At 42.2% G+C, this 121,896-nt stretch overlaps 1 protein-coding gene and 1 non-coding gene across 2 annotated transcripts; both read right to left on the bottom strand.

The window, feature by feature from the left end:
- Window positions 1-21,691: 21,691 nt before the first annotated feature.
- LOC145407624 (5S ribosomal RNA) lies at window positions 21,692-21,810 on the bottom strand. The gene has a single exon (XR_013898774.1). It is a non-coding gene; the product is annotated as a 5S ribosomal RNA (ribosomal RNA).
- Window positions 21,811-32,138: 10,328 nt separating this feature from the next.
- On the bottom strand, window positions 32,139-97,219 carry LOC145407514 (caspase-1-like). The gene is made up of 8 exons (XM_080278438.1): window positions 97,020-97,219; window positions 88,924-89,010; window positions 68,812-68,914; window positions 59,973-59,993; window positions 58,920-59,040; window positions 57,790-57,983; window positions 45,082-45,235; window positions 32,139-32,599 (listed from the first exon to the last, which is right to left on the bottom strand). Exons 1-8 carry the CDS (start codon window positions 97,217-97,219, stop codon window positions 32,340-32,342), a joined length of 1,140 nt encoding a protein of 379 aa, XP_080134564.1. The 3' UTR covers window positions 32,139-32,339.
- Window positions 97,220-121,896: the final 24,677 nt, after the last annotated feature.

The raw sequence follows: 121,896 nt of genomic DNA, 5'->3' as shown, positions 1-121,896 counted from the left end.
TGTCCATTGCCTTCATTATCTAGTCCAAAAGTTTTATACCTTTTCTTTCACTCTCGTCTTAAATGTCGGGACCAACTGCCTAGCCCTGGGCTCCTATGCTCCTCATGGGGCAATGTAGGATTGGATGATGGATGGATGAATAATTTCCTCTTTAATACTGGTAATCAAATTTATCAAATAAGTAACTAAGCCCATTTCTCTATCTCCTGATTCCTTCAACATTTCAACTGCCAACCTAGACATATTAGTTGCCATCCCCAACTGCATCCTGCCTATTGCCCTGCCCACAGTAGCAGCATTAATCAAGGGCTAAGGTCCAAACACTAGATCTACCTAACTCCAAACCTTCCCTGTTTCAAACTCCTCATTCAGCAGCTGGTTATAATGCTCTCTCCAGGCATCATCAATATCTTCACCTTTCCTTCACCATTCTTCACACACTGCTCATATATGATATCCCTGTTTTCCCTCTTCATCTGATGTCATTTTTAATACCACTTTCTTCCTTTCAGCACTACTGTATTCAGATTATCCCGTAAGAAGTCCCCAAGACTCAGATTTCGCTCTGTATACTGTACTGCTTTTCTTACTATGCTTGGCAGCCAAGTGCTCTTCTCTGTTACCACCCCTTTTACAATTTCGGAAAAGATTTATTTTTCTCCCTATCTGTGGCTTTTACATTCTCATCCCACCACCATGTTACCTTGTGCTTTTTGGGGCTCTTTACACACTGAATCTGTAGCTCTCAAGAGATATCTTGAGAGCTCTGAACTGCTCATTAACATTGGTGTACAGTCCCTGTTCAGCCACCACTCAACTCATCATGCTGTTGAATGCATCCCTTACTGCTTGGTTTTCCTATCTATCTATCTATATACCTAGGCTGCTTCCCCCAAGGAAAGGGAGGTAGCCGAGACAGGACGACTCACTCTCCATTTACTCATCCATTCAAACACATTCATTCGCATCTTAGCCCCAAAGGGGAGAACGGACAGATCCTCACCGCATCACACCGCACAAGGGTCAACTGCGCAATGCAAGCAGTGACATCCACAGCAGGGCCCGACAGCAGAACTGGTTTACCCCTGCCACATCATAACAGACCCATCCCCTTACCCGCACCTGACCTGACTAGCTGATCAGTCCAAATGTGGGAGAATATCCCCTCAGGGCTGCGTCATCACTTATTCATTCACAATTTCTCTCCATTTATTTCTGTCACGCACAGCCACTCTTCCTTGCTCAACAGACATCCCTCTCGCATCCAGCGCTCTCTTCACACTGTCCATCCATCCTATTTGTGGTCTTCCTCTCAGTCTTACACCTCTCACATCAGATCTAGTTATCTTTTTCACCAATCGCTCATTATCCATTCTCTCCATATGCCCAAACCATTGCAACACCCTCTGCTCAACTCCATCAGCCATCTCCCGAACAACTCCAGTTCTCCTTCGCACTTCATCATTTCGCACTCGATCCATACGCGTCACTCCACACATACTCCTCAGACATCTCATCTCCATTACATTCCAATTTCCGTATTTTCCTCCTGGATGCATAGGTCTTCACCACCCACTCCTTCAGCGTCATGTCACTTAAGAGTAATTTGTGTTGCCACAGACACTATTTGCTCTCTATAGCTTCAACATCCTTCATCAACGTCTGACCAGCCCTCCTTACCAGAAAATGGTCAGTCTGGCCATAATATCACCAACTGAAATTATGTAATCAGCCTACTATTTCTTTTCTTAAAATGCATCTTGTTCTCAGAGTGTTATCACTTCATACTTGTCTGCCTTAATCTCTTCCACCAAGTTGCTTCAGATCTAATTAGAGCTGAGTTATGGGCCATAACTCTAATCATGCTCTGTGACCCTTACCTTGGACTGATTGTTCTCGAATTTGAATCACTTCATCCTCTCCCAACACTCAGCACTTCCAGCAAGTTTGTTCTAAATCTGACAAAAATTGTTTGAGTTGACCATTTCCTTGACCAATGACCAATAACCTTTTTTATCCAAAATTTAATTATTTGTTTCACTGATGGTCCTCATAGTTACAGATTTAGTTAAGTTTCATTCCATAATTTATCCATAATCTTGCTAACAGATAGAAAGGCAGAAGAATACCAGTAAATCAACTGACTCAAATAACCCCCTTGCACTGTTTATGTGAGTGTAACTATTGTTAAATATTCATTTCGTTGATGCTTATAAGGCTGATTACCAGCTGCCACAGTTAACAGCACTAAATATATAGCAAAAGTTGTGATGCATTGGAACACATCCCTTACTTATGCCATGGACTATCAGTATCATAGTGAGGCAGGGTGATAAAGGAATTGTAGGTGATGGCACATTTGAATTGGTTACAGTCATCCCACTACAATAAATTCATACTGGTATTTAATGCTGATAATATGCTCCAAAATATCATGAGTTTTTCCATGTGACTGGTACTGGAAGTTGTGAGAATCTGGAAAAATGGCTAAATAGGTAACAGGGGAGATTCATTTGGCAATTTTTCTTTAACTTACTATGGTTTACTTGCATAAAAGGCACATCTTGGGTTGTGTCCACACCAAATGCATGCTGTTGCAGGTGGGTGTAGATGGGAATTCTGCATACCAAATTTTGGAATTTTTAATATGGGGAAATTAATTATGTGGTAGGTGGGGGCACTCACCATCCACTCACTCGATGTAGTGCTGCTCTTGGGTGTCTGCCTTTTCCTCTCCCTTCTCCATTCTTTCCTTCCTCTTCTGTCTTTCTTTACTTCATTCTTTCCTCATCCTTCTGCCTAAGGGTGACTTTACACTCCCTCTTTTGTCTTTCTTTCCTTCATTCTTTCCTCTTCCTTCTGCCTATGGGTGACTCTACATTGAGTGACAAGCCTAATGGTTTCCTGTGCACCAGGAAACCATTTACTATGCTAGGTGGTAACCATATAAACAAATTATGGCGCCTGGTGGTTTAGTGGGTAATTACAGCGCTCCAGTCGGATTGAGCCGGTGAAGGTTTATATCCAAGGGGTGGTTGGGGTTGATTGCTCATGTAATGCCACTCAGTTATGAGTGAGGCTGGTCACTCTCATCTTAAATGTCAGGACAAAATTGCCTAGCCTTGGGCATCTATGCTCCTCATGGGGCAACGTAGAATTGGATGATGGATGGATGGAAATTAATTCCCTGAACTAGACCTTGATAGGTCATGTAGCCCCACTAAGTGATGGGAGAGCACTACCTCTCCCAGCTGGGCAGCTACCCAGGTGAGGCATGAATTCTCGACCCTTTGGTCTCAAGTCTGGTGCTCTACCACTATCCTGCCCCCTTTTACCTACCAAAGATGAGATGGAGGGATGGAGTGGAGAGGTATTTAAGAGAAGGGGGTGTAAGTTGAGGTGAGGGCAGCAAAATGACAGAGGACAGGGCGACAAGGAGGCAGTTTGTTTGTGGTTATCCTTTACAGGATAAAGGAGTTTGACTAATGATGGATAAAGATATACCCTACACATGTGGCCACACTGGATGCAGATGGGTGCAGACAAGAACTTATTTGGGTTACAGTGATAGTAAAATTCCTGCCTGAACCCAGCGCCAGCAAGCATTTCATGTGAAAGTGGCTAAGGTAAAATATAATTAGGGATTGCCTATATATCCCATTTTCTGTGGTATTGATTACGCCCTTCAGCTTAGAGCTTTTTGTCTAAGGTAATATAATATCACCAGAAAATAGGCAGAATAAAATGAGAACTGTATCCTGGGAATGAAGTGATAGGAGTACTGGTAACCACACAGCTGCCACACTAGACATTGGAGAAAAATGGGCTTATAGATGGTCTCACATAATTTGGTGTACTGGAGAGGAATACCTTTGCATGGTGGCACTGAGACAACTAGACAATTCCAATGTTTAGTTATGCAAATGTTCAAGCAATCAGGAAAATGCATTTATGTCAAATGCTTTTTGTTTCTTTGTTTAATACTGGTAATTTCTCCCATCTTTCCTGTCACTGCTTATTGCTTTTCTCTCCTTTACAGGTGGCTTTACATTGAGTGACAAGCCAAATGGTTTCCTGTATGCCAAGAAACCATTTACAGCGCTGCGTGGTAACCATATAACCAAACCATACGTGCTCCCTACATGTTGTTTTTAATGCATCTAAGACTCAGTTCTTATACCTATCAACCCGACAAAATCTTCCACAGGTATAGACACTAATGTTTAATAATATTCAGCTTAATCCTGCATCATCCTTGAACATACTTGGGGTTTCATTTACTCGGGACTTATCTTGGAAAGATCATATTACATCTCTTGTAAAATCTGCTTCCAAGAGATTGGGTGTGCTAAGCCGACTCCGCTCTTTCTTTACCCCTGCACAATTGTTGACTCTATACAGGGGTTTTATCCGCCCATGTGTGGAGTACAACTCTCATGTATGGGGAGGCTCCCCACATACAGCTCTTCTCAATAGGGTGGAGTCAAAGGCTTTTCATCTCATTAACTCTCCTCCTCTTACTGACTCCCTTCAACCTTTGTCTCTTCGCCGCACTGTTGCATCTTTTATCTCTTTTCTATCGCTACTTTAATGGTCACTGCTCCTCTGAACTGTCTGCTTGCATTCCTCCACCTCTATGACAGGCGCATAGCACCCGTCTGGCAGCAAACTCTCATCCCTTGTCTGTCCAACTCTCTAATGCAAGAGTTAACCGTTACTCCCAGTCTTTCATTTATGCAACAGGTCAACTCTGGAACTGTCTCCCTTTGTCTGTATTTCCTGCTACCTATGATCTCCAGTCTTTCAAATGCAGTGTGTCCAGGCATCTCAAAATGATCGGATCTTGAATTTGGCTCTCTATTGTTTTTGTTTTTTTCTCTTGGAGGGAACTGTTACTGCGGGCTCATGGCTTTTGGTTCCTTCTTCCTCGCATTTAAAAAAAAAAAAAAAAATGTCAACAAGTGGGTTGGTGGAGGGTTAGTGCCTTTCCCCGTAAAACAAATAACTCAAAAGTCAATAGCCACCCCTTACGGGATTATGGCGTCTGGCAATAGATAGACAGAATTATTTTCTTGTGTTTACTGACTGTGTTATATGGGGCTGAAACGTGGAATGTGGATGTAGCAGAGAGGTAAAGTTTGAATGTAATGGAGATAAGGTGTCTGAGGAGTATGTGTGGAGTGACGTGTATGGATCGAGTGAGAAATGATGAAGTGCGAAGGAGAACTGGAGTTGTTTGGGAGATGGCTGATGGAGTTGAGCAGAGGGTGTTGCGATGGTTTGGGCATATGGAGAGAATGGATAATGAGCGATTGGTGAAAAAGATAACTAGATCTGATATGAAAGGTGTATGGCTAAGAGGAAGACCACGAATTGGATGGATGGACAGTGTGAAGAGAGCGTTGGATGCAAGAGGGATGTCTGTTGAGCAAGGAAGAGTGGCTGTGAGTGACAGAAATAAATGGAGAGAAATTGTGAATGAATAAATGATGACGCAGCCCTGAGGGGATATTCTCCCGCGTTTGGTCTGATCAGCTGATCAGGTCAGGTGCGGGTAAGGGGATGGGTCTATTATGATGTGGCAGGGGTAAACCAGCTCTGCTGTCGGGCCCTGCTGTGGATGTCACTGATTGCAATGCGTAATTGACCCTCGTGCGGTGTGGTGTGGTGAGGATCTGTCTCTTCTCCCCTTTGGGGCTAAGATGAGAACGAATGTGTTTGAGTGGATGAGTAAATTGGGAGTGTGTCGTCCTGTCTCAGCTGCCTCCCTTTCTTTGGGGGAAGCAGCCTAGGTATATAGACAGATAGTTTACTGCCCTCTCCTCTCTTCCTTCCTTCCTCCTCTGTCATTCTTTCCTCTTTCTTCTGTCTACAGGTGACCTTACACTGAGTGACAAGCCAAATGGTTTCCTGTACACCAGGAAACCATTTACTAAACTAGGTGGTAACCATATAACCAAATTATGGCACCTGGTGGTTTAGTGGGTAATTAAGGCTCTTCAATCGGATTGAGCCTGTGCAGGTTTATATCCAAGGGTTGGTTGGGGTTTATTGCTCACATAATGCCACTCAGGGATGAGTGAGGCTGGTCACTCTCATCTTAAATGTCAGGACCAACTTGCCTAGGCCCTGGCTCCTATGCTCCTCATGGGGAAATACAGGATTATATGATGAATGAATGATGACAATTTTATTTCTATGAGTTTCTATTCTTCTAAAAGAGATTTATTATGTGTATTTTCATTAGTGTGACCTTAATTCTGATCACCTAAAGTTTAATTTTGATCACTTATTTGTTTCATTTTTTATTTTTTATAATGTTCTGCACTTGAATGGCTAGCAAGTAGAGGTAGAGGAAAAGATGAGAGAGAGAAGAGAGGGGTGTATGTGAGCAGGAGAAGGGAGTTGAAGAGATTGGTGAAGGAGAGTAAGAAGAAAGTGGATGAAGAGTTTGGGAGGAAGCTGAGTGTGAAATGGAGGGAGAATAAGAAATTATTTTGGAAGGAGGTAAAGAAAGTAAGGCAGTGTGAAAGGGGAAATAGTAGGGGAGTGAAAGATAGGAATAATAGATTGTTGGTGGAGAAGACAGAGAAATTGAGGAGATGAAGGGAGCACTTTGAGGATTTGTTGAATGTAGAGAGTGAGAGCACTGCGAGTATAAGTGGTTGGGGAATGGCTGGGAGAAGGAGAGATGAGAGAAGGGAGGAAGAGATCAGTAGGGCAGAAATAGTGGAAGCAATGAAGATCAAGATGGGAAAGGCCCCAGGAATTGGTGGAGTGTGTGGTGAAATGTTGAGGTACGGAGGTGAGATTGTAGAGGAGCAGATATGGAAGTTATGTAGATTGGCTTGGGAAGAGGGAAGGGTTCTGGAGGACTGGAAATCAGGTATGATTGTTCCTTTATACAAAGGAAAAGGGGAGAGAGAAGTATGTGGTAACCGCAGGGGTATTTGTCTTCTTAGTGTGACTGGAAAAATATATGGTAGAATACTCACTGATAGGGTTAGGCATATAACAGAGGAGCTAGTTGGAGAAGAACAAGGGGGATTTAGGAAGGGAAAAGGGTGTGTAGATCAGATATTTGTTCTAAGATGTTTAGTGGAGAAGTATCTAGAGAAGGGAATGAAAGTGTATGCTGCATTCATGAACTTGGAGAAAGCTTATGACAGAATAGATAGACAAGGTATGTGGAAGGTATTGAGAATGTATGGAGTGGAGGGGAAATTGATGAGTGCTGTGAAGAGTACGTACGAAGGAGCTAGGGCTACAGTGCGAGTGGTTGGTGAGCTGAGTGAGTTCTTTGATCTCAATGTGGGACTGAAACAGGGTTGTGTAATGTCTCTGTGGCTGTTTAATATATACATGGAGGTGCAGGGTAGGGCAGTGGATGTGGGGGTGGCTTTAATGAATGAGGGTGAGATCTGGAAGATTCCGGTGTTGTTGTTTGCTGATGATACAGTGTTGTTGAGTGAAGGTCAATGGGAGTTGCAAGGGTTGGTGAATGAATTTGGGACAGTGTGCAGGAGGAGGAAGCTGAAAGTTAATGTAAACAAGAGTAAAGTTATGGTGTTTGAGAGGAATGAAGTCACAGAATGCACGGTGAGGTTGGATGGCAAGGATATGGAGAATGTGAGTGCACTTAAGTACTTGGGTAGTGTGGTGAGTAAGGATGGAACTTTGGGGGATGAAGTGCGTGAAAGGGTACAGCAGGGAAGGAAGGTTGTTGGTTAACTAAAAGCAGTGATGAGAAATAGGGAGGTGAGTATGGAAGTTAAGAAGTCACTGGATGATAGTATTGTGATCCCTACCCTGACGTATGGAAGTGAGGCATGGATCTTGCAAGAGGGGAACAAGTCAAGAGTGAGAGCAGTGGAAATGAGTTACCTGAGAGGAGCATGTGGAGTGACATGGAGGGACAGGTTGACGAATGAAGAATTGAAGGAATGTTGTGGGGTGGATGTGGATGTGGTTGACAAGATTAAGAAAAATACACTGAGGTGGTTTGGACATGTGGAGAGAATGGAGAATGAGAGACTGACTAAGAGGGTGTATGTAGGTGAGGTGGAGGAAGGGAGAGGGATAGGAAGACCGAGGATGAGGTGGAGGGATGGAGTTGGGAGGTATATGAGGGAGGGCGGAGTGAGCTGGGGGATGGGTAGTCAAATGGTGGGTGACAGAGCGACTTGGAGGCGTTTTGTCTGCGGCCACCCTTTGCAGGATTAGGGCGTTGGGCTATAGATAGATAGATAGATAGATAGACTTGAACTAGGAAAATTGGTGCGCACACGAGCGTGCGCGCGCGCACACACACACACACACACACACACACACACACACACACACACACACACACACACACACACACACACACACACACACACACACACACACACACACACACACACACACACACACACACACACACACACACACACACACACACACACACACACACACACACACACATTTATTATGAATAACTGGGTTTTGATAAATGGATGAATTAGATGGATGTGTAATGCATCCTTGAATATGCCGCCTTGGGGGGCTAGGTTTACAATGAAGTGTTGAAAGGATGGGACTGGAGTGTATTGGTGCTGTGGTGAGGAGGTACAGACTGAAGTGGTTTGGATGTGTGGAGATGATGGAGGAAAGCTGGATATGGGAAGTGAGAAGTGTGAATGTTGGGAGTAGGGTTGTGAGCAGCAAACTGAAACAGACCTGGGATGAGGCCACAGTATTACCTAGGGGATAAGGTATTGAAAAGGGAGGCTGCCGGCGATCAAGAAGTATGGAAAGCTGTCATTAGGTGACCAAGGTTGATGCATGCAAGCATTGAAGGCTTTATAAATGAAACAAAATGAAACAGTTCACTAGCACAAACATCACCGGCAGTTGACATCTGATTATTGACTTTAGAGATTCAATGGGTTGGGTGATCACTGCATCAAAGTGCTAAAATACTGTGTTTTCAAAGCATACTTGTAATGATAATGTACAGGAGAACACACACACACACAAAATCTGTGTATTGTAAGGTAATGTGTAACAGTATGTTGTGTAATAAAATTTGTTTACAGAGTAAACAGTAGTTGGGTGTCTACCATGGACCCTGGGACCATGAGAGTGAAATGTGGCTACACGCTTGGTACAGTAACTTGCCACAGAATAATCGCTTAGACAGGACACTTTCAACCACAAGTACAGTCACTTGGTGATTTTTTTTCTGAGTGACTGTAAATAAAGTCCAAGTCCAAGCTGAGACTCTCACATTGTTACAAATCTTATTAAGCAATCCAAATGTCTTTTTTCCGTACAGTTTTCAGGAACTGCTGGGAAGTAACTAACTGGTTCTGGCACTTGGTTTAGCTTTCAGGCCTTAGAAAACATCAGCTGTACCATGGCCAATCCCAATACAGGAATATATTACAAGGAAACATGGCATTATTTTGAGATTAGCTTTGATTAGCTAAAAAAAAATCAGCATAAAATGAATGTGTGCCTGCAACTCTCATAATCCTATGTGACATAACAGTATTGCATCTCAAAGTATGTTAATCATTCATTTCCATATATAATTCTGATTACAGCTGCATTTGTCATCAACTATGGTGACTAAATTTCTTCTTTGACAAACTGAAGTTCCACAGACACACACTGGCGAGGTGGCTACAAGGCCTTGCTCGTAGAGATGTTTAATTGAGCTGATGGTATATTGCAAACTGAACTTATTGAAAGCATGGGTACACACAAAACAATTAAACTTCTACAATATATATTCAGCAAGAAGGCACAAAAAGGCATCCTTATACTTACTCCATTTCATGTAGCAACTGGCAAACTGACAAACTGAGACTTCTAGATAATTAGCTCCAACTGGATATAACCTATGAAAATTATCAACAGTAATGGGAGACCTTCCTGTATGGGTGATGACATTTAATATTTGCAAAAAAAATTGTGACATATAAACAACACTAAAATGATAACCACAAAACTGTCTCTATATACAACAGAAACCATGACTTAAGTTAACTAAGTATCACATTCTAGGTAGCAATGGAGGCTTCATAGCAACTTCTTCTACGTGATTTATTTTGCCTATTATATCCTGATCTCTCTCATTTTATTTATATGGTTATTATGTTGACTGTTTGCATTAACAGCAGCTGCCCCAGGTTCATCTGAAATGTGAACCCAATGGATTGCATGCTGAAGTTCCTCTCCTCCTGCAGTCCACCATCCTCCTTTTTGAGGACAGAGAGAAAACTGGGGGATGCTTGCATGAATGAGCAGTGGAGCCACCCATTTATATTGGTGCCACCATGTGAAGGCATCCCTCTACATAAAAAAGGGATAAAAAGCTGTAACATGAAAAATTAAATGCTGAAGAAAAGGGAATACAAAATCAGCATCTATGCCATCTAGAATATGATCTTAATCTCATCATTTCACTTTCAAACCTCATTTCACACAGACTTGAGCAATTTATCTTTTCTGAGATGCTAGGAGAGAAAGGCAGAATCTGAGCAACACATTTTTCCTATCTTAACTTTTCTTGCCCTCCATGGATGCATTTTGTTATGTTATTCTGGCAACTGCAAAATAATTCTGTTTAGCTAAAGGAAATTCTTGATATCAAAGGGTTGGAAACTCATTTAGACCCTGCAATGCTTACATTTCTCCTGACTTCAAAAACTTTGGATAATTACAGCCTGACTATTGTTGCTGTGGACCCCAAGCTCATTTGAATATGAACCCAGTGGCTTGCAGAATGAAAGTGCCTGTCTAATGCAATTTGCAATCATCTTTCAGGGGAATGGGAAGGAGTTGTGGGACATCTGTAAAACCAAGCAGTGGAGATATCTGTTGGTATCAGTACCACCACATGAAGGTATCCCTCTCCAACATCATAGCCAGAATAAAATACCAATGTGTAACCAAGGCAGCAAGAGAGTTAATGGCTACATATACTGATATTCTATGTATAGAAACTTCATAATGGATTTTATATTTTGCACCTCAGACAAAATACTGTACTCTCATTGTTATATATATTCTAAATGACAGCCAGACCTCAGTGGTGTATTGATGTGAAGTCTGGACTTTGTTGGTGGGACACAAATTAAGAGTGAGGGGAGTGGATATGATTCTGAGAAGTGTGTGGAGTTATGCTGAGGAAGTCTGAAAGCATTGTCATGCAGATGTGGATGTGGTGAAGGAGTACAGATGGTACGAGCAAATGGAAAATGAGAGATTAAGAGAATGAATATGAGCAATACAGAGGGGGAGAGGGAGAATGAGGATAAGGAGGAGATAATATGAGTGAAAGTTGTTTGGGATGGAGGGAACAAAAGCTGAAGGCTGACAGTAGAGAACAAGGTAACACAGAGACAGTTTATGTGTGCTAATCCCCTCTGGGATTAAGTGTCTTGTTATCAGAAGACAATGGATTATAGCAGGTTAAATTAATACCATACTACAGAGCTAAAACTGAACAAAATAAATTGTGGTAAATCTTTTCAGCCATTCAAATATAATACAATGTAAAAATGTGAATGAGGAGAGCAAGAGGGTGGAAGTGGTGAATGTGTTCGAGAGTGCGAGATATGCCGTAATGGCATTGTGTGAAACGAAGATGAAAGGGTGTGAAGTGGAGAAGTGGGAGGGTGTGAAATGTGTAAGATCGGGAATGAATGGGTGGGGAAGATGCAAGGAAGGAGTTGCTTTGTTGATGAATGAGGTGTGGCAGAGTGGAATGAGAGACTACAAATAAGCTGTATGTATGTCAAGTTCAAGTTTGAGAAGGTGAAACTGGCAGTAACTGTGGCATATGCACCATGTGAGGACAGGAGTGAGTGAGAGAAAGACAGGTTTTGGGATGAGCTGGGTGAATTAGTGAGAGAAATGCCCAGGAGCTATAAAGTGATTGTAATGGGGGATATAAATGGAGGAGTTGGCACTGATCCTGAGGATGACATAATGGGTTGCTATGGAGTACCAGGAGGAAATGATAATGGGAAGAGACTAAAGGAAATGTGTCAGGAGAGGAGGTTGTGCATTTGTAACTCTTATTTCAAACAAAGAGATGCACATAAATATACATGATATAGAGGGAATGGGGATCGTGTAGAAAGAAGTCTGATTAATTACGTGCTTGTAGAGAGGTCGATGATGGGAAAAGGTTGTGATACAAGGGCCATGAGAGGACGATGTGGAGGTCTGCCAGATCATATGATAGTGGTATGCAAGATCAAGCTGAGAGGAGTGAGGTGGATCAGGAGAGACAGGAGCAGTCAGGGAGAAAGACTGAAAGTTGAGAAGCTGAGGATCAAAGAAATGGCAGATAATTACAGGACCAAAGTAGAGGATGAATTAGCATTACTGAATTAGAATGAAATGGATCTGGACAGCCTGTGGAATGCGTTTACGGATTGCTTAGTTAGAAATGCTAAAGCGGTGTGTAATGTGGCAAAAGTAACAACAAAGAAGAAAGGTACGGCATGGTGAGATGAGGAGGTAAAAAGAACTGTGGAGGAAAAGAGGAAGTAGTGGCTAAAGTGGTTAAAGAACAGGGGTTCACTTGAAATAAGAACTGAATACAGTACAATCCCAGCTATCCGGTATCCAGACAAACGGAATACTCAGATAAACGGGAAAATTCAAGGGCTGGTAAAAATGTCAGTAAGTTATAACTGTGCGCCAGTTTGAATGGACTGCCAAACCGCCGTTTGATCGTGTCACGCGAGGCTGGGTGAAGTCAGACAAAGCCAGGTGAAGGCATTTCTGGCTAATGGAAATCCCTAGCAAGTCCTCTTAACCACACCTCCTCTCCCCCTCTTTCCCCTACTTGAATTCAGTCATCCTCCACACCCTCCAAAAATCACCAGTCTGCTTTTTGCCACCAGACAGTAAACAAGCTCTCTTGCTATTGTGTTCCTCTGATAGACGGTAATTTGTACACTCCAAAATGCCTAAAGTGCAAACTAAACGTAAGCGTATCATGCTTACCTTGAAACAGAAGCTGGACATATGCAACAGACTTGAAAAAGGCGAACATTATAAAACTAATGGCTGAATATAAATGTTAATAGGAATGAAAGTTTACTTTATTGGAAGAAAAATAAATAAATAATATGCCTGAATTTCATACGTACATCATTTATTTTATTTTCTGCAAAACAGCTGAGTGGCGGGTGAGGGGTGGAGTGATGGAGGTCAGGTGGGGAAGAAGAAGAACAGTCGGAAACGTAAACAAACTCACGTGGGGGCACAGGTGTCGTGATAATTCTACAGTGCAGTCTTAATACATCATCAGTTCACTTATAAATGTTCAAGCTTTTATTTCTTTATTTTATTTTTCAATTTTTATGAGTATAGTACATATAATGAATACAGTAATTCGGTAAACAATGGACTGGTGCAATTTGCAGTACTGCAAATTGCTAGACATTGCAAGCACGTGCGTTATGACCGTGGTGTGTGTTTACAAGGCAGTTTTTCAGGCGGAATCTCTTAGTGTAACCCTTAATGTGACTGGTGAGTACCTGAACTGTATTTACTGCTGTGATAGCCTTTGTATACAGTGCTCGTCAGAAGTATGGGGCGCCCTGCGTCCCTCCTGAGAAACAAACCTTTCAACATTGAAAAAACATATAAATAATGCATTTTATTTACCTTTAGTGCTTCGTAGGGTAGCCTTTACGTTTCTTCACGGACCTGAGACGTCTTGGAAGTGAAAGGGCGAGGCTCCTGAGGTGCTGGAGGGGTATTTTGTCCCAGGAGTCACGAATGGCGGCTTCCAGCTTAGGCAAAGAGCTCACGTCCTTCCCTTGGAGACTCTTCTTTACGAGGTACCAGAGGTTTTCAATCGGGTTGAGGTCTGGGCTATTTCCTGGCCAGTCTGTCATGAATGATACCTCGCAGTCACGAAGCCAATTGGTGACCGATTTGGCCTTGTGAGCAGGTGCACCGTCCTGCTGAAACACTCGTGCACCTGTTAGCTCGAAGGAGTCTGGTAAATGATCACACAGAAGCTCCAGGTAAACATCCTGATTCACTCTGAGGTTCTTGGGAAGTACAACAAGCTTCCCCAAACCCTTCCCTGAAAAACAACCCCATACCATGAGTGAATCAGGATGTTTAACTGTGCTTTCTACATACCGTGGGTCAAGTGGGTCACTACCTTTGCATGCTCCTCTGTTACAGGTAACACTAAACGTTGCCTCATCAGACCACAACACTGACAACCATTGCTCCTCACCCCAATTTAGATATTTATTAGCGCAAAGGCAAGCCTACGAATTCTCTGGCTGCTAGAGAGAAGAGGCTTTTTCACAGGCCTGTGACTTGTGTAACCAAGCTCATGCACCCTACGAGACACTGTTCTCACTGACACCTCACCAAACACTTCTGGGTTGCTCTCCTTAATTTTCCTTGCACTCACACAAGGATTAAACTCCACTGCACGTTTTAAAACATTAACAGACCTTGGGGAAGTTTTCCTAGGCCTACCAGACCTCGGTTTCTTTGTGGGAACTTCACCACTGTTTTCCTCCCGAAACCGCGCACACCAACGACGCACTGTCGATCGTGCCACACCAACCAATTCACTAATTTCCTTTGTCTGGTGGCCTGCCTCCTTTAGAGCAATGATCTGGGATATGATTTCACTCGATAGTTCACGGGTAGGTGCCATAACAAAGTTTTGAAGGCCAAAACACTGCGGGACACTCGGTAAAAAATGGCGCAATTTGAGAGGGACACTCGGCGGAGTTCCTCTCTCTCAGGCAGCCCGTGGGCGACTGAGGCGGGAACCAACCAGCGCATCAGAAGGCCTCAGGCTACCGTGACGTCATGCTCGGAGCTCAAACTTGTGGCTCAATTCTTACCCCCGAAAATGGGTGATTCTTTTTGGGCCATAAGTATTGCGCGCCCGGCGGACAACGCTGAATACTTCTGACGAGCACTGTAGATTTGACTTGAAAATCAGAAATACGGGAAAAATCTGTAACCGGGAAGGTAAATTCCCCAAGCCACCCAGTTAACTGGGATTGTACTGTATGTTAAAAGCAAGAAGCACGTAAAGAGACTAGTGAAGAGGAAAAAGAAGGAAGTAAATGAGGATCTAGGAAGAAAAATGAGTGTGAACTACTCAGAAAATAGAAAGTTATTCTGGAGAGAGGTGCGGAAATGTAGAAGTGAAAGTGGAAAGAAATGTGATGGTGTGAAGGATGTAGGTGGTAGATTATTAACTCATGGAGATGAAGTAAGGACCAGATGGAAGGAATATTTTGAAAGCCTGATGAATGGGAATAGAGAAAGCAGAGTGGCTGTAAACATGACTGGTTTTGGGGGTGTGCAGAGAAGGAATGCAGTACCAGGAGACATGACACTCACACAGGTGAAGAGTGCTGTGAAGCGGCTGAAAAATGGGAAAGCAGCTGGGGCTGATGAGGTGTATGCAAAGAAGCTTAAGTGTAATGGAAAGAATGGAATGAAGTGCTTGTTGGAGATATGTAAGAAGGTATGGATGAGTGAAACTGTGCCAGCAGAATGGAAGAAGGCTGTGATTGTACCCCTGTACAAAAATAAAGGTGAGCGAAGTGAGTGAAAGAATTATCGTGGCACAAGTTTATTGAGTGTGGTAGGGAAGGTATATGGAAGAATTATTATAAAGAAAGTAAGACAGATATCAGAAGTCCTAGCAAGTGATGAACAGGGTGGCTTTAGGAGTGGCAGAGGATGTGTGGATCAAATATTTGCAATGAGACAGATAGTAGAGAAGGAGTGTGAGAAGGACCATAAGGAGTTTATGGCATTCATGGATCTGAGAAAAGCATATGACAAAGTGGAGAGAGAAGAATTGTGGAAAGTTTTGCCCATGTAAGGTGTAGAGGGTAAGCTGCTAGGTGCCGTCAAGAGTTTTTATGATGGTAGTGAAGCATGTGTAAGGGTTAATGGGCATCTAAGTGAATGGTTCACAATCGGTGTGGGTGTGCGACAAGGTTGTGTCATGTCCCCATGGTTGTTCAATATATATATGGATGGGGTGATGAGAGAGGTAAAAACATGAGTAATGGAGAGAGGGATGGTGTTGGTAATGAATGGTGATGGATGGAATATCTCAGATTTGTTGTATGCTGATGATGCAGTACTTTTTTTTTTTTTTTTTTTTTAAATGTGAGGAAGAAGGAACCAAAGGCAATGAGCCCGCAAAACTATTCCTTCCAAGAGAAAAACAAAATACAAGAGAGAGCCAAATTCAAGATCCATTCATTTCGAGATGCCTGGACACACTGCCTTTGAAAGACTGAAGATCATAGGAAGCAGGAGATACAGACAAAGGGAGACAGTTCCAGAGTTGACCTGTTGCATAAATGATGGACTGGGAGTAATGGTTACGTCTAGGATTAGAGAGTTGGACAGAAAAGGGGTGAGAGTTTGCTGCTAGATGGGTGCTACGCACCCGTCGTACAAGTGGAGGAATGCATGCAGACAGTTCAGAGGAACAGTGACCATTGAAGTAGCGATAGAAAAGAGATAAAGATGCAACACTGCGGCGAAGAGACAGAGGTTGAAGGGAGTCAGTAAGAGGGGGAGAGTTAATGAGACGAAAAGCCTTTGACTCCACCCTATTGAGAAGAGCTGTATATGGGGAGCCTCCCCACACATGAGAGTTGTACTCCACACAGGGGCGGATAAAACCCCTGTATAGAGTCAACAATTGTGCAGGGGCAAAGAAGGAACGGAGTCGGCTTAGCACACCCAATCGCTTGGAAGCAGATTTTATAAGAGATGTAATATGATCTTTCCAAGACAAGTCCCAAGCAAATGAAACCCCCAGCATGTTCAACGATGATGCGGGATTAAGTTGAGTATTATTCAACATAAGTGGGTATACCTGTGGAAGATTTTGTCGGGTTGATAGGTGCAAAAACTGAGTCTTTGATGCATTAAATACAACCAGATTATTTTTACCCCAGTCAGAGATACGAGCCAAGTCAGACATTAGGTGTGCCATAGCCTCATCCCTTGCCTGTTGAAGTAACTGATGAGATGGACGTTGTGGGAATCAAATGGAAAGGTGAAGGGTGGAGTCATCAGCGTATGAGTGGATAGGGTTAGATGTACAGCTTAGAAGGTCATTGATGAATAAAAGGAAGAGAGTTGGTGATAGGACAGAGCCCAGAGGAACACCACTCTTAGATCTAGGAGAAGAATGATAGCCGTCTACAACAGCAGATATAAAACGACCAGAAAGGAAGCTAGAGATGAAGGCACAGATAGAAGGATAGAAACTGTAAGAGGGCAGTTTGGAAATTAAAGATTTATGCCAGACTCGATCGAAAGCCTTTGAGATGTCAAGTGCAATGGCAAAGCTTTCGCCAAAGTCCAGAAAGGAGGATGACCAGGAGTCTGAAAGGTAGGTGAGAAGATCGCCTGTGGAGCGTCCCTGACGGAACCCATACTGACGATCAGAAAGAAGGTTGTGATAGGAAAGATGCTTTAAAATTTTTCTATTAAGAATAGACTCAAAAACTTTTGAGATACAGGATGTTAAAGCAATTGGACAATAGTTAGAGGGTTGGGAATGGTCACCCTTCTTTGGGAGTGGCTGAATGAGAGCAAACTTCCAGCAAGAAGGAAAGGTACAAGTTGGCGAAAGAGTTTGCCTAGGCAGGATGCAAGCACTGAAGCACAGTTCTTGAGAACAACAGGAAGGACTCCATCAGGCCATATGCCTTTTTTAGTACTGAGGCCAGCAATGGCAGAAAATACATCAGGTGAAGAAATTTTAATGTTAGCCATGAGGAGGTCAGAGGGGGGAAGTGAGGGAGGAACAGCACCGGAATCGTCTAAGGCGGAATTGGAGGAGAAAGTCTGAGCGAAGAGATCTGCTTTATCAGTAGAAGAAATAGCTACAGAGCCATCAGAGTAGAAAAGAGGAGGGAAGGATGATGAGGTAAAGTTGTTAGAAAGGTTTTTGGCAAGGTGCCAGAAGGAGCGGGAAGAGTCCGAGTAAGAGAGTTGAGAGTATTTTGTACAGATGAAATTATTTTTAGCAGAGCGAAGAAGAGACTTAGCACAATTCCGGGCAGAAAAGTATAAAAGATGTGATTCAGCGGTGGGTTGGCTCCGGTGCAAGTACTGGACAAGAACTTGGTAGGCTGGTGCAGAGTTCTGCTGATGTCTGTAAGCGTTGTGCCTTGAAAGTAAATGTAGAAAAAAGTAAAGTGATGGTTACTGAGAGAGAAGGTGACTCCCAGTGCGATGTAAGAGTGAATGGAGAGAGACTGGAATTGGTGAGAGAGTTCAAATACCTGGGTACAGTGATAGAAAGGAAAATGTACAAAAAAGTTGAAAGTAGAGTGTCACGAGGAAGAAAAGTAGCTGTTGCAATCAAGGTCTTGCTAAGAAACAGAGGTTTGAGTGTTGCAACTGCACGAGGCTTACATGAAGGAATGTTAGTGCCAACTTTAACATATGGATGTGAGACTATGGTGTGGCATGAAAATGAAAAGTCAAGAGTAAGAGCAGTGGAGATGGGACTGCTGAGGAATGTATGTGGAGTACAGAACATGGATAGGATATGAAATAATGTGATTCATGAAAGATGCGGAGCGAGGAAGTCTGTGGACACCAGAATCGAGGATAGAGTACTGCGATGGTATGGTCATGTGGAGAGAATGGATAACAATAGAGAGGTGAAAAAATATATCTGAGCGAATTTGAAGGAGGGAGGAGGTGAGGTAGGCCAAGGAGAAGGTGAAGAGATATGGTGGATGAATGTGTGAGGAAGAGAGGTTTGGAAGTCGGTGAGGCTAGGGAACTGACAGGAGATCAAGCTGGCTGGATGAATGTTGTGAGAAGTGCATGATCAGGGATTTTGGCACCCCTTATTAACCTGACAGCATCTGGATTGACTCTATTGGATACGATTATGTAAAGCTACAGAACATGGTGAATGTTTTTGACGTATCTGATAGAGACAGGATTCCAGGGCTTGAATGATGAGTGAATGGAAGCATTAGATTGCCCATTAGATTGGGCAAATTTGGGCTGTCTGGGCACTGCTACTCCTCTCCCTGCCCTTGGGTGGGAAAGGAGGTCCGGATGATGATGATGATGATGATGATGATAAAAATGTAAAACAGAAGCAACACAGTACATTATCTTTTCATTAAAAAATGAGCAATCCTTAACTACTGTACATGATTCAAATTAATAAAAAATATAAATAAGATTCCCCCCCTCCCCCCTATTTACGGAGGCACAAATTATGTTGCTGGGTTTGGCCTATATCAGAGAGGAAATCTACCACAGTCTTTTATCATCTAGCTCAGTAGTGATATAAGATCTGGAAGTGTGAGCAAATAAACACAAATTCACTTATGGCCTTGGTGGAAGCTTGATAACCATAGTGTGAGATATTTCATAGTTTTTGTGAGGAGTTTAAAACTAACTGGCTAGCACTGAAAAGAGATAAGCAGAAACAACAATGGTGCTTACAAGAATATGCGTATAAGTATAGTCAGAAGAAACAAAACTATCTCTATCCATTATGTAAAAAATGTGCTCATTATAAAAAAAAAAAAAAAAGTGTCCTGAAAACTGCATTCTGGATATTACTGTATTAGAGGTGCAATGTACCAATATCTTATCACAAACATCACAGGAGCTTGGGATCACAACAGCAACAACAAAAGAGTGTGCTGTACTTATAAAATGCTAGTACATTTGGGTCTAAAAGTCTTGCAACCTTCCAATATGGGCAACCAGCTAAAGCGTATTAGCCATTCTTTAAAAAAATAAATAAATGCAAAAAAGAATCAACAGGTGAAAGTCAGCTAAATGTTGTTCTTTCTAGGCAAAACTGAACAATGAACAGCCAAAATCAAGACCCACTCACTTCAAGATGCCTGGTTACTCTGCATTTAATAGACACAGTGTCACAGAAAAAAGGAAACACAAATTGAGGAACACTTCCAAAGCTGACCAGCCATATACATGTAGTGATAACTCCAGTTAACTCTTGCATTAGAGGGCTGGACAGAAATAGGGTGATACTGTGTTGATATACAGGTAGAGCATGCTTGTCATAATGGGGATGTGCTGCAAACATAAAGTTCAGAAAAGCAGTGATCAGTGCTCATAATGACGGCTTAATGTACAGCTTTGGATACTTATTCCTTCATACTAAAACTCACTTTACTTTCATTAATTAAAAATTCACTTTACTTTCATTAGTTAAAAATTCATACATGAACTAGTAGTAATAGTAATGGAGTAACTCCAGTCTTTCCATCAACCACAAGCATGCAATCATCCCTGTAGGGCCATCCCATGCAGCAAACTGATGTTCTCTTGTGGAGAAGACTGTAAACTTGGAAATAGATTTGGATACCATAATACTGAACTGCACCTCGAATGTCTCAATAGCCTAGCCTCAGGGCCCTATGTTCCTGACAGGGCTATGCAGGATTGGATGATGGATGTGCTAGATGCATGTAAAATTTTCCACACAGTTTAATTATATCTAACTCATGGTTCTGTTTTGGCTTTCCTGCACATACAATATATTGGAGGCTGCAAGACTTTAAGCTGCAACAGGGTCAGCTCACAATCTTTAAATTTAAATTTAAAACCATCATTGCTAAAAATACAATATTCACCTCTATTTGTCACATATATACCTGTACAGTATTTTACCTTCACTTACATTTACAGATATCCCTGACTTCCACATATGGAAACTTGGCATTGAGAGAATGACAATGTCTTAATCATCACTTCATATGGCTCCAGTTTTCATTCGCTAAAATGTACAGGTCTCTCCCCCATTCTTGCGGAGGTTAGGGGACACAGACCCCTGCGAATGGGGGGGATTCAAGAATTTTGGACACTCCCCCACCCCCGAAAATGCTCATATAGTGTCAAATTACTCGTGTAAGCCCTTAAAAACCATTTTAGCAGCCTGAAACCAACATAAAACATCAAAAACATATGCTGCACTACTGTATACATACATTGATAATTAAGAAGGTGTTGACAGGTGTAGTTATAAGAACAGGAAAGTTTCAGTTACAGTCAAGGCGGTAGTATTATAAACGTGATGCACAGTTTAACTGTACAGGACAGTATTTTTCATTGAAAATATGCAAAAACCTCACTTACGACAGCTGATGCCATGGAAAATGCAAGAAATATCTTCCTATGCATTTGTAAATAATTTCCCCCCAAATCCACAGATATGCAAACCCACAAATAGCGGGGGTTGACTGTATATCTATATTCTGTTTACAGTACGTCATGTCGTGGTGTTAAAATATTTAAGTCTTTGTTTCCACTATACTACAGCTTCAATCATCTGCGTAATTTTAACATTAACTTAAACTTCTTTCACAAAGATAAATACAGTACAATACATCCTACATAACTACACATCTATGCAATAATACATTATTTGCACTGATATAGTACCATTCATAACAAATGCCACAGTATTTAAAATTTTACTGATCAAGCTCAATATCACAGCAATTATACTGATATGACAGATATTTGTCATTCATTCATTCATTCATTGCCAGACGCCATGTATCCCAGACGGGGTGGCCAAGGGCTTAGAGTTAATTGTTTTACAGGGAGGGGCACTAATCCTCCACCAACCCCACTTGACATGTACGGATGCCTACGGCATCTGGTGTTCCCAGGCGGTCACCCATCCAAGTACTAACCAGACCCAACGTTGCTTAACTTCGTTGATCGGACGGGAAGCGGTGTACTCAACGTGGTATGGCCGTACCAGAATTATATTAAATTATTGTCAGGGGTTGCAAAAGGTAGACCTGGGATGAGGTTATACAGTACAGTATGACCTCAGGGATAAGGGACTGACCAAGGAGGCTGCCAGAGATCAAGCAGTGTGGAGAGCTGCCTTTAGACAACACAAGCATGCTGGAGCCTTTATAAATGATACGAACGTATGACACAATACCAGTATGCTAATGTGCAATAAGAACAAAACTGCCTAGTAGATATCAAACACTAAAATACAGTTTATTCTGTGTTCAACATTACAGCTAAAAATATATAAATTTATTATTTACAACTCTTTAAAATCACATATGGCATAACTGGCAGTCAAAGTGATCTGGCAAGAAGCATCAAACCCTCTCAGCCCTAGGGTGTTTTATATAGTGGCCCATATATTACACCACTTTCACTCTACTGGGCAATTTCTCATGTGTTGTGGGGATGGCTCAGTAAGTGTTAGCACTACTCTGCATCATTCATTCATTTCCTATTTCCACTGCCACACCCAGATCCACACTAGCTGACTGAACTGTCCCCACAACAAATAAGATGTTTGTACTGCCATGTGAGTTTCTAGTGGACCATTGTTTACAGACCATGCTGTATACTGCCTTTCATTCTTGCTAACACCAGATGACCATGTTCAGCTTAGTCCCCGGAGGCAGATTGTGAAAGAGATGAGATATGTATTTACAGACCATGCTGTATACTGCCTTTCATTCTTGCTAACACCAGATGACTATGTTCAGCTTAGTCCCCGGAGGCAGATTGTGAAAGAGATGAGATATGTTCAGCTTAATCCCCAGAGGCAGATTGTGAGAGAGATGAGGTATGTTCAGCTTGGTCCCCAGAGGCAGATTGTGAAAGAGATGAGGTGAAGTCCTCTGTGGAGACCTTCGGAACAGGGAGCTGAGAAGTTTGGAAATGGCTCAAGAATGTGGCACATGGATCACTGCCATCAGGTGGTAGGACCTACACATGATCACTGGTCTCTAAATGTAAACACAACATAGATAGGAGAGGCCTTCCCACTGGATGGGATAGATATGACTTTCCTTAACTCCTTCACTCGCAGAGGTCACTTCTAATCTAAATAAAAGGCAACACCAGTAGTAGTACAGTAGCTGCAACTCTAGGCTCATCCGAATTTGTGAACCCTGTGGCCTGCAGGATGAAGTTACCCTTCTCCTACAGTCCATCCTCCTTTTGGGGTATAGGGAGAGAACTGAAAGATATTTGTATGACCAAGTAATGGAACCAGATGGTCATACTGGTGCCACCTTGTGAAGGCATCTCTCTCCAGCACCAGAAACTTTAATAAAATGAAAAATACATGACAGAACTGAAGAGCATAATATCCTCATCATAAGGCATCCATTCATAGTTCCAATAATTAATAATACATAATTTCCATGATATGTTCTGGATTCTCACAGCCCAGTCTCGAGTCCCTACACTTGGAAGAGGGTGAAATGGAACTGGTTGATACCATTTTCAATACTTTGAATAAGGTAATGTTGCCTTCCAGCTTCAACGTGAGGCAGTACGGTAATTATAATGAGCAATACAGATGGTCAAAGGTAGCAGATCAACCCTGGGTGGTGATATCATAAGAGGGAAATGTGGCTGCAAGCTTGGAAACTGGCCACACAGGTATTGAACTTAGGCAGGATACGTTCAGCCACATGTTCAGTCACTTGGTGATACTTCTTCTGAGTGACTGTACATGAAGCCAGAGTCCAAGCTGGGACTCTCATTGTTACAGATCTTATTACACATTATCATTTCTTTTTTTCCCAACAGCTTCCAGCAACTATTGGAAAGTAAGCAGTTGCTTTTGGCACTTGGTTCAGCTTGCAGTCCAAAGAAAGCATCAGCTGTACCATGGTCAACCCCAATATGGGGATTCTTCAAGAGGAAACATTGTGTCATTTCTAGATTAGATTACACTGGATAACAATATGTCCTGTCTTTGGTTACTGTTTCTGTTCAACATTTCCTCTTTTCCCCGGTTGATAAGAATGTAACGGCTAGAGTTTCCTATCGAAAAAAATATCTGTTGCAGGTGGTTTGAAGCTTATGTACAACTGTCAACAAAAGTCGTGCCACCTCTCCTACACATCTCTCCATGGACACTGAAAACCAGTGATGTGAATTCTGAGTAAACAACACTGATGACACTAATCTGTGGCAAAATTGTCATCAATACAGTACAATCTCCCAGATCTGAACAACCAATTTCCAAAAACCTCCGATTTCCAAAATATTTTTTCATCAACAGGAATGCTGATATTATATGTCATCACACAATCAATGTATTTCTGATGATAAAGCCTATTTGTGGACAATGATAACAAGAGATGATCTACTACTAAGACAAGGTACTTCATTGCCTTTACTGGTCATAGCGCTGTTGGTTATTTCTTACATGATTTTCTCATAGTTACTATTACAATTCTACTTTCCAAAATATTCCATTAAAAAAAGTGGTGGGGAGGGGGGAGCCAAGCACTTCTAATTTGAAAATTTGTTCTATACAAAGACTTCTTCATAAGGACAGGGAGGTCCAAAAACAGCACTTCACCAGAAAATCCCTTTGTGGTATCTTGTGTTGCAGGTATGGCTCAAACTGCTGGTGGGGGCATGTGTGTAGCAGTGAGAGTGGGAACTGAATACATGATGCAGACAGATGCAGATAATGCTGAGCCTTCTCAACAGCACACAAGAAATCGCCTTGTGCAGTGGAAAAGGAATGTTACATATGGATTGAAAAGTACTGTATATCAAGATAATGCCCATAAAATACTGTAGTGTCAATTACAGATAATGAGTTAAAAGTTTCAATTACAGAGGAACCCTACATTGCTACATTTAAAATACCATGTATATCACACAGTAAAATCACAGTAAAAATATAATACATCACACAAATCATTTAACACAGGAACTCATATATCCTCTTCAGTATGGTGTCATGTTTTAAATTTTGTTCTTGCTACATCGTTTCCCCCCCCCCCCAACTTATGGGAGATTTTTCAAGTAGGAGGGATAAGATACAGCCTTCCTTACCTCTGTCACTCTCCTGTGCTGAGTAAAATTACCCAGGAGTCAGGTATAATTATTCACCTCTACAAAGGAAAGGGGGAAAATGTGTGTGGTAATCATTGGGGAAGAGGAAAAGTATAAGGTAGGATATTTATTGACAGAGTTTGGGAAATAGGAGAGGAGTTAGCTGGAGAAGAACAGGGAGGTTTTAGGAAGGGAAGATGTTTGTGTAGATCATATATTCATTCTTCTGTCTTTAGTGGAAAAGTTTCTACAGAAGGGAAAAGTTGTATGCAGCCTTCATGGATTTGGAGAAAGCATATGACCGAGCGGACAGACAAGGAATGTGGAAAATACTATAATTATATTGAGTAAATGGGAAGTTGCTGTATGCTGTGAAGACTATTTATGAGGGTGCTAAGGCCGCAGCGCATGTGGATAGTGAACTGAGTCAATTTTTCTATCTGACTATTGGATTGAAACAGGGATGTGTCATGTCTCCAAAGTTGTTCAATCTGTTTATAGATGGGATTATAAAAGAGAAACAAGGTAGGGCAGTGGATGTTGAAGCAGCCTTAATGAAAGACAGCAACATTTGGACACTTCCTGTACTGTTGTTTGCATATGATAATGTACTGTTATGTGAAGACCATGCGGAATTGCAAGGCTTGGTGAATGAGTTTGGGAAAGTGTGTAAGAAATGGAATCTAAAGGTGAATGTGAGGAAGAGTAAAGTTATGGTCTTTGAGAGAAATGATGTCACTGAATGTACAGTAAGGTTGGATGATGAGGAAATGGAAAATGTGAGTGCATTTAAGTAATTGGGTAGTGTGATGAATAAGGATGGAAGTTTGGAGGATGAAGTGCTTGAAAGGGTACAACAAGGAAGAAAGGTTGCTGGTTCTTTGAAGGCAGTGAAAAGAAGTAGGGAAGTGAGCATGGAAGTATAATGGTCGCTGCATGCTAGTATTGTGATACCAACTCTAACATATGAAGCTTGGACCTCACTGGAAGGACACAAGTCAAGAGTGAGAGCAGTGGAAATGAGTTATTTGAAAGGAGCATGTGGAGCGATATGGAGAGACAGATTGGCATATGAGAAAGTGAAAGAGCATTGTGGTGTGGATATGGAAGTGACAGAAAGTGTTAGGAGAAATACACTGAAAGGTTTGGCCATGTGGAGAGGATGATGAGCGAGAGACTAATGGGGAGAGTATATGTGAGTGAGGTGGAGGGGAAAGGAGGGGGAGGCTGAGGATGAGATGGAGGGATGGAGAGGTACTGGTATACAGTAGGGCCCCGCAACTAACATTTTTTTGACTAGCGATTCAGGTTTAGTAATAGGATAGAAACTGTCTTCAGCTTCATAACTAGTGACAAAAACCTCGAAACTAGTGACTCCATGGCAATAGTCATCTAGCAAGCGAGCCGCGAGGCACATTTCGACTCGTTTTCCTAGCGAGCGAGTCTTGTCTAGTGAGCGAGCTGCACTTAGCGAGTGAGTCATATGGCGTGTTTCGATTCACTATTGTCCTTCCCATCGCTATGCTAGTGAGACCTTGCCCTTTTTTTATACCTGGCTACCCCCATTGTTCTCTGTTTTTGCTAGCCTCATGGCTTTTATGGCTGGTGGTGGAAATGGTGTGGTGCCTGAAAGGCCAGGAATTTCAAACAGTGGTGGTGGAAAGATGGCTGTGAAGAAGAAGTGCGACTACAAAAAAGGAATAGCTCAGAAAAAGTACAGTGTTGAAGACAAGAAGAAAATCATTAAACTCATAGAAGATGGCTTTTAAACCCATGAAGTTGTGAAGCAGTTGAATGTTCCAGAATTGAGTGTGCGTAACATAAGAAGAAACAAGGACAAGGTAGAGGTAAACTGCGTTCTGAGCATTTAATGGTGACTTTTTGTTGCTTTGTCCTATTATTTATAATAAGTTTACAAAAATGTGACTATTTACTGGATAAAAGTAGACAAAAATGGAAAAATAGTCGAACTTTCTAAATGTTCCAGTCTATTTTTATTTTTCGCTATATAAAGTTTGCCTCCAAACTAGCGGTTTCACGACGAGAAGTTTCATCAGTCTCTTAAGATCGCTAGTTGCGAGGCCCTACTGTATGAGAGAGGGGGGGGGGGTTAGCTGGGAGGAGGGCAGTGAAATGGTGGGGGACAGAGTAACATGGAGCTGATTTGTTTGTGACTATCCCTTACAGGATTAAGGTGTCTGGAAATAGATAGATAGATAGAAGAATTAAATATGCAACATACTGTATACCAGTATATATTATCTTGTATTTCTGTACATATTTATTAGGTTAGTTAGATATATAGGTGACTGAGTGTAAGTTGGAAGCTTACGGGACGAAATTCACCGATATTGTTTTTTTTCACTTAAGGTAGCTCGGAGAGTTTGCATGTTTGCAGGTATGCTCTCTTGCATACCTGCTTGTATCTAGGGCATAGCAGTTAGTCTAGTGATGATACTTCTAAGGAACATGTATTGTTCTAATAAAGCAGTTGATATTAAGGACGCTGTTTGTTATCTGCAAAACCAAAACGGGAGCAGTAATAAAAAAAACTGTCACCAAACTGAAGAGGGTAACCTTATGGTAATCATTGCACATTCTCATTTGCACTGGCTTTCATAGAGATCTGACCACCTTTGTTATTGGTCGGTCTCATAAGAGGGCACTTTCAAGGTGTGACACAGTTACTAAATATACTGATAGCTCTCACTTAAAATTTCATGTATGTGCTGGAAAATGTTGTTTTAGGTAAAAGAACTTTAAATGAAGAACTAGTGCTTACTCATCAACAGTTTAACAATGAAACAACAGTCAATGAGAACTACTCGCTGGCTTAGTGGTAACGCTCTCGTCTGGCTTCTGTTAAGACGGGTTCACATAGTGCTCGTGATGCAAAAAGTTTCACTGACGAAGCGGGTGGTTATTTTTCCCCTTGAGCAACGGGGTGGGGTAAGAAGAAGGACTCCAATGGAAATATGCCACAGAGGCCTTATTGGGCTATCCTTGACTGCATAAGCAAATAAACTTTTATTATTATTTTTTATTATTATTATTATCATTATTTCCTCTCTCCCTCGATTCCTTCATTCCTCTTCTGTCTTTCTTTCCTTGAATCTTTCCTTCTGTCTACGGGTGATTTTACAGTCTCTCTTTTGTCTTTCTTTCCTTCATTCTTTCCTCTTCCTTCTGCCTATGGGTGACTCTACAGTGGGTGACAAGCCTGTACACCAGGAAACCATTTACTATGCTGGGTGGTAACCATATAACCAAATTATAGCGCCTGGTGGTTTAGTGTGTAATTACGGCGCTCTGATCGGATTGAGCCAGTGCAGCCTTATATCCAAGGGGTGGTTGGGGTTATTGCTCACATAATGCCACTCAGGGATGAGTGAGGCTGGTCACTCTCATCTTAAATGTTAGGACCAACTTGCTTAGCCCCAAGCTCCAATGCTCCTCATGGAGCAATGTAGGATTGGCTGATGCTAATCAACTCGTGTGAGGTGCGAATGGCAGGTCATCTGTGGTACAGTGGTAAAGTGTGCATTTTCGTACACTGAAGAACAAGGGTTCACGCCCCGCTAGGGTAAAAAACTTTGGGAGCGTTCTTCTGGCCACGTACTGCATTAGCGGACACAAGGGGTGCTGTGATTGAACCAGTGTTGTATACTATAAAGTATGCTTGCACCCAGTCGGCTTGTGCGGGCCGATTACACATGTATCACAGACTACACACACATCCAAAGCCATTCCAACACAACAATTACACTTAAAAGCACTTCTCACCCTACATACAATCTCTACTAGACAGCCTAAGTCACTTGGTAGAGATACATTGGCTGTATCGTCCCCACTTTGGCAGAGATAGGCCGGTCCTACAGTGGACACTCAAACGGCTGATGAGATGATATATATATATATATATATATATATATATATATATATATAATATATATATTATATATAAATGAAGAACAAGTGGCTATTCATCAACAGTTTAACAATGAAACAACTGTAAACGAGAACTACCAGTATACTGTATATATATACAGTATATATATATATATATATGTATATATATACGTATATACAGTAAAACCTTGATATAACGGACTTCAATAGTCCGGAATTCGTTTTTATTGGACTTGAGGAGCTACCAGACTTCCTGACCACTTCAGCTATGTTCACCATAATAAGGGAAATAAAAAACATGTTTATCAGTGTACAGTACAGTATCATTATATATATTATACCATTTGATTACTGTAGTGAAGCTATAACACAGTATAGTACCACAATGGTAGTCAAAACAGTTTAAAATTGTTCATGCGATCTGGACTAATCTCTGATATATTGGAAAAGGTCCGGTTTAGCAGGGGGAAGTCTGGATGTTGTTTTTATCGGAATTTCGCATTTTTCGGAATGGTTTGGGTCCCAGTTAGTCCGCTATAGTGAGGTCTTACTGTATATATATATATATATACTGTATATACAGTAATCCCCGTACTTTCCGGACACCCAGAGGCATGGACCTTCAGAACCCAAAAATGGCCAAAAAAAAGAAAAAAATCCCCCCCAAATCTGAATTTTTTCCCACCCGTAATTTGAAACTGCAGCGCGGCGCCAAACAGCTGTTACACCACAGACCTTTACCCCTTCCTTCCTCCCCCCTCCCCTGTCAGGATTGCCATTTGGTATTTTTCATTACCAAATGTGGGCCAATTTGGTAATGAAAAGTTCGTCTGGTAATGAATCAGAATAATGCATTACCAAACAGATTTTTCACGTGTATGAGGATACAGAGGATGGAGATGGTGGATTGTTTGCTCTCTCTGATTAATCTGCTTGCCTACATAGCGTTAAAATAATCAACATGCTGTTAATTATATGAAGAGTGATTATATATATTTCCACTTGTATATATAATTAGTGAAGAATAAATGCTAGCTTTACAAATTTGGTAATGAAAAGTTAAATTTGGTAATGAAAATTGAGGAGTTTGGTGATGTGGCCATTGCAATCTGGCAACTCTGTTATCCTGTCACCAACACTCCAACAGTTACTGCCTAATTTCGATCGCAAGTAGATGCTTATCGCAATGGAAGCCACACGTGCTCATTTTTTGTGAATAAACAGTGAATAAACCACAATACCTCGCCACTAGACCACACGGAAATTTACAGTGTTGTGCAGTGTTAAGAAATTAGAATTTAGAGTGCAAAGGATTAATTGTGGAGTGTAAATTGGCGGTTGAAACTGGTGGTTGAAAATGGCGTGGTGCAGTTAAGAACAATGTGCAGTGTGAAGCAATTATAACTCACAGTGCGAAGAATTAAGTGCAGCACAACACTGGATTACTGTACGTGCTTCAAGAGCATTTTCACCACTGCCAAAACCTTAGAAAAGGCAGCCACAAATGTGCTGTACTGTACGTACCCTGGCTAAGGTACAGTCACTTCTAATTCCTCATTCTTTGGTTCCTTTTCAATTATTTCATGCTTTATGTCCATTATTGGTGTGAAGAGGGTCTTAAATAGGTTTAAATAGGTGGTATGTATGTCCGGTAGGGAGTTATTTAGGTGGCTTTCAAAGTTAGGCTAGGTTAGGGTCCTTAAGTACCAGTCCAGGAGCCAGGGGCCCACTTTCCGGACGGGACCGCTTTCCGGACATGCCTTTGGGTCTATTACATCGGATAGTAGAGGGATTACTGTATGTATATATATATATATATATATATATACAGTACCTTCGTGTCCAACACACGTTAGTCCAGCACGATTCGGGTCCAGCACGGAGAGCAATTAATTAGTATTATTTAATACGATTTAATTACTGCAACACGAGTGTGTTAGCATAACACGCATAGAGCTTCGAGAAGTGGGTGAAATCCGCAGAGTTCACTCTAGCACGATCACCCCCGGTCCAACACGGTCATACTGGACATTCCCATGATGATGATAGCCAATGAAAAACTTCTGATCAAATAGCCTTCCACGCCCGCTATCGTGACGTGATCGTGATGCCGCCCAATTAAAAACGCTTCTGGTGTCACGTGATGTTTTGTTTACATTTCTCCAGCCACAGAGCCACTCAGTCGCATAATTGCATTGGAAGGTGCTTTTTTCTTGCTGCATTTTCTGCCCTTGTTACTGCATTTTACCCTGCTCACGATGCCTAGGAAGCCTTCTGAGAACCCCAAGAAGCGTCGGCACCTCCCTCAGGCCACCAAGCTAGAAAGCATTGAGAGGAAGAAGAAAGGGGAGAGGAAAGTTGACATTGCCAAGGCCTACGACATGAATGAAGCCAACGTGATCATAATAAAAAACTTAAGACAAGATCCTGGTAGCCGATGGCTATCACACGGCACTTCATACCAGGTTTGCCGAGGATACAATGGTAAATCGGAACGGTAACGTGGTAAAATTGCCAACGATACCACGGGCATTTGGAATTCACCTGCACGGATTCCTGCTGAGCATACGACGTGGAAAACAGTGTGACCAAAACCCAGGCGATTCAACAGAGAATGTATCGTACTACAGCATTGAACATTTAGCCTGACACTGAATACATATTAATATTTTAGAATAAATATCAATCGTTTTGAAACCCTTCTCATCAGCGTGCGTACCAGTTTATAAACAAAGTTGCTTCTCCTTATTCTCTACCAAGTCAGCGACAGCAATCACTTTCCACAGTCACGAGATGGGGCTCTGGCAACAGTGTGAGAAGCATGCACTTTGCCGAGGATTACAGGGCTAGGACAGGCAGAAGCAGGACCTTCCATGGCTGTGGACGAAGATAGTGATTCTGAGTGTGATTTCGAAGGATTTATGAGGGAGGTTGAGGAGGAGCAACAGCCATTACCTGCTAGTGAAGCCAGCAGCCATCCTCCGGGGACCCAGTAGGACTAACTACAGCCTTGGATACCACCTTCCATTCCCAGCAAGCCCACCAACACTATCCTAAAAGGTTAGTTATCATTCATAGCACAGTACCATTTATTATAATCACAAAAGTACCAATATATGTATAGGTATATGGTAGGTATTTAGGGTGACTTTTCCGAGGGTTGCTTACATAATTCATTTTTCCCCATAAGCTATATTGTTAGTCCAACACGTTTTTGGCCCAACATGTGACCCATGCATGACAATATTACCGTGCTGGACGCGAGGGTACTGTATATAAGATCTAAATTAATTTATCACACACACACACACACACACACACACACACACACACACATATATATATATATATATATATATAAAATCTAAAATAATTTATCACGCTGCAGTTGACATACTGCTGGAGAAGAATGTTTTGTGATGAAGGGCAGATACAGTGTTGGAATTTCCTGTACAGTAACATTTTCATCAGTGAACTTTTGACTGTGTCAGAAGATGACAAAGAATAAACAATTACCAGTACAACATATCCTCATTAATTTATCATACTGCAGTTGGCTTTCTGCTGAAGAAGAATATTTTCCGCATAAGTGTGGATACAGTATATGGTATCTGCTTGTTCTGATCGAGAATACGGTCATGGGGAACAAAGCTCTCATACTGGATTGCCACCTCACGCGTCACCCTCAGCAGCATGGAAGCAAGGTCACTGTAGGGTCCATATTCCTGGAACACTTTGGAGAGGAAATGCAGGAACACACTCCCATTTATCCCATGGTTGCTTGACTTGAATGCATACATACCTGGAACACAATCTGAAAATTAATATGGGCACCTATGTAAACCAAAAATTTAACCCTTGCTAAGCTACAGATCTCATATGAGGCACAATGAAGGCCAGCATGGGCCATGCTGAGAGCCTCACATGAAGTAAAATTTGCATTTTATAAGGTAATTTACCTCCCGTTAGGGAGGTAAATTACCTTATAAAGAATCAGTCTGGCTGGGGTTAAGGAATTTAGGGTCTTGATATTTATCAACACCCCCGATAGGTATATGAGTATAGTGATCCCTTGGTTAGTGCTATAACTGGTACTGCAGCAAAAGCGTAATAATGAAACTGCACAATAACAAATGAACAAAACTTATGGTATTTATCCTAACTGGTAACAGGCACCCCACTAGTAAACTCAAATTTTCTGATTTACCATTTGGATCCTTTAATCCCTCCGTGGCTGCCGGAGTCAAATAACCTTTAGCTGATTAATGGCCACAGGCATCGTTTGAGCGTGGCCTATAAAAGGCGGCAAAAATTTTTGGGAAGTGAACGAATGTTCTGAACGTCTTCAGACTGACCACTATACCCCCATACACCCCATCAAGCAGTTCAGAGCCTGCTGCTGTGATGACGAATTTTTATTTTTTCGCTCCTGGCCATGCCTACACAAACACAACTACATCCATTATCTTGACCCAGGCAAAAAATATCATCTTTGTCCTCCCTTGTGGAACACAAACCAACACCCTGCTTACGATTATGAATAAATACACACATAAACAAAAAAAAGACATGATTATGAGAGAAAAATACATTTTTGTCTTGGTATTTTTACCTATTTGCTCAGGTTTGTTGTACTGGTTTGGATCATTCGATGCAGTGTGACCTGAAGAAAACTGTGAAAACTTTTGGGAAGTGAATGAACATCTGGGACATAAGACTGACCTTCACTTCATGCTCTCACACCTAGTTTGTCAGTTCACCACCTGCTGCTGTGATGAGTGGATGTACGATTTGTTCACTCATGGCCATGCCTAAACACACATAGTTATACCCATTATCTTGACCCAGACAGAAACTATCATCTTTCTCCTCCCTTGCAAAGCACACACAACCACCCTGTTTACGATTATAAGTAAACACAGGCATAAACAAAAAGACATGAAAATAAAAGAAAAATTAATTTTTCTTTGGTATCTTTACCTATTTGCTCAGGTTTGGTGTACTGTTTTGAATCATTTTACATATTCTTTGCCTTTTACAAGCATAACAAGAAAGTTTTCCGTATTCACGTGACGCTTTCGTGGGTGGAAAGGCCTCCCTTCCCTTCCTGCTAATCAACTCGTATGAGGTGTGAATGGCAGGTTGTCTCGCATTTCTACTCTCACTGTCCTGCCTGTACACTCAAGGGATGACATTTATCTCAATTAGGTCTGAAAACAGAAACTCTTGCCTCCTTTTTCCAACAAACTCCATCACTCAGACTACAAAAATAAGCCGATACTACCATAATTACAATAAACACCGAAAAATGCAAAATAAACTCATAATATAACCTTCTGCCTATGGGTGACTCTACACTGAGTGACAAGCCTAATGGTTTCTTGTACACCAGGAAACCATTTACTACGCTGGGTGGTAACCATATAACCAAATTATGGCGCCTGGTGGTTTAGTGGGTAATTACAGCACTCCAATCGGATTGAGCCGGTGAAGGTTTCTATCCAATGGATGGTTGGGGTTATTGCTCATGTAATGCCACTCAGGGATGAGTGAGGCTGGTCACTCTCATCTTAAATATCAGGACCAAATTGCCCTGCCCCGGGCTTCTATGCTCCTCATGGGGCAATGTAGAATTGGATGATGGATGGATGGATGAATTGTTTAAATTCAGACCTTGCGTATTTTGTACTGAAAAACTTCAAAATATTGCCTACCTAGTTATTTCACACCTTTTCAGAACCACTGACAATGTTTTTCGGTAAAGAAAAAAAAAAAAAAGTGCTATGTTGCGTCACTGCAATGCCTACGTGTGACTAGTCTCAGCTGCCTAAATTTATGCAACTTCTGCGTTTGATTGCACGCCACAGGATGGGTCTAGGAAGCTGAAATTTGCACTGCCAGGCGCATCGGAACTTTCTCTTCAATATGGCAAAAAAAATAAATCAGTTGTCGAAACTTCAGAAAAGGGCCCTGGCATCGGCCAGGGGCGCACCTAAAATTCTAGACCTATAGCCATGGAGGAGTTAAATAAATACATACATACATACATACTATTATGGTAAGTATCAAAAACAAACATACGCATGGTTAGGTTAATAAAAAATGATGAAACGAGCACAATAAGAATGAAAAACTTACCCCACAGAGACCTGAGATGGGCATGAGGTAAAGTGTTCTGAGGCTAGGGGGTTTTAGAGTTGTCTCCACCACCTGGGATTAACTCCTCAAACGGAGATTCATCTTGCAATTCTTAAAACCATCAGAAACCACAGATTTTGTACTGCCATTGTTGGCAGAAACCAGCTCAGGTGTGTCTTAACAAAGTTTTTTTGGCCAAAATATGAACAATAACAGCAAAAGTGCAGATTTTCATCTAGCAGTGATAACGAAAACTGCTATAACCAAGTGCATGATAAACAAGGGATCACTGTACAACATATGTCTTCCATTCAGACAGCTCAGATTTGAACTTATTAACAGTGCTGCTGCCTTGGTGACTGCAGTGAGTGACCAGTCAAATGGTTTCCTGTAAATCAAGAAAACATTTACAGTTCTACAGTGGGTGGTAAACATATAGGCAAAGACAGGTTTTAGTGGATTTTTTTTTTTTTTTTTTTTTTTTTTTTTTTTTAAATGCAAGGAAGATGGAACCAAAAGCCAGGAGCCCACAAACTGTTCTCTCCAACAAAAAACAAAAACAAGTTAACAGAGCCAAATTCAAGATCAGGCACTCCAACAGACTGAGCCTGTAAAGGTTTACAGCTGAGGGGTAGTTGGAGTTTCCTACTAACATAATGAGGGAGGAGGAGGCTAAGGATGAGATGGAGGGATGGAGTGCAGAGGTATATGAGAAACAGGTGTGTGAGCTGGGGGATGGACAGTGAAATGACGGGGGACAGGGCGACATGGAGGCGATTTGTTTGCAGCCACTCCATACGGGATTGAGGCATCGGCAACAGATAGACAGAATAGATAATGATACCTTGGGGTGGGTGGGGCTGGTGACTCTTGCCTTAATGTCAGGACTAAACAGCCTAGTCCTGGGCTCCTGATAGGACATAAAAGGACTGGATGATGAATGCAGAAGTATTAAGCATAGTTACTGTAGCCCATATCCTCCATTTAATATATATATATACATAGTTAACTATACTAATTTTACCTTAACCTGGCCCCAATTTTTTTTCCCCTTGAGCTTCCTTCATGTAGCTCAGTGGCAGAAAAAGACACTATTACAGCTCTACATCCTTTTCACAGCAAGTCTTCATGACTAGCACAATATTCTAGTTTTAACAGATTGTTACAGCTCAGCATTCAAGTTGGAGACTCTGAAACTTTAGGCCAAGTTAGAGTAAAAGGAGTAATGTACAATATCCTTCATTAAGCAACAAACTCCAGCAATGTGTAAAATGGTGAATCCTCCATTTTAAAGCATGAGCAATGGTGTCCTCCTTCACGTTAAAATCAAGAGCAATGGTGCCCTCTCTCAGGTGAAACAAGTACGGTAACTATAATCTTTATACTTTAATTTGGCATAATACGTATTGCCAACTCTCCATCTTCAATGTTGAGTTTTAACAAAGGATCAATATTACAATACAGTGCCAGTCACAAAGAAGTCCTATGTAAATGATGCAGAACTCTACTGTGGTGATTTTTACCACCAAGTTGTGTGATATAAGCTGTAAAAGGACAAGATCTGGGCAAAGTTAGAGTAAAAGGAGTACAGACGTAGGTCTAGAACAATCACATCCTTCAGAATAAAAATGTTTTCTGATTTAGCAAACACTGTGAATGACAAGAACGTGGAAGTGGAAGAAAAGGTTACATTCATACGCTGACAACTGATGTAGGATGACACATGAGAGTGGCATATGGATCTCTAATAAGGGACCAAGAAGTGATGCAAAGATGTGTGTGGGGCTATCTGCTGGCATGTGTAAGGACAGTTGGGACTTAAAAATCTGGCTGCCTAATCAATGTCTAGTAGTAAAGACAAATAAAACCGAGAATGCGGTTGTTACTTAACCTCACTCTGTCTGACCTGGCAGATCCACTGACTACAGGTAAGCAACTGCTTTTATAGGGCCTTCCTTCAGGTATTGTACAATTCATACACCGTGTAGTGAATTGATGCCCTTTGGCAGTAGGCAGTCTCATCAGGGTCAGACCAGGGTCTTTCCCCACGGTGAGGTGCTGAGAAATATGAGGAGGTTTGGCTCCTCCATGGATGCCACAGCTGCTTTACTCCATTCAGGGTATACAAGCATATTTACTCCATATCCACTAACCATATCCCAGGCTGTAGAGAAGTTATTGCCAGAGCTCTAAACCAAACAATGATATACTGCTGGTAGTTCAACTCACTCTTTGACTGCATGATTACTAGTGTCATTGTGGTCTATTCCTCACACAACCTAGCAAAACTGAACTACCATCCTATGCAGCAACAGCAGCAGCAACTTAGGTTACCGTCCACCTGTGGTTCACCATCCTCCTTTTAGGAGATAGGGAGTTTAGGGACATTTGTATGACTGGGTAGTGTAGCTACCTGGTTATAAAAGTGACAGGTCATAAAGGTGTCCTCTTCCCTGAATATTCCCTCCAGTCAGTGGTAAGCTTAGAAGGTGGGCAGAAACCATGACTGAGGGAAATGTACAGTCAGATATAACAGTCTGTTTGTCTCTCCTCCATCTCTCATCACTGGACTCACAGATTCTTAGTAGTAGTTGCAGTTGTAGCCTGAGGTTCAGATGAAACATGAGCCCACTTGACTACGGGATGAAGTATCCCTCCTACAGTGCACCAGCCTTCTTTTGGGAAAAAGGGAGGGAACTAAGGGATGTTTATTTAACTGGGCCCCGGAGTTGCCACCACGTGATGGCATCCCTCTCCAGCACACAGTGGAATGATACATAGTGGGCAAAGGTGCATGTTAATATCACCCACAGATGATGATGATGATCTGTACCATTGTTCATAGGTCCCATTCAGGTGTTTAAGAATCCAATAACGAAACAGAGGCAGGAAATGCGAGAAGTCTTTTCTGTTTGACTGTAAATATGATGAAGGAACTGTTGGGTGGTAGAATAAGTAACAAATAATGACATAGAAACTCAGAGGTGCTTTTACTGTTTCATTTGGATGATACCTTGGATTAGGTCTACCTGTCAATTTGTCACACCACTTAATCATGTAAGGGGTGGCCACAAACAAACTACCTTCCATCACCCTGTCCTCTGCCATCTGACTGCCCTCAATCTAGGTCATACACCTCTCTCATACACTCTCAATTCCATCCTGCTACCTTATCTTTTGCTTTCCCCTCCTTCTCTCCCTCTCCACCTCACTCACATATACTCTTCTAGTCAGTCTTTCATTCTCCATCCTCTCCACATGGCCAAACCATCTTGAAATATTTCTCTTAACACTTTCCAATAACATCCACAGCAATACCTCAATGCTTCTTTACTTCCTCATTTGTCTATCTGTCTCTCCATGTAATTCACAAGCTTCTCTCAAATAACTCAGTTCCACTGCTCTCACTTTTGACTTGTGTCCTTCCATCTGTGTTACATGCCTTGCAGAATGACAGTCAACTAATATACTATCTGGAGAGCTTGTGAAACTAGCAATGCTTTTATCAGTGTTGGAGGCTTAGTTTAACCCCTTCATTCTGAGGATTTTAACTGAAACAATATTACATATAACATGCTTTGGGATTATATACATACATATACACACACACACACACACACACACACACACACACACACACACACACACACACACACACCGCTCGCTGGTGCAGTGGTAACGTTCCCGCTTGCCAACTGGTAGACGGGAGTTCGCGCCTCGCTCAGGTTGCGAAAAGTTTCACTGACGAAGTGGGTGGTTACTGTCCCCCTTGAGCAAGGGGACGGGTGTGTGCGTGTGTGAAGGTCACAGCCTTGCCCTTAGATCGGACAATATGAGCTCTCAGCTCCCTTCCGGGAGGGTAAAAGCTGACGATCACGACCATCAAGTGATCCTGACCGACCCGGTGAATTACACACACATATATATATATATATATATATATATACCTTCATTCATTCCTCATCCTTCTGCCTACGGGTGACTTTACACTCCCTCTTCTGTCTTTCTTTCCTTCATTCTTTCCTCTTCCTTCTGCCTGTGGGTGACTACAATAAGTGACAAGCCAAATGGTTTCCTGTACACCAGGAAGCCATTTACTATGCTGGATGGCAACCATATAACCAAACTTTGGCACCTGGTGGTTTAGTGGGTAGTTATGGCACTCCAATCAGACTGAACTGGTGAAGGTTTATACCCAAGGGGAGGTTGGGGTTTACTGCTCACGTAATGCCGCTCAGGGATGAGTGAGGCTAGCCACTCTCATCTTAAATGTCAGAACCAACTTGCCTAGTCCCGGGCTCCTACACTCCTCATGGGGCAATGTATGATTGGATGATGATGGCAATGGCGATGGTGATGGTGATGACGATGATGATGATGATGATGTTGATGATGATGATATATATATACAGTAATCCCTGTACTTTCCGGATGCCCACTTTCCGGACATTGTGGCCCTGAACCTTCGGAACCCAAAATTGGCCAAAAAAAGAAAAAATCCCCCCAAAATCCGAAATTTTTCCCACTCGTAATATGAAATTGCCGCGCGGCGCCGAACAGCTGTTTATACTATGGCCCCTTCACCTCTTCCTTCCTCCCCCCTCCCCCCTCCCCTGTCAGGGTTGCCATTTGGTATTTTTCATTACCAAATGTGGACCAATTTGGTAATGAAAAATTCGTTTGGTAATGAATCAGAATAATGCATTACCAAATGCATTAATATGCATCAGAATAATGCATTTGGGGGAGAGGGCGGCTGAATCAGTAAAGAGGTGGCCTGCAATCCTACCCAGGTTCAAATCCCCGCTGGGGCAAGGAAATGCTTAAGGATTTGAATTTCATTAAATCAGACTTTACTGATCTACCGGAAGACCCGCCGACATGTCGTAAAAATACCCCCGCTAATACCAATACACAAGTCCTGTATAAGACAGTCCTAGCATGTATTCAATATGGACAGTGGGTGCTAGTGCCGAAGTGGTGACATGTGGAGGTGTATGGTATGTAGGAGGACTACTGGGCCTTGATAGCAGGCAGTGAAGCCTATGCCCAGAGTTAAAAAAAAAAAAAAAAAGAAAAAAAAAAAAAGAAGGATTTTTTCACATGTATGAGGATACACAGGATGGAGATGGCGGATTGTTTGTTCTCTCTGACTAATCTGCTAGCCTACATTGCGTGAATATAATCAACATGCTGTTAATTATAAGGAGAGTGATTACATGTATTTCCACTTGTATACTGTATATAATTAGTGAAGAATAAATGCTTCCTTTACGAATTTGGTAATGAAATGTTAAATTTGGTAATGAAAATTGAAGAGTTTGGTAATGTGACCGAGTTCAGATCTGGCAACCCTGTCCTCAGTTATGCCAAACCTTCCTTCAGGGAAGATGTCCATCGTAATCGATGCTGCACGTGCTCGTTTTTTATGACTAAACAGTGAATAAACTGCAATACCTCACCACTAGACCACATGGGGATTTACAGTGTTGTGCAGTGTTAAGAAATTAGAATTTAGAGTGCAAAGGATTAAGTGTGGAGTGAGTGTGGAGTGCAAAGTGGCGGTTCAAACTGGCGTGGTTCAATTACGAAGAATGTGCAGTGTTAAACAATTATAACTCACAGTGCAAAGAATTAAGTGTAGCACATCACTGGATTACTGTACATGCTTCAAGAGCATTTTCATAATTGCCAGAGCCTTAGATAGTTAGAGGAGGCAGCCACAGACATGCTGTAAGTACAGTACCCTGTACACTGCTAGGCCTAAGTATTTTCCATACTCACTTCTAATTCTCTGATTCCTTTTCATCTATTTCATGCTTTATGTCCATTTTTGGTGTGAATAGGGTCTTAAATAGGTTTAAATAAGTGCTATGCATGTCAGGTAGGGCGTTATTTAGGTGGCTTTCAAAGTTAGGCTGGGTTAGGGTCCTTAAGTACCAGTCCAGCAGTCAGAGGCCCACTTTCCGGATGGGACCACTTTCCGGACATGCCTTTGGCTCTATTACATTGGATAGTGGAGGGATTACTTACATATATATATATATATACAGTAAAAGTCCTTTAATCTGGAATGCAGTAGCCCATGAATCTTCCGGATTATCAGATTTTCCGGACTATCTGACAGGTACCTGTTCAAAACACATCCCAAAAAATAAAAATAAACTATAATAATTAAAAAAATGATAGGTTTCTTTTCTTACCTTTGTAGTATAGTGCAGATGTAGGCTGTTTGAGGTGTGGAATAGACGAGTTTTTTGAAGTCAGATACTTGTATGGGTAAAAATACGCAGAAAATAACTATGTCAACCATTATTTCCAAAAAACATGAGCAGAAACATGAAATAATAATAGATAAAGTAGCCGAAAAATCACGTGACTCTGAAATGGCGTCTGATTGGTTGTGACGTCACTACTGACACTGAGGCAGCAGAGTCTGCTTTGTTTTCATTTAGCCAGCATACATTGTGCTTATTTCTGACCTCTAATAATGTCCTGTGACAAGAGGAATAATTGCTAATGTTTTATTCCAATGTGTAGGTGCACTGACAAAAGCACAGTAGGGAAATTATTCCTCTGTATACCAGCCAAAAACAATAAACGAAAGCAATGGTGGCTGGCTGCTCGTCGGAAGATCCCAGTGCTGGAATGCAGTTTTTACTGTTGTGAATGTTCTTCACCATATATGTTCATACACACCTATTTATCTGAAATTCAGTAAAAAAACTATGCTTAATTTAACTATTTATATTAGGAGTCAGAGCAAAAATGTGCTAAGGTTAGCAGGTATTTCTACTACAGATCGCCAACATACCTTGACAGACTTCTGTTTTGCACAGATACTGATTTAAAGTGCAAATAAATGCATCTGTATGTTAAATTAATATTTATACAAAGCGAAAGTCTGCCAAGGCAAGCTGTTGAGCCAAAGGAGAAACACTTCCGCTAATTTTAGCACGTTTTCGCAGTGAATCCGGATTTTTTAAAAGGTAAAATTAAACACAAAAATTTGACCAGATTTAGGATAATTAGATGTGTATGAACCTCTATGGTGATAAAATCTATAACACTTACCAATTAAAAAGTGCCAATTCAGTGTTGATTCGGTAAATGACCGCCGATTTGGTATTTCATCACATTCCCCTGAAGGTACTTTACAATCAAGCTCAGAGTCACTGAAACTTTTTTTCAGAAAACTAATAATGATGAGGTCAAATATTAAATATTCAAGAGCATAATACCATTATAAACTCATACAACTGATACTGTACGGAATACATTTAACACTTTCCACTTCGTGAGGTATGAGCACCACTCGGGAATGGTGTAGCTGTAAACTACTTCTGGTCAATTTCACCACAATTTACTTATCTAACAGGTACCATCAATTTAAACCATGAAAAGTATTCCTTCACAACATACCTGAAGGGGGTAGTTTGGATCTATGGTGGCCATATAGGTACAACTATTATCTCCGTTACTGGTAAAGTATTGTGTGATGGACTGCAGCTTCATCTGCAGTATGAATAATGACATCATCGCCAATATGGCAGCTGCTTCCCTCCAGCCTCAAAGAATTAAAGTTATCACGTCATGTTCGGTGCAAATGATAAATTAAATTAAAAGATACATTTACCGTAAGTTTTTAAGTATATGGCAGAGTGCACTTGCCATGTTTACCCAGAACTGGCAACACATCAACTGGATAGTTCAGAGCACCGCTTTCGGCTATTTTTTTATTTTTTCCTAATTTTTCTTTATTTTTACCCAAAAACGCTAGAAATGACCCTAGGTTGAAAAGTGCGAACCATTGGGTTTTGCGAACCATCAGATGCCGGATTATCGGAAGTTCACTGTATATACTGTATATGTTTTTTCATTCATCCAATCCTCTGTTGCCCCACGAGGAGCGTAAGAGCCCAGGCCCAGGAAAGTTGGTTCTGAAATTTAAGATGAGAGTGACCAGCCTCACTCATCCCTGAGTGGCATTACATGAGCAATAAACCCCAACCACCTTACTTACCTATTAAACCACCAGGTGCCATAATTTTGTTATATGGTTACCACCCAGCTTAGTAAATGGTTTCCTGGTGTACAGGAAACCATTTGGTTTGCCACTCAGTGTAGAGTCACCCATAGGCAGAAGCAAGAGAAAAGAGTGAAGGAAAGAAACACAGACGAGGAAGGATGGAAGAACGGAAAGGGCAGACACCCAAAGCAGCACTACATCAAGTGAGTGGATGGTGAGCACCCCCACCTACCACTGTGAGTGTGTTCTTACATAATTCTTACCTAATTGTATCTTTACAGGAATGAGTCAAGCTTGTACTGTCCCGTGTCTTAAACCATATTTATCGTACATATCCTTAAATTTGTGAATTGTTTTGGCACACACTATTTCATTCGGTAGTGCATTCCACTGATCAATTGCTCTATTTGGGAAACTAAATTTCCTTATGTCGTTATCACCTCTCTTTTTATGCATTTTTTTGCAGTGTCCTCTTGCTGATACTTCCCCATATGTTAAGTAATCATTTGTGTCTATTTTCTCCTTTCCTGATATGCATTTATATAGCATAATCATGTCACCTCTTTTCCTTCTCTCTTGTAGTGTTGGTAGATTCAGTTTATTTAGTCTTTCTTCGTAGCTTAGATCCCTTAAGCTTGGTACCCATCTTGTAGCGGCCCTTTGAACTTTTTCAATCTTGTCTATGTGTTTTTTGAGATGAGGACTCCAGACTACTGATGCATACTCCAGGGTTGGTCTGATGAATGATGTTATTATCTTTCTTAGCATGGCTTCATTTATGTATGTAAATGCTATTCTCATATTGGCAAGCAGTGTATACATGTTCCGTACCTTCTCACTGATGTGGTCAGCCGGAGATAGTCTGTTATTGACAATCACATCTAGGTCCTTCTCTCTTTCTGATGTGTGTGTGTGTGTGTGTGTGTGTGTGTGTGTGTGTGTGTGTGTGTGTGTGTGTTAAAAGCACAGGTAATACCTGTGCTCTTTCTCATCATAGAGATGTGTAGTGTGTATCTGAATGACTGGTCCGGGGAGTTTAGGACTGTGAATGAAGAGCTGAGGGGAAGGATTGGGCTTAAATGTATTAGTTATGTGATGAGAAGGGGTAGACCAAGCTGTTATGACCATGTGGAAAGGATAGAGGATGACAACTGGGCGTGGAAGATAAGATGTATGAATGATGAGGGTAGAGTTGCAAGGGGCAGACTGAAAAAAAGACCTGGGACAAGCCCATACAGTGTGACCTCAGGGATAAAGGACTTAACAAAGAGGTTTCTTGAGATCAAGCAATGTGGACAGCCACCATCAGATGACCAAGGGTGACACATGTGTTCATACTGGAGCCTTTATAAATGAAACAAAATGATCCCTGATCTCACTGGGTTAGCCACTTCACCCTAAGCATATACTACTTTATTTTTTGTATTTTCAGAGGCTTTTATCCAACTCAGGAAAGACTTTTCAAATGCAAGAAGTTAGATAATGTCCAGAATAGCTCCTTCAGTGTGTGAAGCTGAACCTAAGCCTTATTAAAATAAAAATTATGTAATAATAGTGTAATGCTCACCATTCACTCACTTCTTGTAGTGCTGCTTTGGGTGTCTGCCCTTTCCTCTCTTCCTTCCTTCCCCTTGTCTTTCCTTCATTCTTTCCTCTTCCTTCTGCCTGCAGGTGACTTTATACTCCCTCTTCTGTCTGTCTTTCTTTCAATCTTTCACCTTCCTTCTGCCTATCAGTGACTCTTCACTGAGTGACAAGCCAAATGTTTTCCTGTACATCAGGAAACCATTTACTAAGCAGGATGGTAACCATATAACCAAATTATGGCACCAGATGGTTTAGTGGGTAATTAAGGTGCTCCAATCAGATTAAGCCAGTGCAGTTTTGTATCCAAAGGTGGGTTGGGGTTTATTGCTCACGTAATGCCACTCAAGGATGAGTGGGGCTGGTCACTCTCATCTTAAATGTCAGGACCAACTTGCCTAGCCCTGGGTTCCCACATTCCTCGTGGGGCAATACAGGATTAGATGATGGATGGATGGATGGATGGAGTCTAGAGATTAAAACAAACTTCACATCATCACCATTATCCAGACATCCATTCCCATTTCACTTACCAGGATAAGATGCCCACATAAAGAGCATATCAGCATACTGTGGGATGACATAATCTTCTTCCTTGTCTCTTGGCACATAAGAATCAGTAGAGACCAGAAGACCTCTGGGTCGCTTCAGCTGCACACCTTTGTCAGTCTCTTCACCTCGACATGCCTGAAACACAACGGTAAAAATGATAAAATTCAATCCCGTTTCATTCTCTTCATGGTGTAGGGGTCTGAAGCTAAAGTACTAGAGTCCAGTACAGTTAAGGGAGATGCTGACAAGTACTCTATATATATTGGCACTGTGCACCCTGGCTGGGTAACTATGAAATTCAACTGGGCGCCAAACCTCTTCGTATTCCCCTGTGTTGCATCTTGGGCCGATCCTGGTGAGGTACTGTTTACCATAGGAGGGTACCAGCTCCCTACATTGTGTATGTACTGTTCTGTACTATACCTGTAGAATGGCTGACAGAACTAGCTGCTTACCTGTGGTCAATGGGTCTGCTTGACTGCAGGGACCAGAGTTTAGCAACTACAATAACAACATTTAACAGTCGATGGTCAGTCTACTTCCCTTGATAGCATTACATAATCAAAAGGCCTCCAGTCATCTGGGGATCAAATGTAAGGAAGGCCATCATTCTGACCACGATTTTCTAACCATTGTATCACCAAGCAACACGCATAAGCTAACTGACTAAGTTTTCATTATAAGTTGCCCTTTTTTTTGTTCTTTTTGCTATCAAGCCTACCACAATTTACAAAATATTTGTCTATTAAAGTCCCATCAAAGCTGATTGAACAGTGTCCCCCATTTTATATTGCCTGCTGTAAGGAGAGTAAACTGATAATTATCATATCCCATGTTGCTGCTTACACATGCAGGGGCTGGAGACTAGGCTACTATTAGTCCAGAACATTTAAGGGTACATGACTGACCTTGCCTGCTGGTAGCATTAACACGACAGAAAAATCTCTGGCCACCTTTTGGACTTGAGCCATAACACGTAGATCACAGCAGACTCTGACCAGAAGGCTCTGCCAATGACCCCAATAGAAATATATGATGAGAGGACAGTATGATATTATGGAACACATCACTGACAAGTAGTGAGGATGGAGGATAAGGGACTTACTGGAACTGTGAATGTGAGTGATGTGGAGGGGGGAGGTAGGGGGAGGGGAGGGGAAGGGAGAGGGAGAGACTGAGAATGAGATGGAGATATATGAGAGGAGGAAAGGATTCGAGCTCTCGAAGGATCAACTGACACTGCTGCTGAGGGACAAAGCTGAGGGCGACTTCAAGTTGAAGCCGCTCCTTGCCTACCACTCCGAGAACCCCAGGGCTCCGGTGGGGTATGTTAAAGAGAACCTTGGAGTTATTTGGAAGTCGAACAAGAAGGCCTGGCTGACTTCAGATATCAGTTTGTCATATTTCCACTCATACCTCTCATGTGCTGAAGAGGTATGCCTCGCGTGAAAATTTGGCGAACAGATATCTCACTGTGGTGAACAACACACCTAGCCACCCTCCCGCGATAAAGGAATGGGCCAGCAATGTTGAGGTGGTATTCCGGCCCCCTAACACCATGTCCTTGTTGCAACTGATAGACCAATGGGTGATCGCTTTCTTTAAGGCTTATTACCTCTGCTGCACTATGCAGCAGTTGGTAAGGGCCTGTGACAGTGATGACAGGACAACAGTGCAGCAGTGTTGTTGGAAGGGCTATAACATATGCCACGCCCTAGAGAACATCACTGCAGCATGGAGTGAGGTTAGCCAGACGACCATGAACAGTGTGTGGCAGAAGCTGTGGCCAGAGTGCATGCACTCCTTCACCGGCTTCCCCAAGGGCGTGCAAGCTCCATCTGTCCAGCATGTGCGGCAGGATATTGTGGAATTGTCGCACAAGGCAGGCTTCAGGGAGGTCAACGAGGATGGCGTGGAGGAGGTTCTCGAGAGCCACACGAAGGAGCTTCTCAACATGGAGATCCAGCAGGCACACCAGGAGGCAGAGGAGGAGGAGGAGGAGGTCATCCCTGAGGTCCGAGCTCTGAAAATCAAAATCCTAAAGGAGATGCTAACAAAGCTGGATGAGATAATTGACCTTATGCAGACACACGACCCCCTCCCATGGATGAAGCAGGGATACGGCTAATCAGCTTGAGGAGGGGATGAAAGTCTACAGGACAATGCTGGAGGAGAAGAAGAGGGCGGCCGGGCAGACCACAATCACAGCCTTCTTCAAGCAGACCCTCATCATGCCAGCAAGTCACAAAGGATCTCCCTAGCCCTCGACCAGCAGAGCATCTCCCCAGCCATCAACCAGCAGCTCAACTCCCCAGCCTTCAACTAGCAGAGCATCTCCCCAACCTTCAACCACCAGAGAAACACCAAGGGACACCTCCTGCTGAGGATGTGTTCGGCCTACTGTGCTGGACCTAACCTCCGGCTGATCCCCGTCTCCTGTGTCACCTGTGTCTCTACTTAGGCACTCTGCCACTCCATTGCTGCCTTCCTCGTCCCACCCTCCATCTCCCACACCACCTCAGCCACTGTCTCCGTCTCCCTCGCCACGATGTGAGCTATTGCAAATGACTCCATCGCTACCGCATCATTCATCACAGCGGTCTCCCTTGCCACCTCACCGGTCATTGCAGCTGTCTCCCTCACCACCTCCTCTGTCATTGCATCGCACTCCATTGCCACCCACAGAGCCATCACATCACATCTCATCGCCTCCGCCTGAGTCATCACATCGCACTCCATCGTCTCCGCCTGACTCATCGCCTCCGCCCGAGTCATCGCATCACACTCCATCGCCACCCTCCTCTGACCCTCCCCTGGAGATGGGGTTTGAGGACTTTGATAAGGAGGATTGAGTGTTGGGGAACACCACATGTCCCCTGGCCTTGGGGGGAGGAGCAAGGATGATGACCAGGACCAGACATGGACTTACAAGAAGTAAGTGATGAGAGGTGTTTGATATTCTCTAACCTATTCCTTAAGATTTTCAGGCTTTACTTGCTGCTTTCAGTGAGTTGTTTACAGGTGTTAGGCTTGGATTAGCTTCCTTGACAGCTGTTAAGCCATTTAGATTGCCTTTAAACCTATTTTTGGGCTCATCTGGGTAGGTTTGGGACTTGGTTTGGGGGGAAACCCAAGGCTGGTAAACGGTCCACATTGAAAAACATGTTAAAAGTACCCCAATATACGATACCCCGGCTGTCGATGGGGTTTTACCTAACCAATTAGATCATTAAACTGGGGTATGCCTGTATATATGCAAAACCTAAAATCACTAAATTATGACAAATTATTTAGAGAGCCTCGGAGGGCCCAATACCTGCCCAGGGCCCCAACCAAATGAGCAAATTCGCATGGCCTTGTGGAACGTGAGAGGTGTGAATGAGGACAGCAAGAGGGTGGAAGTAGTGAATGTGTTCAAGAGTGCACAATATGCTGTGATGGCACTGTGTGAAACAAAGATGAAAGGGTGTGAAGTGGAGGAGTTGGAGGGTGTAAAGTGTATAAGGTCAGACATGAATGGGCGAGGAAGATGCAAGGAAAGAGTTGCTTGGTTGATGAATGAAGTGTGGCAGAGTGGAATGAGATATTACAAATGTGTCAGCTCGAGATGTATGTATGTCAAGTTCAAGTTTGTGAAGGTGAAAGTGGCAGTGATTGTTGTGTATGCACTGTGTAAGGACAGGAGTGAGACAGAGAAAGATAGATTTTGGGATGAGCTGGATTAAGTAGGAGGAGAAATGCCCAGAAGATAAAGTGATTGTAATGGGCAATATGAATGGGTAATAATGGAGTGCCACGAGAGAATGATAATGGGAAGCGACTGAAGGATATGTGCCAGGAAAGGAGATTGTGCATTTGTAATTCTTACTTTAAACACAAAGAGGCACATAAATATACTTGGTACAGAAGGAATGGAGATCATGTTGAAAGGAGCCTGATTGATAACATGCTTGTACAGAAATCGATGCTGGGTTGTGTTGCTCATTTGAGGGCTGTGAGAGGAAGATGTGGAGGTTTGTCAGATCATATGATTGTGGTATGCAAGATCAAGGTGAGGGGAATGAAGTGGACCAAGAGAGAGAGAAGCTGTCAGGGAGAGAGACTGAAAGTTGGGAAGCTGTGGATCAAAGAAATGGCAAATGAATACAGGGCCAAAATACGGGAGGAATCAGAATCAGTGAATTGGAATGAAATGGATTTAGACAGATTGTGGAGTGTATATAGGGACTACTTAGTTAGGAATGCTAAATTGGTGGAAAGAGTAACAACAAAGAAGAAAGGTACGGCATGGTGGCTGGATGAAGAGGTTAAGAGAGCAGGGGAGGAAAAGAGGAAGAAGTGGCTAGAGTGAATACAGGACAGGGGTTCAGTTGAGATAAGAAATGAATATGTTGACATCATGAAACACGTACAGAGACTGGTGAAGAGGAAAATGAAAGAGGTAAATGATGATCTTGCAAGAAAAATGAATGCAAATTACTTTGAAAATAGGAAGTTATTCTGGAATGAGGTGCGGAAATGTAGAAGTGACAGTGGAAAGAAATGTGCAAGTGTGAAGGATGTAAAAGGTAGATTATTAACCCATGGAGATGAAGTAAGGATCAGATGGAAAGAATACGATATTTTGAAAGTCTGATGAATGGGACTGGAGAGAGCAATGCGACTGTTAACATGACTGGTTTGGGGGGCATACAGAGAAAGAATGCAGTGCCAGGAAACATGACACTTGCAGAGGTGAAGAACACTGAGAAGCAGCTGAAAAATGGGAAGGCAGCTGGGTTGATGAGGTGTATGCTGAGATGATTAAGTGTAGTGGAGAGAGCAGAATGAAGTGCTTGTTGGAGATATGTAAGCAGGCAAGGATATGTGAAACTGTGCCAGTAGAATGGAAAAAGGCAGTGGCTGTACCCCTGTACAAAAACGAAGGTGAAGGAAGTGAGTGCAAGAATTATCGTGGCATAAGTCTATTGAGTGGTAGGAAAGGTATATTGAAGAAATATTATGGAGAAAGTAAGAGAGATATCAGAAGTCCTAGTGAGTGATGAACAGGGTGGCTTTAGGAGTGGCACAGAATGTGTGAATCAAATATTTGCAGGAAAAGAGAGAGTGGAGAAGGTGTGTGTGAGAAGGACTATAAGGTGTTTATGGCATTTATGGATCTGAAAAAAAGCATACGACATAGTAGACAGAGAAGGATTGTGGAGGGTTTTGTGCATGTATGGAGTAGATGGTAAGCTGCTAGATGCCATCAAGAGTTTTTATGATTTTAGTAAGGCATGTGTATGGAGTAAATGGACATCTATGCAACTGTTTCACAATGAATGTGGACGTCCAACAAGGTTGTGTGATGTCCCCATGGTTGTTCAACATATATATATGGATGGGGTGATGAGAGAAGTAAACACACGAGCAATATAGAGAGGGATGGCATTGGTAATGAATGGTGATGGATGGAATATCTGAAATTTGTTGAATGCTGATGATGCAGTGCTACTAGCAAATACAGGCAAACCCCGGTTTACGATACTCCTATATGCCATACCCCAGAATAGTGATGGGCGGAGAAATACCACTCTACCCTGCCTGATGATGGCCGAGCCCCGGTTTAATTTTTTTTGTTTTTTGTTCTTTGTTTTTTTACAATTTTGATGAGATTTTAGACTTAAATTCTGTGTTCACGTTGATTTAGAAACTGTTTTTAGACTTAGATTATTATGTTTTAGTTTCCTGGAAGCCAAGAAACCATTTACAACGCTGGGTGGTAATCTTATAACCAAACCATACGTGCTCCCTACATGTCAACAAATGGGTTAGTGAAGGGTTAGTGCCCCTCCCTGTAAAACAAATAACTCAGAGTCGAATGGCCACCCCTTACGGGATTATGGCGTCTGGCAATAGATAGATATAGTCAAAGATAGAGTGAACATTGTCATTTGGGTTACAGATTCTCATCCATCATACAAGGCACAAAACAGTGTGGACAACTAGGCGACTCAACGAAGAATACTGTGTTTGACCATGGAACATCTAACCAATCATGGAGTACACAATAATAATTTTAAATAAACATTAATAATTATAAAAGGCTTAAAGAATAAATATTTCCCGCACTGATGAAAACTGTGACATCAATAAATCATGTGTTTACATTCGGGCTGTTCAAGGGAAAACGTTTTGAAAATACAAAGGAATTTCTAAATAGATGTTGGAAAATAAGAGAGAAGAAAATAACGGGGCTCAGTAACCAGAACAGTAACTAAAAAGATATAAAGAGGGGCAGTTGAATTTGCCATCCTGATCGCATCATCACTTGCATTCCCCCTCAAGAGAATTCCCCGTCAAAATATCAACAATTCTTCGTCGCAACAATTCACACGTTGGATGATTTTGCGCCATTCATACCTTATTATTATGCATAAAAGATGTTTATTTAATTGTCTCGGGACTATCTGATGGTGGGATTGCATGCAATGCTGCTGCTTCTTCTCTACTGAGTTTGAATATGAGCTGGAGATTGCATTTTCCATTGACCTTGACTGGGTATAAGCAAGACGGGCACTGGTTTTAGGCTTAGGTTAGCTTCTTTTGCAGCTGTTAGGCCATTTAAGTTGGTTTTAATTTTTTTCTTTTTCTTTTTTTCTTTTTTTTTTTACTCATTTGGGTGGGTTTGGGACTTGGATGGGGGGCAACCCATAGCTCATAAGTGAATTCCTATACTTTACACATTAAATCATCTCCGATTTACGATAGCCCACCTAGCGATGGGTTTCTACTTAACATTTGCATCGTTAAACTGAGGTTTGGCCTGTACCTGACAAAAGCTTGGTAGACTAGTGCAGAGTTTTGTAGGTGTCTGTGATTGTTGTGCCTTAAGTGTAACTGCAGAGAAGAGTAAAGTGATGGTTACTGAGAGAGAAGGTGACTCCCAGTGTGATGTTACAGTGAATGGAGACAGACTGAAATTGGTGAGAGAGTTTAAATACCTGGGTACTGAGACAGAAAAGAGAGGAAAATGTGCAAAAGAAGTGGAGAGTAGAGTGAAACAAGGATGAAAAGTAGTTGGTGCTATGAAGGCTTTGATAAAAAACAGAGGCTTGCATATTGCAGCTGCGTGAGGCTTTCATGAAGGAGTGTTAGTGTCAACTTTAATATACGGATATGAGACTATGGTGTGGCATGAAAATGAAGAGTCAAGAGTAAGAGCAGTGGAGATACGAATGCTAAGGAATGTATGTGGAGTACTGAGAGTGGATAGGATACGGAATAATGTGATTCGTGAAAGATGTGGAGTGTGGAAGTCTGTGGACACCAGAATCGAAGAGTGTGTAGTGAGATGGTTTGGCCATGTGGAGAGAATGGATGACAACACAGTGGTGAAAAAGGTATATCTGAGCAAATCTGCAGGAGGGAGGAGGCAAGGTAGGCCAAGAAGAAGGTGGAGGGATATGGTGGATGAGTGTGTGAGGAAGGGAGGTATGGAATTTGGTGTGGCTAAGGGACTGACAAGAGACCGAGATGGCTGGACGAATTTTGTGCAAAGCAAAAGACAGGGATTTGGCACCCCTTTATAACGCGACAGCATTTGGATTGACGCTATCAGATGGGTATATGTGAAGCTACAGAACATGGCAGAGTATTTTTGGCCTATCTGATAGAGCCAGGATTCTGTGGGCTTGATTGATGAGTGAATGGAAGCATGGCCCATTGAACTGAACAAACTTAGGCTGTCTGGATGTTGCTACTCCTCACCCAGCCCTAAGGTGGGAAAGGAGGTCCAGATGATGACGATGAATGATATATGTATATATATTTTAAGATTAACCACTTACCAGCAGGGATCGCTGGACCACGCTGTGCCCCTCCAGCGAGGATAGCAGTGCACGATAAATTAGCTACTTCCAGGTCAACGGAAGTATCACTTAGCCTTTTCCCTTTTTTTTTATACTGTGTATACTTTTTGGTATGAGAATAGGTCATAAGGGACATTTCAATGGGTAATGAACAGGGAAAATTAGCGACCATGTGCACATAGGGTGTTGCCAGGTGATAAATTAGCTACTTCATGGCCAATATTTTATAAATATTTTTTAGCATGAGAATAGGGCATAGGGCACATTTCTATAGAAAAAGCGAATGGAAAAAACCGGCTGGGAGTTGCGTTGCGCAGCCAGGTTGTAGCATGGCAGGGGAGGGGGTTAGGGATGGGAGGTCGGGACGTGAGGCAAACACAGAAAAATGGCTAAACTGGTAACACTGGATGCAAGTACTAGTGGTATTAGCAGCGCTGCCTATAGCTACACACCGACAATACTGATGGATGATACAAGACTGCACTTGAAAGCCTGGGAGATTTAAAAAATCACTGGATCACAGAAGTGACGCCATGCGGTATGGTACTTATGTAATGAGTGTCGTGGTAGTGACAGCCCGTGGGTAAGGGGTTAAGGAGTTCTATCCAAAATAACTGTAAAGGAAGAGATGCTACTAAGCCTTTTATGTCACCTTGAATACAGCACTTATTTGGAACTCTTTATCCCTTCAGGTCAGTGATGTAAAGGGTGCCTCATATACTGATAATGCTCCAGTTACACTCCACTGGGCAGTTTCTCATGTGTTGTATGGATGGCTCAGTCAGCATTATCAGTACCTGTCTCTACATCATTCATACATTTCCTACCCTCACTACCACAACTATGGCCACACTACCCAACTATGCCATCCCCACAACGCATAAGATACTGCCACATGAGATTCTTGTGGAGCACTACTCACAGGTTACCTGTATTATTATTATTCTTACTACCTCCAGGTTAATTTGCTCAGTTAAATGGAGACTTTTTGATCTGGAGGGGTTAGATACAGCCAACAATAATCCCTTCACTAAAAGAGACATCCTGTAAACAGCAACTCTTTGGTTGTTGCTTAACCCTAGTCTATCTGGCCAAGCACACTCATCAGCCAAGTGTACACAATAGTTTTTACGTGACTGTCCTACAGATACAGGATAGTACTGTACATACATTGTGTAAGGAGCTAGTGGCCACTTCTGGTAGACAGCACCTCACCTGGGTTGGACCAGGGTCCATCCCACAGCTAGGTGCAGGGATATATGAGATCTGGTTCCTGGTTGGACATGGCAGCTGCTCCATCCAGGATGCATAGTGCCACCACATGTAGGCTTCTCATCAGCGCTAGGATGTCTCTGGCTGGTAGAGAGAACAAACTACAAATGACATCCTTGTTCACAACAGATTAAAGTGAAATAATGAGTGAAAACTGCAACTTCTAATTTGGGGCTTGTGCCTGAAATACTCCTTTATAATTAGCCTACAACATGAAGCTGCACAAAAAGATGAACTGTTTGTACAGTCAACACTAACTAAAAATTCTAGGATATGTGCAAGTAAAATGCTACTTTAAGTGAAACAGTTTCATGCTCCTGAGTCATGAGTGAGGATTTAAAGCACCACAAAATGCATTAATTATGACTTCAAAACAACTTTACAGGGCATCATAAGCAACTGTAAGTGAAGGAAAGGCATTAATTCAACAGCAGGTTAATTCATCCATCCATTATTATCCAATCCTACACCACTCATCAAGGTGTAAAGGCCTTAGGGGATTGGCTACTCTGTCCCAACACTTAAGGCGAGGGTGGTCAACTTCGTTTGTCCCTGAGTGGCAGCAAGTGAGCATTAAATCCCAACTGTCTTTTGAATGTAAATCCTTGTGGGATACAACCTTAACCCGCTACACCACCAGGCATCACTGGGTTATATAGTTATCACCCAGTGTAATGGATGGTTTCCTAGGTTACTGTAAACCATGTGGCTTGACACTAAGTGTTCTGTGGATTCACCTGAAGGCAGCACTACATCAAGCAGGTTATTAACAAAATACATTTAAACGAAACAACAACCAAAATGCTTTGCATCAAACAACCTCACTTTCATCACCATCACCTTGATAATTTTTCTCCATCTAATAACAGGGCCATAAGTCATGGTCATCATGACCACAGTCATCATCATCCAGTCCTTTACTTCCCCACATGAGTGGAAGTACCTGAGGTGAGGCTACTCAATCTATACATTTAAGTCAAGAGTGACTATACTCTCTTTACTGTAACTTGGCCCAGATTTGTGTCCTTTTTCGGCAAATTTCATGAAGCTCAGTTGTAGAATAAGACAGTACTACAGCTTTACATCTTTTCCTTAGCACTTGCATGTAAATAGCACAATATTCTAGTGTTAGTCTTTTGTTAGAACTCAGTATTCAAGATCAAGTGATGGCTATTTTAGTCCAAGTTAGAGCAAAAAGGTTGTAGTCACCCATGCCAGTGGGATTATGTGAGCAATAAAATCCAATCATCTCTTGAATATAAACCCATATGAGCAGCCACATTCATCTGGACTGCCTCAACCTACTGAACCACCAGGCATACATCTGGTTATATAGTTACTTGCCAATGTAGCATAGCACTACCTCCCAAATCTGAACATCTAATTTCCAAAAACCTCCACTTTCCAAAATGTTTTTTCAAGCAATAGGGGGTGTTGATATCATGTGTCTTTATAATGTTATGTATATTTCAAGACAAGTTTATTTGTGGATAGCAGATGATATAATACAAGGTACTTCACTGCAGTTACTGTTCACGGTGGTGTAGACTATTTTTTCCATGATTTTCATAGTTATCATTATGATTAGGGATTTGCCACCTCACTTTAACGTGACAGTGTTCAGACTGACTCTATTGGCTACATTTATGTGAAGCTACAGAATGTGGCAAAAGTTTTTAGGCATATCAGCTAAAGCCAGGATTCTGGGGGCTTGAATGACGAGTGAATAGAAGCGTGGCCCATTGGATTGGGCAAACGGGCTGTCTGGACATTGCAACTCCTCACCCTGCCCTGGGGTGGGCAAGGAGGTCCAGATGATGATGATGATGATCATTATGATTGTACATTACCCTCGCGTCCAGCACGTGTTAGTCCAGCACGATTCGAGTCCAGCACAGTGAGCAATTACTGTAATTAGTATTATTTAATACGTGTCAAGTGGGGTTGGTGGAGGATTAGTGCCCCTCCCTGTAAAACAATTAACTCTAAGCCCTTGGCCACCCTGTTTGGGATACATGGCATCTGGCAATGAATGAATGAATGAATGAATTTAATACGATTTAATTACTGCAACACGAGTGTGTTAGCATAACACGCACAGAGCTCCGAGAAGTGGGCCAAATCCGCAGAGTTCACTCTAGCACGATCACCCCCGGTCCAACACGGCCATGCTGGACATTCCCATGATGATGACAGCCAATGAAAAACTTCTGATCAAGTAGCCTTCCCCGCCCGTTATCGTGATGCCGCCCAATTAAAAACGCTTCTGGTGTCACGTGATGTTTTGTTTACATTTCTCCCGCCACAGAACCACTCAGTCGCATAATTGCATTGGAAGGTGCTTTTTTCTTGCTGCATTTTCTGCCCTTGTTACAGCATTTTACCCTGCTTACGATGCCTAGGAAGCCTTCTGAGAACCCCAAGAAGCGTCGGCACCTCCCTCAGGCCACCAAGCTAGAAAGCATCGAGAGGAAGAAGAAAGGGGAGAGGAAAGTTAACGTTGCCAAGGCCTACGACATGAATGAAGCCAACGTGATCATAATAAAAAACTTAAGACAAGATCCTGGCAGTCGAAGGCTATCACACGGCACTTCATACCAGGTTTGCCGAGGATACAATGGTAAATTGGAACAGTAATGTGGTAAAATTGCCGACGATACCACGGGCATTTGGAATTCATCTGGATGGATTCCTGCTGAGGATACGATGGGGAAAACAGTGTGACCAAAACCCAGGTGACTCGACAGAGAATGTATCGTACTACAGCACTGAATATTTAGCCTGACACTGAATACATATTAATATTTTAGAATAAATATCAATCGTTTTGAAACCCTTCTCATCGGCGTGCGTACCAGTTTATAAACAAAGTTGCTTCTCCTTATTCTCTACCGAGTCAGAGACAGCGGTCACTTTCCACAGTCACGAGACGGGGCTCTGGCAACAGTGTGAGAAGCATGCACTTTGCCGAGGATTAATGGATGAAGATAGTGATTCTGAGTGTGATTTCGAAGGATTTATGAGGGAGGTTTGATTTCGAAGGATTTATGAGGGAGGTTTGATTTCGAAGGATTTATGAGGGAGGTTTGATTTCGAAGGATTTATGAGGGAGGTTGAGGAGGAGCAACAGCCATTACCTGCTAGTGACGCCAGCAGCCATCCTCCGGGGACCCAGTAGGACTAACTACAGCCTTGGATACCACCTTCCATTCCCAGCAAGCCCACCAACACTATCCTAAAAGGTTAGTTATCATTCATAGCACAGTACCATTTATTATAATTACAATAGTACCAATATATGTATAGGTATATGGTAGGTATTTAGGGTGACTTTTCTGAGGGTTGTTGACATAATTCATTTTTCTCCATAAGCTCTATTGTTAGTCCAACATGTTTTTGGTCCAACACGTGACCCAACCATGACAATATTACCGTGCTGGATGCGAGGGTACTGTATTTTCCAAAATATTAAATTTCCTGAAAAGCCTTTCCACCAAAGCATTTTGGATTTGAGAATTTGTACTGTAAATAGTTTCCTGGGCTACAAGAAACACCTACTTTACTTACCTGAATAAAAAACAATTTAGGCTTGCCAGCAAGTGAAGGACATTTATTTGGCGTGAAGTTCTTCCAGAGTTCTGATGTGTCCACTTTTGTATCATAGGTCCAAATAAACTCTTTGTTGGTGCCCTTATCCAGCCCTCCATGGCTCATAAACACAACAGCTAATGCATCTCTGTCACTGTGGTCTTGTTTGGAAGCTGAAATGAAGTAGTAATCGTCATCATCATCCTCTTTTTTTTTTTTTTTTTTTTTTTTTTCTCCCAACTATGAAGTGGCTAAGGTAAGATCCTGTACACAAGGACAAAGAATAACTGAAAGTGGGAGTACTATCAATAGCTTGCCCAATGATAATGTGCCTCCAGTAGCACAGTTAAATGATAATGATAGGTTGCCATGTTAAAAAAAAGCACTGTATTAGGGTACAAAGGAGCCATTGCCCTTCCACCAACTAAGATGTTCTTTCCACTACACCACAAAGGAATACTGCTTTGACATGGTGAAGAAGCTTGTACATCCCAGTGATCAGTGGAGCTTTACTATATTCATTTTACCTTAACCTGGCCCAAGTTTTTGGTCTTTTGAATCTCATTTCATATAGCTGAGTGGCTGAAGAAGACATTAGTATGACTCAACATCCCTTCCACTGCACTTCTTCATGACTAACGTCATATTCTAGAGTTACTTTCTTGTTACAACTAAGTATTCAAGATTGAGAGATGGTAGTTTTAGGCCAAGTCAGAATAAAAAAGGGTTTAATCAGGTGCTACCTTACTCGACAGGTTCACTGTTAAAGACCAGGTGAAATGTGTTCCCCTTGCAATAACTGCCTTAGCCAGCTTTGTGAGGTATTGGCTCAAACCTCCTTTCTAAATCACTATGACTATGCCCTTTTGACTCTAACTTGGCCTAGAACTGCCACCACTCCATCTTGATTACTAGGCTATAACAACACACTGAATGAAAAATGTGATGCAAGTTAAGAAAAGGTGCTATGGAATGGATAAAAAGCTTTAGTTATGTCCTTTTCTACCACTGAGCTAGGTGAAATAAGCTGCAAATGAATGAAAATCTGGGCCAAGTTATGGTAAACAGAGCACTGTTCTACCAAAATAATGTGGCATCATAGTACCAACCTTGCTCCAGAACCAACAAGAAATTGCGTTTATCCAAATTCCAGTACTCTTCAATTTCAAAGCCGAGACTCTTGAATGCTTCCTTTGTGATCTTCGCATCATGCCTGGCACAAGGACGTTTCTGGGGATAAAAAAGCATCATGAAGCTGTGTAGGGACATTTCTGGGGATAAAATACCATCATGAGGCTGTGTAGGGATGTTTCTGGGGATAAAATACAATCATGAGGCTGTGTTGGTCTAAGGGTCACATTTCAGTTTGCATAGGATACTTTACAGCACCTGTTTTTTAGAAATTTACAGTAAATCCTTACTATACTGAAACCTTGTTAACCCAAACTTTGGCTATATCAACTTCTGTGAGCCTACTGAACAAATTTCAAATATAGGGTGGTCTGCAAAATAATGTCCCATTAGAAACTTGCTTAACACTATCAATCACATCCTCATCAACACAACAACACACCATTCCATCTCTCCACCTCCTAAATCTCTACTGCATCCCACTCATTCTCTACAATCAAGTTAATCACTGACTTACATCAGTTTCCAAGGGTAGCCAGTTCTGAGGTAAGGTGACAGTGCCTTAAATATAATAAAAAAAAAGGACAGAACATGTCCTTGGCACACTCCAACACTTATCTATCTATCTACTGCCAGATGCTTTAATCCTATTAGGGGTGGCCTCAAACACAGCCTCTATAGCACTGTTTCCTATGCTATTTGGCTACCCTTCCTCCAACTCACACCCCCCCTCACTCATAGCTAGGAGTAGACTGTAGCACCAGTCGAGCAGGGCAGTACTCCCGAGGTGGATGGAAAGCTGATGACAGGGAGTGCTGGTGCTCCCGTTTCATCAGCCCTCAGGACTAGTTCCTGACCATCCCCCTTTGCTGAACTTTTTCAGTGTTTCAGTTACACAGAGAGTAGGCCAGCATGCTCTCCAGTACAAATTTCTCTAACTATCTACACCAAACTACATGCACAGTACACACTACACTTCCTATTCAAAATTTAACTAATATGGCGTCTTTTCACCAAGCCTCGGAGTCCACGGGGGGGGGACCATAAATGCCCTCACCATCCGCCCCTCTCCCGGTGACGACTCGAGGTGCCTGGAACCACTGTCTGACTCTCTTCTTCTTCATTTCTGCAACATTCGCGGCCTTTCCTCTAACTTTCGCTCTGTTGAGCACCACCTCTCCTCCTCTAAACCTCACCTTCTTTTTCTAACGGAGACTCAGCTGTCTGAGGCAACTGACAGCAAACCCTTTTCTGTATCCTCCTACTTTCTCTATACTCATTTCAAAGCCAAAGGTGGCTGTTGTGTATATATACGCAACAACTTATTTTGCTCTCGTGTTCCTCAACTCGATTCTTCCGAATTCTCTACACTCTGGCTTCGGCTTTCCTGTCATTCTCTGACTAAATATATCTGTGCTGTTTACTTATCCCCTAATTCTACTGACTATCAAAAATTCTTCGATTATCTTACTTCTACGATGGAACACATTCTATCCATTTCTCCTTTCTCTGAAATCTCCATTCTAGGAGATTTCAATGTTCACCACCACCTTTGGCTCTCCTCTCCTTTCACGGATCCACCTGGTGAACAAGCCTACATCTTTTCTATCCTTAATGACCTAGAGCAGCTTGTACAGCACCCTACCCGTATCCCTGACCGCCTTGGAGAGAGCTCCAACATACTTGACCTCTTCCTCACAACTAATCCTTCTGCTTACTCTGTTAATCTTTTCTCTCCGTTGGGCTCCTCCGATCACAATCTTATTACCTTAACCTGTCCTATCACTCCGGTACGGCCTGTGGACCCTCCAGGGAAACGTCGTCTGTGGCATTTTGGAGCCGCGGACTGGGAGGCCCTCAGGGCAGTACTTCTTCGATTTTCCCTGGAATGATTATTGTTTCCATGGCCGGGAGCCATCTGAGTGTGCCTTGCGCATTACTGAGGTTATTCTCTCGGGCATGGAGGCATACATTCCTTTCTCATATCCTTTGACTACCGCAAGAAAGCCTTGGTTTAATCACGCTTGTTCTAATGCTGTCCGCAACAAGGAGAGGGCCTACAAAAGGTACCGGAGCCAACCCACCCCTGAATCACATCGTCTTTACGTTTCTGCCCGGAATCGTGCTAAGGCTGTTCTTCGCTCTACTAAAAATAATTTCATCGATACTAAATGCTCTCAACTCTCCAACTCGAATTCTTCCTGCTCTTTCTGGCACCTTGCCAAAAATCTTTCTAACAACTTTACCTCATCATCCTTCCCTCGTCTTTTCTACTCTGATGGTTCTGTAGCTATTTCTTCTACTGATAAAGAAGTTCTCTTTGCACAGACTTTCTCCTCCAATTCCACCTTAGACGATTCCGATGCTGTTCCTCCATCACTTCCCCCCTCTGACTTCCTCATGGCTGACATTAAAATGTCTTCAGTTGATGTATTTTCTGCCATCACTGGCCTCAGCACTAACAAGGCATATGGGCCTGATGGGGTCCCTCATGTTGTTCTCAAGAACTGTGCTTCTGTGCTTACACCCTGCCTAGGCAAACTCTTTCGCCTTTGTCTGTCAACTTGTACCTTTCCTTCTTGCTGGAAGTTTGCTCTCATTCAGCCGGTCCCAAAGAAGGGTGACCACTCCCAACCCTCCAACTATCGTCCAATTGCTTTAACGTCCTGTATTTCAAAAGTTTTTGAGTCAATTCTCAATAGAATAATTTTAAGGCATCTTTCCTATCACAACCTTCTTTCCGATCGTCAGTACGGGTTCCGTCAGGGACACTCCACTGGCGATCTTCTCACCTACCTTTCAGACTCCTGGTCATCCTCCTTTCGGGACTTTGGTGAAAGCTTTGCCATTGCACTTGACATCTCAAAGGCTTTCAATCGAGTCTGGCATAAATCTTTAATTTCCAAACTGCCCTCCTACGGTTTCTATCCTTCTATCTGTGCCTTCATCGCTAGCTTCCTTTCTGGTCGTTCTATAGCCGCTGCTGTAGACGGCCATTGTTCTTCTCCTAGATCTATTAACAGTGGTGTTCCTCAGGGCTCTGTCCTATCACCAACTCTCTTCCTTTTATTCATCAATGATCTTCTAAGCTGTACATCTAACCCTATCCACTCATACGCTGATGACTCCACCCTTCACCTTTCCATTCAGTTCCCGCAACGCCCATCTCAACAGTTACTTCAACAAACAAGGGATGAGGCTATGGCACACCTAATGTCTGACTTGGCTCATATCTCTGACTGGGGTAAAAATAATATGGTTGTTTTTAATGCATCTAAGACTCAGTTCTTACACCTATGAACCCGACAAAATCTTCCACAGGTATACCCACTAATGTTTAATAATATTCAGCTTAATCCTGCATCATCCTTGAACATGCTTGGGGTTTCATTTACTTGGGACTTATCTTGGAAAGATCATATTACATCTCTTGTAAAATCTGCTTCCAAGAGATTGGGTGTGCTAAGCCGACTCCGCTCTTTCTTTACCCCTGCACAATTGCTGACTCTATACAGGGGTTTTATCCGCCCCTGTGTGGAGTACAACTCTCATGTGTGGGGAGGCTCCCCACATACAGCTCTTCTCAATAGGGTGGAGTCAAAGGCTTTTCGTCTCATTAACTCTCCTCCTCTTACTGACTCCCTTCAACCTCTGTCTCTTCGCCGCACTGTTGAATCTTTATCTCTTTTCTATCGCTACTTTAATGGTCACTGCTCCACTGAACTGTCTGCTTGCATTCCTCCACCTCTACTACGGGCACGTAGCACCCGTCTGGCAGCAAACTCTCATCCCTTTTCTGTCCAACTCTAATGCAAGAGTTAACCGTTACTCCCAGTCTTTCATTTATGCAACAGGTCAACTCTGGAACTGTCTCCCTCTGTCTGTATTTCCTGCTGACTATGATCTCCAGTCTTTCAAACACAGTGTGTCCAGGCATCTCAAAATGAACGGATCTTGAATTTGGCTCTCTATTGTATTTTGTTTTTCTCTTGGAGGGAACTGTTACTGAGGGCTCATGGCCTTTGGTTCCTTCTTCCTCGCATTAAAAAAAAAAAAAAAAAAAAAAAAAAAAAATATATATATATATAAATATATATATATATCCATCTCATCCCTAGTCTCCCCCTCCTCCTCTCCCACTCCAGTATTTACTAAGAATTTATTATTATGGCCACCAATAACTTTCAACACGCATACCTGCACCTTTATACAGTCATAATGACTATAATGATCCACTCCTCAACAGTCGGCTTCCTCACTGCTACTGTACTGCTTCTTTAGGTGCCCTGCTGAAAACTCTCCAGGTCAAAAGAAACAATGTAAGGCTCCCCTCCCTCTCCTTCTCTATTTTTACCAAAGATCTTTTCCTAGAGTTGCCAAACAATACATATGCAAAGGTGATTCCTGTGATACGCATGAAACCAAGCTGTATCTCATTCACAGTCACTCTCTCCCTGATCATAATCTGTAGAACTCTCTCCATGACATTTATAATAATCATACACTGTAGAACTCTCTCTATGACATTCATAATACAGTAGTTACTCTAGGCAAGAGCATCATCCTTTCCCTTACAAACACTCATAATCACATTTTCACCAGTTGTCTGGTACAGGAAACTCATCTGTAACTGCACTGATCAATCTCAGTTACTATTACTAAACTTTACACTTTAACTTGGCCTAAAACTGTCATGCCCGTAGCTTGAATGATGAACTGTAACAAGAAAGTAACACTAGAATATGATGCCAGCAATGAATAAGCCCTACGGATGGGATGTACAATCAAGTATTGCCTTATTCTGCTCATGACCTACATGAAATAAGCTGCAATAAGATGAAAATCTCTGTCTAGTTAAGGTGAATGAAAAATAAAGGGAGATGACTGTAAGTTTGTTTGTAAATCTAGAGACAAATTTACAAGCTCCCCTATCCTTAAGTTTTGCATTTAAACTTGCTTTGCTGTAGTTTTGCTTTCACACTTTTGAGTATATAGTCAAATTAGAGTGAATAATGATGTGTAAAATAAAGAAACTAAAATCCTCTATGAGAATACTTGGCTACAAGAAATTGGCTGAGAGAGAGAGAGAGAGAGAGAGAGGAAAACAGTGGTAAACAAATCATAAACCACCAATGAGAAACTATTATACACGGTGGTCTATGCATAACACTTCCACATCATGGGGTAATTTCTCATGTGCTGTGGTGATGTGATGTTTCTGCTAATGTTATAAATGTCCATCCTACACCATTTACTCATTTCCTACCTCCACTGCCACACCCACACCCACTACAGCAGACTGAGCCATCCCAACAATTCATCAGGTATCGCTAGGGGAGTTTTCAGTGTTAGAACTGTTTCTGGCCCCAATGAATATAGTACAGTAAACGTCCATCTCCAACCTCAAACCTCAATAATTCAATTACTTTCATACATAATCCATCTGTTCATTGCATACAATATAAAGAAGTCGCTGAGGAAGTAAAGGTACATTGTGCTGTTGATGTCGATGTGACTGAAAGTGTCAAAAGGAAAGCTTTGAAAGGTTTTGCCATGCGAAGAGCATGGAGAATGTGATTGAGGTGAAGGAGTTAAGCTGAAGGGAGGGACACACACACACACACACACACACACACACACACACAGCAAATGGTGACATGGAGGTAATTTGTTTGTGACCAACCCTTACATAACTACATAACTGGGGCATTGAACAAAAGACAGATAGGCAGACTGAGGATTCTTTCTATTCCTTCATTCTAACAACCCAATCTTGAGTGTTGGGGCCATGGGCAAGACAACTCTGAGCACACATTTAAGGAGAGTGGCCCGTTGCCCTTCTCTGCCGGGAGCTTGTCCAAGACTATTTCTGAAGTGTTGCCCATATCATATCCTGAAGTAATGAGGGTTCAACATCCCCTTGCTCTTAGTCAGCTAAGTAAGATTTGGCAATAAAAGTTGCATTCTACACATGCACAGTACTGGACACTATCTTAGTGTGATAAACCAGGGGTGCTGCCTGGGCAGCATGGACAACACCCCAGGATCCACTCATATTAGAGAGGCATGATGTGTGCAATAAACTCTTACCACCCCTATGACTTAAATCCTTAGGCCCTTCAATTCAATGATGCAGTTTCTATCTTAATCTTGATATCTCTAGATGGTCTGTCAGCTAAAAAGAGATTTTTCTAATTGGACGGCTTACATCTACTGTATGCATAACTAATCCCTTCATTAACCCGTCACGTCCCGAGGTTTTCCGCACCTCCGACATCCCCCAGTCCCGAGGTATTTTCGATTTTTTTTTTTTAGGCTAAAACCTTCGCTTTTGGTGAGAAACATCGAAAATTCATAGAGAAATCGCTCACCTGAGGTTTAAAGTGCCCAATCCAGGTAGGAGTTCCTCCTTACCTGAGTGGGTTTTCTGACATGCTGGCACCAAAGAAAACGAGTTCTATGGGAGGGTAACTATTTTATCCACTCATAAACGGTATTTATTTATTTACTTGGTACGAATGTATATGTAGTATGACAGTATATTGGTTTTCAAGCAGTAATAAAGGCATTATAAGCATTGTTTCACTCACTAACTAATCACCATACCTGACCTATTTTTGCCACAGTACCTGATCATTATTTCTGGCTGTTTCTTCTTCTAATGCTATGTAAACATTGTCCTCCACATTGTCATCGATTGGGGAATCACTCTGGCCCTGAATAACTTTATTAGCCAGGTCACTGGTAACAGGTCCTTTGCCAAGACAATGGCATGAGGGGGGGAGGGGGGAGGTTATGCAGTGTAAGGCATTGTCCCTGCTTGGTTTCTTGTACAGGAATAGAGGAAGGTGTCCCGTGTATACATACGAAAAATCACGTGCGAAAATTGAAAATTGTGCAAATTAGGTACCTTGCAATTGCACGACGTACTGGTACGTTGCCGGGACTTGCAAATGCAAATCGTGGTGACGTACCCATACGTCGTCGGGACGGGGCGGGTTAATAGAGATTCTTCCTAATTTGAATAATGATCATCTGGTGATAAAATAAAATAAATGACGTGTCACTGGACCAAAGAGGTTAACGCCACATCCAGTTCGTTTCGTTTCGTTTCGTTTTTAAAGGCTCCCACATGCTTGCATGTGTCGGCCTTGGTCACCTAATGGCGGCTCTCCACGCTGCACGATCCATTGCAGCCTCCCGGTTCAATCCCTTAACCCTAAGGTCACACTTAATGACCTCGTCCCATGTCTTTCTCGGTCTACCCCTCATAACCCCACCCCCAATATTAACACTTCTCACCTTCCTCACCCAATTATCATCCCCCATCCTCTCCACATGTTCAAACCACCTCAATCTACCTCTCCTCATCACAACACCAATACACTCCAGTCCCATCCTACCTCTCAACTCTTCCATTGTAAACCCAGCCCCTCCAGGCCTTGGACGCAGGGACGCACTGCACATCCACCTAATCATTGTCATTTCTGTACGTCTGAGCCGGCGAATGTCTTCCTCCTTCACTGCCCAGGTCTCACTGCCATACAGCATTACACTCCTAACACATGCTGCATACAAAGACCCCTTAGCACGTAGGGAGAGTCCTCTCAATGTCAGGAGAGGCAAGAGCTCCCTGAACTTCTTCCAACCACTTCTCACCCTAGCCACAGAGCTAGCTCCAGCCCCACCTCCAGCACACAACATGTCTCCCAAATAACAAAACTCTTCCACACACTCAAGAGATTCACCAGCAAGTTCAATCCTTTCACGCCTGACAATCTCCACCTGGTCACCCCGGCATGCCGTACACATAAAATCAGCATTATCTCGCAGTCTACCTCTGATACCACTACATCTCTTATGCACCCATTTATCACACACACCGCACAAGATGGAATTACTTCCCACGCCCTTGTGGCAAACTGCACATGGCCACTCTCCCTCATCTTTGACAGTACCGCCACCAACCCTAGATATCATCACTTTTGTTTTATCTGCATTTACCCTTAAACCCTTTTGCCCCATACCATCTCTCCACTTCCTAAACCTTTCCTCCACCTCCCTTTCATTCTCTGCAATCAACACCAAATCATCAGCATACAACAACTCCCACGGGAGTCCGTTTCTAAAGTCACGTGAAAGGGCTTCAAGTACCATGATAAACAACAAGGGACTCAAGACTGACCCTTGATGCACACCAACATTCACGGAAAACTCATCACTCAAATCTCCATTCACTCTCACCTGGGTGTGAGCACCCACATACATGGCCATAACCACCCTAACCAGCCACTCCTCCAAGCCAAGCTTTCTCATTGCCCACTTCACCACCTCTCTAGGGACTCTGTCAAAGGCCTTTTCCAAATCAACAAACACAAAATAAAGATCCCTTCTCCTACCAATATATTTTTCCTGAAGCTGTCGAACAATGAATATGGCATCAGTGGTCCCCCTACCTGGCATAAACCCAAACTGCATCTCATCAATATTCACTCTTTCTCAAATCATACCTTCTAAAACTCTCTCCATTACCTTCATTATCTGATCTAAAAGCTTTATACCTCTATAATTTCCTCTTTCCAGGGCATCACCCTTCCCTTTATACACATTTACAATTACACTCTTCAGCCAATCATCTGGGACAACACACTCATAAATAATCCTATTTATCAGGTCAGTGACTAAACTCACCCCTATATTGCCTGAGGCCTTCAACATTTCGGCAGTCAACCCAGACACACCTGCTGCCTTCCCCACCCTCATCCTGCCTATTGCCTCACTCACAGTAGCAGTATCAATCAAAGGCCAAGGGCCAGACACTGGATCTGCTGGCTCCAAACCTTCCCTGTCCCAATCAAACTCCTCATTCAACAACTGGTTATAATGCTCTCTCCATGCATCTTTAATATCCTCACTGTTCACCACTACCCTTCCTTCATCATTCTTCACACACTGCTCACCTATGATATCCCGATTATCCCTCTTCACCTGACCTGCCACCCTAAATATATTTTTCCTTTCCCCATGATTTAGGTTATCAAGTAATTGTCTCTGTGACTCAGACTTTGCCCTGTATACCTCTCTCCTAGCCCTACACTTGGCAGCCAAATATTCCTCTTTGCTACCACCCTTCTTCCATTCCCGGAAAAGCCTTCTTTTCTCCTTAATTGCAGCTTCTACACCCTCATCCCACCACCAAGTTACTTTATGTCTTGGTGGTCCTCTTGTCCAGCCGCATGTTACATCAGTAACTCTCAAGAAATTGTTCTTGAGGGCTCTGTACTGTTCATTAACGCCTCTGTCTACAGCTCCCTGTTCAGCCACCACTCTCCTCAACTCGCTATAGAAGGCATCCCTTACTACTTGGTTTTTCAGCTTCCATATTTTCCTCCTAGGTACATAAGTCCTCTTTTTCATCACTTGTTCTTTAAGCACCATATCACAAATCATTAGTTTGTGCTGCTGCACACACTCCTCACTTCCTATAACTTTAACATCCCTCACTAACCTCCTATCGGCCCTCCTAACCAGAAAATAATCTATCTGACTGCTATTTCCCCCAGACTCATACATGCCATACTTGGGGTGCCATAACCACTAGTCCACAGGGCAGCAGATTTCCATTCTGTATACTGTATCATTGTTTTTGCACTATGTACAGTACTAAATCTGATATTTTCCAGGAAGATAACACTTCCATTTTTATTTTCACTTTAACCTACAAGATTCACCTAACTGACTAACCTAACTAGAAACTAAGAAAACCAACCTAACCTAGACTTTCCTGGATAAGAAAATATGCAAAAATGGTACAATGAACAGAAAATAGCCATTGCACAACTTCTTTACCTGTAGTAGCAGCTTGGAGGCAAAGTGGTCATAAGCAATGATAAGTCCTAAGCCTCGACGCTTGTGTGTCATGTTGTACTCATGGCTGTTGCGGCCAACAGACATTTCAGCAAGAGGCCGCACACTGCAAACACAGAAAGGGAATAGTGAGAATATCCTAAGCTGAGTAAAATCATCTGTTGGTACTGTAGTAGAAATAACGTACATAATTCACCATCATACTAAAGGGGGTAGGGGGGTTTTCAAGAATACTCCCCCAGTACTCCCCCAGTATCCCTGCTTGTCGTAAAAGGCGACTAAAAGGGTTGGCGAAGGGTTAGTGCCCCTCCCCGGAAAACAACTAACTAAAAAAAACAAACAAGAAGCCTCGGATAAGGACTGACCAAACGATGACGACCCAGTACCGGACAAAGGACTTGGTAATGAGTACATGGAATGTAAGAGGAGCGAATGATGAGATGAAAGAGAGAGAGATTGTCCAGGTGCTTGAGGGTGCGAAAGTGGATGTATGTGGAATAACTGAAACAAAATGGAGAGGAGAAAGTGTGAGAGAATGGGAGTATGGATGGGGTATATGTCCAGGAGTAGGTGAGAATGAGAGGGCAAAGGAAGGAGTATGTATAGTTGTGAGTAAAAGATGGAAGAGGAGCATAAGACAGTATGGATCAGTTGGGTCAAGGATTGTGTGGGAAAAGTTGAAAGTTGGAATACAAATGTGGGCGATTGCGTGTGTGTATGCACCAATGCAAGATCGTACTAGAAAAGTGAGAGAAGAGTTCTGGACAAATGTGGAAGTGTGCATGGAAAAGTTTGGAAGGAATGAGAGAGTGTTTTTGATCGGTGATATGAATGGTAAAGTTGGGAATGTGAAGGTGGATGGAATAGTTGGTGAGTGGGGTGTGCCTGCTGAGATAGATGAGAATGGGAGTGCGTTAGTGGACATTTGTGCTGGGAGGGGGTTGGTGATAGCCAATACCCACTTCAGGCATAAAATGATCCACAGGTATACATGGCGAGTGATGAGAAGGGTGGGTGGTGAACTGAATGAAAGGAAGGCAATGATTGATTATGTGTGTGTGGATGAAAGGATGCGAAGATGTGTAAAGGATGCAAGAGTGTATAGAGGTTCGGGGAGTGGACTTTCTGACCACTACTTGGTGGTGGCCAGAATTAGAATGCAAGTAAGATGGAGGAATAGAAGAAGCGAAAGACGAGAGGAAAGAGTAGTTGCAAGGAGAGTGGAAAGGTTACAAGAGGATGAGAAAAAGGCAGAGTATAAGAGAGAAGTGAAGGAATGCTTGGGCAAATATGAATTGGAGCAGATGGGAGACGTGGAAGGTTTCTGTAGGATATTTACAGAAGAAATATGTGCAGCATGTGATGTGGTGTGTGGAAGGAAGAGAAGACGGAGGGGGGTGCAAGGAACAGCGTGGTGGACTGAAGAGGTGAAACAGGCTGTGGCACAAAAGAAGAAAGCATACAATGAATGGATGAGAAATAGGGGCGTGGAAGAAGTCGAGAGGCGGAAGAGAGAGTTATATGTGGAAAGAAAGAGAGAGGTGAAAAGATTAGTAAGAGAGAGTAAGAAGAGAGTGGATGAGGAATTTGGAAGGAATTTGAGTGTAAAGTGAAGGGACTGTAAGAAAATGTTCTGGAGAGAAGTGAAAAGAGTAAGACAGGGTGGAAGTGAAGTAAGCAGGGGAGTGAAAGATAAAAATGGTAGATTACTAGTGGAGAAGGGAGAAAAAGTGAACAGATGGAGAGAACACTTTAAGGAATTGTTGAACGTAGAGGATGGAAGTAATGCGAGTATAAGTGGCTGGGGAATGGCTGGGAGAAGGAGGGAGGTGAGAAGACAGGAAGAAATCAGTAGGATAGAAGTTGTGGAAGCAATGAAGAAAGTTAAATCAGGGAAAGCCCCAGGAATTGATGGAGTGTGTGGTGAAATGCTGAAGCATGGGGGAGAGATAGTAGTAGAATGGATGTGGAAGATGTGCAGATTGGCCTGGGAGGAAGGTAGAGTCCCGGAGGATTGGAAGTCAGGTATAATTATTCCCTTGTACAAAGGAAAAGGGGAAAAAGAAGTGTGTGGTAATCATAGGGGCATTTGTCTGAAAGAACAACAATGGCCCCCAGTCCCGTGCAGCCCTTGGGTGGGCGGGGGGTGCTAAGAATCTCACGGTTGCCTCAATTACAATCTAATTCCTTTGTTAATGCAAAAAATACAATTAAAATTGGTAACTGGAATGTGAGAATGCTAAATCATGACGGTAAAATCGATGAGTTAGTGAAGGTTTTTCAAAATTACAGACTTGATATTTGTGCTCTGACAGAAACTAGATTAACTGGAGTCGATAAGTTGGATTTGGAGGATGGTATACGTTTATTGATATCTGGCCGACAGGACGGAATGCATTATCAGGGAGTAGGACTGTTGCTGGGTTGTAAGGCAAATAAGGCTTTATGCGAGTGGGATCCTATAGATGAGCGATTGTCATACGCACGGTTTAAATCAAATCATGGCAACATCAGTCTGTTTGTGTGTTATGCACCTACTAATGATGCACTCGATGAAAGGAAAGACACATTTTATGAAAAGTTGCAAGAAGGAGTAGGAAGGGTACCTAGACATGATGTTTTGATCTGCGTTGGAGACTTTAATGCAGTAATGGGCTGTTCAAATGAGGGATTTGAGGCATGTATGGGTAAGATGGGAGTTGGTAGTAGAATGAGTGAAAACGGAGTGAGGTTTGGAAGCTTCTATCTAGCAAATGACTTAGTCATCGGGGGCACACTTTCAGCATTGCAATATACACAAGACATCTTGAGTGTCGCCGTGTGGAAAATATAAAAATCAGATTGATCACATCGCTATCAGTAGGAGGTATATAAGTTCTCTGCTAGATGTTCATGTTAAACGGGGAGCGGATATTGGTAGTGACCATCAACTCAGCATTGCAAAAATAAGGTTTAAACTTAAAAATCAGAAGAAGGAAAAATCTGGTGTTGGTAGATACGATATTGTTAAGCTTAGAAGGGAAGGAGAAGAAAAGGAGGAATTCAGATTAGAATGTAGAAATAGGTTTTTGATGTTGGAAACGTTGGAAGAGGGGTAGAGAAGTGTAGATGAGATGTGGGAGGATGTGAACAAAGTTTTGCATGAGACTGCTGAATGTACGATTGGAAGGAGACATAGATTCAGAAGAAAGAAATGGATATCAGAGGAAACGTGTGATATGATAAAAAAGAGATGCGTTGATGAACGAGAGATTGAATTAGCAAGAGCTGTGTACTGGAGTTTGAATTCAGAAGTAAGAAGGTTAGCTAGGAGAGATAAAAGAAGATGTGTGGATGAAAAGGTTGCAGAGACTGAAATCTTAATAAACAAAAATGATGGACAGAGTCAAAGAAAAGCATATGAATCGATTAGAGAACTGAGTGGTAATGCAGGTAAACGCAAGGAAATACCAGTTAGAGACAGGGAAGGAAATTTATTGACCAAAGATGGAGATATTAAAAATAGATGGAAAGAGCATTTTGAGACAGTTCTTAATAGACCAATACCACCAAAAGAGGATATACCGTCTGCTCGGGAAGATTTAAATATAGAAACAGGAGAGTTGAGGCTTGCAGAAATGGAGAAAGCAGTAAAACAGTTAAAGAATAATAAGGCACCAGGGTAGGATGGTTTATTTCCGGAAATGTTTAAAGTGGAGGGGGATAGATTAATAATGATCTTGACCAAGCTATTCAATAAAATATGGGTGACGGGGTTACTACCATCAGTTTGGAAGAACGGTGTAATTGTTAAAGTTCCGAAGAAGGGAGACCTGAGTGAATGTGGTAATTGGAAGGGAATCTCTTTGTCACCGATAGTTCTGAAAGTTTTCAGTAGAGTATTGTTAAATAGGTTGGAGCCGGTGGTTGAGGGTATTCTGAGGGATGAACAGGCTGGTTTTAGAAAGGGACGTGGTTGCAATGATCAGATCTTTATAGTTAGGCATTTGATGCAGCAAGTTAATGAAATGAGAGTACCGTTAAGTCTTTGTTTTGTTGATTTTGAAAAGGCTTTTGATAGTGTTTCGAGAGAGACTATGGGGAAGATCATGAGACATTATGGAATACCAGAGGAGTTTGTGAGGGTCATTATGAACATGCATGAGGACACATTTTGTAAAGTGATGGTTGATGGTTGTCTGAGTGATTCGTTTGAAGTCAAGTCCGGAGTAATTCAAGGTGGTGTTCTATCGCCTTTACCATTTATATTGGTCATTGATTACATTATGAAACGCGTTGGAACAGAAACCGGTACAGGTATACTTTGGGGAGAGAACAGGAAACTTTTGGATTTAGATTATGCAGATGATATAGTTTTGATTTGTGATGGGCCAGAAGAGATGCAGAGAGTGTTGGACTGTATGGTGAGTGAAGGTCGCAAGGTGGGTTTGGTTATTAATTGTGGAAAAACTGAAATAATCAATATGAATATGGAAAATGCGCAGGAATGTGTAACTGGAGGTATGGTTGTAAAGCAAGTTGATAGGTTTAAATATTTAGGTACTTATTTAGCCAAGGATGGTTCTTTGAACTTTGAATTCGAGGAAAGGTTAAAGAAGGCTAATCAGGCAATGGGAATGCTTAAAAATATTTGGAATAATAACAATTTTTCTGTGCATACAAAAATCAAACTTTATAAGGTAATGGTTAGGAGTATCTTAATTTATGGACACGAGTCTTGGTACAGCACAGTGACTATGGAAAATAAATTCTTGGTGTTTGAAAACAAAGCACTTAGAAGAATATTAGGAGTTAAGTGGTGGGAAAGGATACCAAATAGTAGAATTAGAGAAATAACGGGAGTGCAGCTGGTCGATGAATATGTTAGGTTCTCACGATGGAAGTGGCTAGGACATGTGTATAGGAGACAGGGAATAGTACGAGGTACACCAGGGTGGGTGGCACTTGGTAGGAGAGGTAGAGGAAGGCCAAAAGAGACGTGGGTGAGGACAATGAGACGGGAAGCTGGAGATGAGTGTTGGGGAGATCTTGAGGAGTTAGCACAAGATAGGATGTGGTGGTGTGAGTTCATCGAGGCCCTATGCATCCCCGAGGGTGCCACAGGAAATGATTGATTGATTGATTGAGTATAATAGGAAAAGTGTTTGGTAGGATACTTATAGACAGAGTTAGAGAAAGAACAGAGAAATTCATTCTTAGATCTTTAGCGGAAAAGTTTCTAGAGAAGGGAAAGAAGTTGTATGCGGCTTTCATGGATTTGGAAAGCATATGACAGGGTGGATAGACAAGGATTGTGGAAAGTGTTAAGAATATATGGAGTAGATGGGAAGTTGTTGAATGCTGTGAAGAGTATGTACGATGGTGCGAAGGCTGCAGTGCGTGTGGATGGTGAACTAAGTGAATTTTTCTCTTTGAAAGTTGGTTTGAAACAGGGATGTGTCATGTCTCCAAGGTTGTTCAATCTGTACATGGATGGGGTAATAAAAGAGGTACAAGGTAGGGTAGTGGATGTTGGAGTGGCCCTGGTGAGAGAGGATAGTGTTTGGAAACTCCCTGTACTGTTGTTTGCAGATGATACTGTGTTGTTGAGTGAAGACGAAGGGGAGCTGCAAGGCTTGGTGGATGAGTTTGAGAATGTGTGTAAGAAACGGAATCTAAAGGTGAATGTAGGGAAGAGTAAATTGATGGTCTTTGAGAGAGGTGAAGTTAGTGAATGTACAGTGAGGTTGGATGGTGAGGAATTGGAAAATGTGAGTACGTTTAAGTACTTGGGCAGTGTGATGAGTAAGGATGGAGGGTTTGGAGGGTGAAGTGCTTGAAAGGGTACAGCAGGGAAGAAAGGTTGCTGGTTCTTTGAAAGCAGTGATAAGAAACAGGGAAGTGAGCATGGAAGTGAAAAAGTTACTACATGACAGTATTGTGATACCAACTCTAACGTACGGAAGTGAAGCTTGGACATTGTTGGAAGGACACAAGTCAAGAGTGAGAGCAGTGGAAATGAGTTATTTAAGAGGAGCCTGTGGAGTCACGTGGAGAGACAGGCTGACGAATGAGGATATAAAGGAGCGTTGTGGTGTGGATGTGGATGTGATAGGAAGTGTTATGAGGAACACACTGAGGTGGTTTGGCCATGTGGAGAGGACGGAGGGTGAAAGACTGACGAAGAGAGTGTATGTGAGTGAGGTGGAGGGGGGAAGAGGGAGGGGGAGGCCGAGGATGAGATGGAGGGATGGGGTGGAGAGGTATATGAGAGAGGGGGGTGTGAGTTGGGAGCAGGGCAGTGAAATGGCGGGGGACAGGGCGACTTGGAGGCGATTTGTTTGTGGCCACCCCAAACGGGATTGAGGTGTCTGGCAATAGATAGATAGATAGATAGACTAAAGGTTTCTCTCTTAAGCTGCATAACACCACTGGTACGGGAGCATACACTCCACCTATGGTACTTTGGCAGACTGATGATAATACTGTTTTAATTAAAAAAATATATATATATCTTTCACCAAAACTGATGAAATAAATATCTTACATCAGTGTTACCTCAGAATCATTTCAATGTAGACAGCAATTTCGTACCATAGTATACTTTGAGGAACATGGTTATGAGTCAGCATTGGTTCAAACTTATGGGAATGCAGCTAAGAATCACATCCCTCATCCAAACTTATGGGAATGCAGCTAAGAATCACATCCCTCATCCCTCTTTTCCTAAGGGCTGGATCTGGCTATGAATTATATGGTGGTAGCAAGAACACACCGGAAAAGTTGTCACTGTACTGAAGCAGGATGATGATTACCAATTCCTTTCTTACAGCTATGATGTGAATGTGCTGGAGAGCATGAAGAATGAGAGACTGACTAAGAAAGTATGTGTGAGCTGGAGGAGAGGGGTAGAGGGAGAATGAGGATGAGGTGGAGGAAGGGGAAGGGGGAGAATGAGGATGAGGTGGAGGAGAGAGGAAGGGGTAGAATGAGGATGAGGTGGAGGAGAGAGGAAGGGGTAGAATGAGGATGAGGTGGAGAAGAAGGAAAGAAGAAATAACAGAGAACTAGCACAAGCCATAATATGGTTATACAGTATTAAAGTAGAAGGGAGTGGGATAAATAGTCATATTACATGTGTGATATGAAGCACAGTAAGAAAAGTGATAATACTGAAAACAGAAACAGTGGGAAAGTCACCCAGGAAATCAGTTAAGTTGTGGGGACCGACAAAGTGTGGACAGGAAGGGGAACACTGCAAGTTGGAGTGTAGATGGGGAATCAAGAAAAAGATGACGGATAGTCATAGGGTAGTTACAGTGTGAGCAGGTGGGCTGAGGATCATGGCTCATCAAATGATCATGGGTTAGGTGGGTATTACCCAAGCGAAGACGAGCAAGGATTATCTCCCACTGACAATTGGTGTGGGTTGATGTGTGCCAGGGAAGAACAGAGGGTTAATACTATGAAGTTTGTCATAAACCTGTTGGTCAGGTGCAGGAGAAGAGAAGGGGGAGAATGAATATGAGGTAGAGGAGAAGGGAAGGAAGAGAATGAGGATGAGGTGGAGGAGAGGAGAAGGGGGAGAATGAGAACGAGGTGGAGGAGAAGAGAAGGGGAAGCATGAGGATGAGGTGGTGGGGTATATGAGTAAGGGTTTGGTGATGAGGAAAAGATTCATTTCTTTTTTTTTTTTTTTATGTGTGGAAGAAGGAACCAAAGGCTGAGCCCGCAAAATGTTCCTTCCAAGAAAAAAAAAAAAACAATACAAAAGATAGCCAAATTCAAGATCCATTCATTTAGAAAAGCCTGGACACACTGTGTTTGAAAGACTGGAGATCATAGGAAGTAGGAAATACAGACAGAGGGAGACAGTTCCAGAGCTGATCTGTTGCATAAATGAAGGACTGGGAGTAACGGTTAACTCTTGCATTAGAAAGTTCGACAGAAAAGGGATGAGAGTTTGCTGCTAGGCGGGTGCTACGTGCTCATCGTAGAGGTGGAGGAATGCAAGCAGACAGTTCAGAGGAGCAGTGGCCATTGAAGTAACAACAGAAAAGAGATAAAGAGGCAACAGTGTGACGATGAGACAGAGGTTGAAGGGAGCCAGTAAGAGGAGGAGAGTTGATGAGACGAATAGCCTTTGACTCCACCCTATTGAGAAGAGCTGTATGTGGGGAGCCTCCCCACACATGAGAGTTGTACTCCAAACAGGGGCTTCCAGGATTACAGCATCTGACTTTAAATAGACAGACAGAGAGAGAGAAAGATAGACAGACTGACAGAGAGATGGACGGATACATACACTGACAGACAGAAAGACAGCTATTGATAACAGACAGATGTTACGGAACAGAGAAAGATAATGTACACTTTAAGTGAGAATACTAAGAGTCACTACTGTCCCGTAAAGTTCCAGGCTCAAAACAAAAGGGTTAGGTAAAATTACAAGTTAAAGTTTAATGCTCAAACTAACAACAAAACATTCAGGACTCATAAGGATAATGTAATGGCAAAAAACAGGTTAAATATATGGTTAACTGCAATAGCCTCTATTAACACGAAATTAGCAAGAGTAAATTTATCTAAGTCAGCCCTAATAAAATGAAAATACACTGGGTAATGCTCAGTTAATGCAAGATAAATTATTACAGATACAAACTATTATGAAGAATGGCTAACAACAAGAACCCTACATGAATTACAAAAACCTCACTAGGCCTACAAACCAACAACTTATGCTACACAGTACAAGAACAAAATGCAATAACACTTATACTCAAATTACACAGCTGCTAGATGGTTGGAGACTTCCGGAGCACTCACAACAATAACTGTACAGGGGAGGACAGAGATGTGAACAAAATGAGGAGCAGATCTAAGTGGCAATGATGCAGAGACTGAGCTCATTATATAGGGGCCAGCAGAGCTTGATACAACTTGTAAGAAGGACGTGCAAATGAAGCCATGGGGACAAAGAGCTGAAAATCCTGCTCTGAACAACAGAAAGGACGACTTACTCTACTATAACGGTAGAAGGGGGGGACTGAGGCAGAACATGCTCGTGATCAAACATGCAGCATACTGTGCGTTAAAATTACACAAAGGATGATGAAATCATAGGCTATGTAACACCTCCCCACAAAGAAAAAAGAAATTTACGAAGGAAATTTCTTATTACTCTAAAACAATCTGTATATGGCATTACAGAACATGCAAAAGCCTTTCCTAATGTTACAAAACATGAGATCTCCCTAGCACGTTCAGTCATAGGTACTTGCCAGTATCCCTTCAACAAATCAAACTTACTTATGTACCTAGCCTTTCCGATCTTGTCTATGCAATCTTCTACGCGAGGGAGAGGGTAAGTGTCTGTTTTGGTTATCTGATTAACACGTCTGTAGTCAATGCAAAGCCGCTGTGACCCACCTGGCTTAGGGTCTTTCTACGATCTGGTGTGGCGATGACATAGTTGACATCACTGAGTTTCTTCTCCATGAAATAAGGACCACTAAACTTGGCTTGAAGAGGTTGCCCATGCACTGGTAGCAGAATCAAAACCTGATCTCCTGGCTGAAAGTGGCGTAACCTGGACTTCTTATCATACCAAGTCTTCATCTTCTCCTGAGCAGCTCCTAAATTCTCTCTCGCCAGCTGTAAAGCAGTGGACAGCCGTTCTTTGAACTTCATCACATACTCCAGCAAGTTGACGTCATCTTCCTCCGACAGCCAGCATTCCTTGAGTAACTTAAGGGGTCCTCTTACTTCATGGCCAAACAGTAGTTCAAAAGGTGAGAAGCCCAGTGATTCATTTGGAGATTCTCTTGCAGCAAATACAACGAATGGAAGACCTTTATCTCAGTCTTTCTGATGTTCCAAACAGTATTTCTTGAGCATCGATTTGAGTGTTTGATGATATCTCTCCAACGCTCCTTGGGTCTGGGGATGGTAAGCTGAAGACGTGATCTGGGTGATGCTCAACTCTTTCAGAGACTGCTTGAAAACGTTTGACATGAAATTACTTTCCCGGTCTGACTGTACCTCCTTGGGCAGACCAAACTTTGTGAAGAACCCTAGCATTTCCTTAACCACGTTCTTTGCTGAGATATTTCTAAGTGGAATGGCTTCAGGATAACGAGTAGCCATATCAATCAGGGTCAACACATAAGAAAATCCTGAAGAAGTCTTAGGAAGAGGGCCCACAATATCCACCAACACACGGGTGAAAGGCGCCTCAAAAGGAGGAATGGGAACTAGAGGTGCAACCTTTTTGGTCTGATTACACTTCCCCACAACTTGACAGGTGTGACAAGACTTACAATACCAGGAAACATCCCTGAAGATACCTGGCCAGTAGAAGTGTTTCAAAATGCGTGCCACAGTCTTCCTCACTTCAAGGTGTCCTGCCAAACTGGAATCATGAGCCACTCTAATGATATCCTGCCTACAAACACGAGGGATGACAACTTGATGTACAACCTCCCATTCACAGTCGGCTGATGCTGTTGGGGGTCTCCACTTCCTCATAAGTACTCCTGACTTCACATAATAACAAGTAGAAGCACCGGCTGACTCTTCTTCACTGTAAGCAGAGTTAGCTAGACCTTTCAACTCAGGGTCAGCAACCTGCAACTCAACCAACTCTTGACAAGACAAATTATCAACACTACGCGGTACTGCCTCATCTGGTGAGTGGTCCAAATTAGCAAGAAAAGTGTCAGCTAGGATAACATCATCATCATCATTATCCTCAAAATCACCAGTAACTTTAGACTTAGCCCTAGTGACAGCACATGCAGGGAACACATCAGGGACATCACAATCCTGGGACGCAGCCACTGGCTCACTAGACAACTGAGGAGCTGGACACACTTGACTTCCACCAATATCATTTCCAAGTAAGAAAGTTACACCTGACATTGGGAATGTCTCAACCAACCCAACCATAACGGAACCATTAACAAAACCAGACTCTAAATTCACTCTGCACAGAGGGACAGAGAAGTAATTACTGTATTCCCTACACCTTGTAAGATTACAGTTTCATCAGAGGAATTAACATTAGAGCCTAGAACACTGGTCAGCATAAGGGATTGGCAAGCACCTGTATCACGATATATTTGAACTGATTTCCTGTCATTACTGTCCAGAGGACTGACAAAACCATCAGACAGGAAATTAGCACATGAACTCTTGAGAGTGTCACCCACGTTACTGCTCAAAAGAGGAGCTCCATCATGAGATTTTAAGTTACCCCTCAAAGCAGGTTCAGTTAACTCAGTTAAAGAATTCGGGGAACTCTCAAGAGTGGACACTAGACCAATTGACTGAATATTTAAAGACTCCTTTTTGTTCACATCATGCTGTCTCCTGAAACATTTCTCCGTAGTATGACCAAGCTTACTACAATAAGTACATTTACTTTTCTGAAATCTAGAGGTGAAGCTGGTATTTACTTCCTGAGAAACATCATCTTTATTCTCTTTCCTGTTACCTGTACTCTGAGTAGAGGCAACGTACTTACTCTCAGCTTTCCCTTTTTCTTTAGAATATCTCTTGTGAGTGAGAACATATTCATCAGCTAAAACTGCAGCATCAGACAAATTATCTATTCTTCTCTCATCAAGATATAGGCTTACATCTTTATAAATACACCTCTTGAAGTCCTCCAGCAAAATCATCTGCTTAAATTTACCAAAATCAGAATCCACATTCTTAGAATTTAACCACTGCTCTAACAGATCTTCTTTGATTTTTGCATACTCAACATGGGATTGCTTATCTTGCTTGTAAGTTGTCCTAAATTTTACTCTATAGGCTTCAGGAACAAGCTCATAGGCCTTAAGAATCAAGCTCTTAACTACATCATAATTATCAGATTGATCCTGAGGCAAAGATGCATAAGTTACTTGAGCTTTACCGGTGAGAACAGTTTGAAGGAGTACTGGCCAATACTCCTTGGGCCAACTAAAACCTGTAGCTACCCTCTCAAACAACTGAAAATACTTTGTTAAATCAGATTCATTAAAAGGAGGGACAAGTTTAACATTTTTAGCCACATCAAAATCATCAGAGCTAGATGATCCAGTTCCACCTTGTTTCATGCGATACTCATGGTCTGCCTGAATCCTGGCAAGTTCAATTTGTGCCTGAGCCTGTACCTGTGCCTCTTGAATACGAGCATTTGCCTCCTTAACACAAGCCTCCTTAACCTGAGACTCAGCCTCCTTAGCACGCGCTTGAAATTCACTTCCTTCACACGAGCCTCCTGCAGGGCTAGCTGTAACTTAGCTAATTCAATCTGCATTTGCTCATTTGGAGGAGTTACATTAAACAAGCTTTCATTAATCATGTCAACAATTTGATCTTTAGAATGATGAGAGCGAACAGCAATTCCCAATTGTTGAGCAACAAGCTTAAGTTCATTCTTTGTTCTGTTTTCTACATCACACACTGTTTGCACATTTGACAAAAAATCTTTGGCTTCATCAAGTGTAGTAATAATAGACATCATGAATAAGTAACAGTCACAAAATATCAAGCAATATCCTTATGATAAAATCCTGAATATCCTGGCGAGGTCGCCAAATTTATGTTACGGAACAGAGAAAGATAATGTACACTTTAAGTGAGAATACTAAGAGTCACTACTGTCCCATAAAGTTCCAGGTTCAAAACAAAAGAGTTAGGTAAAATTACAAGTTAAAGTTTAATGCTCAAACTAACAACAAAACATTCAGGACTCATAAGGATAATGTAATGGCAAAAAACAGGTTAAATATATGGTTAACTGCAATAGCCTCTATTAACACGAAATTAGCAAGAGTAAATTTATCTAAGTCAGCCCTAATAAAATGAAAATACACTGGGTAATGCTCAGTTAATGCAAGATAAATTATTACAGATACAAACTATTATGAAGAATGGCTAACAACAAGAACCCTACATGAATTACAAAAACCTCACTAGGCCTACAAACCAACAACTTATGCTACACAGTACAAGACCAAATGCAATAACACTTATACTCAAATTACACAGCTGCTAGATGGTTAGAGACTTCCGGAGCACTCACAACAATAACTGTACAGGGGAGGGCAGAGATGTGAACAAAATGAGGAGCAGATCTAAGTGGCAATGATGCAGAGACTGAGCTCATTATATAGGGGCCAGCAGAGCTTGATACAACTTGTAAGAAGGACGCGCAAATGAAGCCATGGGGACAAAGAGCTGAAAATCCTGCTCTGAACAACAGAAAGGACAACTTACTCTACTATAACGGTAGAAGGGGGGGACTGAGGCAGAACATGCTTGTGATCAAACATGCAGCATACTGTGCGTTAAAATTACACAAAGGATGATGAAATCATAGGCTATGTAACACAGATAACAGAGATATGGATGGACAAGACAGATAATTAGCCATACAGACAAAGACAGACAAATATACTGTATAGACAGACAGACAGAAAAGCAAATAGATACAGCAGGTAGAAAAATAAAGACAATGATACACACAAGACAACTCGGTTAAGGGATTAGAGGAGATTGCCATTCATTCCTTCACAGTGACCAGGTTCCTGCTAGTCTCTTCAGTGCTATGACTAATCCAATATTCCATTCTCACTACCTTCAGACCATTTTCTTCAGCTTTGGGGAGATTTTTGAAATTACAGGAGTTTTAGATTGCCTACATTCATCCTTTCATTACCACATACCCCCCCAAAGCTGAATAAAATTGTGTATTATTATGTAAGTAATAATTTCAAGCCAGCCCTCAGGTTCAAACCCATATGGTTCATATGGGAGTAGACTGTAGAACCAGTCCAGCAGGGCAGTACTCCCAAGGTGGATGGAAGGCTGATGACAGGGAGTGCTGGAGCTCCCGTTTCATCAGCCCTCAGGACTAGTTCCTGACCATCCCCCTTTGCTGAACTTTTTCAGTGTCTCAGTTACACAGAGAGTAGGCCAGCATGCTCTCCAGTACAAATTTCTCTAACTATCTACACCAAACTACATGCACAGTACATACTACACTTCCTATTCAAAATTTAACAAAAATGGCGCCTCTTCATCAAGCCTCGGAGTCCCCAGGGGGGAGGACCATATATGCCCCCACCATCCGCCCCTCTCCCGATGACGACTCGAGGTGCCTGGAACCACTGTCTGACTCTCTTCTTCTTCATTTCTGCAACATTCGCGGCCTTTCCTCTAACTTTCGCTCTGTTGAGCACCACCTCTCCTCCTCTAAACCTCACCTTCTTTTTCTAACGGAGACTCAGCTGTCTGAGGCAACTGACAGCAAACCCTTTCCTGTATCCTCCTACTTTCTCTATACTCATTTCATAGCCAAAGGTGGCTCTTGTGTATATATACGCAACAACTTATCTTGCTCTCGTGTTCCTAAACTCGATTCTTCTGAATTCTCTACACTCTGGCTTCGGCTTTCCTGTCATTCTCTGACTAAATATATCTGTGCTGTTTACTTATCCCCTAATTCTACTGACTATCAAAAATTCTTCGACTATCTTACTTCTAAGATGGAACACATTCTATCCATTTCTCCTTTCTCTGAAATCTCCATTCTAGGAGATTTCAATGTTCACCACCACCTTTGGCTCTCCTCTCCTTTCACGGATCCACCTGGTGAACAAGCCTACATCTTTTCTATCCTTAATGACCTAGAGCAGCTTGTACAGCACCCTACCCGTATCCCTGACCGCCCTGGAAAGAGCTCCAACATACTTGGCCTCTTCCTCACAACTAATCCTTCTGCTTACTCTGTTAATCTTTTCTCTCTGTTGGGCTCCTCCGATCACAACCTTATTACCTTAACCTGTCCTATCACTCCGGTACGGCCTGTGGACCCTCCAGGGAAACGTCGTCTGTGGCATTTTGGAGCCGCGGGCTGGGAGGCCCTCAGGCAGTACTTCTTTGATTTTCCCTGGAATGATTATTGCTTCCATGGCCAGGAGCCAACTGAGTGTGCCTTGCGCATTACGGAGGTTAATCTCTCGGGCATGGAAGCATACATTCCTTTCTCATATCCTTTGACTAACGCAAGAAAGCCTTGGTTTAATCACGCTTGTTCTAATGCTGTCCGCTACAAGGAGAGGGCCTACAAAAGGTACCGGAGCCAACCCACCCCTGAATCACATCATCTTAACGTTTCTGCCCGGAATCGTGCTAAGGCTGTTCTTCGCTCTACTAAAAATAATTTCATCGATACTAAATGCTCTCAACTCTCCAACTCGAATTCTTCCCGCTCTTTCTGGCACCTTGCCAAATCTCTTTCTAACAACTTTACCTCATCATCCTTCCCTCCTCTTTTCTACTCTGATGGTTCCGTAGCTATTTCTTCTACTGATAAAGCAGATCTCTTCGCACAGACTTTCTCCTCCAATTCCACCTTGGACGATTCCGGTGCTGTTCCTCCATCACTTCCCCCCTCTGACTTCCTCATGGCTGACATTAAAATGTCTTCAGTTGATGTATTTTCTGCCATCACTGGCCTCAGTACTAACAAGGCATATGGGCCTCATGGGGTCCCTCCTGTTGTTCTCAAGAACTGTGCTTCTGTGCTTACACCCTGCCTAGGCAAACTCTTTCGCCTTTGTCTGTCAACTTGTACCTTTCCTTCTTGCTGGAAGTTTGCTCTCATTCAGCCGGTCCCAAAGAAGGGTGACCACTCCCAACCCTCCAACTATCGTCCAATTGCTTTAACGTCCTGTATTTCAAAAGTTTTCGAGTCAATTCTCAATAGAAAATTTTAAGGCATCTTTCCTAACCTTCTTTCCAATCGTCAGTATGGGTTCCGTCAGGGACGCTCCACTGGCGATCTTCTCACCTACCTTTCAGACTCCTGGTCATCCTCCTTTCGGGACTTTGGCGAAAGCTTTGCCATTGCACTTGACATCTCAAAGGCTTTCAATCGAGTCTGGCATAAATCTTTAATTTCCAAACTGCCCTCCTACGGTTTCTATCCTTCTATCTGTGCCTTCATCGCTAGCTTCCTTTCTGGTCGTTCTATAGCCGCTGTTGTAGACGGCCATCGTTCTTCTCCTAGATCTATCAACAGTGGTGTTCCTCAGGGCTCTGTCCTATCACCAACTCTCTTCCTTTTATTCATCAATGATCTTCTAAGCTGTACATCTAACCCTATCCACTCATACGCTGATGACTCCACCCTTCACCTTTCCATTCGGTTCCCGCAACGCCCATCTCAACAGTTACTTCAACAAACAAGGGATGAGGCTATGGCACACCTAATGTCTGACTTGGCTCGTATCTCTGACTGGGGTAAAAATAATATGGTTGTTTTTAATGCATCTAAGACTCAGTTCTTACACCTATCAACCCGACAAAATCTTCCACAGGTATACCCACTAATGTTTAATAATATTCAGCTTAATCCTGCATCATCCTTGAACATGCTTGGGGTTTCATTTACTCGGGACTTATCTTGGAAAGATCATATTACATCTCTTGTAAAATCTGCTTCCAAGAGATTGGGTGTGCTAAGCTGACTCCGCTCTTTCTTTACCCCTGCACAACTGTTGACTCTATACAGGGGTTTTATCCACCCCTGTGTGGAGTACAACTCTCATGTGTGGGGAGGCTCCCCACATACAGCTCTTCTCAATAGGGTGGAGTCAAAGGCTTTTCGTCTCATTAACTCTCCTCCTCTTACTGACTCCCTTCAACCTCTGTCTCTTTGCCGCACTGTTGCATCTTTATCTCTTTTCTATCGCTACTTTAATGGTCACTGCTCCTCTGAACTGTCTGCTTGCATTCCTCCACCTCTACGACGGGCGCGTAGCACCCGTCTGGCAGCAAACTCTCATCCCTTTTCTGTCCAACTTTCTAATGCAAGAGTTAACCGATACTCCCAGTCTTTCATTTATGCAACAGGTCAGCTCTGGAACTGTCTCCCTCTGTCTGTATTTCCTGCTGCCTATGATCTCCAGTCTTTCAAACGCAGTGTGTCCAGGCATCTCAAAATGATCGGATCTTGAATTTGGTTCTCTATTGTATTTTGTTTTTCTCTTGGAGGGAACTGTTACTGCGGGCTCATGGCCTTTGGTTCCTTCTTCCTTGCATAAGAAAAAAAATATTCCCACTAAACCACCAGGCACTCACTTAATTATATGGTTACCACCCAGTGTAATAAATGGTTTCCTGGGGTTACAATAAGAAAATGGGTCTTTCAGTGTATAGTCACTTGAAATCAGCAATACACCAACTGAGTGGATAGTGTATGCCCTAGAACACAGTGAACATACAATTAAAGGCAATGGGAGATTCATCAGGAGAAAAAAAAAAAAAAGCTGGTCATTTAGTGTGTTCACCTGAATGTAGCACTATATTAAATGAGTGGATGGTGTGTGCCGCAGAACTCAGTGAATATACAATTAAAAGCAGTGGGAGCTTCAGCAAAAGCAGTGCATGGAAATTAGGGTTCAGCTTCATATACTGTATACCTCTACAAACATAAAAATACATCATGCAGAAAACTATACTTTGCTCAATTTAACCTGACTTACATTTGCCTACTGTATCACGCATAATGAGGTACAGTATAGCAAAGGGTGAAACATTAGAGCATGATGCTAGTATGAAGTGCTATGGAAAGGAAACAGGGTCACTATATTGTATTCTGTCACTGAGCTGTAATGAGATCAACACTACGAATACAGTGTTGGTCATGAAGTGCTATGGAAATGATAGAGAACCGTAATACTGTACTGTCTTACTCCACCACTGACTTGTAATGAGTTCAACAACTGGATTACGACACTAGGTGACAATAAGTGCAATGGAAATGATGTAGTGGCATAGCAGTGTATTCTTCTGTTACTGAGCTATGGGAAATAAGCTGCAAAAAAGTAAAAAAACTGCACTGTACAGTGTACTTTTTTTTTTTTTAAACCTAAACATGGCCTTGATTTTCAATCTTTTGCTGCTTATTTCATGTAGCTCAGTGAAAGAGAGAGAGAGAGAGAGAGAGAGAGAGAGAGCTATGACTCAATATCATTCTCGTAGCACTCCTTCGTGACTAGCATCATATTCTAATGCTGATCTATCGTTACAACTTAGCATTCAAGGAGAGATGGTAATTTTATGTCAAGTCTGGTATCTTCATTGTATTACTGTGTTTGTTATTAAGTTTAGCTACAAAGGTTATATTTATAGATATTACATAATCCTAACCATGAAAGTCGCCTACTAGCCCCATGGAAGAGTAGGGGTCCAGGGCTAGGTCAGAGTTCTGTACATTTTGTGATAGATGACCAGAATGCAGATGATCCATTGTGATGGGTGGAAATGTAGGTTAGAGAAAATACAGAATTCAAGCACTAGCCTGTATAATTACCATTCCCACTCAACATTTCCACATGATCAGGATGCACAAACGCACTTACGATCAATCTCCTGTCATATCTCAGGTTTTGATATGCAGGAAGGGCAAGAAGGCTGCTGAATCTCACCCTGATTCCTATTCTAAATTCATAATCTTAGCCACGGGACAAAAATTACCACGGGTTATAACTGTTTTCTGCGGGAAGATCAGGGAAAGGACTGAGAGAGAAAAAAAAAAAGTCTTTCCTTGTCTAGTTCTTCCTGTAAAACATATCTAAGCTAGGACAGGGAAACAACTGTAATTATGTTTGAGAACCCAACTCTAGGTCAACATTTATCAGAAGCTACAACTATGAGTATAATTCAGGTACTTTCAAGTGTTCCCTGCTTATTATTTCACTATTTGCTGAAACTTTTCTTCAATGACATTTTGATCGTGAATTAACTCCCCTTCCAATCCACCCAAGGGGCCATTTGCAACTAAAGTGTCATGGAAGACCAGTGTTAGCAATTTAATATAAACAGAACAACTCAGGATACTTGGTTTCTAGTGGATTCAGCTAAATATTATCCAATGTCCAGTCAATTTCCTCTGCTGGTATTACATGATTGAAAGGCTACCAGTCAAGTCTTGGGGAAAGGCTGACACTCCAAAAGGTGCATTCCAACCATAGACCACCAAAAGGATGTGGAAATAGAGATAATCGTAGCTGTAAGTCACTTTCTCTGACATCCTTGTAATTCACCGGGTCGGTCAGGATCACTTGATGGTCGTGATCGTCAGCTTTTACCCTCCCGGAAGGGAGCTGAGAGCTCATATAGTCCGATCTAAGGGCAAGGCTGTGACCTTCACACACGCACACACCCGTCCCCTTGCTCAAGGGGGACAGTAACCACCCACTTCGTCAGTGAAACTTTTCGCAACCTGAGCGAGGCGCGAACTCCCGTCCACCAGTTGGCAAGCGAGAACATTACCACTGCACCAGCGAGCATTGTGTGTGTGTGTGTGTGTGTGTGTGTGTGTGTGTGTGTGTGTGTGTGTGTGTGTGTGTGTTTCATAAGATAATGGTTACCAATCACGAAAGTAACTACTAAAGTTCCACTTCAATATGCTGATTTCCTACAGTTCTTTCATATTATTGTGGACTAGAATTTCTTCTCTATCTGCTTCTTATGTAGCTTAGTGAGAGAAACAGACAACGGTATGGCTCTACATCCTTTCCATAGCACTCTTTCGTGACTAGTATCATATTCCAGTGTTAATCTAATGTTGCAACTTTGTATTTGATAGAGAAAAGACATTTTTCAGCTAAATCTGAGTAAAATGAGTACAGCAGCGTAGCATGGAAAGAGTTTAAATAATTTGCAAAACATCCCTGACTTACAGCTACCTGTCTTGATGCTTATAATTTTTTTACTGTCCTTATTTCTTAGTTTCTTATTTCTCCTTATTTTATTCTATTTTATTATCGCTTCCTTGATTTCGTATGTCTCATATTCTCTTCAGTTAATGAGGCTCCCAAACACCTCTTCCTTTGCAAATTTATTTTTGAATTCTTCAGAAGGTTATTTATGCAGAGTATGGCAATACTGAATGGATTTATATAACACAGAAGAGGAGAGTAAAGTGTAGTAAACAAAATAAATCACTTACGAAAAGATGTTAGGGAGCTTCCTCAACCGACGAGAATACAATACAGACCTTTATCTCAAACTTGCTTTACTTTTCTTTCTTACTTACTTACTTACTTTTTGCTTTCTTTCTTTGTTACTTACTCTTCAATCGGTTGTCCCTTTCCCAGCCATCTTGAATCACTTGAGTCTGGCGTGGGCTTGGTAGACTCCCTCGTATTCACACTGCTGCTGCAACAGTGGGGGTCACACACAAATGCAGGAATGCAATTGCAAAGAAGAAAAAAAGCACACTAAGACACCAAAAATGGGTCTGATTAGGGAAATGTATGCAGCCTGTGTGTGTGTGTGTGTGTGTGTGTGTATTTACCTACTTGTATTTACCTATTCGTAGTATACAGGAATTGAGCAATGCTCGTGTTGTCCTGTCTCCATATTCACATTTATCAAGTCTACCTTTACACACATGAATGTTTTTCTCATGCACCACCTCTTTGTCTAAGTCGTTCCAAATATTTAAGTATTTACCTAATATACCTAATTGTGATATACACGGAATGTACTATGCTCATGGGTTTCTGTCGCTGTTTCTCAATAAGTCAAATTTAGCTTTTAACTCGTTTAAGTTTTTAGACTGGACGATCTCTTTGTCCAGGCTATTCCATAAGTCTATACTTCTGTAAGGAAAGCTATATTTCTTGATATCCTTCAAGCAGCTTGACTTTTTCAATTTCATTCCGTGTCCTCTTGTTGCTCTCTTATCCCATACAAACAGATCTTCTTTGTCAGTTTTATCTGCTCCCACCATGGTCCTGAACACTGCAATCATGTCTCCCCTCTTTCTCCTTTCCTCTAAGGAAGGCAAATCCAGTTTTTCCAGCCTCTCTCTGTATGACAGGTCTGTCAGACTGGAGAACATCTTGGTTGCTGTTCTTTGTATTCTCTCAATCTTGTTTATATCTTTCTTTTTGTGTGGGGACCACACTACCGCTGCATATTCTAACCTCGGGCGGAACATGGCCACTATCAATTTTTTCATCATCTCCTCATCCATATAATGAAATGCTACTCTTATGTTATTCAAGAGTTTATAAGTCTTTCCAACTATCTTGTTAATGTGCTTTTCTGGTGACAAACTATCTTGGACCAGCACTCCCAAATCTTTCTCTTCTCTCCTTTTTGTGATTAATTCATTACCCAACAAATAATTCAGTGATGGCCTCCTGGTACTTTTACCCATTTCCAATATTTTACATTTCTTTACATTATATTTCATTTCCCACGTCCGGCTCCAATCGTGTATCCTATCCAAATCCTCCTGCAGTATTTTACAATCCTCCTCAACCTCTACCTTCCTCAAGATCTTTACATCATCAGCAAACAGACTTGCATAACTGTTCACTCCATCTACCATATCATTTACGTAAATCAGGAACATTACTGGCGCCAACACCGAGCCTTGAGGGACTCCACTTGTTACTTCCCTCCATCCAGACATCCTATCCTTTATTACTGTCCTCATTTGTCTGTCTCTCAAAAAGTCTCTCATCCATTCCAGAAGTTTCCCCTTCAGTCCTCCTATATATTCTAGTTTCCACATTAGTCTCTTATGAGGTACCTTGTCAAACGCCTTCTCTAATTAAGTCTAAGTACACACAATCCACCCAACCATCTCTCTCCTGTACCATGTCAATCGCTCTTCAGTAAAAGCTCAACAAATTAGAAACACATGACCTTCCACTTCTGAATCCAAACTGACATTCAGCCAAAATATTCATCTCTTCCAGATATTTTATCCATCTGTCTTTCAGGATTCTCTCACACAATTTTGCGACCATGCTGGTTAGAGACACTGGTCTATAATTCAGGGCTTCTTCCCTGTTTCCTCCCTTGTAAATTGGTACCACATTTGCCCTCTTCCATTCTTGTGGCACTTTTCCCTCTTCCAGTGAGCATACGATTAAACTGTGAATTTTATCCGCCAGTTGTTCTCTGCATTCCTTCAGTACCCAATTAGAAATTCCATCAGGTCCTGGGGCTTTCCTTACATCTTGAGTTTCCAGTAATTTATACACTTCCTGTACCTCCACTTTTATATCTTTTATCACCGTAACATTTCTAATCACTCCCTCCCCTTCCACAAGCTCATTTTCTTTAGTGAAAACTGACTGGAAACGTTTGTTCATTATTTCTGCTTGCATTGCCGCATCCTTAAAGACCTCTCCTTCTACTTTCAGTTTGGTGATTCCTTCCTTTTGTTTCAGTTTGCCATTAACAAATCTATAAAACAGTTTGGGTTCATCCTTGCATTTGTCTGTTATACCTTTTTCAAAATTCCTTTCTTCTTCTCTACGTATTCTTGTGTATTCATTTCTTGTTCTTTTATATTCTTCCTTTGTTTTGTTGTTACCTCTCTTTTTCCAATTGTTCCACGACTTCTCTCTCTCTTTTTTTGCTATCATACACCTTCTATTAAACCACTCCTTTTTCCTGTTTTCTTTCCCTCTTACTCTTGGTACAAATTTTTCCACTCCCAAATTATAGAGGTCTAGAAAGATAGCCCACTTCCTCTGTATCTCCCTTGTTTCTCTGAATTTTCTCCAATCTGCATTTTCAAAAAAGTTCCTCAATCCTGTAAAATTTGCTTTCCCAAAGTTGTATCTTCCCTGTCTATGAAGCTCGTCTCTTGGCTCGACGTTCCCTATTAACATCTGGAACTCAGTGACCACATGATCACTTTTTCCTATAGGACAGAGATATTTCAATGATTCTATTACATCGGGTTCTTTGGTAAACAGTAAATCTAACCTTGCCGGTATGTCCTCACCTCGAAACCGAGTCTCTTCTTTGACCCACTGCGTCATCACATTATTCATTATTATATTTAGTAACATAGTGCCCCATGAATCCTCGCCGCCTCCCGAGTACCATTCCTCCCAGTTCACCTCTTTACAGTTAAAGTCACCCACCAAAATTATATTATTGCTTTTCTCAATTATTTTTTGCAAATAGCTAGCCATATCTGACAACATCTCATGGTATTCATCATCCTTCCATGCTCTCGTCTTTGGGGGAACATACACTACCGCCATATCTCTCTTAACATTCTCTCCAGTTTCTAATTTCATATATATCACTTCAACCCTGCCTTCTCCCATTTCCACAGTATCTACATTTTTGTTGTTCTTCACTGCTATCATCACTCCTCCTCCCTTTTTTTCTTTTCTGTCTTTTCTCCACAGTTTGTATTTACCATCTCCCAAATGAACATCAATATTTTCTCTTAATTTGGTCTCTACAAAGCACATGACATCAGGTTCAGGTTCTCTCAAGAAATCGTTAATGAGACCATCAACATTAGTATATATCACCTTCAAATTATTTTTGACGTTTTTAATACCCTCTTCTCTCCTACTCTCTGTCCGTACCACTTCCTCAACTTCTGATCTTTCACGCCATCCCCCTTAGTTTCCTTCACTTCTATTTCCTTAAATACCACTTCCTTACTTTCATATCCATTAGTCCAAAAAAAAATATTACATTCTTCCTCTGTCCTCTTATCATTTTTTTCCTTTACTTCTTCCTTTAATGATTTTAAAACTTCTCTTTCTTCTTCATTCAGATCTTTTCTTATTATAATATTTTCCATCCCCGGCTCTTTGCTTAATTTCCAGGTCACTTTAAGTATCTCGTTTATTACACTTTCTGATGTAAACTTGATTCTCATTGGTCTTGTTTCCCCTTTCTTATAAGGCCCTATCCTCCTTACTTCTTCAATTTCTTTTACCCACTTGTCTCCTTCGGGGTCAATCTTGCCTAATATTCCTCTCACCAGGTTCGTGTCTCTCTCGAGTCTTATGAACCTAACCTTTTCTTCCTCTTCCCTATTTCCAAATATTACCACACATCTGTTCCTTTCTACAGTTTCTCTCGCTATTTTCTCTTTTTTCTTCAGTATTTTCACTACATTTTCTTCCATTTCTTTCTTGTTCATTTCCCTTTCTTCCTGGATGATCTCTCTTAAGCTGACCACTTCTTTCTGTTCTTCTTCTACGTGTGCCCACTTTGCCTTATGTTCTTCTACTACACTACTCACCTCCGTTTTATTAGTACTCTCTTATAGTTTCCTCCTCAATTCGACATTTTCATGCTTCAAATTTCTAATCTTCATTCGCTATCTCATTGGACTGGATCAGACTCTGTACGGTAGTCTCCGTATTTTCAGACACATCCTTTATCACTAGATTCTCTACTTTCTTTTCAAGTTCACTAATCCTCATAATTAATGTTTTAACCAGGTCCATGACATTGATATTTGTCTCAAATCCTTGAAATTCGAGTCCCTCATTGTTTACATTTTCGGCCATGTTTGATGTTGGTTAAAGTACCAAAACAGCTGTTACCGAAAAAAACTACAAACATTCATGTATATTCTAGCCAATAAATCTTTACATTTTTGGTAGTCTATTAACTTTCATTATTTTAAATTTAAAACAAGACCTTAGGAGACAGGACAGACAAAATTCCTGAAACTACTTAAGGTTAGCAGCGATGGCTGGGACGTCTGCTCTCTCCGGCTGTTCGTTCGTGTGTGTGTGTGTGTGTGTGTGTTTGTGTGTGCACGTGTGTGTGTGTGCGCGCGCGCACGTGCGTGCGTGCTCTGAGTAGAACTATAAGTTTACCACAAAAAGGGCAATAACATACCGCTATTATCAACTTATTGTGCTTACAGTGCAAAACAAACAGGAATATATATGCATGCTTACCTTTCATATTTCAATGATATTATTACACTAGGCAACAAAAATTTTGTTACAAAAGAAAACTTGGGTGTTTCTAGGTACTGTAATTTTAGCACGCTGATTTCAAATCTGTATGCAGAATTTTCCTATCACGTCCAGATTTTGTGTAATGGTATACAGTACTTACTCTTGGCTACCTGGCCACTTACGGGCTAATTCATTTTTGTAAATTTCAGCTTACATTAAGAAACTTCTGTGGCATTTCCGAATGGCATCAAACAGACATGCTTGTTTCAATAACTCAGACAACTTCTGCTATGTCTGTGGACAATATACACCTATACACCAGTGAAGAAATATAGCGACAGCATCAAGGATGAAACTTGCCTACAAGTAATATTTTGGCTGTAATGTAGGAGACCAAGAGATGGACTGGGAACCACATTTTTGCAGTGCTCAGTGCAATGTAATGTTAACAGCTAAGCCATTCGCAATGCCCATGATTTGGCGTGGGCCCACAAATCACCATGATGATTATTATTTTTGTATTACAAAGACAGCAGTTTTTTCAAAGAAAAATAAATCAAAGATCAACTATCCAAACTGTTAAACAGACTTAAAACCAGTACCATATGACAAAGCAAATCCACTGCCAGTTCCACCATCAACGGCCACAGACAACAGTTCTTCTTAAAGTCCTTCCAAAGATTCGGCTAGTGATATGGAAGCAGAGAGACATAACCCATATGTTTCACATGCAGATAGTTCCCCACATCTGGTTAGTCAAGCAGAGTTAAATAACTTGGTGCGCGATATGGAATTAAAAAAAGCAAAAGGCAGAGTTGCTTGGATCCAGACTTCATTAATGAATCTTTTACAACCGAGCACCAAAGTTTCATATTTTCATCACCGTCAGTTGAAGTTTTCATTTTACTTAAAGGGGAAAATTGTTTGTTTCTGCAGTGATGTCAGTGGTATGATGCTAGAGACTGGGTGTCACTATGCTCCAAAAGAGTGGAGACTTTTCACTGACTCCAGTAAATTGAGTCTTAAAGCTGTCTTACTGCACAATGGCAATGAGAAACCTTCAATACCTTTAGCACATGCCACAGGTCTTCAAGAGACTTACAAATCAATGGAACTACTGCTAAGGCTCATCAAATACAAGGAACACACATGGAATATTGTGGCTACCTTAGATATATCCTTGCTCCTTGGTCTACAGTTGGGCTACACAGAGCATATGTGCTTTTGTGTCTTTGGAATGGCAGAGATGATAACAACCGCTACAAAAAGCATGACTGGCCATCTAGAACTGAAAATGTTGTTGGCGAAGATAATGCATAACATCCAGGACTGGTAGATCCACTGAAAATGCATCTTTCACCACTTCACGTTTAACTTTGGCTCATGAAAATTTTTTGAGAAACGTTTGGATTGCCAGGGGAGTGGTTTTCAATATTTAAAGGGCCAATTCAATGGAATTCTGACAGATGCAAAGTTAGACGCTGGAGTTTTCAATGGACCACAGATCCATAAAAACATCTGCAACCTATCGTTCCCCCCTAAACTAAATGTGATGGAACTAACTGGATGGGCATCTTTGTTCAAGTTGTTCAAAATTTTCTTGGAACCACAGAGCTGAAAACTACCATGAATTGATGCATAACATGCTGAAAACTTATGAAAGAATGGGATGCAGGATGTCTCTTAAAATGAATTTTTTACATTCAATATTGACTTCTTCCCTGTGAACCTTGGTGCTGTAGGCGACGGGCACGGTGAGCATTTTCACCAGATCACTGTTATGGAATGCAGATATCAAGGGAGCTTCAACCCAAATATGATGGTTGATTACTGTTGGTTCCTGCAACGAGACAGCACTTTATCCCATAAACGACAAAGGAAGAGACTACAACAGAGTTTCACTTCACAATAGGAATTTGTCTTTCAGTAGTAACAACTAAACATCTACATGCTTTGGGTGGATGGTTGGGCGCAGGGGTGGTAACTCCGCCAGCGAAAATTTACTGTCTGTCCTAAGCCAGAATAAAGGAAGAAGGACACCCCTGTTAACATTATTTAAGCATGGCTAACACAAAATATGGCTCAGAAAAGTTTGATAGTCTGCTTACGTATTAGATGCCAGGGAGGAGGGAGGGAAAAAGGGGGGTCTTTGGTTACACAAAATCTGGACGTGATGGGGAAATCTGGTTATCAGATCTTAATTCAGCATCACCCATTTAGTAGAGAATAGTAGTTTGCATGTCTGTAACAGAAAAAAAAAAAGTTGAAGTTTGTTGCTTAGTGTTACTCATGAAAAGTGCAGAGTTTCATGCACATGTAACTGCACAGTGGCATCCAAAATTAAGAACTGCATCTATCTATCTGCTTACTGCCAGACACCTTAATCCAGTAAGCCACAAACTAACCACCTCCACGTTGCACTGCCCTTTGCCATTTGCCTGACCTCCCTCTTACCCACATCTCTATCTTTCATATATCTCTCAACTCCACCCTTCCATCTCACTATTGGTCTCCTCCTCTTCCACCTCACTCACATACATTCTTCTTGTCAGTCTCTCTTTCTCCACCCTCTCCATCCCATCCCTCCCATATCATCCTTGGTCTCCCCCTCCTCCTTTATCCTTCCACCTCACTCACATACACTCTTCTAGTCAATCTCTCATCCTCTCCACTTCATCTTTCCATCTCATCCTTGGTCTCCCCCTCTTCTTCAGATCTTCTCCCCTTCCACCTCACTCACATACACCCTTCTCTCTCTCTCTCTCTCTCTCTCTCTCTCTCTCTCTAACCTCTCCACCTCATCCTTGATTTCTCTCTCCTCTCCCCCTCCACCTCACTCACATACACTCCTCCTGTCTTTTTCTCAATCTTCAAACTCTTTGCCCCATCCCTTCACCTCATCCTTGGTCTCTCCTTCATCCTCTTTCCTTCCACTTCACCCACATACATTTCACTAACCAGTCTCTCATTCTCCACCCCATTCCTATATCTCATCCTTTGCCTTCCTCTCCTCTTTTCCCCCCCCACTTCATTCACATAACATTCTTCTTGTCAGTCTCTCATTCTCCATCCTCTCCATCCTTGGTCTCCCTGTCCTCTTCCCCTCCACCTCATTCACATACACTTCTTGTCAGTTTCTCTCTTCCCACCCTTTCCATCCCATCTCTCCATCTCGTCCTTGGTCTCCCTCTCCTCCCGTCATTTCATTGCATCCTTGGTCTCCCTCTCCTCTCGTCCTCTACCTCACTTACATACACTCTCCTAGTCAGTCTCTCATTCATCATCCTCTCCATCCTATCCCTCTATCTCATCCTTGGTTTCCCCCTCCTCTCCCCCTCCACCTCATTCACATACACTCTCCTAGTCAGTCTCTCATTCTCTATTCTCTCTACATGGCCAAACGACCTCAAAGTATTTCTCTTAGCACTTTCAATCACATCCACATCATAACAAACATATAATTGAACTTACTGATCGACAGGAGCTGATGCATCCAGCTGTGAGGCATCTTCCTCGTTGGTGTTTGCAGTGGTGTTGGCAGAAGTGTTGGGAGTGGTGTTGGCAGAAGTGTTGGCAGTAGTAATGGTGGCTTCAATGGTCCCACTTTCCATGGAGCTGCTGGGTTTGTCCTGTATATCACCTCCACTTTCTACTTTCTCCATAGACGACATTTTACTGGGTTAAGTGAAGCTCTTGACTCTGTAATGGAGAGACTGTATGTTAATTTGCAAGAGATAGATAGATAGATAGATAGATAGATAGATAGAGAGAGATAGATAGATAGATAGAGAGAGAGAGAGAGAGAGAGAGAGAGAGAGAGAGAGAGAGAGAGAGAGAGAAATTATGGTTGATCTTTGACCCCATAAGCAAATTAATAATAAAAACTGTGGGTCTTTACCTGTGGAAAAATTAGGTCAAGTCTGAAGCGAATTGGTGAAGACAAAGAAATGACACCAAAATGAAGTAGAGGGGCACTCAGTGGAGCACACCTCTCCGATAGGGGCAACATAATTTCCAAACCACTCTTCATAATGGGTTAGGTTTTCTCATCACTGATTAAGGTTTCACAAAAAATGTTTTCCGGATCCATAATCTGTAATAGGATCCGAATCAGTCCCAAGAGGACATGGGTTATCTGCCCACCAAATTTGGTCCAAATTTCTCTTTTAGTTTTTCAGTAATCCTAACACACAAACTAAAAAATAAACAAATAAGGGTGAAAACATACCCTCCTTATCGGAGAGAAAAATGCTTGGTGAGGAGGAGGAGGAGGAGGAGAAGGAGAAAGAAAGAATGAATGAAAGAGAAATTGGGGTAATTCTATTTAGACATTTAATAATTCTGTTTTACTCTTGTTGCTGTCAGTAAATTATAGTCAAGGGGAGGTGTCACACTGTGAAGGGGATAATTTGGTGGTAACAGTTGTAATAGTAGTAAACACTTATTTCAAGAAGAAGGAGGAGCACAGGATTACGTATAAGAGTGGGGGAAGGAGGTCGCAGATAGATTATATCCTATGCAGGAGATGCAATTTGAAAGAATTCAGTGATTGTAAGGTAGTGCCAGGGGAGAGTGTAGTAAGACAACATAGGGTGTTGGTTAGAAAGACGAGTCTGAAAGTGAAGACAAGGAGGAAAGTGAGAGCTGAACCAAGGATTAGGTGGTGGAAGCTGAAGGAGCAAGACTTCAGTAGTAAATTTAGGGATGAGGTGAGCCAGGCTTTCGGAGGCAGGGAAGACGAGGACGGATGGGCAGTTATCTCGGAAGTGGTGAGGGAGAAAGCCAAGAAGGTACTTGGGGTGACATCGGGACAGAGGAGAGAAGACAAGGAGACTTGGTGGTGGAATGACGAAGTACAGGATAGCATAACTAGGAAGAAGCAGGCAAAGAAGAATATGGATAGACATAGAGACGAAGAAAACATTCGGGAATATAAGGAGACGAGGAACATAGCCAAGAAAGAGTTGCTAAGGCAAAAGAAAATGCATACCACAAGCTGTACGAGAAGTTGAATAGTAGAGATGGGGAAAAAGACCTGTACTGATTAGCCAGGCAGAGAAACAGAGCTGGGCGGGATGTGCGCATGTTAGAATGATAAAGGATGCAAATGGCAATGTACTGACAAGTGAGGAGAGTGTACTAAGAAGGTGGAAGGAGTATTTCAAAGAGTTGATGAATATAGAAAATATGAGAGAGGGAAGGTTGGAAGAGTTGGAGGTAATGAGTCAGGAAGTGCAAGAGATCAGCAGAGAGGAAGTGAGGAATGCCATGAAGAGGATGAAGGATGGCAAGGCAGTGGGCCCAGATGGTATACCAGTGGAAACATGGAGGAGCTTGGGAGAGATGGCTGTGATGTGGTTTACAAGATTGTTGAACAAAATCCTGGAGGGTGAGAGGATGCCGGAGGAGTGGAGAAAAGTATTCTAGTTCCGATTTTCAAGAACAAGGGTGATGTGCAATGCAGCAGCAACTACAGAGGTATAAAGCTGATTAGACATGCAATGAAGATATGGGAAAGAGTGGCAGAAGTTAGGCTGAGAAGAGAAGTGAGGATCTGCGAGGAGCAATTTGGTTTCATGCCAGGGAGAAGTACTATAAACGCCATATTTGCTCTGAGAATGATGATGGAGAAGTAGAGAGAAGGCCAGAAGAAGTTGTATTCTGTGTTTATAGACTTGGAGAAGGCTTATGATAGGGTACCGGGAGAGGAACTGTGGTACTGTATGAGAAAGTCAGGAGTGGCAGAGAAGTACGTGAGGGTGGTGAAGGACATGTACGACGATAGTGTAACAGCAGTGAGATGTGCAGTAGGAATGACTGAGGGTTTCAAGGTGGAGGTGGGATTGCATCAAGGATTGACTTTGAGTCCCTTCTTGTTTGCAATGGTGATGGACAGATTGACAGATAAAATTAGACAGGAGCCTCCGTGGACAATGATGTTTGCGGACGATATTGTGATATGTAGTGAGAGCCGGGAGGAAGCTGAGGCAGAGCTTGAGAGATGGAGATATGCACTGGAGAGAAAGGGAATGAAAGTAAGCAAAAGCAAGACTCAGTACATGTGTGTAAATGAAAGAGATGACAGGGGAACCGTGAGGCTGCAAGGTGTAGAGGTAGCAAAGGTAGATGAATTCAAATACTTGGGATCAACTGTACAAAGTAACGGAGCGTGTGGTAGAGAGGTAAAAAAGAGAGTGCAGGCGGGATGGAGTGTGTGGAGAAAGGTGACAGGAGTGATCTGTGACAGAAGAGTCTCTGTAGAAATGAAAGGGAAAGTTTATAAGACTGTAGTAAGGCCAGCCATGTTGTACGGAATGGAGACAGTACCACTGACAAAAAGACAGGAGGCACAGTTGGAGGTAGCAGAATTGAAGATGTTGCGTTTTTCACTAGGAGTGACGAGGTTGGACAAAATTAGAACATATTAGAGGGATAGCACACGTAAGTCAGTTTGGGGACAAAGCTAGAGAGGGGAGACTGAGATGGTCTGGACATGTGCGGAGGAGGGATGAGGAGTATGTCGGGAGGAGGATGCTGGAAATGGAGTTACCAGGCAGGAGAAAGAGAGGAAGGCCAAAGAGAAGGTTTATGGATGTAGTGAAGGAGGACAGGCGGGTGGTAGGTGTAAGAGAAGAAGATGCAGAAGACAGAGTAAGATGGAGACGGGTGATCCGCTGTGGCGACCCCTAAGGGGAGAGCCGAAAGGAGAAGTTGTAATAGTAGTAGTAGTAGTAGTAGTGGTAGTAGCAGCAGTGGTGGTGGTGGTGGTTGCAACCGCAGACTCATCTAAATGTGAACCCAATGGACTGCAGGCTGAAATTACCATTCTTCTGCAGTCCACCATCATCCTTTAAGGGGGGGGGAGAGAAGGAGGAAACTGTAGGACCATTGTATAACCTGGCAGTGGAGTCGCCCAGCTATATCGGTGCCACCACGTGAAGGCATCCCCAGGTTAAAAAGGCTAATAGTTTCCTAACGATGACGTATTACAACCTTTGTTACGCCGTGGCAATGAGTCTCCTTGGTTACTATAGTTCTTTCACCTTAAGCTGGCCTAGATTTTCGTCCTCCTGCAGCTTATTTCACGTAGCTCCATGGCAGAAAAAGACGGTGCTACGGCTTTATATTCTCTGCATGACACTTCTTCATGACTAGCATCATATTTTGGTGTTGATCAATCGTTGCAGTTCTACATTCACAAACATGAGATGTCGATTTTAGGCCAAGTTGGAATAGAAAGGGCTTAGTCAAAGCGACCCTGAAATCTGACTACACTTGGCCATCAAACCGAAGAGAAAAAAGTGAAATATTTGATCCGTATTTTCCTTCGTTAACGAAGCTCCCAAACACCTTTTCCTTAGAAACTTATTTTTCTTGTTACACTTTACTGTCCTCTTCTGCATTAAGTAAATTCTTTTATTAACACCTCCCTTTACATGCATAACATGCAAAAAAATATTAACCTGCCATATCTATAAATAAATCGCTTTGGAAGAGGTATTAGGGAGCATTCTTAACGATGAGAATACGAGCCTCTGACAGGTTAAAGAAATCAGCTAGACGATTTTACTCAGCCCAGGGGAGAATGTTCAAACCCCTTTCCTAAATTACTCTTGTTACCTTGAAGGCTCACAGTTTCGTCTCTTTGCATCTAGTTTTCCGTACCTCAGTGACACAAGAAAATACTACGGCCCTGCATTCCTTTCCACAGCACTTCTTCGTGACTGGCAACATATTCTTGTGTTATTCTCTTGCTATGATTCAGTATTCAGGATGGAGGGATGGCAACTTTAGGTCAGGTTAAATATGGCAGAGTTGGTTGCTATAATCTTTTCATTCTAACTTGACCTAAAATTATCATCTCTCCATCATTAACCTCACCACACACCACCAACATCATCACCCTATCCCACCCACCACCCACCCCACTACCCATCATCAACCCCACTCCACCCATCACCAACCAAACCAGCAACACCATCCTTCCCCACGAACCCAACCACCCACCCCATTATCTATCACAAACCCCACCCACCCACCACCAACCCAACTCCATCACCCACCACCAACCCCACCCCTCCCACCATCAACCCCATCACCTCACAACCCACCACCAACCCCACCCCTCCCACCATCCACCCCACCACACCACAACCCACCACCAACCCCAACCCTCCCACCATCCATCCTACCACCCCACAACCCACCATCCACTACCAACCCCAACCCTCCTACCATCAACCCCACCCTTCCCCACCAACCCCACCCAGACAGGCCAAGTAACGCCCATGTGACTTGCAAGGAAATGGTGATGTAAGATTTTGGTGTGGTCTTTCAGTTATTTTCCCTGTAAAGAACAATGAGATTTTCTTCGCGTTTCTTTTGCCTGTGTTTAATATACAAGGTAGTTTATAAATAGCACTGCACTAGAAACTCACCTGGCGGTCTCTTACGTGTTGGGAGATGGCTCACTGCTGCTATGGGCGTGGGTGTGGCAGTGGGAGTAGGAAATGAATAAATGATGCAGGAGAAACACTGATAATGTCGACTAAGACGTCCCCACAACACACGAGAGAGCGCCTAGTGAAGTGGAACAGGGTACATAAGGACCGTGTATACTTATGTGATACCCACGCCCACACCAGCAGACTGAGCTATCCACACAAATAATATACAGTCATGTGAGTTTCTAGTGGAGCGCTATACAACAAAATTAACACTTTATATTCAATTTTTTCCTTTAATTTTTTCCCAACTAGTCAAGAAGTGCTATGGAATGGATGTAAAACCAAAGTATTGTCTTTTTCTGCAACTGAACTGTCTGGTTATACAAAATTCTCAAATTTCTCTCCTATCTGCTCCAAGAAGGATGGTGGAGTGCAGGAGAAGAGTACTTTCAGCCTGCAGTCCACTGGGTTCACGTTCAGATGAGCCTGAGGTTGCTACTTCGATTATTACTACTACTACTACATATACTGTCACTACTACTACCACTACTACCATCATCAACCACCACCACCGCCAACATACTTTTACTACTACTACTACTACCACCACCACCGTTACTACTGCTGCTATTATCACCACTACTACCGTTACTACTACTGATGCTACTACCACCACCACCACAGCACCACTACTACTACCGGTACTACTACTACTACTACTACTACTACTACTACTACTACTACTACCACCACCACTATTAGCCTACTACTACTACTACTCTATTACTACCACTACTACCATTACTACTACTGTTATGACCACCACCACCACCACCACCACCACCACTACTACTACTACTACTACAACAACTACTTCTACTACTACTGCTGCTGATACAACTACTACTATTATAAAATATTGCTGTGAGATATTCTTTTTACCCTAACTTGGCCTAAAATTCCCATCTCTCCCTCTTGCATGCTGAGTTGTAACAATGGATTACTACTAGAATATGATGCTAGTCACGAAGAAGTGGTATGAAGAGAACGCAGAGCCACAGCATCGTCTTTTTCTGCCAGTGAGTTACGTGAAATAAGCTGCATAAGGACGAAAATCTGGGGCAAGTTAAGGTGAAAGAATTATAGGACAAGACAGATGTGAGAAGAGAGAGAGAGAGAGAGAGAGAGAGAGAGAGAGAGAGAGAGAGAGAGAGAGAGAGAGAGAGAGAGAGACGCACAAAACGGTCAATTCCGTGTCGTAACTCGGGTTTTCAATTGCAGGAAAGACAAAGGAGGCTGTCCAATCTTCCCCTGTCCCCTGTCCCCTGTCCAATCTTCCTCTGTCCCCTGTCCAATCTTCCTCTGTCCCCTGTCCAATCTTCCTCTGTCCCCTGTTCAATCTTCCTCTGTCCCCTGTTCAATCTTCCCCTGTCCCCTTTTCAATCTTCCTCTGTCCCCTGTCCAATCTTCCCCTGTCCCCTGTTCAATCTTCCTCTGTCCCCTGTCCAATCTTCCTCTGTCCCCTGTTCAATCTTCCTCTGTCCCCTGTTCAATCTTCCTCTGTCCCCTGTTCAATCTTCCTCTGTCCCCTGTCCAATCTTCCCCTGTCCCCTGTTCAATCTTCCCCTGTCCCCTGTCCCCTGTTCAATCTTCCCCTGTCCCCTGTCCCCTGTTCAATCTTCCCCTGTCCCCTGTCCAATCTTCTCCTGTCCCCTGTTCAATCTTCCCCTGTCCCCTGTCCAATCTTCTCCTGTCCCCTGTTCAATCTTCCCCTGTCCCCTGTCCAATCTTCTCCTGTCCCCTGTTCAATCTTCCCCTGTCCCCTGTCCAATCTTCCCCTGTCCCCTGTCCCCTGTCCAATCTTCTGTCCCCTGTTCAATCTTTCTCTGTCCCCTGTCCCGTGTCCAATCTTCCCCTGTCCCGTGTCCAATCTTCCCCTGTCCCCTGTCCAATCTTCTCCTGTCCCCTGTTCAATCTTTCTCTGTCCCCTGTCCAATCTTCCCCTGTCCCCTGTCCAATCTTCCCCTGTCCCCTGTTCAATCTTTCTCTGTCCCCTGTCCAATCTTCCCATGTCCCCTGTCCAATCTTCCTCTGTCCCCTGTCCAATCTTCCCCTTGTTTAGTTATTCTTGTAAATCTAAGTTACGCGAGGGAATAAATCACAAAACAGAATATGTTTGAGTATCGTACCCCGGATTAACGTGTTTTGTATGTTAACTTATTTTTGTTCTCTTTGCCTCCGACCACACGATTTTATTTAGTCATCATTATCATCACCATCATCATTATCAGCACCATCATCATCATCACTATCAGCATCATCAACCATCATCAACCATATCATCGTCATCATTATCAACATTATCATCATCATTATCACCACCATTATCACCGTCATCATCATCACTATCATCGTCATCGTCATCACTATCAACATCACATCATCATCATCATCGTCAGCACCACCTCCACCATCACACTACCTTCATAATCATCATCAATCTGTATCATCACCACCACCACCACCACCACCACCACCACCACCACCACCATCATCATCAGTATTTTTTTTTTTTTTTGATATATTCCTTTTAACAACAGATGACTTGATTCTCCTTTCGCAAGACCACTCGCAATAAAGAAGTTATTAACGATCCCCATTATCATCATAGTTATTATTATTAAAGTCTTATCCTCCTCGTCCTTCCTCTTCTCATTCCGATGATGATGAGTACTGCTAACGCATTCCCATACACCAGTGATTCCCAGTGTGCCGCCTTTATATCCTTAGTGTGCCGCAAAAATTTCCTGAAGATGTTGATCTGTGCAATCAAACTGTTGTAAATATCTTGGCTGATTATGACTGTCGCTCTCGTTAATACACACACACACACACACACACATATATATATATATATATATATATATATATATATATATATATATATATATATCCCATTGGATCCCAGGGGTGCTGGGCGAGGCACTGCACTGGGAGGGTACTAAGCGTACCGCCCTCCGCCTATCGGCTCATAGTCGCGAAGCTCATAGGTCCCTACCCGGGGGTTCCCTACTTTATAAAGACTTGAAAAATCCCAGTTCTGTCCAATACTCGGGACACTGGGCTCCAATGGGATATATATATATATATATATATATATATATATATATATATATATATATATATATATATAGATAGATAGATATAGATAGATAGATAGATAGATAGATACATATATATATATATATATATATATATATATATATATATATATATATAATTTTTAATTATTATTTTCATGAAAAATGGGTATGTGCGCCATAATAATATATGATTATCATTTTTTGAGTGCCCCTTACAAAAAAGATTGGAAACCACTGCCTTTGCCTATGACGATTACAATTTTCACAAGACTCTCAGAACTACGATACATTTTTTTTTTTTTTTCTGCCAACCACCGAAAGATTTCACACTCCTTACGTGACCCCCTCGTAGTGAAAGGTTGGTAGCTACACAAGATCTATCACAGTGGCACCCCATTGCGCCATGCTGTACTGTACATCCACATGCGCAGATCACCTGAGTCACACTGACGCAATCATAATAACACGCGCCTACCTCACCAATTCGAGGAAAGCCCGGGAGAACATCCAGCCCCACACCACCCACTCCTTCCCACCCATTCTGTGTGTGTGTGTGTGTGTGTGTGTGTGTGTGTGTGTGTGTGTGTGTGTGTGTGTGTGTGTGTGTGTGTGTGTGTGTGTGTGTGCCATATCTTATAATGTACCCACATCACTCATGTACACACAACATATACAACACTCCCCCTAGCAAATCCTAGTACCAACCCAGCCCATCTCGCCCATCCCACCCACTTTTTTCTTCCCTCACCTTTGATTTACACCTTATCCTACCTACAGCATCCATCTACGCAACACATACTTATCCCATCACATTGAACCCCCCTACTACTAATACAGCCCATCCCGCTCACTCTCTTCCCCTGCATTACTAACATAACATTGCGATGTACTGTACGGAATAAATCGCTAAAGAAGAGGCGCTAAGGAATAATATACTGTAGGGCCCTTAACCCCTTTCATTCGATATTTTTTTAACTTCTTGCAACCAACTGACGATTTTATTAATTTTGGAAAACTATTTAAAATTTTGAGGGTTAGGGACAAGCCCCCATCAACCCCCTCGCGCCTTCCTCGTCTCCCTAGCTGTGTAAAATTGTCTGGCTTTAGCTGAGAATACCTGAGTTGTCCAGGGCATGAGAGGGTTAATGGTGGAGGGATTCTGATTCTGATGCGTTACTATATTATTATGTCATGCATTACTAACACCTCTTCCTTACCGATTTATTTCTGGTTCTGCTCCGTTACTATATTCTCGTGTGTTATGCATTACTAACACCTTTTCCTTACCGCTTTATTTCTGACTCTGCTCCGTTAATAAATTCTTGTGTTATTCATGCCATGCACTGCTAACACCCCTTCCTTGCTGATTTATTTCTGATTCTGCTCCGTTACTACATTCTTGTGTGTTATGCATTACTAACACCTCTTCCTTACAGATTATTTCTGATTCTGCTCCGTTACTATATTCTCGTGTGTTATTCATGCAATCTATGTCGACATTAAAAAGACATAAGAAGCAAACCAGGGGATATTAATGAGTAGTTTCGAAAATAAATCGCTAAGGAAGAGGTGTTAGGAAGCCTCCTTAACCCTACAAGAATACGAACCCGGGACACACAACTTAACACTAAGGTTCGTATTCTCGGCGGTTAAGGAAGCTCCCTAACACCTCTTCCTTACCGATTTATTTTTAGATACGATTGGCTGACATAATTTTGTACACGATTTATGCAAAGTATAGTGATATTCGAATTATTTAAGTAACAGAAGACAGCTAGGTGTAATAAGCATAATAATTCGCTTAGGAAGAGGTGTTAGGGAGGTTCCTTTGCCGACTAGAATACAGGCTTTAGTCATGGTTGCATAAAATCGGATCAGGATTTCTTATGAGGTCGAAATGCGTCTCCTTGGTTACTAGTCAAATCGAGCCTCCCTGAATACTAAGTCATGGTTGCCTAAAACTTCGATCAACCCTAGTAAAGAGGTCGGAATCTCCTTGGTTACTAGATAAATCAAGCCTCCCTGAATATTAAGTCGTGGTTGCATAAAACTTCGATCAACCCTAGTTATAAGGTCGGAATGCGTCTCCTTGGTTACTAGTGAAATCGACCCTCCACTCTGACTACAGATCTTTGTCAGGTTAGGGTAAATGCATCAAAATAAAACTCTTCTATGGAATGTTTTTAACATTTTCAATTTTTCAAACTGTAAATCAGAAAAAAACATGATAAATTTTTGCAGACATTTTTCTATACAGACAGAGGAAGACAGTTCTGTTGCATACATGAAGGACTGAGAGTACTGATTATCTCAGGCATCAGAGAGTTGGAAAGAAGAGGAATGAGAGTTTGCTGCCAGACTGGTGTTCGTACTCCCCCGTGGTAATGAAGGGGGCATGCAAGCAGACAGTTCAGAAGAGCAGTGACCATTGAAGTAGCGATAGAAAAAAATAAAAATGCAACAGTGCGGCGAGGAGACAGAGGTTGAAGGGAGTCACCTGGGTCCGTATTCTCGGTGGATAAGGACGCTTCCTAACACCTCTTCCTAACCGATTTCTTTTGCTTGGTTCAGTTTACCGTCCTCTCCTGTGTTACTTCAGTCATTCTAATATCACCATACTCTGCATAAGAATCATACAAAAACGATATTAGCCAGCCCTGTCCAAAAATAAATCGTTAAGGAAGAGGTGTTAGGGGGCTTTAACCGGTGAGGATACAAGCCATGGTCTTATGGTGAGGAAGCTCCCTAACACCTCTTCCTTAGCGATATATTTCTGGGTACGGCAGGTTAATATCCTTTCGTACGTTATCAGTGCATAGTGTGGCGAGACTGGAAGGATTTATATAACACAGAATAGGACAAGGTGTAATAAGCAAAATAAATCGCTTAGGAAAAGGTGACGGGGAGCTTCGGAATCCTAAGAGATGGTATCGATATAGCCTTTAAGAGAGACTTTACTAACTGGAGGCGTAAGGTAGAATAGGATGATTATGTAGAGACTTAAGAAACACCTTTTTCTCTTAATAACAGTCACATTTATCCATTTCAAGAGTTTGTGTGTGTGTGTGTGTGTGTGTGTGTGTGTGTGTGTGTGTGTGTGTGTGTGTGTGTGTGTGTGTGTGTGTGTGTGTGTGTGTGTGTGAGAGAGAGAGAGAGAGAGAGAGAGAGAGAGAGAGAGAGAGTTGTTTCTGTGTGTGTGTGTGTGTGTGTGTGTGTGTGTGTGTGTGTGTGTGTGTGTGTGTGTGTGTGTGTGTGTGTGTGTGTGTGTGTGTGTGTGTGTGTGTGTGTGTGTACCTTCTAGGATATACACATATCACATGCGCTAAATTCCTAACGTTATGCATAAAAATTCAAACAAATCCATTTCCTATATAAACATTCACTTTAGTCCCTTAGCATCATAAATTACACATGATTATACAACCCTGAAACTACGTATCATACACCTTACATATAGTCACGTCACTGTCACCAAACCCTTACTGCGTTTCCTGTTTAAACCTTCGCTCTTACATTTGTCACACACCGAAAGATATACACACGTCACCTTCACTAAACTCATAAAACGTTTCCTGTCTCGTACGTTTGCTCTTACTTCTGCTGTTAACGTCAGATCACCGTAAAACCCCTTGTCTACGTCTCTCATACTGTACACACACGTCACAACCCTCCATTGCATCAGGCGTGAGGTTACGTGGGTTTACGTTTGGTGTGTAGGGCTGTTAAAATGTTTCCTAGTACTGTATCATTCCCTATTTAAGATTTACGTATTGGTTAACGAAATCTTTGCCGTGTCTTGCCAGTTTGTTGTATCTTTCTTTTACACACGGGGAGGCAGAGAAGTGATCTGTTGTCCAAATGCGCGCTGGTTCGATTCCGGGCTGGGGCAAGGAACAGTTTAAGGACTTGATTGTAGTTAAAGCAGACTGTACTGATCCACCATAAGACCCTCCAACATGTAAAAGCACCCTGCTAATGCCAATACACCAGTCCTGTATGAAGCAGCCCTAGCGTGTATTCAGTATGGACGGTGGGTGTTAGCGCCGAAGTGGTGACATGTGGAAAGTGCATGGTCTTAGGAGGACTGCTGGGCCTCAGGGAACGGGCTTTTAAGCTTATGCCCAAAGTCGAGCGCATAAAAAAAAAAAGTCACAGCCATCCACTAAACTCATTACATCATGCATACCGACTTTATGCATCCTCACCATCATCATCACCATAAACATCATCATCATCATCATCATCGCCACCATCATCACCATCAACATCATCATCATCACGATTATCATCATCATCATCATCATCACCATCATCATCATCTTCACCATCATCATCATCATCATCATCACCATCATCATCACCAACATCATTATTATCATCATCATCATCATCATCATCATCATCACCACCACCACCCCGACCTCTTTTCCTTACCCAAGACTGGGGTGAAATAGGATGCAAACAGCAAGAAAATAACTGATAGAAGCAGAGCTATCAACAGTAAGCCCAGTTAAATGGACCACACACTCATTCACTCGCCATGCAAGCCCCTAGAATCCTGCCATCCCCACTTACGCGCTTCACATTGCCTGTCAGGAGTCAGTTCGGGTGAAAATTGGGATGCCCAGCCCTTGTCAGTCACTCCTCTATAAAATCCCTCCAAACAGCTCGATCCACTGTCAGTTTCCTAGCCTAATCTCCCAACCTTGTATTCTCACTGATTTACCATATCTGTTTACCTTTTTCTCAGTCTGCCATTCCCTCTCCCACCATCAGACTCTCTCACATACATCCTTTGCACCCCTCCATACAAAATTCTTCCAAACGGCTTGATCCACTGTCAGTGCCCTAACCTCATAGCCTCCATACCTCACACTCACACATTTACCACATCTATACACCTTTTTCTTAGCTTGTCATTCCCCATCTCACTTTCAAACTCACATATAGCCTTTTTACCGCCATAATAAAAATTTTTCTCTCCACATGTCATTCCACACACACACACGTGCCCATGATTATACTGTATTAGATCTCTCTCTCTCTTTCTCTCTCTCTCTCTCTCTCTCTCTCTCTCTCTCTCTCTCTCTCTCACAAAACACTTATTCCTTATACAAGTTACTCTCTGCACTCCACACACATTTCGGTATAATCAGTTATGGAAGCCCCTAACACCTCTTCCTAAGCAATTTATTTTGCACATTACACCTTGCTCTCCTCTTCTGTGTTATTTAAATGCTTCCCATATCAACATAACTTCATAAATAGCGTACAAAATTATATTAACTGGCCGTATCCAAAAATAAATATCTAAGGAAAAGGTGTAAGAGCCTTTCTCGTTAACTATTCATAGGCTGGTATTCTTGTTGGTCAAGGAAGCTCCCTAACACCTCTTCCTTACCGATTTATTTCTTGCTATAGGTGGTTAATGTATTTTTGTAAGTAATTTATGCAGTGTGGTGATATTAGGATGATTTAAGAAACACGGAAGAGGACAGTAAGGTGTAATAAACAGAATAAATCGCATAGGAGAAGGTGTAAGGGAGCTTCCTTAACCAATGATAATATGGACCAAAGCCCTCACTAACCCCTTCAATACGAGACGATTTTCCGAAGCTAAATGTCGAGAGAGAGAGAGAGAGAGAGAGAGAGAGAGAGAGAGAGAGAGAGAGAGAGAGAGAGAGAGAGAGAGAGAGACTGGGAGGGGGGGGGGTACGTCCACACGTCAATGTCTGTTACTTCATTGATGCTGGGAACAGACGATTATATTCTGCGGAAAGCGGTCATAGCAGTGGCGGTGGTGGTGATGGGGCAGCTGTGGTGGTGGTAGTGGTGGTGGTGATGGTGGTGGTGGTGGTGGTGGTAGCTGTGTTGATGATGATCGTGGTAGTTGTGATGGTGATATTGGAGGTGGTGGTGTTGATGATGGTCGTGGTGGTTCTGGTAGCTGTGATGATGATTGTAGTAACTGTGGTGGTGATGGTAGCTATGCAGAAACAGCTCTATTTTGGGCAGGTGGCTCTTGTATAACTTAAAACTAAGTTACAGGATTTAGGGAGTTAAGCTGATAAAAACTTTCACTGTTATCTCACTGCTGATTACGTAAGACAATGTGTTATCCTGTGTTCTTACCTATAACCTGTTCACTTTCACTTGGCATAAAATTACCCTCTCCATCTTGAATCCCGTAATAAGAGAACGATAAAATGTGATGCTAGTCACGAAGAAGTGCTGTGGAACTTTATATAATGCTGTAGTATTGTCGTATTCAGTCATCTCGGTCTACAGTTCATTCATTTTAACCAGGGAGGAATTCTCGTGTTTTTTGCAGCTTATTTCACCTAGGTCAGTGGCAAAATAATACAATACTTTAGCTCTAAATCCTTTCCATAACACTTCTTCGTGACTAGCACCATATTCTAGTGTCAGTCTCTTGTTATAGCTCAGGATTCAAGATGGACGGAGGGTAGTTTTATGCTTGCTTAAAGTGAACGGAGTATATACATTGAATGAAGTCTCTCTCTCTCTCTCACACACACACACACACACACACTCACACACACACACACACACATCTTGCAGGTAAATGCCATGAATACCCTCTAATCAGCAGAGATAAGAGGAGAAATGTGACTCAGAGCTTATCACATAACACGTAAAGCAAGAATGTGTGGGCCGTAAAGCCAGTCCACTAGCTTGACCTAAAATTGCCATCTCTCCATCTTGAATGCTGAGTTGTAGCAAGAGATTTAGTACTAGAAAATGGTGCTAGTCACGAAGAAGTGCTATGGAAATGATGCAGGGTCGTAGCACTGTCTTTTTCCGCCACTGAGCTACGTAAAATGAACCGCAAAAGGACGAAATTCCCAGCCAAGTTGTGGTGAAAAGGATACATACAGTGAGTGGGTATAGTATGTGTTCAGATACGGTTGTTGTTGTTGTTGTTGTTGTTGTTGTTGTTGTGGTGGTGGTGGTGGTGGTTTTTGTTGTTGTGGCGGTGGTGGTGGTTTCTGTTGTTGTATTGGTGGTGGTTTATTGTTGTGGTTATTATTGTTTTTTTTGTTTTGTTGATGGTGGTGTTGTGATGATTATTGTTTTTGTCGTTGTTGTTGTGGTGGTGGTAGTTTATTGTTAGTGTTGTTGGCATTGTTGTTAGTGGTGGTTGTTACTGCTGTTGTTCTTGTTGTTCTTTGTGGCCTAAGTTCTTTTGGACGTAAACCCAGTGCACTTTTTAAAACGGGAGGTGGTGGCCAAGTCCATAGAGAGGTGGTCTGCTGTCCTAATATACGCGAGTTCATTTCCCGGTTAGGCAGGGAATATTTGAAGGATCTGAATTTCTTTAACACAAACTTTATAGAGAGGTGGTCTGCTGGTGTTATAAAGGGATGGTCTGCTGGTGTTATAAAGGGATGGTCTGCTGTCTGGTGTTATAAAGGGATGGTCTGCTGTCTGGTGTTATAAAGGGATGGTCTGCAGTCTGGTGTGGTGTTATAAAGGGATGGTCTGCTGTCTGGTGTTATAAAGGGATGGTCTGCTGGTGTTATAAAGAGATGGTCTGCTGGTGTTATAAAGGGATGGTCTGCTGGTGTTATAAAGGGATGGTCTGCTGGTGTTGGAAAGGGATGGTGTGCTGTTGTAAAGGATACGGGTTCAGTTCCCGATTAGGCAGGGAACAGTTTAAGGATCTGAGTTTTTGTAAAATGGACTTACAGAGAGGTGGTGTGTTATTCTAAAGGACGTGAGTTCCATTCCCAGCTGGAGCAGGAAATAGTTTAAGGATCTGAATATCGTAAAAAGACTAAGCTACCTTAAAATCCACCGACAAGACCCCATCTAATACCAATATACCAATTCTGAATGATGCACCACTGGTATGTATTCAGTATGGACGGTGAATGCTCATTTTACATTATCTTGGCCTAAAACTTCTATCTCTCCATCGTCATTGCTGAGTTTCAACAATTGGTTACCCCTAGAATATGGTACTAGTCAGGAAGAAGTGCAATGGAGTGGATGTAGAGCCGTAGCACTCTTTTTATGCCACTGAGCTGGAGGAAAATTGCTGCAAAACGGCGAAAATCTGGGCCTAGCTAAGGTAAAAGAACTGTTGTGCTATCTATCATGAAGCTTAGTGAGTTACGATATGTGAGTATATACAGGTTTGATACGTGTACAGGGGAAATATGCATGTCTGACGCAACCAATAAAATAAGAGAGAACATTTGTCAGACACGCCAAGACAGTTCTATTACCATATCAGTGTTGTCAAGGCGGCACAATTAGTCACGCAGCGATATGATATAACTGCACAAGTGAATTTATACTTTGTTCGCATCCGGGAAAGTTATGAGATGGCCAGAGTCGGACGGGAGGTGGCTTGCTGTTTCAATGGACGAGGGTTCGAGTCCCGGCTGGGGCAGGGAACAATTTAAGGATTTCAATTACGTTCAGCAGACTTTACTGATCTATCATAAGACCCACCAGCATGTAAAAACAGCTCCGTCAATACCGATACACCAGCCCTGCATGAGACAACCATGGCATGTATTCAGTATGGACGGTGGGTGTTAGCGCCGAAGTGGTGACATGTGGTGCATGGTAAGTAGGCGGACTGCTAGACCTCAGGGAAAGGGTTGTAAAACCTCTGCCTAGAGTCGTACACATAATAAATAAACATGTAAGATTAGCATTATTAAAGATGGTACAATAATAATAAATAATATACGATTAAGCATTATTAAAGATACTGCATTAGTAATAAATAATAATAAATAATAATAAACACATAAGATTAGCATTATTAAAGACGGTGCAATGATAATAAACAATAATTAATAAACACGTAAGCTTAGCATTATTAAAGATGGTGCAGTAAATCAGCTACACATGTACAGTCAGCCACTAAAGTATGGCACACCTGGGCAGCGATGGTTGTGAAAATGAGCGAGTGTTGCTGACGCCCATGAATCTATTAACATATTGCCTTAAAAAATACACCATCCAGTATGTGACGATTTATGTGATTTCGATTTCTAATAATTACCAAAGACAATACTTGCACTTTACAGCTGCCCCAAATATCACAATGCCTCGTATTTGTTTCAGAATTATTCGTGCGGTAAGAGGGTCAATATTTTTTTGTTTTTAGATGGGTGTACAGATAATAAAGTAAAAATATCAGCATTATTAAAGATGGTGTAACAAGGCAGCCAGGTACAGTATGTACACTGGGGAACAGTGTATGATATCTGGGAAAGATAAGAGTGAGGGGGTGTATGACAAAGATGGTGTTGACGTGTGTACTGTGAGAGATGCCAGATAAATACAGAGATATGCGGTATGTTTAATCATAATACTGGAATTCCCTCGCGTCTCCTCCCTCTTTCTCTCATCGCTAGACTCAGTTGCTTGAAAGTGACTTAGCACAGACGAAGGACTATTTACTACGCTGGATGGTAACCATATAACCAAACAACGCCGTGGCTTAGTGGGTTACGGCGCTCCAGTCAGTTTGAGGCCATAAGGGTTAGTTAGTTAGTTAGTTAGTTAGTTAGTTAGTTAGTAGTAGTAGAAATAGCAGAAGTAGTACGAGTAGTGGCAGTTGAAGCAGTAGCAGCTGCAACGACTGCGGCAGTAGTAGTAGTAGTGGTAGCAGCAGCAGTAGTAGTAGTAGTAGTAGTAGTAGTAGCAGCAGCAGTAGTAGTAGTAGTAGTAGTAGTAGTAGTAGTAGTAGTAGTCCCAGGTTCATCTAAAACGTGAACCCAGTGGACTGCAGGCTGAAGTCTTAATCCTGAAGTCCACCATCCTCCTTTGGGGTGATAGGGAGGGAACTGAAGGACGTTTGAATGACCGGGCAGGTAAGTCACCCAGTTATATAAGTGCCACCACGTGAAGGCATCCCCCTCCAGCACCTTGATATGTCTACGAGTACAACGATGAAAGAGACAGATGTAAACGGACTTTTGAAGACGACTGTACACCCTACCAGGGAAGATAAGACCGAACGTTTAAAAGGGCGAACGTTTAAAAGAGAAAACGTTTATACGAGGAAACGTTTATATAGGCCTAATAGTAAACGAATAGGCATGGTATTGTAAGTAGTTGTATAAGCAAGATAATTGGTACTAGAGAGGGACGCCTTCATGTGGTGGCATCAACATAACCATGCGGCTCCACTGCCAGGTTATATACACGTCCCTCAGCTCCCTCCCTATGCCCCTAAAGGAGGATGGTGGATTACAAGAGGAGGGCAGTTTCAGCCTGCAGTCCACCGGGTTCACGTTGATATGAACCTGTGGATAGAACTACTAGTGTTGCTGCTGCTGCCACCAATACTACGACCACCACCATCACTACTACTACTATTACTACTACTACTACCACTACTGTTGCTACTCATCGTCATCTAACTACTACTACTACAACCCCTTCTCCACGTCCTCCTCCTACTACTACTGCTACACTTCTACTACCACTACATCTACTCCAACTCTTCCTACTCCTTCTCCTCCTACTACTACTACTACTACTGTTGCTGCGGCTGCTTGACTTTTTTGATGCAAGGAAGAAGGAACCAAAAGCCAGAAGCCGTAAGTCCTCCAAGAAAAAACGAAAACAATACCCTGGTATAACAGAGAGTGAAGTTCAAGGTCTGTTCATTTCGAGATGCCTGGACACACTGCGACTGAAAGACTGGAGATCATAGGCAGTAGGAAACAGAAAGAGGAAGACAGTTCCAGAGTTGACCTGTTGCATACATGAAGGTGTTACGGTTAACTTTTGCATTAGACAGATGGACAAAAAAAGGATGAGAGTTTGTTGCTAGATGGATGTTATACACTCGTCGTTGTGGTGGATGGATGCAAGCAGACAGTTCAGAGAAGCAGTGACCACTGGCGTAACGATAAAAAAGAGATAAAGATGCAACAGTGCGGCAAAGAGAGAGGTTACGGGGAGCCAGTAAGAGAAGGAGAGTTAATGAGACGAAAAGCCTTTGACTCCACAAAGGTAAGAAGAGTTGCATGTGGGATGCCTCCCTACACATGAGAGTTGTACTCTACACAGGGGCTAATAAAACCCGTGTGTAAGGTCACCACGGCAGAGTCGGCTTAGCACATCTAATTTCTTGGAAGCTGATGTTTACGAGAGGTAATATGATCTTTCCAAGATAAATCTTGTGAGAATGAAACCCCAAGTATGTTCAAAGGGTTGGATATTGTTAAAATGTAGAGGATACTCCTGCGATTGAGTTGGTTGGATTGAAGGATGTAAGAACAGTGTTTTGGATGCATTAAAAACAAGATTTCTTTTACCCCAATCAGAGATATGAACCAAGTCAGACAGTAAGTGTACCGTAGCCTCTTGCCTTGTGTACTAAGTAACTGCTGAGATGGACGCTGAGTGGAGCGAATTGAAAGATGAAGGGTGGAATCATCGGCGTATGAGTGGATAGGGTTAGATGTACTGTGTACAGCTTAGAAGGTCATTGATGATTAAAAGGAAGAGAGTTGGTGATAGGACAGAGCCCTGAGGAAAACAATTACTGATAGCTCTGAGAGGAATGGTGGCCGTCTACAACAGCAGCTAAAGAATGACCAGAAAGAAAGCAAGAGATGAAGACACAGAAGGATAGAAACCGTAAGATGAAGGCTTGGAAATTAAGAATTTATGCCAGACTATATCGAAAACCTTCCAGATGCTAAAAGTGCAATGGCAAAGCTTTCGCCAAAGTCCCGAAAGGAGGATGATCAGGATTCTGAAAGGTAGGTGAGAAGATCGCCTGTCCCTGGAGGAACCCATACCGACGATCGGTAAGAAGGTTGTGACAGGAAAGATGCTTTGAAATTTCTACTAAGAACAGATTAAAAAGTCTTGAAAATACACAATGTTTGAGCAATTGGGCGATAGGTTGAGGACTGGGAATGGTCACCCTTCTTTGGGACGGCCTGAATGATAACAAACTTCCCGCGAGAAGGAAATGTACAAGTTGATAGACAAAGGCGAAAGAGTTTGCTTAGGCAGGGTGTAAGCACCGAAGCACAGTTCTGCAGTAGTAGTAGTAGTAGTAGCAGAATTGTATTAGACTCGGCAATGAGCAGCAACAGCAGGAGCAGCAGCAGTAGTAGTCGTAGTAGTAGTAGTAGCAGCAGCAGTAGTAGTAGTAGTAGTAGAATTGTATTAGAATCGGCAGTCAGCAGCAGCAGCAGCAGTAGTAGTAGTAGTAGTAGTAGCAGTACGTGGTAGTAGTAACAGCAGTAAAGCATTAGTAGTGGTACTAGTAGTAGTACAGAAGTGGTAGTTGCATCAGCATCAGCAGCTGTAGCAATAGTAGTATTGTAGTAGTAGTAGTAGTGGAAGTGGAGTAATAACATTCGTATAGTAGTAACAGCAGTAGTAGTAATGGTAGTAGTAGTGTAGTACAGTAGTAATAGTTGTACAGTAGTAGTAGTAGTAGTAGTAGTTCCGGGTTCATTTGAATGTGAACTTAGTGGACTGCAGGCTGAAGCATACGAAAAACTAAATGGCTGAGAGTAGTGGTAAGAAGTCTGGAGAGAGAGAGAGAGAGAGAGAGAGAGAGAGAGAGAGTGTGTGTGTGTGTGTGTGTGTGTGTGTGTGTGTGTGTTCCACGAATTCCGATAAAAACCAGAAATACGTTAGGGCCGAATTTTCGTTATCTAAGATTTCGTAACATGCCACCCTCGGCGAATTATTTTAAATAATCTAAACTGCGTTGACATTAAAAGAAGACGAATGAATAATTTATAGAAAAAAAATATGAGAATATGATTGAGAAAATATATCAGAAAAAAAGGAAAAAAAATGCAGTCTCCAAATACCAAGGATAAAACAGCTTTAATGTCTTTGTCAAAATATTCCAACTTTAGTACGATACAAACAACATACTGTATAGAACAACAGTATGACACAAAGGGAAAAAACTGTGAAATGAAAAAAAGAAAAGAAAAAAAGAAGAGGACTGCAAATAAACAGAAAATATCTGAAAAAAAAAAAAAAAAAAAAAAAGGCAGTCTCTCATGAACTGGAGAAAACGGCTTGGATGAGGAAAACGTTTGTGGCACACGTTACCCTAAGTGGTGCAATATTAAGAGAGGCCCGATGACATACACACAAACGGGGGTATAAATAGCCTTGGACAGCGGGGGCAAGTCAGTTCACCCTTGCTTGTCCTGGCTGCATCATCTCAGCTCTCACCATGGCTCATCTCTTGGGAACACCTACACTTAGCCCAGACCCTGAGCCCAAACCTCTAACGGAGCGGGAGAGACAGATCCAGTGGTTGAAACAGCAGGAGATTCTACGTAAGACCACGGCACCCATCTACTACACCCCCAGCCAAGAACAAGAGACTGAGGATGAGGACCGCTATGCCGATATTCCCATGAAAGATGTCCTCTACAAAAAGGTGGAGTTCACCCCCTACATGAACGAGAAACCAAACTACTACACCCAAATTCCCACATCCACTATTCAGTACAGGAAGATCGAGTATCCCCACGACCGGTACCCCACACCAGGCAGCAGAAGGTGAGGGAGCTGTACGGAAAAAGGTGAAAATGACTTGGGAAAAGTACAGAGTTCTCCCATCAACATTATTTAATACAGGAAGATCGACTACCCCCAAGACCTGTATCCTGCACGAGACTACAGAAGGTGAAGGAGTTGTATGGATAAAGGTGAAAAACACTTGGTAAATGTGAAGAGTTCCCTGCAGTGGTACTCCTTTCGCTATGATCAAGTTCGCCTTCGACTTCTAAGCCTTCGGTGGAAAGTGATGGGAAAGTTGTTCAAAAAGGTTTGGGGAGAACAAGCTACTGTACATGTACTGGTGTCCTTGCTGTGCGTGTCAAACAAGATACTCGTATTGGCGAGGCTCCCGCTGGTGCAATGATACCTTTGCTGCCGGGAGGGTCGGCCGAATGCTAACTCTGCAACCACACGAAGTTGGTCAAATGCTGACTCTGCAACCAGAAGTCGGTTGAATGCTGACTCTGCAACCAGAAGTCGGTTGAATGCTGACTCTGCAACCGGAAGTCGGTTGAAAGTTAACTCAGCAACCAGGAGCAGGTTGAATGCTAACTCTACAACCAGGAGAAGTCAGTCGAATGTTAACTCTACAACCAGGAGAAGTCAGTCGAATGTTAACTCTACAAAGAGATGTCGGTCAAATGCTAACTTTGCAACCATGTGTCGGTTGAATGCTACGTCTGCAACCAGGAGCGGCTGAAGGCTAACTCTACAACAAGAAGTTGGTTGAATGTTGAAGGTGCAATCAGGATAAGTCAGTTGAATGCTAACTCTACAACCGCAAGTCTGTTGAATGCTAACTCTGCAACAACGAGAAGTCTGCTGAATGTTAACTCTACAACCTGGAGATTCTGCCACCAGTAGATCGAATTCTAACAATGAAATCAGATGTCAGCTGAACGTTACCTACAGAATAAGTCCCTAGAGTCGTGATTCATGTACAAGAAGTCGACCAAACACTGACTCTCAGGACAAGGAGGCCAAACACCCCAGGCACTGGAGAAGCTGCCAAACGCTCAATCAGCCACATGAGGCAGGACGAGGCCACATCCAGGATTTTGTTACAGGAGCTTCCTGAATTTTGGTTATCAACCTGGAGATACAGCTGCTGCCGGTGTATATATTAGTGTTCAGAGTGATTTAAAATATTCCTTGTGTTGAAAAAGAATAACCCAGCAAATAATTACCACGAGAGAGAGAGAGAGAGAGAGAGAGAGAGAGAGAGAGAGAGAGAGAGAGAGAGAGAATTATCCCCTTCCGGTTCACTTTATTCTTAGAAAAGTTGGGGGGAAGGGGGCTGGACCACTCCCCTGGCGTTGCCAATGAAGCTGGCCAACTGCTACCTCATCTGTAAGCAGAAGCTGGCCAACTGCTACCTCATCTGTAAGCAGAAGCTGGCCAACTGCTACCTCATCTGTAAGCAGAAGCTGGCCAACTGCTACCTCATCTGTAAGCAGAAGCTGGCCAACTGCTACCTCATCTGTAAGCAGAAGCTGGCCAACTGCTACCTCATCTGTAAGCAGAAGCTGGCCAACTGCTACCTCATCTGTAAGCAGAAGCTGGCCAACTGCTACCTCATCTGTAAGCAGAAGCTGGCCAACTGCTACCTCATCTGTAAGCAGAAGCTGGCCAACTGCTACCTCATCTGTAAGCAGAAGCTGGCCAACTGCTACCTCATCTGTAAGCAGAAGCTGGCCAACTGCTAAATATGGTGGTTGTCTCTTCGTTTCGCCACTCATCGTCTTTTCATAATAGACAAGATGTGCTCACTGTGTTATCAGTAATATGTAAGAATTTATGATGCACTTATGCTTATATGATGTGTTCATAACGTTATCGGAGATTTGTTATGATACATGACGTGCATATGATACGGTGTATTGAAGGGTTCAGTTATGACGTGCTTGCAATGTTGGCTGATTTACCAAAATATAAATAATATCCACACAGCTGTATAATACGCTTAGGACTGTTCACTTATGGCGTGCTAGCAGTGTTGGTTGTGATTTAAAAAAATAATATCCACACAGCTGTATAATACGCTTCGTTTTGTTCACTTATGGCGTGCTTGCAGTGTTGGTTGTGATTTAAAAAAATAATATCCACACAGCTGTATAACACGCTTAGGATTTTTAACTTACGACCTGCTTGCAATGTTGGCTGTGATTTACAAAGACAAAAATAATATCCACACATGTAAGATACGCTTAAAGGATTTGTAACTTATGACGTGCTTGCAATGTTGGATGTGATTTACAAAGATAAAAATAATATCCACACAGATGTTTGATACGCTTAAAGGATTTGTAACTTATGACCTGTTTGCAATGTTGGTTGTGATTTACATTGATAAAAATAATATCCACACAGATGTATGATACGTTTAAAGAATTTTTAACTTATGACGTGCTTGCAATGTTGGTTGTCATATACAAAGACAAAAATAATATCCACACATGTAAGATACGCTTAAAGGATTTGTAACTTATGACGTGCTTGCACTGTTGGTTGTGATTTACAAAGATAAAAATAATATCCACACATGTAATATACGCTTAAAGGATTTGTAACTTATGACGTGCTTGCAATGTTGGCTGTGATTTTTTAAGATACAAAAAATACACACACCTGAATGATATGCTTAAAGGATTGTTAATTTATTATTATGTGCTTGCAGTGGCATCTGTGATTTTTACAGAGAAAAAAATCCACACACACTTGTATGATTTACACATAAGATGTGTTAACTAATGATGTGCTGGCAATGGTGTCTATAATTTGTTAAGACTGTCTCAATGTTGTGCGCATATAATGTGTTTACAATGATGTCTGTGATATAAAGGGTATTAATATTATGTACACTGTGTACACTTATCATGTATTCAATATGCCATGACCTGCCTTAAATACAACTGGTGATTTTTAGACCTGTAAGAAGTCTGTCAGAAGATATTATATTAGTTTCTATGTTTATGTGATACTAATTATAATATTTCGTTTAACTGTGCTGGTTTCCATATCATTTACTGAAAATATACGATTAATTAATGATATATATAGATCGATGGACAGATAAGCAGGTAGACAGATTAAGAGACAGATAGACAGACAAAAAGGGAGATGGATAAAACTACAGACGGACTGATAAACTACTGGAGCAGCAGATTGAAGTGCCTGTCCTTACACTGGCTAGAAAGGGATTTGAGGTACGTT

This window comes from Coenobita brevimanus, chromosome 73, assembly GCF_032717465.1.
Source record: "Coenobita brevimanus isolate Jiangsu-jjx chromosome 73, ASM3271746v2, whole genome shotgun sequence".
Classification (NCBI taxonomy): Eukaryota; Metazoa; Arthropoda; class Malacostraca; order Decapoda; family Coenobitidae; genus Coenobita; species Coenobita brevimanus.
The sequence above is the reverse complement of the archived record's forward strand: the minus strand, read 5'-3'. Positions and strand labels throughout refer to the sequence as shown.

Coding starts and splice junctions, on each gene's coding strand:
- LOC145407514 (XM_080278438.1), bottom strand. CDS start 97,219: ATGTCGTCTATGGAGAAAGTAGAAAGTGGAGGTGATATACAGGACAAA. Junction 68,915..88,923: donor AAGGGACAACCGATTGAAGA/GTAAGTAACAAA, acceptor CTGTGTTTGCAG/TGTGCGGCCTCTTGCTGAAA. Junction 57,984..58,919: donor CTTGTTGGTTCTGGAGCAAG/GTTGGTACTATG, acceptor ACTTCATTTCAG/CTTCCAAACAAGACCACAGT.